The 143,401-nt window shown below is 51.7% G+C and overlaps 1 protein-coding gene across 4 annotated transcripts; it reads right to left on the bottom strand.

The window, feature by feature from the left end:
- Nucleotides 1–6,100: 6,100 nt before the first annotated feature.
- BCL11B (BCL11 transcription factor B) lies at nucleotides 6,101–95,166 on the bottom strand. 4 transcript variants are annotated; one of them, XM_059373938.1, is made up of 4 exons: nucleotides 94,718–95,166; nucleotides 80,952–81,317; nucleotides 55,117–55,329; nucleotides 6,101–8,250 (listed from the first exon to the last, which is right to left on the bottom strand). In XM_059373938.1, exons 1-4 carry the CDS (start codon nucleotides 94,773–94,775, stop codon nucleotides 6,200–6,202), a joined length of 2,688 nt encoding a protein of 895 aa, XP_059229921.1. In that variant the 5' UTR covers nucleotides 94,776–95,166; the 3' UTR covers nucleotides 6,101–6,199. The 4 variants fall into 4 exon arrangements, with proteins under 4 accessions (XP_059229921.1, XP_059229920.1, XP_059229923.1 ...); XM_059373937.1 differs by having other exon boundaries at nucleotides 80,952–81,314; nucleotides 94,718–94,878; XM_059373940.1 differs by lacking the exon at nucleotides 55,117–55,329 and having other exon boundaries at nucleotides 80,952–81,314; nucleotides 94,718–94,878.
- Nucleotides 95,167–143,401: the final 48,235 nt, after the last annotated feature.

Below are 143,401 nucleotides of genomic sequence, written 5' to 3' on the forward strand. Positions count from 1 at the left end.
GGAATGGTGACCTGTTTGGGATAAAAAGAGGACCCAGAGGAACACTCTGCCTTGTTTCTTCTATCATCTCTGCAGACAGAATCCACAAAGCATCTTAATAAGCATGGTTTGTCCTGTCTTCATTTTTTGCAGAGTGTCCTTGCCAAGATTCTTGGGCTGCCTAGGTTGGGACCTAGTCCTTGGTTGGTATCCAAGGACATTGCCCGAATTGACTTGAGTGGATTTTTTTTATGTGTGTCTCTAAGAGCCTGAAAGGTAAGAAAAGTGGTCAAGAAGGACCCCATGGGTCTTTGATCCCTTTTGACTCAAGGGTGGGCTCTGACTCTCACTCACGGGGACTAAACCAAAGGTAACCTTGTGCCTTACTGCCTGAAAACCAGCAGAATGCTCTCTTCCAACTCATCTCCATCCGGGCTGCCCCGGGTCCAACCCTGGGAACAGCCAAGTTAAAGGCTAGTTCCAAGGCCTCCTTTCCTCTCCTGGATCTGGGCGATTATCCCTAAAGAACATTTCCTCAAGTCTGTTAACCTCTAGCCCATGGGAGGGAAAGGTATTCCTCCTACACGGTTTTGTTAAGAGCCACAGACAGTCAGAGATGCTATCCAGTCCAACAACCTCACTTTGCTGATGGGAGACCTAGAGGACCTGACCAAGGCCACAGAACCATCCAAGTGCTAACGGGAAGGGTTCTGTCTCACTCCGATTCCTGGGCGCCTCACCCAGTAGCCTTCACTGGGTGATCAGAAAATTCGAGCTGAATTAGACTAGACCCGAGTCTTGTCATTCCCAGACAAGTACCTTTTCTTGGGAACCACTTGTTCTCCAACGGGGCCGTCTACGAGAATCACCTGCACCACTTTCAAAAATACGTCTGGATCTCACCTCCAGAGATTCTGAGAGTGATTGGTTTGGGTGGGGCCTGGGCACCAGGGCTTTGAAACTCTCCCAGGTGATGCCAATGCGCAACTAGGACTAAGAACCATGGATCTAAATCATCCTGCGCTACCAGAGTAAAGAAAGAGAACTGCTGGTCTCTCGGGCCGCTGTTCCCAGTCTTCCCAAGTATGGGAGCCAAGGGTTTGGGTCGAGAGGAAAATGGAGAAGACCTTCAATTCGCTCTTGGCAATGAACTGTCCATTCCCCACCCTTGAACGACACAGAAAAGGACAAGGTTTGGAGATCAAGTTAAATGTCCAATTTATTTTTATAACTTGAAACCAGAACAAACTTGGTTTTGAACAAGCGTACAAATGAAATGGCAGACACATGCTGAACTCAACATTGTGACATTAAGGGAAAAAAGAGGCCCAAAATCTTGTACAGAGAATAAAAGGAACAATAAATATTTTACTAAGCCATATTGAAATGACCTCCTGTCATCTCAACATTTTATCCATAATAAAAAAAAAAAAGTGCCCGTTTCTTAAACAGAGCACAAATACCAAGCAATAATAAATAGTTCCAAACTTGTAGTAAAAGACAGAACCTCCAAGTAAACAACAAAAGCTCATACAATAAGTAATAGAAAAGGTAATAAAAATATTTCGCCTTGCCCGTACAAATGCAAACAACTTAAATCAATGTAACTTTGCTTTGCAGGGTTGAGATACAAAGAGCACCAAATCACGGGTTTGCCTGTGCGCAACAAAACCTTCGCTACGGACCGGGATGAAAGGCTGACTTCCTTACTTTTCACATTTTGCTTATAGTAGTTCAGCCTCCTCCTCTCCCCATGAAAGACCTTCTAATGGCAAGTGGCAGGTTCCAATTTGGGGCAACTTTGAACAAAGTTGTGGCAGTATGGAAACCGGCCTGAGGTCGGCTGGGTCACCCAGGCTCGGGGGGCCCCCCTCACTGGGTCGTCTGCTCCAGTGTGGGCTTTTTAAACATGAAAGAGAAGCATAATGCTCTTTTCTCTGCAATCGACAGAGACACAATCTTTGTGCTTTAGGATGGCTTAGTCCTGGCATTCTGGTGACTTTGTGGAAGCTGGTGAGGGCTGGCTAGCTTTCGGAACTACAGGAGGACCACCCTGGAGGCTCCAGTACCTTAAGAGGGCATTGGAAGGAAAGGGCAGCCCCTGGGTCTTCGGATCGGGCAGGTAGGAAACTGACATCTCAGCTTTCTCTCCCCCCCCCTCTTTCTGTTCCCTTTGCAAAGGTCAGTGGCAAGGAGGGAAGGGTGTATCAAACAGAAAAGCTCCCAGAAGAAAGATTTCTGCTTTTGGTCAAGAATTGCCCCAAAAGATGCTTGGTTATACTTTCATAACCTGAAATAATGGTTTTACAGTTCCTGAAATAAAAAATGGCTTCCTGATATAAGTTTTTTTTTTTTTTTTTTTTTTATGTATTATTCCCTCATCCAAAAAAACACCACATATATATATAAAAAATATTTTAAAAAAAAAAAAAAAAAAAAAAAAAAAAAAAAAAAAAAAAACAGAAACAAACAAACAAACAAAAAAAACCAGGGGAGTACAGAGAGGGAGAAAGAAAAGAAATTAAGTAAAAATGAAGAGGACAAAATAAAAGTGACAGAGGCTGGAGGACGGAGAGGAAACACAGGGGAAGGAGAGAAGCGATATGGAAAGGCACCGGATGCATCCCAGGCCCTCGGCACTCGGAAACTGACGGAATGTAGGTTTCAGCGAGAAAAGCAGCAGAGCAGGTAAGAAAGACAACAGGCCAACACTCTCCATGGAAAGAAAGTCCCTGGGTGTGACGGGGACTCTCTCCCGAAATCCAATTTGCACTGGTCTCAACAGCAGCTCGCGTCACCTGTGCCTCGCTGATTCACCAGCTCCTTTTACTGCGTCTTTTGTCTGTTTCATGTTTTCTCAAGGACTAAAGAAAGCTCGGTTTGCATTCCTTTCTGCTCTTAAGGGCGGGAGACATGGTGACCGCCACAGTGGTGGACAGTAGAGAAGGAAGATGCCCTCTCGCTCTCTCCTCTAACACCTGACATCTTACAGACGGCCTCTTGGAGAACGAGAGGACTCTGTGAAATGTTACCGACATCTTTACAAAAACTGATTTCTCCACTCAACACGAATAAAGAATTTCCCATCCGGTCTGCTGTGGCCACACCAGGGAGCCTTGATGCAAGGTTCGGGGCATTCGGAGAGAAGCCCTGCTCGAACAGTCCTTTGTATAGGCCAATTCCGACAAAAATATATACAACTAAAATGGTTGTGAACCAAAGCATTTAACGACTTCCTTTTGTTTCTTTTCCTCAAAGGTTGTCAAACAACCCTTCTTCTCCTGTACAATAGGACTAAACATACAAATTTTTTTTTTGCAATATTTTATCCTGCCAAATTAAAAAAATATATTATGGCAGCCTGTTTGTTTTTGTTTTTTTTTTTCTTTTTATTTCCAAATTCACTAACAAAAAGGTACATTAAATCCCTTTAAAAGGACAAGCTTACAGTTAAAAAATTACAAGCTCCAGTAAAAATACAGCAAGTGCCTACATCATATGAACCAACCAATATATCCATTCCAGAGGGGGCGGGGAGAGAAAAATAAGTAAAGGTCAGAAATGTGATTTTTTTTTTCTGCAAAGCAATAACAATATTAAGCACTTTTTTTTCTACATACTTTTTCTACATGGTGTAGCAATCCCCTTTTAATCCCCAAATACAAGTTTCTATACATTTTTTTGAAATAAAAATTCAACACCCAAGGCAGAAAAGAATTTACTAAAACTCCGACTTTACAGTTACTGTGACAAGAACAAATTTATAGACCCACCATTTAAATTTTACTGCAACATTTTCAAGGAAAAGAAAAGGGTTTTTTTTTTTTCTTGTTTTGTAAAATGCCCAGGCATTCTCGATTATTACAAATACTGGTCCACTTGTACAGTAATCAAGAAATTTTAATATATATAATATATACTAAAACCCCGTCACCAAAAAGAAAACAATATACACGCAGCCACTGTGGCATTTTTTTATAACCTAGTAAGCAAACTTGGAAAAAAAATGATCGCTCCAACACACATACACACAATTTTTTTTTACCCTTGTATGTATCCAATACTGTAAACGTATTTTTAAGACAGAGTGCACTAAATTTAACTTTAGAAAAAAATTAGCCGTTGTTCCTGAATTGTTTTTGTTTTTCATTCAATGATATCAACGTGTAACTTGTGTCACTTGAGTTTTAATTCAGCAGTAAATCACCTCCACGCCAAATCTAAGCAGCGTTGTCCCACAGACAAAAGGGGGATGAGGATAATTCAGCTAAGGATGTCCACAGTTGTGCTGGGCTTATCTCTTCATTTGATTGGGTCTTATGGCATTTTCATGTCCTCTATCTTCAACCAGGATTTTTTTAAATTTAATTAAAAGTAAATGTGGCTTTGTTTGTGTCTAAAGAATGTACTTTTCTTGTTTTACTCTTTTAAAAAGTCTTTTCATTTCAAAAAAAAAAAAGTTTTGCATTTGTCTCAAGAGACTCAGATAGGAAGATCAGTTTCCAAGGCACTCACATCAAATTGAATGGCAGTAGAAAAACCGTCCAATAAATTATTTTATTTTGTTCTTTATAGTGCCAGTATTGTGAATGCCAAGCTTAGCAACACTGACACTCGATCTCGGCCGTCCCTTACAGGTTAACCCACCTCTGGGCCAAAGAGAAGAATATGCTGCAATTTCTTGTTTAGAAGCCATTTAATTTAAATGCAAACAAAAGCTTTAAAGTGCGGGTCAACAGAATTCAAATGTCTAATCTTAACAGTCCAATGTTTAGTACCCTCCAACCTAATGGGATAGAAAAGAAAAAAAATTGGGAAGTAGCGCTGGGCACCGTCGGATGGAGCTATTTCCCTGCTTTCTCAGTAAAAGGGAAGAGAAATTTGCAAGATCCTCCCACCTGTCCATCCAATGTCATCAGTGTGCGTTAAATGAGAGAATACTACCTTCTCTCAGTTCACCTCATCGGGGCACTTGTCTGCTTGAGACACGGTCAGTTATCACTGGAAGCAACGTGCGACTCGGGATTTCTGTGGTGGGGGGTGATGAAAAGAGAGAGAGAGAGAGAAGCCGTCAAGCCAGAAGAAGCCTGAAAGAACATGGCTGGTTCTTTCCCTTCTGTATCACTGCAGGTCACCACCATCTACCCAAAAAAGTACCCTCAGCCCATTTTATCTAGCCTCATCTACAGCAAAGAGCAAAGATGGTATCCCAGGGCATGAGAACACTCCAAGAAAAGCACGGTAGCTGCTGGTCATGCACAACTCTAAGATGCTTTTGGGCCATCTCCCGGGCAGTTCTCAAAACCTCCTATTTCTCTGTCAGTGGTGAGTTTTCTGGGGTGGTGGGGGCTGAGGAGGGGGAAGGAGGGGCCTCTGACTCTCCCCCACCACTAGAAGCTCCCTTAGATGCTGTAAAGGTTGAAATCAACACAGAAAAGTCCTCTGTTATCAGGAGATCATCAGTGCTACATCTCAATTCCAATTCTGAAACAAAGTGCTACAACGTTAAAGATTGTTATCCGCTGTACATCCACCCCCCCCCCCCCCCAAAAAAAACAGCATGCCACTTTTTATTTCAGGACTGAAGGAAAAGAAAATGAAGAAGAAGGAATTAAAAAAAACAAAGTAAACAACTTTAAAAGTCATTTAAGTGTTGGCTTCTTCACAAGAAATTACACATGCTTAGCTTAAATCTCAAAAAAGCAGCGCCCTCCCCCCCAAATTATAATTTAAAAGATAAGCTTCCCTTCTACATCGCTTGGGAATCATTGCTCAGGCTACTACTGGGTTTAAAAAAAAAAACAAAAACAAAAACAGAAACAAACAAACAAAAAAAACCCAAAAACAAACAAACAAAAAAGGATGGATACCCAACAAAATCTCTTAAAGGAATTTAAACAGAAAGAATAATAATAAAAAGTATCTGCACATGCCAAAAAATTACAAAACCCAATAAATACAGAAATTATTGCACAGTTAAAAGGCTCCACAATTTTTACTGCCTCTATCAACCCTCGGGTTTCCATAGGACTTCGTAGACACAGGTTAGGTTGGAGCGCCGCGGGCCCTGCGCCCCGGGGCGGGGCGGGGCGGGGCGGGGCGGGGGTGGGCGGCGCGGCGCGGGCGCGGGCGCGGGGGCGCGGGGGCGCGCGCGTCGGGTCAGCATTCTCTCGGGAGGCGGCGGTTCCACTGTACAGGGGCGGGGCGCCGGGCCGCGCGCTTAGCTCCTCTCGGCCTGCTCGATTTTGACGTCGTTAGTCAGCAAGTGCTCGCCGTGCCACTTTTTCATGTGTTTCTCCAGGGTGCTGTAGACGCTGAAGGGCATCTGGCAGATGTCGCAGCGGTACACCTCCTTGCCGATCTGCCCGTGCGTCTTCATGTGGCGCGTGAGCTTGCTGCTCTGCGCGCACGCGTAGTTGCACAGCTCGCACTTGTAAGGCCGCTCGCCGGTGTGGCTCCGCCGGTGCACCGTCAGGTTGCTGCAGTTCTTGAACACCTTGCCGCAGTACTCGCACGTGTCGCTGCGCCGGCCCTCCTTGGAGCTCGGCCGCCCGGGGCCCGGGCCGCCCAGGTGCGGCGTGCTGCCCCCGCTGGCCGTGCCGCTGCGGCCCGACAGGCCGCCGTCCAGCAGGTCCCCGGGCGGCGTGGAGAAGCGCAGGCTGCCGTTCTCGGACGAGTGCTCGGACGACGTGGCGAAGGGCGACTGGCGCGCGTCCGTGAAGCCCAGGAAGGGGTCCTTCATGAAGTGCCGCGACGCCGCGTAGCCCACGAGCCACTGCGAGTACACGTTCTCGGACGGGATGAGCGCGGCGGGCGGCAGCTCCAGGTCCTTCTCCACCTTGATGCGCTTGGCCGCGCTGTTGAGCCCGGGGCTGGGCAGCGGCGCCGGCTTGCGCGGGAAGAGGCCCGGGAAGGGCTCGGCGCCGGGCGCGAAGCCGCCGCCGCGCCCGTTGACCGCGCCGCCCGGGCCCGCGTCGCCGCAGCCGCCCGCGTCGTCGTCGTCGCCCGCGTCGCCGCCGCCCGGCCCGCGCTTCAGGAAGGCGCCGCGCTTGGGCTTGTCGGCCAGCAGCTCGCCGTACTGCGGCAGCGCGCCCAGCCCCACGTTCTCCATGACCTTGCCCAGCACCAGCGCCTTCTCGTCGGCCAGCGCCTTGGCCGCGCCGCCCACGCCGCCCGCGCCCGCCACCCCGGCCACGCCGCCGCCGCCGTTCTCGCGGTTGCGGCTCAGCTCCGAGTCCATGCTGAAGCTCGACTCGGGCCGGCTCTCGTTCTCCAGCAGCAGCTCCTCCTCTTCCTCCTCCTCCTCCTCGTCCTCCTCCTCGGGCTCGTGGCCCAGCGACGGGTCGCTCTCGTGGTGGCGGAAGTCGCCGTCGGCCGCCTTGAGGCCCTCGCCGGCCAGCTCGCTGGTGCCGGGCTCCGGGGAGCTGGCGGCCGAGAGCCCGTCGTCGGAGCGGCCGGCCAGCGAGCCGGCCTTGTGCATGTGCGTCTTCATGTGGCGCTTCAGCTTGCTCGCCTGCGAGCACGCGTGGTCGCACAGCTGGCACTTGTAGGGCTTCTCGCCCGTGTGGCTGCGCCGGTGCACGATGAGATTGCTCTGGAACTTGAACGTCTTGCCGCAGAACTCGCACGACTTGCTCTTGGCGGGCGGCTGCGGCGGCGGCGTGCCGCCGGGGGGCATGGGCGGCAGCGGCGGCGTGCTCAGGAACGGGGACTTGGGGCTGGGCTGGAAGGGGTTCAGGAGCCGGTGCATAGGGTTGCCGCGGCCCGGCGACACGGGCGGCGGCGTGGAGCTGTTGCCCGCCAGCTCGCGGAGCCGCCGCGAGAAGTCCATGGCGGGAGAGTCGATGGCCATGGGGTTGAGGCGCATGACTCGGTCAAAGGCACTGGGGTGCTGGGCGACGAGCCCCATCTCCTCGGCACTGAGGCGGTGCGGGTCCAGGTGGTGGCGCGGCGGCGGGCTGAAGAGCGGCGGCGTGCCGGGCAGGCGGCCCTCGCCGAAGCCCGGGTGGTCCCGCAGGATGGGGCCCGTCATGCGCAGCAGGTTGAAGGGGTTGCTGTCGCCCAGGAAATTCATGAGCGGGGACTGGGCCACGGCCTCGGGTCCCAGCGGCGGCGGGATGGTGAGCCGCGGCGTGAGCGAGCTGCTGGCCGGCCCGGGCTCCAGGTAGATGCGGAAGCCGTGCGTGTTCTGCGCGTGCTGCAGCAGGAACCACGCGCTGTTGAAGGGCTGCTTGCATGTTGTGCAAATGTAGCTGGAAGGCTCATCTTTACCTGGGGAGACACACGGACAGAAAGGCAGACAGAGCGTGAGAAGCAGACTGGGCGTGCACCGCGGGGCCAGAAACCTGAGGGCGCGCGGGGCCGGGAATCGAGTCCTGGATCCGCAGGGCTTGGGAAGGCGGCCGCAGGGCCCCTTGGGAGCGGGCGGGGCCCGGCGACCTGTCACCCAGGCCGAGACCCCTACCAACTGCAGAGCTGAAGAAGCCGGCTCCGTGGACGGGGAGACCCGGCAAGGCCCCCATCGGCCTCGCCACCGCAGCTAGCACCCGCAGTTCCTAGGCCCCGACCTGCTCCCCCAAAGAAAAGCTGCTCTTGTCGCCTCATCTCAGAAGCCAAATGAGGCGGCGCTGTGAGACCGCCTGACGCCAACCGTAACACAGCCGAGACACCTGCAACCGCGACAGACCCAGGTTTTGTCAACCAAGGCACTACTGACGTCTGGACCAGGATGACTCTGCGGGGGCTGGGGGGGGGGGGGAGGGCTGTGCTTTGTAGAATGTTCAGAACCGTCCCTGGCCTCTCCCACTACAAGCCAGTCAAACTGCCTACACCCCACCCCCACCCCCACCCCCACTGGAGGATCACAAACCTCTTCAGGCCTGACCAAATGTCCCCAGGGGGACGGGGTATGAAGCTGCAGCTCACAGCTCCCCCTCACCTTGAGAACAAGTGATTAGGCAATATTTGATCCAAGGGGTTTCTAAAAAACCCAAGTTGAAGTCAATTGCCCAGCAAACGTCTTTTTAAAGAGAGACGGCTGATACCTCTGCACTATTTGGGATTCCAGCTAAAGGAAATGCGAGGGTTTCGTACACCAGCATACCGTCAAATTCACCCACGAATTACACAGGAGGAATTTAGCATGTTAGGAAGCTCACTGCCCCCCAGTCCCCCTCTGGCCTCACACACACACCCCTAACCATCATGCAGAATCCGGCCTCCACAGGCCCCTGGGCCGGGGAGGGAGAGGGGGCTGCTGGCGTACATGAGGTCCTTTGCTGGAATGCTAACTGCGGGACACTGTCAAATCTGACGCGGCGGTCAGGATGAATGCTGGCAAGTGTGGATCTGTTACATACTGGCTCTGGCGACATCGGGAGCCAATCTTAGTGGACACTTGTGGCACGGAGCCAGAAACGTTACTGTCTTTGTCCATCACTGAGGCAGCCACAAAATGGAGGCTGAACGGTTTCATCCAGAAGCTGTCTTGAGCCGCCCTCCTCAAACTCCGGGGGCAGCGCGAAGCTTTTCCAGTCTGAATTGCTCCTAATGCTTTCTATAAAGGGGCAGGTGCAGGCAGGCCCTGCTTTCCACCAGCAGGCTTGCTCGCTAGCCGGGGAAGGAACAGGGAACAAGACATCACAGCTGGGATCTTGAAAAATCCCTTTTGTTTTTTCAAACTGTCCTGAATCTGGAAGGTTTTAATGCTGACCAAGTATGGTCGCATCAGACTCCCTGGTCCCCTATCCCAGCCTCTTCCCAAAAGACCTTCCAAGATCCCGCGCAGAGATTTAATTTTTGTTTTCCACACACGAGTTCTACTTCCAGGGGGCTTCAGGCTTATCTGTAAAACCCAGGTGAATGAAGGACCCAGTGCCCTGTTCGGGGGGATAGCGGCAGAGAGCAGAGACCTCCCCGCCCCGTGTCGGGTGTGAGCGTCACAGAAGGGGCCGACGGGTCCAGCAGGCGGGGTGCAGATCCTCCCAGACCCCCAAACCAACTGGGCCAGAACACCCACCCCTGGAAACGAAGACGGGCCTTAGGAGCGGGGTGCCTCGTAGTGATCCGACGGCTCTCGGCTCCTAGGTTCTGTCTCCGTGTTTGGTGGGGTCAAGACAGTGGGCGGGGGAAGGCCAGAGAGGAAAAAGGACCCTGAGGGTCGGCTTCACTCTGCTTTTGCCAACAGCTCAAGGAGAACTACTGAGGCAATTTTCTCTCTCCAGCATACCCACTCTGTCTGGGCCATTCAGTGCCCCACGCCGGAGTCCCCGAGGAGACTTTTCCCCGGTTGGAAAATGACAGGGAGGCCTCCCAAGGCCCTGGGGCGCCATGTTTCTCATGGGGCGCCCGCTGTACGGCGGCGCCAACCTGGGCCTTCCCTGCCCGCACGGCCCTCAGCTGGCAGAGAGAACGCCACCTCCTGTCCTCGCTTATTAGTTAATGTACTTGGGACAACAGAGCCCTCTGCCTCAGACTGCCTCACGAGAGAGCTGGCCAGAAGCCACGGTGTTTAGAGCCCTGCTCAAATCCTCTTCTAGAGCAAGACAGAATAAATACGTAATAAATAACAAGAAGATAAATAAAATGTGCCTTTCTGACCTACGAGCTAATAACACAAATGAAGTGCCACATCCCACAAGGTCATAGATCTTCAAATTAAAGAGCGTTTCTGTACCCTTCACCTGGGCTTTCGGAAACTCTAATTAATCGATTGATGGTACGCAGCTGCTTTGGCTCTTCGTCGTTTAAGCGGGACCCTCTTCCCCCCCATCTCTTTGTTCATCATCTTCATCTCCTTGGGCTTCCACTCCAGAGCATTTCCTGTTTCTTGTTCTGATGGCCACGTATTTTCTAGAAAGTTCTATGCTGGTGAGGAATATGGATAACAGAAGAAAATGCAGAATTCCCCAGCAGGCCAGGAATAAAGACTGCTCTTCAGCCGAAATGGCCGATTAAAACCTTTTTTTAACTCAAAATGGCAGCTGCTAGGAAGCATGTAGCTGCATGTTCTAAAGAGCTCAGATGTTTCCACTTCTTGTTTAAAAAAAAAGAAGAAGAAAATTTTTAAAAAGACGCTTTTAAAACTCGGGAGCAGCCCAGGAAGGAAGTTACCTGTCCGTAATTCACCAGCAGGTGGGGAAGAACTTCGTGTCCATCAAATCGGATCTCAGGGCCACCGTGGTGCCGGGGTGAGCTCTTTCTTTTCCCGTACCCCTGAACCGCTTTGGTTCCCTGACTTCCCTTGCACGATGGCAAGATTCACTGCAGGCGACGGCCTTCCCAGGATCTGACAGCTTCTGACTTTTTTTTAAATCTCGCAGGCCTCAAAGGCCCTCCCTAGACAACTCTCTTTCCACTACCCCCAGCTTTTTTTTTTTTTTTCCCTTAATAAAATGTTCATTTCCATATTAGCACTTCATGGTTCTCTCGTGCCTGGAAGTAGCCTTGAGCACTAGGGCTGCTCACTTTTAACAAGTGAACAATGTCAGAAGTCTTTGAAGAGCCACTCGGAACATTTTTCTATTCAAAAACTCACTAAATATTTTACACTTGCCGCATTCCAGTCACAGGCGGCTCATTTTTAAACGCAATGGGAGACCCTTGGCGAGAGGGTTGGCCCCCCTCCCCATCGCAGGACCAGAGGTCACCCCCTCCTCAAGCTAAGGGCCACCTGCCCAGAGGTGAGCTGGAGGCTCAATGAGGCAACCCCTTAGCCGGAGGACCAGAGAGGACCCACCCTCACCACACTTCCCCGGGGGGCCACTGAGACTCCATGTGAGCGGTGGATGCCTGGATCCTTTTGAAGTGACGTCCCCGGCAACATCAAACCGGCCTACAGACCTAGAAACGTCAGCTGCGCTTCGATCACACAATCAGGCTTGGCGACTCCGAACCCAGGGCCCGTGTCTGTCCTTGCTCGATTCCTTCCTCAGACAGCATTACTCTCAGTTGGCAAAAACCCAGATGGGATCTTCTTTGCTCTACTGGCTCTAAAGGCAGTCCTTAGGATTTTCTCCACCCAGAAACGCCCCTTGCCATCTCTAGGTTATGGGGGCTTGGGTGACATTCCCAGCCTTGACATTCCCAGCACAGTGAAGTCGCTCAAATCACAACCTCGTTGGGCCTCGATTTCCACATCAGCAGAATGGGACTAAGATACCTGCCCCCCTAAAGGGCCGGGGGCGCCCAATGAGCTGCCACGAGGGGACCCCTGTGGAAATCGAGCACCACGATGGAGAGGCTGAGTGGGGCTTTCTAGGTTTCAGTATATGGGGTCCGTCCTTGAACCTGGGGGTGCACGTTCAAGTCTGGCAGTCATAAAACCCGCCCCGACTTTTCATGCAGCTGTCTTCATGCGTGAGAGGTTCCAGAGAAGTGCAAACTCACTCGCGGTGAGGGAACCTCCTTCCTTACAGTGACACCTGGGGACCGACAGCAACCGGACCCTCCTGCAATGGATGAGAGTCTCCCTCTGCGGTGAGGGGTTGTTGTTCCTTTTTTTAAATGGGCATTTAAATAATTGTTCCTCCTTATTATGCCGGTTACTCTAATAATACTAATAAAGGTATCATGTCCAATAAAAAATACACCTTTAATGGAGTCATTATTCAATGAAAAGGACACAGTTGAGCACGCTAGTTTAACAGGTCTCTCCGAAGGCCAAGTGATGCCACGAGGAAGGGCGCCTGCGCCCGTGGGAGATGCAGCGGCTGCTCAGAGGGGACAGCCAGGACACCCCTCAGGCCCCCAGCTCACACGGGGCCACAAGCAAGATCCCACCTGGGCCATTCTCCAAAGCTGGAGGCAAAAATTAGAATCCGGACTCTGGGCTGCTGACCTAAGAACCGGGTCTTGGGTTCACAGCCCTCCACAGTTTGCACAGCCCTCCGCAGCCGCTTTTGTATCTCTGCTGGCATGAGCGCCGTCATTACTCACCCCGCCCCTGAGGGACACCAGGCAAGGGCTGCACCCCTGCTGGAAAGAGGGAATGGAAGCTCAGGAGCAAGCAGAGGAGAGTCCCACAGCCAGCAGGGAGGGGGCCGTGACCCTCCTCTAGCTTCCCGACTCCAGGCTCGCTTCCCGCCCACTCTCCAGCACTCAGTACCACCTCAGGGGCTGATCTCTCTCGCTACACTGTTTTATGATGAAAATGGCCAAGAAGGAGGCTCTTCTTCCGCGCCATGTGTCCCTTTAGTGCAGGGCACCGATTATCCTCTCATGGAACCCAGTCGAGGCCACCACGGGCCTGGCCCCCGGAAGGGAGACGTTTCACAAAGTTAAGTGAGCCCACTCGATGGCGTGTGGAGTGCAACAGGACCCAGGACCCAGATGCAGGGGCAGGAGGCTGGATCCCAGGTCCCCTATACCCCAGGAGAGGGCTTGGTTCACCGGCCAACCCCCTAGTCCTCCTCCCGAATCTCTAGCTGCTTACAAGATTGTCTCCACTGTTCCAAAATGGTAGTAATTATGATCACCATTATCCCTAAAACGTGTGGACCCCTCATTAGTTATAAAACCGTCTCCCCTCTCATGATCCCGGAAAGAAAAGGTCAGCCAGCCACCTCAGCGGTTTTTGTAGGTCTTGTGTGTCTATCATTTCTGAGCACGGCCGTCTCTGAAACCTAGAACCACCCTTGCTTGTTCTGAATGTACCCTGTCAACCCTCAGCCTCTCTCCAAGGTGGAGCTGTGGAAACAGTCACCACAGCAGTAAGCCCAGACGTCATGAAGCCCTTACACGGGCCTGTCCACAGTGAAGCAGGGCTGACCTCGCCCGAGACTCCACACAAGCTGCGAAGGAAGAAAGGTCACTGGCCCCATTTCACGGGGGAGGACATTGAGGCCTGGAAGAGGCCACCAGCCGACTGTGCTCTTGAGCCCCATGCTGACTGGTAACAGTCAAGAGAGAAATGTGTCCAGACTGGGCCGCCCCGCCAGGGTACCCAGGCATGGCTGTGCCTCGGCTCCTTTCCTTTTGTCCCAGCCCACATGAGAGTGGAGGTGGCAGCTCTGGGCGAGAACCACAGTAAGTCGGTGAAATCGTGTTGACTGCGTCTCACGGAGAAGTCAGGGATGCACTTTGTTGGTCCTGGGGGTGTCGGGGGGGTGACACCCAGCTCCCGTGTGGTCTCCGGGGTGCTCCGCCAGCCTCTGCTCACAGAGCCCACGCCCCCCCACCCCCGTGGCAGCCACGGCCAGTCCACGCCTGCACTCTTCCTCCAGGCCTTGGAGTCCTCTAGATCTTCATGACCACACAGAGCGTGCCTCTGCCTCTTTGCCCTCCATGGATCCCAGTACACAGAAGCCCAGTAAATGGGGGCCCAGGTGAGACAGGGCTGAACTAACTAGGTGGCAGAGTATGTCCTGCGGAGAGCAAAGACCCCACCAGCCCTTCCTTTGTTCAGTGCACAGACAGGAGCTGAGCAGCCTGGGCGTCCGTCCTCTCCCTGGGTGGACAGTGCGCACTGCAGGGAGATGATGAACAGGACAAGCACTGCAGGTGGGCAGCCGCGGTGCTGGGAGAGCGAAGGATGCACGGGCTCAACTGAACTGGGCCTAGGCCTGCGTTGTGGGGCTGCTGTCTGCACAGCCCCCTTCAGTCCTCGTGATAATTACACATCGCGACAACTGACAGGAGCTATAAAGGAGTTTGGGGGGAACTTCAGTGAGCCGGTCAAAGCCACAGTATTGGCCCTGAGTTGCTGATTTAAATTCATCATCTGAGCTAGATCCCGAGCTCCCTGAGGACAGGGACTGAGCTGGCCCAGGCCGCTGCTGTGACCATGGCCACCCACACAACGACTAATGGGACACACGCTTCAGAACTGCGGGTGACCCGCGAAAACGCTGTGTCCTCACAGCCAGCACCGCGGATCACATCGTCTCCCGGACGGGGGTGTATGGGGGAACCTGCCTGGCCCCACAGGGCTCAGCTCAGCATTCAGCCAGTGCACCGCTTCCTGGGCATTCTGGGCACAGGGCCCACCCAACACGCCCACACCTTTCAGCCACAGCACCCACTACCCAGCAGGCCAGCATCCCAGGGGGATCCAAACAGAACCAGGACGCCAGGCCACGGCCACCGCCCGACCCTCTAAGCCAGCATCAGCAGGACGGGTGCGCAGGCCACCCACCATCCTCCCGTATCCCCTGCTGCCCAGGGGAAGCGAGAGGCCTTCAGCCTTCACTCACACCCCCGGCCCTCTCCTTGGGGCCACATGTTTGCAACCAGGCTGGTACCTGCCAGGCCTTGCACCCGGATTACCTGCCTTTCCTTCTCTGCCTGAAAAATGTCTTTCCAGACCCAGCACCACCGCTACTGTATTCCCCCAGCATTTCGGGAAAACCACCTGATACTGATGGCACGTAATATCATAATCTGTCCTTAACCTTGGTGTGTTCAATGCACATGTGATCTGCACGTACCAATGCCAGACTTGTCCTCTCAAACAGATGCTCACAGAAACTCTAGAAAGTGGGTTTTAATCCAGACTTCATATAAAAAAGAAATGAAGTCTCATCCCAGCTAAGTGCAGGACCGAAGGTCCCGTGGTTTATGGATCACAGAACCCAGACTGACACGGCGTCTGAGCCCAGAGCCTGTGCCACGTCCAGACACACAGCTGGCTGCCCCCTCCATGAGACTGCAGCCTCCGCTGTCATGGGCCTGGGGAGGGGCCAGAGGAGGCCCACCAACCACTTCACCCGCACCCACGAACACCAGCAAGCTGCAGGTTTCGTGCAGGAAATGCCGTGGGTTTCTAGGCTGAGACTAAAGACCTTATACAGATGGGAAAACTCCGCTCGGCCTCACGGTGCTTGGGGACAGACTGTTGACCCTGCCAGCACCCTTGTGACAGAGGTACACTGTGTGCTTCCTATGCCTGGAGTTAACTAGGGCTGGCTCCAGCCTCTCCCACAGCCTCCAGCTCAAGCCTCCAACATTCCCCTAGGCAGCCAGATGCGCACAAAAACACCACCAAATCTTGCTTCAAGCAAGAGCCATACCTGGGAAGTGAGTGAACCCAAAGAAATTTAACTGTGTCCCAAATGCTCTAGGGACATGCTTTTCTCATTCATTCATTCATTCACTCACTCACTCACTCATTCACTCTTTCATCGCACTATCCAGTCATCCACAGCAGACACGACTCAGAGGGATTGGCCACGACCCCTTGCCTCCAGGAGGCCACAGGTAAGGGCTGAGAAGCAAGGGTGAGTGAGTGGACACAAAGGATGCTAACGCAGAACAGAACCGCGGAGGAAGCTCAGAGCACCTGGGGAGAAGGCAGGCAGGTAGGAACACTGCACGGACGGGAGTGAAAACCGGATGCGGGGAGAGGGCCCCTGCCCAGACCACGGAGGGAAGGCATGCAGGTGGAGAGCACTGCACGCGCACCCTCACGGCTGCACAGAAGGGAAAGGCCCGGGAGAGAAAATGGGAGACGCAGCGGGGGAGCGCCGTACCTACCAGAGACTGCAGACACCTGCTTGTGGTGCAGGGCTGTCCTCACTTGTCCACACTCACTGCCCAAACGCAGGGCTGAATATTAAACGTGCAGAAGAGGCACGGCTCTCAGGTGTCCTTATCCTTCTTGTAAGGAAGCCAAGGGGTGCCTCAGGACAGTACCCAAGGTCACCCTACATCTGGTACCCCGGAAACTGCACCGCGATAGCAAAGATGAAAGGATCTGTCCCACATCATGTAGTCACTTGCTCCGTCCCCCTTCCTTGGCTCTACGACACAGAAAGCACCTGCTGGGGGCCAGGCCCTGGGCTGAGTGGAGGGACACAGCAGGATCCTGCCGCCAAGCGCAGGAGCTAATGAGTGCACACGTCTCTAGTGAGGCTTCGGGCCACAAGGTCACCAGGAGGGGCTGTGATAGGAGGCACAGGATCCCGAGGACGGACAGACAGACAGCAGGGGAGGATCAGGGAAGACCTCTCTGGGGAGGAGCTCCTGAAGCTGAAGTCAGAAGGAAGAAGGAAGCAGGAGTCCGCTGTGCAGAGAAAGCAAAGCAAAGGTGTGCCTTGCAGCTACAACGGCACACACACAGGCATGGAAATGGGACCCCAGATTGACGGAGGTGAGGAAGAGGAGGTGGGACTGAAAAGGGGGTTTCGGACCAATCTGAGGAGGTTCTGAAAACACAGAGGAATGGAGCCAGGTACAGGCTAAATTCCGTCACTAACGATTCCACCACGGTGCAAGCTCTAATCTATTTTTTTTAAATATGAAGATTTTCAAACCCACACTCAAGGCCTACTTGAGTCAAAACCTGTTCCATGCAACAAAATGTCAGTACAACCAATGAAGGGGAACCCCTTGAAGGGCTCTTCTGGAGACCAGATCCACCCTTTCCAAATTGTGAAACCATTAAGATATAAAGAAATGAAACCGGCGGGCCCGGAAAATGCAAAGAAGAAATTTAAAATCCAATCTATGAGGCTCACTAGCCTATAAGGTAGCTCTTAAATCACTGTCTCCAGCAGGAGTTCTATTATTCCAGCAAGATTCTCATCTGAACCTCCTAGGCCCGTGATCCAGCTTCAGGAACAGGGTGGTCCAGGTTCTCAGTGGAACAGAGAAGTATTAGAACTGAACTGCAGCAGCAGGCACCATGCACCCCAGATTTCCCCAGACAGTCTCGATTTCAACTGCTCAATTCTGTGGTCAGACCAGGTGTGCAGTTCAGGCTCAGGAAACGGCCACCCACCCCAGGAACAAAGCAGTATTGCTGACCGCGGGGGCATCTCGGGGAAGAGCAAGAACGGCGGTGTTTGCTGGTAAGACGGAAGAGCTGGAGGCAGGACACACGGCGCGATTTTATATGGGGCAACTCACTCACGGCATTCTCAAAAAACCAAGGCACATTCCTCAAGATTATCTTTATAGAGCTTCCCCCTTTTACATAAGGGACGCAAATCAGCTGGAAATAGTATGTCTTCCCCAAAATAGATGAATGCATCATCAGATTCCCTTGAAATCTTTCCGTAGAGTTCTCTGAAAATGACCTACACCAGTGCGTTCTGGTGGGCTGAGAGATAAACTTATTTGGGTGGTTTTGTTCTGCCCCCCCCTCCCCATGCCCTCCAAATACATGAGGTTTTCTAAAAGCGCTGTAGCATTCTGGGGACAGGAATGTAGCCGAGAATGTGAAGCGGAAGCAGAAAGCAAATCCTCCTTATCATTTAATGGAAAAATAAAGAGTGAATTAAGAAATAAACAGGTTAAAAAAAAAAAAAACCACCACTCCAGGCGTGAGCTGCCGGTGTGTGCGAGAGAGCTGGTGTGTGCAGGCGTGCGCACACCTCGTGGGTATCTTCACGCGCGTTCCGGCTGACACAGGAAGTCTCTCTTCTCCATTATTCATGACTTCCTTCGTGAGGCAGGAATCAGGCTTCCTTCCTTTCCTTAAATCCACAAAAATCTCCACATTCCACCCCAAGAAGTATTGCAGGGGCAGTAAATCTCGCTTTAATGGAGTGTACGTTTAGCTCGGAGGAGATAATTGACGTTATGGAGAGCCTCGCCGCCGAGTCCTATAGGTTAGCTAATGCAGAGGGGACTCGTTACCCACACACGACAAACAAGTAGTAATATATGTATATTGTTCAGAGTGGCGTTAGAGCAAAAGTGTTCCGGTCCGCGGGGATTGATAAAACACAAGAAAACAGCAGACATGCACTTGTAAATTTGTCTCATTTGTCTCTGAAGTTAAAGGTTATTCCCTTGTTCTGAATTTGTAATAAAAACATGCTGGCCCAAGGTTTGTGGAGGATGTTTGAATATTTAAATTGTGTATAATGATAGGCAATTATAGGATGAAAACTGGACCGTGTGAATGGGGGAGCACCGTCTGGATCACTAAGTGTTTTCTCACCACCGACTCATCTGTCTTTCGCGTGCCACCCCTCCCCCTCTCGGAGGGCTGCGGGGACGGTCACCAGGTCCCAGGGCCACCAACCAGCAACCAACCAAGCTGGGGTTTGCTCCGGTGGGTAGGTCCCTCCCCTTCTCCTTTTCTTCTTTTAGTTTTGTTTTCTTCAACATGCACGGCACATCTCTCCAACCACAGGCGGAGGAGACCGAGGCCGCGGCCCCTGGCCGGCAACCGGCCACACGCCGTCCTTCCGCAGCCGGTCAGTGTTTCCTCGAGGCGGGAGGCGACGCCCGGCACGGGGAGGAGCCTGGCGGCAGAGTTCGCAGGTCCCCCCACCCACCTGGGCCAGTGGGGTGGGGCTGCCGGGAGCCCCCCGCGGTGCCCCTGGTGCCTCCATGGCACCCTGGCTGGTGCCCAAGGCGCCTGGCCGGCCCCGTCCAGGTTAACCAACGCCAGTGTTTGAGTAACTCCAGCCAGCTTGTCACTGAGCACAAAAGTCATCAGCGAGTGAATGTTCTTTTCTGCACCACAATTAAGACGAATCAATACGACGTGCCACAAATGGTATTTTACTCTCAATAAGAACTCGAGCTGAGTTTATTCAGAATATTTTAGCGCTTCCCCGGGGGATTTTGGGCCGACGCAGATGGCAAATAAAGTACTCAGCCTAAGGCTACAGCACATTATGGTAATTCTAATGTCAGATGTACTTTAATATACAGCTCTATTTAATCACCCCATTATTTCACATTTCCATATGAAAAACCTGCGGCACTTCTGCAGCGCTCTGCCTCTGCCACAGTGCCAGCTTCCTCCAACCCACCGGCAGCCGGGGACATGGTCATCCTCGCCAGGCGCAGCTCCGTGCCGAAGTTTCCGGGCGCTCCTTGCGCAGCCAAGCTGCCCGGCGGGATCCGAAAATCAGAGGATTCAGAGATGTACCAAATGCCGCAGAGGTTACAGAGAAACCAGACCGAGCACCTTTCCACCTCCCCCGCGCACAGGCTCTCTCACACACACACACGTGCACGTGTGGAGAGACAATTACATGCGTGCCTTCCACACCACTCGTCTCCAACACCAGCAGCCACGGCACGGTAGCTGGGCAGCCCAATGGCTAGACCCAACCATGGCTCGGGGCTGGTGGAGGTGTGGCTCCTGCAGAGCCCATGCTGGTGCGTTCTCACTGCACTGCCCCTCCCCACAGTCCCCCACCTCGGGTACATGAAAGCAGTAGCAATGCCAAGGGACAGGGGACCTGTGTCAGTGGTGACAAAGGATGTGGGCAGAGCAAGTGGGGGGTCGGGGTAGGGGGCAGGGGAGCGGCAGCCAAACTGCCTGTACAGGCTGGAGCAGGAGGCCCCCAGGACAGCGTTGTCAGGTTTGCACTGCAGAACCTGAAGCCGAGAAGCCCAGGCCCCAGGGGGGATGGCGTCCTGTGAATTCCAAATGGCTCTTGCACCTCCAGGCTGGCTCTGCTGGCCAGCTGGCAGAGAGAAGCCAGCGGAAGCCTGGGTTTTGGCTGAGCCCAGGAAATCACTCTCTCGCGGTCACACGCATACTTGGCCACACGGTGTTCCAAGGAAGACCGGCACAAAACCCACTGACTGCCGGGGTCTTGATTTCTCGAAGAGGAGTCTTTTGATGGATGAAATGACAGCTGGGCACCTCACCCTCCCAGCTGCCCCAGGACTGAGTCAACGTTAAAGCCACAGAACACGATTCTTGTAAATGGGTACAGCATGTCATCAAAACGAAGCGCCTGCCGTGAGCAAGTGAGGTCCGGTTCCCACCACGGGGTACCAACCTCTCAGGAAGGAGGGAAGTGAGGAGAGAGGAGGGAGGGAGGTCAGAGAGAGCTCGCACAGGAGGAAGGGCAATAGAGAATGTCCCAGCATGCGCTGCCCAAAACACCGGCAAACACCTCACAACCATCAGTTTGCTGGTAAGATGATCAGGTACCCAGTGCTAGAGCTGTCGCGGAAGCTCCACGTAGGAAACATTGTAGAGAAAACGACTTGCTCATTTGAAGGCGCAGACTTTGGCCAACGTGGCTATTCCACCGCCTGCAGATACCACCGGGACGGACAGCTCACCGCCCCTCACCGGCCACACCAGGGCTCACCGCCCTCAACGGCCACACCAGGGCTGCCTTCAAACCCAGATCATCCTGCAACTTCTTTTAAAAATTCACTTTGGGGGTAAAAATCAAGTGGGGGACTCATTCTCAATTTCCAAGGCCCTTGAGTCCACCCTGCTATTATTGCTGATTTATAACCCTAAAAACGGGTCCTAACAGTCTCCAGGCCTTCTCTGGCTGTAAGTTTGGGGAAAAAGGCCAGACTGGTGGTACTCAACAGAGGACTGTTCTGCCCCTGTAGGGAGTTTGGCAGTGTCTTGAAACATTCTGGATTGCCACGATTGGCAGAGGTGAGGCTGTGGCTGGCCTCTACTGGGTTGGAGCAGGCGTCCTACGACAAGACACCAGCCAGCCCCAAATGTCAGCAGAGCTGCAGATACACCTCCCAGGGAAAGATTCCCCATTTCAGTACCGACCTCCTTGTAGGCTCTGCGGCTTAACCTGCAAAACTGACTGAGAGAGAGAGAGAGAGAGAAAAACGGGGAGAGAGCAAGGAGGGGTGGGGAAAGAGGGTGGAGAGAAACTCAGAGTCAGAGAGGAGAGGAGGGGCCGACGTCATTTACTTTTGGCAAGAAGCGAGCTTGGGGCATCCCAGTCGGCTTCATCAGTACAGAAATCGTCTGAATCCCAGAGTCGCTGGGGCCGGTGGGTCTGGGGCTCCCAGGGAGCTCTGCGCCTTGCAAGCGGGAATGCCAGCCTGAACAGGCAGGGGGAGCAGGGGTGGGCTAACGATCCCCGCACCCCCTCCCCAGCTCTCCTCCAAAAGCCCTGCCTCTTGCGGGACGTCCCCCTCCAGAACTGGGCTCTGCCACCCGGGCAGGGACGTCGGGGGCTGCCCCAGATTCGGCTGCTCACATGTGAGCCTTGCAACAGCCGCTGCAGGAGATGAAAAGCCAAATATACTTCCTGAAGTCAAAGAGATAAAAATACAATTTCTGCTGTGTACGGCACTCTTTGGCGCGGCTGCAGCACTTACGGGGGGGGGGGGGTATGGACAGGGGGGGGGGGGGGGGGAGAGGAGATGACCACGCAGGCTTAAGTAAATTCTTTTTTAAAAAAACACACGATCCAGAGAGATTACATAAAAAGTACAATTAAGGACCGCTCAGAATCCCGAGGCCTTCAAGAACGTGCTGCCTCCGGAATATTTTTAGAACAATCACTGGAGTGATTCTTCTTAGTTGTAGAAACACTCCAAATCAGAAAGTCAATTTTTCCTCTATTCGCAGAAGCGAGCTGGCCCCACTGGCCGGCAGCGCGTGTTTTGCTTGGCGGCCGTTCGCAGCACTGTCTTGGCAGCGTTTCCTTGGAGCGCGCACGGGGAACCTGGCGCTCGCACACGGTAGCACTTGCATTTCAAACGGCCCAGCCACGCTTCCCTAATAACAGCCTGGGAACTGCAAAACCCCTGTAAGCCCAGCCCTTTCAATGGGGAACAGAGCTCGGCCCCTTCTCACCACAACAGGGGTTGTAAACTGGGGCTGGGGCTTTTCAGTAAAGATGTTAAAAGGCAGGGGGGTGGAAAAAACAACGCTGCCACATTCTGGGGAGGGTGCAAGCGACCTTCCCCCTCGCCCCTTGCTTCCCCCTACCCCAGAGGCCCAGCCTCGGCCGGCTCCTCCAGCCCATCTGCCCTCTGGACAGGCACCAGCTTGTCTCGGGACCTGCTGGAGTATTTGCCCAGGAAGGGGCATGGGGGCTCCTGAACCATACTGGGGCTGGGGGTCCTCAAGTCTGACAGATCTGGCTCTCCAGCTTCTAGCCTCGGCTGAACGTGAACGTGAACGAGTGACCTCGACGGTGGGCTGAGTTCCCTTGTCCTCTGGCGGCATGACTACCGGGGGGGTGTCTTGAGATCGCATGAGGAACCTCGTGTCGGGTCAGTGCTCAGCAGAGGAAGCTGCTGCCCAGAACGTGAATGAGCACACGAATGAATGGGCGGGTGAATGAATGAATGACAGCAGGGGCAGAGCAGGGCCACCACGCAGGGGTGGCCCACGCCTTCCTGGGGCAGCGGCCAAGGCCCCACCCTCCACGCCAGGGGTGCCGTCCCTCAGAAAAGGGACTTCCAGGTACAATTTCCACCCCTCCCTGGCAGCAAGAAATGTAGTTATTTGGGCCTCTGAGAACTGGCTCCTTACCACTGTCTCTGCCTCACACGTTCCTCTTTCTCTCTCTGTGTTGTTTACAAAGGTTTCATTATGTTTTCAACTAATCAGAAAGGCCCTGCTAATACACAATTAACATGTGATTATAAAAAAAAATTAAAATAGCTTCCAGAAGAAGGAAATGTAATTAAGTAGAGAATGCTTTTCAATAAGTGCTTGCTTTAACCCATTGTCAGAACACAGTCTACGTTCGTCCACAATGCCTGGAACAGATGCCAAGGGCAGAATGTTAAAAGCAAGTTTAAAAAAAAAAAAAAAGGGACATTATTTTCTGGAGGAATAATAGCCATCGAGTTGGCACAACATGCCGGAAAGCTCAGATTCTGCCTGCAGAGGGGTGACCTCCCCCAATCCTCTCACCCTCTCTCCCAGAAAAATACTTCCCTTCTAAAAAATAAAAGAAATGAGTAAACCCAAATCCAGGATCATAAGAATGAGCACAAGTGAGTGAAGAAACAATAGTCTCACACACACACACACTCTCTCTCTCTTACAGACTCCACCACTCATAGATGTTGTCGTCCAGAGCACGAGGAGAGCCTGATATCACCACTTTCTGATCAAGTCTGTGATCGTTTTGTTTGAAATCATTTGAGCCAAATTTCGAAGGAAACTATCTTTAAAAAGCCCAAGTCTAAAATGGGGTTTTGACCTCCCATTCAAGAAGCGAGCTGACAAACGCAGAGATTCTGTTATTTCCCAGCTCTTCTTGACCCTCAAATCAATTCTATACGCCAGCGCGGGTCCAGCCCCCGGGTGACTGGCCCGTGAGCATGTCGACGGGAATGAAGGCCCGCGGGACCTGATGGTTTCTGCTGATCCTTACGGCTGCACAGCAAATGGCAAATTCAACAAGTTCCCAAGGAAATGGGAACTCGGTGAGAAACACGTGTGGCCCTGTACACGAAGCATCGGTCTTCACAATTCTCCTAAACATGATGGGGAAGAAAAAAGATTGGGAAAGTTGGGGCCGGTGGCAGGGCTGGGGGACCTGTATTCCGTCCTCCAGGCCTGAGCAGAAAACAAGCATTTCCAGTCCCAGACTGTCCCCAGTGGTGGACGCAGCAGATGGTGGATGGCCTGCACCGACTCAGAAAACGCACCCGGGTCTGGTGGGCCGGGCCTGCTAAGGAGCTGGGGCTTCTGGATGAGTGCTCCGGAGTCGGGGCAGAGCCAGGGGCCTGGGGTATGGCTGGCCTCCCAGCTGTGCAGCCCCATTTGCCCCAAGCAGTGGGCACAATGCAACGGGCTTCTGGTCTAGACTCAGCAGTGACCAGCTGGACAACCCTGGGCAAGGCACCCTACTTCTCTGCATCTGTCATTTGGTGTGACCTCCCTCGACTGTAAAATGACCCGAAGAGTAAGCTCGTTTCTATGTCTTTTGGGGAAAGGAGTGCAGAGTGAGGCCCCGAGGAGGTCTCACGGGAAGTGCTGAGACCCAGGCCTGGACAGTCTGGCTCAAGAGCCCATTATCTTAACCACAGACCGACTGCCCTCAACAAGAGGGACCCCGGGAGCGCTGACAGACGCGTACCACGAGAACCAAGTCGGCGGGGCCTTGCTCTGTCCTCATGACCCAGACGCCTACTTGCACTGCGTTTCCAAAATGAGAAACCGAGGCTAAGGGTTGCCTGAGGACTTGCCTGAGGCTACCGAGGCATAAAAACAGGGGCAGGTGACAAGCAAGCTCGCCCTGCCGCACTCCCCCACCACCGGCCGCAGCCAGCATCAGATGGGGAAACCAAAGTCACCCAAGGTGGAGAAAGGACTTCCCAAGGTCACACACCAGCCAAGCCCTGAATCAGGAACCTCACCAAACCATCACAGGCACCAACACGGCGGGTCTATTTGACCCAGGACTCCTTCTGGAAAGAAAGAAAGAAAGAAGAAGCCACCAATGGCTCCCCTGTCATTTTCCATGTGTCCTCTGCAGGGCTCCCCCTGTGCCCTGGTTTCACAGAAGAGACCAGAACAAAAAAGCAGATGGCACATCCATGGCCTACACCCTCTGCCCAGAGTCGTGTCCTTGCTCTGCCCCACCACATTTCCCTGGGACACAGCACCCCAAAAATAATGGCCTGCCCCCATTAAATGCTTGCCGGTACCTCAGTATGTCGTCACTAGCCCGTTAGCCTTGTCACTTCGAATTCCAGGGAGAATCCAAGGCTCAAGAGAGGTCTCTGCCTGAGGTCACACACACGGGGGCCTGCAGGACAGGTGGCACTCGAGACAAAACAGGAGTCTCTACTTGATAGCACCTGCCTCCCCCGCGTCCCCAGTGACAACAGGCCTCCCTACAACAGGAGCCTTGTCCGGTCCATCCTCATATCCCTTCACCACGCAGCATGGCTGACACACAGTAGGTGCTTGCTTTCCTAACACCTGCTGGACTCCACTGACATGCCTGCCTACGGCCCAGAAGGGCCGTGAAAATTCTGCACTTGGCGCCTGCCCCTCGCGTCTGCCCAGCGCAGCAAGAACTGACAATTCTTGCTAGATAAATATCTGGAAAGAAGTCGGGAAACAATTAAAACTAGAAGCTAATAAATGATGGAGAAGCCCATGAGCCAAGTCCTGGCCCACTTCCCAGTCTTCATTCGTGCATCAGAAAACCCCAGCGGTCCGAGGCTTCAAGAGGGCAGCTGGGCAGTGGGGCTGTCCGACGTAATATAAATGGGAATTAGATATGATCGAATGTACTCATCGCATTCCCAACAGCAGCCACTCTCCCAACTCCCCTTCCCGTGGCTCCCCAGCCAAGCCCCTTCTGGGGAACTCTGGACAGATGATCTTGTAACCAGGCAACCAGGAGGAAAGGTTCCAAAGTTCCTCCACAGGAACCAGGGCGCCGCATTCTGCCGTGGTGGCTACCGGGACACGGCGCTGTGACGCTCTCTTCCGGACCTTTAAAAAAGTAGGGGGTGGGGGTGCCCTGGCTATTCACCCAACATGAAGACTGGAATGTCCTGGTGTTCCCTCTTCCCCAGCAAGGTCTGCGGGCCCACCCGCTCTGCAGGAAGACAGCCCCGTGTCCCCGCCAACAACAGGATGGCCGTCATATGTCTTCAGCCACGGGGCCCAGGACACAACCCTCCCGGTCTCACAGCGTGCAGCACCCCACCCCCTCAGACCGCACACCCTCTGCAGCTGTTTTGGCAAATGCTTCCAACATTCTGGGAGCCAGAAACCTCAGAGGTTGGGGGGTGGGGTCAGCTGCACTTTGGGGAATTATGTGCCCATAGTCAAGGAGAATACCTTGTGTCCTCGGGAGAGGGAGACACGGAAGGGGGATCCTGGAGCCCCTGACAAGACCACAGAAGCTCTGTGTGTGGTGAGGGTGTGCACCCACCCACCCACTCTGAAAAATCCAAACCCTTCTGAAGCGGCATTAGACACCTCAAAAGCCTTGCGCTTTCACTGGGCATTCGGCGTCACCCAGGAGTTTTCACATCCGAGGGGATGCTGGGTCCTCTGCGGTTGGCAGGGTGCTGTGATTATCAAGCTGAGTGTGGTCATGGTAGGCTCGGGGCTGCTCGGGGCTGGAGGGGGGACATGGAGCCTCCACCAGGAGCCTCCCCAGTGCTAGAATGGGGCCTGAAGGAGTTGGAGACATAATGTCGTGAGCTTTGTCCTCATGCCTGGGGGTATACCCAGGCCAGGGATGCAGATCCAGAAGCCAACTGCAAGTCTGCCCACCCCCTGCCCCCCTGGCCTGGCTCTCCTTAGGTACAGCGAACAGCCTTTGCTGTTCATCTCATCTGAGGGCAGGTACAGGATTACAGAGGATGGCGTCAGGGTGGACACCGTGGGCAGATGAGTGAGAAGGGGAACACGGGCAGACGCGCACACCTGCCGAGGGCCCAGCCCGGGCCAGGCACTGACCCGGGCCCTGAAGAAGCCCCTCGCACCTTCCTGCCAGCCAGCCAAGGTCAGCAGACAAAGTAGGACCTTTAAAAAGTGGGGGGTGGGGGTGAATTCAGACACTCTGAATTCAGGGCAGACACCTCACTGCGTTTCTTTCCCCAGTAACCACAGTGCACTTACTAAAGAAAATGAATGAAGCTGGAGAATTAAAAATTAGAATTTTTTTTCACCGAGAGAGCAAGCCTCTCTCCAGAGAGCACATGAAGACCCTGTTGGGGCGGATGGGGGGGGACCAGCATCCCCGTACCTGATGATGGTCTTCTGACGACACCGAGAGGCACATGTGCACATGCACACACACCACACTCACTCTTCCAGCTGCGGGAAGACAGTGTGAGTCTAACTTCTCTATCCGCAGGGAACTGACCAGAGCCAGAGACTGGGCGGACAGCGGGAGGCGCGGAGACCAGGCTTCCACTAAGCCAACGTCCTTACCAAATGTCACACTTTGGAAGCAGGCACCCAGCCCCGGAAGATGAGGGTCTGGGCCTCACCAGGGGCCCTGACTCCCAATTTGGAGCCATAAGCAGGGAATGGAGATAAGGTCAATGAAAAGAGGGTGCCTCCTGCCTGGGCCGCACTGTGGAAGTCACCGTCACGGCCCGGCTGACGCAAGCCTTCAGCTCCTGTAACCCTGATACACATAAGGGCTGAAGGGTTTTCTGGGACGTGGAAAGAGGAGCTAATGAAGCCACAGGCTTGGCAGAAACCGACACAGGGTGCCTGGCTAGAAACTTCTCTTTCCAATCAGCAGAAGTAACCATCACTTGTGAAATCATCATTGCTGTGCCTCCTGATTTTTAAAGGAATACTTCCTTCTCATAGAAAACTTTACAGATACAGACCAGAATACGGGAGGAAACACACTACCAAAAACACCTCCATGAATATGGTGGCATTCCCTTTGCTACAAACACGCGCGCGCGCACACACACACACCTGCTGACTGGGCCCTTCCCATGTAGAGTTCTGGTTTGGGCCTCCCTCTCCTGGGTGTCACATTGGGAGCATTTCCCCACATCGCTAGAAACGCCGCGAAGTCATTATTTTTGGTTGCTATGTGAAGTTCCACGTCCGGCTGGGAGACCGCACATTCTAACCATTCTCCTCCCTCCTGGGATCTACTTGCTTCCAGAACTTTCCACCATTACAAGGAGCCTGCAGGTGTGTGCATTTTCCTGCGTATCCATGGCGAGCCTTCAGGATGGCGTCCCACAAGTGGCACTCCCGGGTGCGGGGGGTGAAGCGTCTCAGTACACGTTCCAGGGGACCCTTCCAGCACCCATCCCGGCGCTTCCTTACATTTCAGCCTAACAGGGCAGAACAGCTAGCCAACCTCACCCTCGGTCAGCACACATCCAGACTTCCCGTTTGATCACTAATTCTGGAAGAACCCTCCCCAGCTGGGCCAGTGGGCGTGTGGCTCTCCTGGTCCATGCCAGACTGACGATGCCGACCGAATGGGGACGGCTGTCTCCCCCGCACACCCCAGAGGCAGGCCCGGCGCTGAGGACACACCAGCGAGCCTTCCTCCAACTCCCTGGCTGCCAGCTCCCTCCTCAGAATGATGCTTTGCATGGGGCCACTGTCCACAAACAATCATTTTTCAAAAAACAAACAGAAAAAGCGAGTCGCCGATACTTTTGCGCGATACTTGTCCGCTTCCTGAAAATGCGAGATAATGAATAAAAATGTTCATTACTGAATTATTCACTTTCCTCCCTGATTCACGTCCTGGTAATTACCGTGACCAGCCTAATAAAAACTGCTACAAACCGAAGGTCAACTGGCAGTTAGAAGTGTTCATTTTCATTTCAATGTATTCATCTCCGGCTCCTAATGGCCTCATTTTCTCCCATGCTCCTTAATAAATACCACTGAATTACAGGTTAAATAGCTAAATTAAATTATTGCAATTACAGCGTGCAGAGCCCTGAATCTGGGTTTACCTTTCCCAGTTCAATTAGAGGCGAAGTTTCAACAGCCGTGGAATTCTGATTGCTGTCAATATTCTCAATTGCTGAGAATCCGCACGGGCGCCCAGATATTTGGTGAGAGGGTTTCCTTCCCCCCGCTTGTTTCTGAGGGGCTGATTGGAGCTCTCGACTAAAACAAAATCACACAATCAAAAGTGGTTTTTGGAAAGCGACCACAAGGCATAATTGATTCCTTTCGACTGAAAAGGGAAAAGACTTAGCAGGGTTCTGGCTAAACGTTGTGTGTGTGCGTGTGTGCGTGTGTGTGCGTGTGTGCGTGTGTGTGTGTGTGTGTGTGTGTGTACACACAAAAGAACACCCCCAACTTCTGAAGGGGAAAGTACATTTCAATAAGTCCAGATCCTCTCTCCTTCATGCCACTGGCCCACAATTATTTTACGGGTCCACATTAAAGAACTTCCTCATTATTTAAATATATTCTAACGCTTGTTGCTATTGCCTCGCCACAGGATTAATTATCCAACATCCCTTATAAGACAGAGTGTCTTAATAATACGGAAGGCCTGGGAAGGGGGGGAAAAAGACCTCGCCTCTTCTGTTTCCCCAAACCCCAAGACGTGAGAGTCTATTTCTTGTGGAAGAGCTCCCCCTTACTTCTCTGTCCCTCTGCTTCTAAAGGCACCAAACCCCACCGCTGGCAGGGCTTGTCTTTTTTCTTTTTTTTAAACAATCTCATTAACACACAGCAACAGCACGGGTGAGCGGCGAAGGCCCACGAGGCCCACCCACGAGTGTTTAGAAATCTGGGATGCGGCAGAGAGCCACGTCATGGGGAAGAGAGCCCACCCACTTTCCTGGCCCCCAAGCCCAGGCCTGGTCAGACTTGAGGGGAGAGCCGGCTCCACCCCGGGGGGCAGGGGAGGGGCTGGCGGAATGCCGTCATCCACACAGGAGGCTGCTTGGAACTCTGTCATCCCGGCTCAGAAAGCCCACGGCTGAGCCACAGCCAAGCATAGAAAGGCTGGTGCCCAGAGCGAGAGCCAGGGGATGTGGGCAGTGACTGCGATCCGGGCACGGTGGTCATCAGGCAAGGGTCTACTCAGAGAGCTCTGCATAGGAACTCACATCCGGAAGCCTTCTAACCATGACAGGCCTCTCTCTGGGGGTCTGGGGCGCTCTGTCTGTTTCCCAGAAAGGGGGAGATTTCTCTGCCCCAGCCCAGGGAAGCCACTTCGCATGTGACACTGGAATGGGAGGCATCTATGTTCGTACCACATGGCCCTCTCCTCCAGCCAGGGTCACAGCCAAGGCCCAGGGATCCACTACAGATACTTGTTCTGGGGCCTGGGCCACAGCCCACCGAGGCCACGTGCCCCTATATGGCAGGTGACTGACACAGGCACTTCCAGACCAACCCAGAATAGAAGCAGAGAGAATAGGAATAGGAGCTGCTTGAGGACAGGGCCTCCCTCGGGCCTGGCCCAGAGCGACCCTGGGTCAGTATCTGCTGACCCAAACCAAGAGCAAAGCCTCCCCGTTCTCAGCCAGCTGCCTCAGGCAGCCCTTGGAGCCTTTTTCCTCCCAGACAAAACTTTGCTGACATAAGGAAGTTGCCACGGCCAGGCCCATTGTGGTAGGGAGGAGCCTGGGCACCCAGACAGGTCAGGGTGGACACACATCACCCCAACTGTCCAGTGTTTTCCTAAGGGCAGGATCCATACCACAGAGCACCTGGTTTCCCAAGAGAAGCGGCCAGTGGCCCATGCAAATATTTCTACAAAGGAAAAAGCAACTCTAGCCAGAGATTTCTAGCACTGGAAACCAAACCAAGACTCACTTTAAAGAATGTCTGAGAAACAAATTGACCATCAACTGCTTAAAACCAATCAGTAGTTGAAAAGCTAGCACAAAATTAACACTTCAAATACTCGGGGCCTTTGGGGGTGGGCTGCACGCGGTGATGGGGCAAGTCCCCCAAGTACTAGGCACGCTCACACCGAGACCCGCCCTTAAAGCCTGCAGCAACCTGAGGAAACAGGTACCACAATCCTCTTCATCGTCACCACCACCGTCATCCCACTGCGGGGGATGCCTCCAGTTTATAGATGAGGAACCGAAGGCTCAGAGAGGTGAAGTGACTTATCCGAGGTCACACAGACAGGGGCCTCCAGGTGCCCATCAAGGGCTGTCACCTGGGGAAAGAGCAGACCCTGCACCCCTGGCCCCGAACTCATCTTGATCTGCTGCCAGTGGCCTTCCGCACTCTGGCCTCAGCCGTAGGCACCTCCACATGGTGCCCTGCAGCCACCCCAAAGTCCCAGAAGGGTCTCCTCCCTCACAGCCCAGGTGTTGCCTCTGCCTTGCGTGGCCTCTCATCCTCTGTGCCACTGGGGCATGTCTGCCTCCCTCGCGTCGGGCTCAGACCCCCTTCCAGGGCTCCTCACCTGCCCTGCTGGTCCTTGGACGCACCCCACTGCTCTCTGGCCCTTTCCTTGGGGACCTGCAGGGACAGCACCCCTGTCCCGGTAGCCTGGTGCCCCCAGCGGGTATCAAGCCCCACCCCAGCGGGAGGCGCCCGTGGCACCAGTTGGACACACCAGCCTCTGTGCTAGCGCCCAGGAGGGGCTCCCCAAGGCAGCTGCGGCTGGCCAGAGGAGGCGCCGGGGAGAACTTTGTGGCTCAGCCAAAAATGTGCCTTGAAGTGAAGAGGAAAGCCCGGGCCCCCTCCTGAAGCCGTCTCAGTCCACTGGGACTGCTCTCACAACACCACACACGGGGTGGCTCGGAAACAGCAAACACTTATTTCTCATGGCCCCAGAGGCCGGGAGTCCGAGATCAAGGTACGAGCAGATGTGACATGTGGTGAGGGCCCCTTCCTGGTTCACAGACAACTCGTCCGGCCATGCGGCTTGTGACGGCAGGGACAAGGTTGCTCTGGGGGCTCTTTTTATAAGGGGACACTAGTCCTCAGGGCCCCGTTCTTCCAGAGCTCTGGGCAGACACAACAAACCACCTTTTGGCCACCAGAGGCTGTGTCCAACAGCCCTCACGTGTGCAGAACAGTCTGACCTCCTGGCCCGTCTCACCCAGGCCAGCGCACGATGGGGACAGTGAGGCACCTCAGTGGAAGGAACAAGCCTGGGCTCTAAAGCAGATCCACCCCTGCTAAGTGACCCCAACAAGACCCTCTCTGGGCCCGGGTCCCTAGTAGGGAAGGGAGTCGGGCCAGACATCTCCCAACCCTGCACCAAGAATCCAGGACATCACGGCCCCAGTGCTCTGGGGGAGGGGCAGCCACTGGAAATGTATGTCCAGAGAGAACCCCGTGGGGGCCCCTCCTTCCCGTCCTCGGCTGTTCACGACCCACACCCCACTCCGACAGAATAGCTAGTAGCTGCCTTTTCCAAACCCCAGCAGGCCCAGGCTCCAGGCTGGGCCCTTCCAGGCATTATGCCACTGCCCAGAGAAGGGGCCTGAAGCTCCAACACGGGAAGCAGCTTCCCCAGGCGAAGAACAGGATGGCAGCGCCATGCCACTGCCCACCGCCCCCTTCTCGTCCCTGCAGCCTCGGCAGGCAGAGCAGGCCTCCACGGCAAGCACCACGCGGAGGGTCCCCACGGGCTCGGGTCAGCACCTGTAAATCCTGTCTACGTCTCAGCAGAAACAGCACACATCCTCAGGATGTGGGGCGGACAGGACACAGAGTGCTGTATCCGTGACCTTAATTTCTTAAAAATGGGTTCAGCACGGGTTCTTTGTGTATTTGTTTGTTGCACAAGCATTTCCTGAGCATCTACTACACGCTGGGCACTGCGGGGATCCCGGCAAGATGCCCCCCTTCGAAGAGCCCATTCATTCGCGCATTCATTCACTCGCCCATTCTTGGCTCTTTCATTTCACTAAGGGGTCGATGACCTGCACCTTCCGTGCTGGGCTCTGTGATGCAGCTTTGAAGGGATCCCCATCCTCCACACCTAAAGGCATCACCACAGCCCAGCAGAGCAGGAAGAGACCCCTCCCTGCCCCTCGAGGGCAGCCCCAACCTGTCCTGCTGCCTGTGCCCCATCCCACAGACCATGGGCCCTCAGGGACCGTGCTCAGTCCAATCCTGGGCTTGGAAGAGAAAAGACCACCCTGGGTTTGATGACCAGGGGTGTGCCGCTGAAAGGGGACAGCCACTGCCCAGGGGTCTGGAGTGAAGGCATCTCCATCCCTGGTGTCATCAGCATAGAGCCTGGGGCACCTGTGAGCCCTGCTGGCCTGTACCTGAGCGTCCCAGTGCATTTCCTGCTTGCAGTGACCGCAGGCCTGTCACCAGAAGTACTGCCCCAAAGGGGAGAGGGGGGAGGGGGCCGGCAGGTGGGGGATTCAGAACGTCGCCCTCCCCCGACAGAATGTCACCCCTACAGTGCACAGGAAGGCGGGTAGCAGACTCAGGGATCCCTCAGCTGCCCCCGAGCACAGCCACTGAGCACACCCTCCACGCCCAGGCCAGGGCTGCGCAGCTGGGAGCTGGGCATAGACAGGTGCTGACAGGAGTTCTAAAACCTGCTACTTCCCCGGAACATCCCTCTTTCCCTGCCCCCAGGGAGAGCAGGAGCCCAAGCCCAGGGGGCGGAAGACAGGTTTCAGGCAAAATGGAGCACCAGGTTCTTCGTTCTATCCTTGGGTCCCTGAAGCTCATAGTGAAGGACAGTGTTAAAAAATGTCCCAAGTGCTAAAGAAACTTACAAACGCACAAGGACAAAGTAAAATACAGTTGCTTGGCTTGGAACCTAAATTAAGCCCACTCAGTGTGACAGCACCATGACCACCACTGCCTTGCCCACGGGCACCTGGGACAGGCCAGGTGGGCCAGGTCTCAGATCACCTGTGGGCAGGTGTTCAGAAGACGCACCTCCAGTTAAATTACTTCTAAAGGGAGAATGAAATGATTACTACTTAATGGAAACACGATCTTTCCAAGCAGTGGGAAGGGAGAGTTAAAATAATGCAGGTCCTTGAAAGTAAGACCAGCTGGGCAGCTGAGAGAGAATTCTGGGCCATTTTGTCATGGCGGGGTGGCCAGAGGTCCTCCCTCACTAGGACACCAGGGCCAGCTGAGCCCCCAAAGAATTCCTGTCCACTCTGGTGCCCTTATCCATGTTTTATAAAGCTGGAGAAAATTCAAGGATTATCCCAAAGGCCGCACCACCCACTTCTGACAACCGTTAGTGAAATGCAACCAGACTACGAGGCATCAGCCGCTCTAGTACCTAAGGAAAGAAGAACATTGATCCTGGGATCAAGTCCCGCCTCTGGCTCCTTGCTCAGCAGGGAGTCTGCTTCTCCCTCTCTCTGAACCTCCTCCCTGCTTGTGTGCTCTCTCTCTCTATCTCAAATAAATAATAATAAGAAGAAAATTAATGAAAGAAAAAGCCAGCACAACCACCTCCTTCCCAGAGCAGCTTGGTACTCAACAACTTGTGAAGCTTTGTGAAGCCAGTTCAAAGGTCTGCCTGCAAATACCTGTCCTTTGCAGAAGCAAGTTGTTGAAGACAGATCAGCCCCAAAGGGATGGTGTGGTCTCACAGGAGGGGAGCCAACCACGCCAGTTCTGGCTTTCTGCCTGGAGCCCAAGGCTTCGGGAAGGGAACAGCCGAGCTGTTCCGAGCCAGCCCAGTGGCCCCCTGACCCGCTATTTACCTCTGTCTCTCTCCATCTCCAGGGACAGAGGGGCAGAATGACATCTAGGGGAATGGAGAAGAAGAGGACCAGACCCTGAATTTCATGTTCTGTCTCAACTTCCACCAGGGCCAGGAAGAGAAGCTGCCTGTTTTGTATGTGCTAATGTTACAATGATCTCTCAGCGTGGTGTTGATCATTCCTTATCTTGGAGAGCCACAGACTACTGGCCAATTGTTTTTTGTAAATAAAGTTTTATTGAAACGACAGTCATACCCATTTGGGACACACTGCCCATGAAGGCTCTTGCCCCGCAGCAGCAGAGCTAATTGGTTGCAACAGAGGTCACTGGCCCACAGAACCCAGAATATTTACTATCTGGACTTTTCATCCTTGATAAAGGCCCTGCTTTATCTAAAACACCATGGGAGGAAGTCTCCCAGGCTTGAGGTTGATGCAAAAAATCCCTCCATCCCAAACCATCTTTCTTTCATAAGCAAACCCGAATTCCCCACGTTTCCCTTTCCACCAGGTTGCCAGGAGGTTCAGAGCCCAAGTCTGTGCTCCGCTGTGTTCCAGATTCCTGGAACGACCTCTCCCATCCCTTGCTCGTAAGGGCCCCATTTTCTCATCATTGTTTTCAAGCTTCTGCTCCTGGTTCATTTAGAGCAAGAGACTTGATATTCCTTTATTACGGAAGCAACTATGTTTAAATGATAAAGAAGAGAAAAAGAGCCTGAGAACGGAATGGCACTGCAGCTGGGGGGAGGGGGTCCCTCTGCACTGTGACAAGCCTTAGCAGATGCCACTCTCAGAATTCCCCCGGGGAAGGCCCCCATACCTTCCCTTCCAGTCTGCGCTCCCAGCAGCTGAGCTCTCTAGACTGGAATTCTCGCATGCCACTGGGCAAGCTTCAGGCACTCACTCTGGTCACTTCTAGTATGCTATCCGCTTCTGGTAGGCGAGAAGGTTCCAAACACACCCCTCATTCATGCAGCCCCTCCTGGTGCCAAGGCCTGCACTGGGAGCTGAGGCCTAGAGACACACATAGAGCACAGTCCGTGTCCTGGGAGCCCCGCGGTTCCACTCAAGGATACAACCTCGTCAGCTTGGCCCAGCGGTGTGTGCTAAGTGCTGCCTGGGCGAGCTTTTCCCGGAGTAGGCTCCAGTGACCTGGAGACCCAGGGACTCTCTGGGCAGAGTCTGGCCGGGTTAGAGGACAGAGGTGTCCGGGGTCCAGCAAGAAACCCATGAGGCCAAGCTCAGATACGCGACAATAACCAGCCCTGAGCCCTGGGGTTCTGGCTGAGCAGTGTCCCACAGCTGTACCTGGAAACGGGCCATGTATCGAGGGGGGACAGCAAGTGAGTTCCAGAGGCTCTGCGTCCCCGTCTCCTTACGCCAACATCACGGCAGCAGTCTCAGGAGACAACAGGTGTGCCAGCCCCGGGAGAGCGGGTGTCTTATAAACAGCCGGAAGCTGTAACTGCGGCCCGGCCAGCACGGCTGAGCCCAGCAGGCAGCACTGGGAGAGGAGTCCAGAAGGCCCTGGAGGCCGCGAACCCAGCCATGGGGAGTCTGCTCAGCCACAGGCTCGGGGCCCTGGACTCCAAGTATGGACAGGGACCTGCCCCCACGGAGGCCAGAGTCTCTAGGGCTGCCATCCCGATAATCACCCTACTATTTGATTGGAGTTTATTAGGAAGTTGCTGCCACTGGTTATTGGCAGGCTCTAACATTTACACCTAGCCTTCCTGAAGTCTCCACAAGTACTGAACTAATAAAAGGGCCATGGCTACATACCACAGACAGGGAACTAACCAAAGCAAGACTGAGCGCAGGGTTGCATTTAACAAGAGGAGAGGGGCTTTTCAGGTTCTTTGGCTCCAGACTTTATGATTCTGGTTATAATGTTCACCTGGGAGGCAACCTACCCAGCAGCCTCCATCCTCTGGAGGCTGGGGGCAGAGCCCCTTTCCAGAATTCAGCTGGGCCCCCTTTTGAGCCATTCCTGGCCCAAGGCATGATGGGGCAGCATGAAGGCATGCCTCCCCATCCACCCACCTACCAAATACTGTCCCGAGTGGGCCAGGCACGGTGCTTACGTCAGAGCCATGGAGGGCATGAGACTCGGTCCCTGCCTCAGCCAAGGCCAGTCCAGAGGAAGCATCACGCATGGGCAAAAACACGGCAGCTGGGCTGGGCAAGTCCAGCAAGTACAGGGGGAGGGAAGGCACAGCCCACACAGGGAGCCAGGATGTGTCCGAGACAGAGCAGGGTTACAGCAGATGAGGCTCTGAGAGCCATACCCGGACAGGCTCTACTCACGTCAGGCCTCAAGATAAGGAAAGGAGAGCTGGACCCTCACCACCCACACATGGGCCTCCGCTGCCACTTCCCAACCATGTGGTTTTAAGGAGAGCCTTGACCCTGAGCCCTGGTTTCCTCATCTGTAAGACAGAGCTGGCACCCCCCATCAGGGAGCCATGATAAGCGTTCAGGAGGCAAGGGGGAGCAATGGGGCCCATGGGGGACACGCTCCCACCTCATCTCTCTCAGCTCACATTCCTACTGGACCCCAAAACTCTGCTTCTTGTTGATCAAAACACACAGCCTCACTGACATCAGCAGGGAATTCTCAAGCGACCGGAGACCAGGCCACGGCCCTGGGGTGGAAATCCACGGAGACCACAGAGGCCATGTGACAGAACAAGCCAAGTCCCAGGCCAGGACGAGGTCAGTGCAAGGGCTCCTGGCTCGGAGCAGCAAGCGACCACGGAGCTGCCGTGGCACGGAGACAAGCAGGAAAGAGAAGCACACAGTGATCTCGGCAAGGGGCCGGAACGTGCCGCTCTGGGGAGCCTGGCTTGGCCTGTGGGGCCACTTCGGCCTCAAGCTGGCCGGCATCCACTGCTCCAGGCAGCTGAACCAGAGGAAGGCCTGGGGGTGTCTAGGGAGCAGGGTGCCCGAGAGGGGAAGGAGGAGGTTGGTGGCGGGACCCTGGAGACCGCAGCCCTCAGGGGAGCTGGTAGCCCCGGTCGACCATCCCCTCTGCCTTTCAAGTTGGAGATCCCAGACCAGAACCCTGCCTTCTCCACACACGGACAGCAAAACCACACAACAGCAGTCTGCCGTGGAGGGGGCAGGCTGACCCTAGGAACGCCAGCGCTCAGCCCATCAGCCGTCACCTCTGCAGCTGCCAGACCTCCCCCATAACGCCTTCCCCCACAGTGGTCCAAAGACACGGTCTCCAGGGGCTAAGGAAACGGCGTGGGGCGGTATCTTCCTCCCACCGTTTCCTCAGGTGTGATGCTCAGTCAGGGCTACCTAACCTACCCCCTTGAGGTGCCCGGGCCCCGCCCAGAGGACAGAGGTGCACCGATCGACTAGTGATGTCTGCCATGGGTACAGAAGGCAGCCCCGGAGGTGTGTGTGCTGTATCCACCGCTCACCCCTATGGCATCTCTGAACCACTGCATCCCCTTCCTTCCAGAAGAAACAAACAAGAACAGACATAAGGACTGTAGAAGATAGGAAAGCTGGAAGAGCTGGTCCAAAAGAGCAGCTGAAACCAGGGAGGGAGGAAGAAGGTTGTCTAAAATCTCCATAAATCTCTGGGCTTTATGAGCCATAGTAAACGCAAGGGCAGAGCTTTCCAGTCCACCTTGCCTGCAGAGGTGTTTACTGAGAAGGCTCTTTCCAGGGAAAAGTTACTGAGAATAGATCTCTCTACTCAGCTAGCTGGCTCTCTGGCTTCAGCCCCTTTGCTCCAGACCCGAACAACGCACCCCCAAGGAACTCAAGCAGCTCACACCCGAAGACCAAGAAGCTGGTATCTCAAGGTTGGGGCCCAAGGCAAGGTGTGGGGGGCCACGTGAGGAAAGAGAGGGACACAGGCCAGCAAGCGGGAAAGCTGGTACCTGGCAGGGGACTCCAGGAGGCCTCAGCAGAGACCCTGAGGGCAGAGCTTCCCAGTGGGGACCAGAATGCCTCCAAAATCAAAGCCAGGCACATACCGCAGCCCCAAAGATCAGCTCACACTGGCCCAGAAGGGGAGACTTAGATACTCCCGAACCTGGGGTCTCCACATCTAGGATGCGGGAGGACCCCCAGGTGGGAGGGAGCCCAGCCCTCGCCACCACCCGCTTAGCTGCAAACCCCTGGGTCACTGCAGTGAACATGCCTTCTCCTCTACCTCCTGGGACAACCGTCGTCATGAGATCAGCAAGAGCTCCCCTTGTTGGGGCCTTCCAGTGCCCCAGGCCCCAGGCTAAGCACCAGACACACCCTACGAGCTGAGGAGTGCTGTCATCTCCCTTCATGGAGGGACGCAGGCTCCGAGACAGAGGGGAAGGGCCTTGGTCACCCGGTGAGAAAGGGGCAGAGCCAGGGCCACCCCAGACCTGGCAGCTCCACAGCAGGACTCTGTGCCCAGCAGGTTCTGCTTCTGAAAGCAGCCTGTGTGCACCCAAAGGAGCAAGGATCCCGGGATGCTCAGAAGAGCCCAGGGTCACACTCAGGGGTCATTCGGGCACCTCACTTCCTCCTGGTCCTATGCACCTTTCTCCGCTCCCTGACCCTTTCCAAAGCATCCAGAGCAGTTGGCCAGAGCCTGGTCCCGGACATTCACACACGCAGGCACACGCACACCTGCACACGTACCTGGACATTCACACACGCAGGCACACGCACACCTGCACACGTACCCGGACATGTACCTGGACGCACGTGTCAACACACACACACACACACACACAGAGTGGTGTGCGTCCACCACTCTTACTTCCCTGACCTCCTTAACATAAATGAACGTGCTGACATGGGGCTCTTAGGGCTCTGGCGTGCTAGCCACCTCCCACCCAGGGATTCTCCTGATATCCTTCCCCACTGCTGGTCCCACCATTCTAAATCCTTGTTATTTTCCAGGAAAGATAATGAGTGAAAAATTTCTGCTTTCCAGCCCCTGCTTCTCATTAGCTACATGAGCTTTTACTTCTTAATCAAAAGAGGAAACTTCAACTTAACAGAAGTAAATGAACTTGAAGCCCTGCCCATCCCAACCCCGCATCCCCCCCAAAAAAGTGATGGTTCCACACTCAGAAACCACACTTTGTATCCAATTCCAGATCCAAGAGCCTCTCCGTTCCGGTCAATGACTTCGCCGGTTCTGACGGGGCCCACTCACCTTCTGTCCTTCTCAGATTCGTCCCTCCGCACTGCCCCTCCTACAGGAGGAGTCACCTGAGCGGCAGGCAGGATGGAGCATCTTGCTGAATAAAGGAAGCAAAAGCAAAATGGAACCTCCAAAAAGGCTACATTTCCAAAACTCAAGTGCACACCCAAAGTGGGAGAGACAGAACTCGGGTTGGTCTGACAGCTATGCCCTGTCGAGCTGCAAGTCTCAGATTTCTTAAATACACAAAGGACATCCCCTCCCTCCCTGCCCCCTGCAAGCTGCACCTGGGGCCAAAGTTCAGCCCACCTGCTGGTCTCCATGAGAGGGGACAGCCAGGAAGTCACGGACCCCTGCCTCACGGTGCTCTCCCATTTCCCCCAGAGCAAGAACTCTCCAGCTCTGTCCCCTCCCCACCAGGGACACCTCCCTGCCTTGGTCCTGCCTTGGTCTCCAACTTGGTTACTGGAGGTTTCTGGAGAGGATACAGCATCACCAAATCTATAGACCAGTTTCTTTGAGGGAATAAAACCTAGCCTGTCTGCACCCTCACCTGAGCAGGACACCCACCGTGGAGAGGGGACCCTAGGGCTGTGTGTCAGGCATGGAGCAGGGAACCCAGTTCACTCCCATCTGCTTCCAGTACACATGAGCAGACGGACGTGGGACCTTTTAGCTGGACATTAATCATTCGCAGCAACTGGACACCCGAGACCTGGCAGAGGGAACGGAGAAAGCCCCGAGGCGCTAGACAGCAAGGCTCCCTGACTTAGGTGCGCCCGCATAAAGGGAAACAGAGGCCCTGAGTCTGCTCTCTCGGGTGCTGCGTGCAAGGCCCCGCAGCAATCAGACTGGAGAGGCTAGCGGTGCAAGACGCCCAGCAGATCGTCAGCAATGAGGTATAATTGAAAGGATTAACATGAATGCGATGTTTCCCTTCCAAAAATTCGAGGAACGCCACAGCAACTCTCATCTGGGCTGGTATGACTCATGTTTTTAATAGAGGAACTTAATTTCCACTTCTGAGGAATTTGGACTCAGGGAAACATTGTCTAAGAAGCGTTCATTTTACTCCAGCGACAGTAAGCCGTGACACCCTGAAAGTAAAAATAAAGATCCCCAGTCTGTCCCTTGTCTCCCAGAACTCACTGTGAGCCACAAGAGGGTCCTCCACGGACCTGCCCGGAACATGAGGTCTCAGGGGAAAGCGTGGGGTATGAGGTCAGCCAGGCAGCTCCTAACTCAGCGTGGTGGCCTGGGGCCAGGACCTGCCTGTCTCCGGGACACTGCTTGAGCCACGCCCATTCAAAGGGCAGCTGGCCCTGCTGCGCAGGGGCCTGGACAGGGCATGTCATGTGAGCAGAACATGAGGCTGTCCACCAACATGAAGGATGCCAGGGCACAGCTGGGCCGGGCACCTTCTTCCTCATCTGGAAGGCTCCAGGTAACGCAGTGCCCAGTGCCTCCCGGAGAGGTTCACCCCATCATCTCGACCCTATGGCATCCTCCCAGCAGAGCTGGCTCCCAGAAGACTGAGCCCTAGGACAGACTCCTCCCTCTGCTCAAGGCTGGGTCCTCACACTTGGCGAGGGTCAACAAAACCAAGGCTCAGAGGTCAGAACAACCTGTTGCCATCCCCAGCTGCCCCACTAGTGGAGGGAATGAGACGTCACAGGAGCCCCAGCCACGCCTGTCCCATCCCAAATCCTCCCTCCTGGCAGAGTCAGCACGCCACCTCCATCTCCCTGCTCTGAGTGTCCACAGAGACCCCGCCTCCCAGGCCCGTCCCAGCCCGGCCCCTCCACTCCAGATTCTGAGGAGTGTCAAGTTTTACATAAAAACTGAACCCGGGCTGAGCATCTGGGGTGCAGACTTCTCAAAGCAACAGTACTAGGCAAGACCATTTTTCTGCCTCTTTACCTTCCCAGGAGCATCTTCTTACTCAGACGGCGCCCGGCAGGTCCCCCGGCACACACGTGTTTCCAGCTGACCCCTGGGTCCTGAGGGGGGAAGTGGGATCCTGGGGGCCAAGAAGCTGATTCGAGGCACCGCCTTCGCCATGCTGAAGAGCCTCTACAGGTGAGAGTTTCCTAATCGAGCATGCCACGAGGGAGGATGCGCCAAAAGATCACTGTCCCCGGGACGCTCGTCGCTACATCCTGGCAGCTCGGTCACCCGGCCAGCTGCGGCAGGACGTCCCCCGCGACCGCCGCACGCCACTCACCACGGCTTCCACCACACCCCGCAGCCCCCAGGAGGCCACCCACGACCCCCACCCCCATCCTGCCATGAAGAACAGCGATCCAGATCCCAACTCCTCCCCACCTCTGCTCCGGCCAAGGGAGAGGCACTCATTTATAAGTTGCAGATAATGTCACCCACCATTCATCCAAATGTGTCACTAACATCCCATTAGGCTGTAATTATTTTTTAATTAAAACTAAGAAAACTGGCATGCCTGTGCCGACTTTATGCATCTGTTATGGGTTAAAATAGCTTTTAAAAAATGTTTCGGAGACCACAGTCTATTGTGGCCGCGGCCTCTGCCAAAGAAAACGCAAGCTTGCTTATTTTCTCCATGGGGCGCAACAGCGCCTGTGTGTGCCGGAACAGGATCGGCTGGCCGTGAAAAGAATTCCAAATAAAACACAAACATGGAATTTGGCAACGCCACAGAAGCAAGCTTAAGACTAATTCCAGCATGCGGACGGCTCTCACATAGTAAGTCTGGCTCCAGCATAAATGAAACCAGGCACTGTAAAATACCAAGCGAGCCGGAGTCTCAGCTTAAAGGGACAGAGCGCTGGTTCCAGGTATAAAAGCTTATTAAGCCGGCTTGCGCGGGCTCCATAAATCCATAGGTTATTAGCTGTTTGCTTTCAGCCAATCCCTCCTTAAAGAGATGCATATTAAGAGAGAGAACAACAAATGAAAACCATCACTTTGCACTTGACTTCCAGTGCAGCGGTTCTGGAAATACGGTGCTCATTACCTCAATGAGAGGAGAGACTTTCTGAAACCTCAAATAGCCACACTCGAAGGGGAGGAGGGAAGGTGGGTGGAGAGGGAGAGGGGCCACAGGGGGCCAGGTAAGGCCTCCCCATCCCTGTTGGAAGGATGAAAAGGACGCCGAGAACCAGAGTTGTCAGCAGGCAGGACTCGGCCACAGGGGGAAAAGCCACGTGGAGGCTGGAAAACCTCCACCCAGGGAAACAGCAACGATAATGGCTGTGAGAGTAATAATTGTAATAATTATAGCTGTAATGACAGTAAAAATGTTACAGTAGTACCTGCCAACACTCACCACCTTGGTACATCAGCTGCTGCTGAAGGTGGTGTAACGGAACCAGGAAAGGGTTTCAAGCATGATGAGACACTTAAGGGCCCCGAAGTCAGACTGCCTCAGTTTCCCAATCTATAAAATGGGAACGGCAGTGCCTTCCTTGCAGAGTTGGGATGAGGGATACTGAGGACCAAGCCCACACGAAATGTTTGGCCAAGTGCTACCTATCCCACGAAGTTGCAGCCCCCTCATCGTACGGACCGGGAAACTGAGGTTCCTAAGGCTAGGTCACTCACCAAGGTCAAAGAGCTGGTAGGTGTCAGAGCCGGGATTTCAGACCAGCCGCCTGGCTGCTAAGCCAGCGGTCCTAGCACACGCACCCCCGGGTGGGTCACACCCGCACTGGGCTCGTTTTCCAGGACTGTGAACTGGGGTAGACAAGTGGATGTGGCCTCCCCCAGAAGGTAGTGAGAAGACAATTCTTCCCCAGAGAGAGATTCGCCCTCAAAACCTCTCAGCAGGCCACGGTACTGACACTCGGCTGCACACCGCAATCCAGGGAGAATTACAAAGTTCAAGGAGGAAAATAATCAAAGGGCCTCTGCCATAAACACCCTGCACTGGGCAGGGGGAGGGGACCCTTGCTGTGCCGATAATTCCCCCCGGCCACCACACGTGCACACACAAACACAGACACACAGCAGACACGCTCGAGTTAACACTGACGTGTACAAACACACAGCATACACACATGAACACATGCATATGCATGGACCTCCCCACAGACACGTGTACAAATACGTACACACACATATATTCCCACGCCCACACACATATGTATGCACGCTCACAGGTACACACATACACACAAATACTCACATGTAAACACACAAACACACAGGGCCTTTTATTACGGGGTCTGTGCCAGGCCCAAGGACCCTGGCAGAGGCAATGGGAAAAACCAGGGAGAAAATTACATGAGGCAATGTTTGGCTCCAAATAAAAAAGCCATGGAATGTTTTCCCTCAAGTCCTGGCTATTTCCCGCAGGTCCACTCAGACCCGGATCCCGCGCGGAGGGCAACGCAGCTCAGCCTTGCCCAGAGGAACTCCCGACCGCTGCGTCCCCAAGGTGAACCAGGTGCAGCCCTCCCAGGGCTACCAGCCACCTGATCAGGCATGGCGGGGACACCCCAGGTAACCCACAGGGGCCACAGTCCATCCGCTCGTGGCCGCTCCTCAGTGAAATACACGCTTAGCAAAAACAGGGCCCAGGACCCTGTCCTGACCCTCTGACTCCACCCCCTCCCCTGCTCTGCAAGCCTCCGCCGCCTGGCTTGGTGACGTCACACTCCAGTGGGCTCCGAGCTGCTCTTCCTGAAAAGATGCACGTCTTAGAAGATGCAGACTAAAAATACTCCTGGCTTCTCAGAGCCAGTTTACAAAAATAATTATATTTTCTTTAAGAAAATAGATTATAGGCAAGTATGTGTCCGTCTATTTTTAGTTCCTATTCAACTCTGCTAATTTTTTCTCATAATAATCGCCGCAGACTTTTTTTTAAAGCCACCCCCCACTCCGTTAATAATTGTGTTCTGACTTGGCACAGGGGTAGGATTGGTGGGGGGGAGGGGCACACAACCTTCCATAAACATAGAGGTCTGAGCTTTGCCCCAAGGTGACAGCATCTGAAAATAACTGGGACAAGGAACGTCTGACCATCTTGTTGGAGACCAGCTCAAGCCCAACCCAGTATTCTTTTGGGTGATCTTCTGTATATACCTTAACCCAAACCTGGGCTGTTCACAGAGGACATCAAACTGGGGTTCCTGCCCTGAAGGGGCCTACAATCCAGCAAGGGGTATGTTGTGGGTTGAAGAGTGTTACCCCCCCACCCCCGAAGCCCCATGTCCATAACCAAATCCTTGGAATCTATGACTGTGGCCGTATTTGGAAAAAGGACAGTGGCAGAGATAATTAAGTTCAGGATTTGAGATAAGATCATTCTAGATTATCCGGGTGAGCTCTAAATGGAGTAACCATTGTTCTTGTACTGTGGGAAGAAGACAGGTCCCAAGGATGAGGCCATGACTACAGATGCAGAGCTAGAAGATGTGGTCACAGCCAAGTCATGCCAGGAAATCACCAGAAGCTGGAGGAGGCCGGGAACAGATTCTCCCCCTGGAGCCTCCAGAGGGAGCACAGCCCTGCCGGCCCCTTGAGTTTGGACTTGCGGCCTCACGAAACTGTGAGGTGACAGTGGTCATCAGCTGCGGCAGCCCAAGGAATTAACACAGGACAACAGAAATCACAGTCACAGAATAATCCTGACTGCAGTCCCATGATTACTTTCCCTCTAGCACGAAGGACCCGAGGTCCTGTGATCACAGAGGCAGACACTACAGTCCAACTCAGGATGCCCCCTCTCCCACTTCTCCCAGCCCGGCTGGGAAGCCAAGGGCGACATGATAGTCCCCAGGGGACAGGGACCCAGAGAGTGGTGGGACCCAGGACACCTGCCGGCTAGCCCTTGCTCGCAGGTGTTCTGGCTCTCGAGGACACAGTTCTTTCTGCTAAACCAAGCCCAAACCGTCACCCAAAGGACACAGCAGAAAGGAAAGTGAAAATTGTCCACTTGCAGAATTTTCTTCCCCCAAACTCTCAAGCTAGCAAAATGTTCAGCTGACTGCTAGGAACCAGCAGGCTGGGAGACAGGCCGTCACTGGGAAGCACTTAGGAGAGACGCAAGAGACCCTTACCCCAGGGTGAGACCTGCAAAGGAAATGTCCTGAGTGAGGTGGCCACTGGAGCCCGGCCACAGGCACCACATCCGAGCTCAGCAGGAGCCGGTTCCCTTCTGGACCCTCATGTGACTGGGGCCAGTGGTGACCCCCATCCCTGAGTCTCGGGGGGTCAGGGGAGGACGCGAGAAACGGGGACTCTGGAGCACTGTGGTAGGAACATAAAATGTGGCCGCTGCTTCGGGAAAGAGGTGGGCGTTTCCTCAATAAGTCAGAACCAGAATGACCACGTGGTCGAGCCATCCCGCCCCGGTGTACACGGCGAGCACTGAAGGCAGGGTCTCAAACCAGGAGCTGCACACCCCTGTCCAAAGAAGCACGGTTCACAGCGGCCACAGGGCGGGAACGAACAAGTGTGCATCCCAGGACAAACGGACACACACGATAGCAGTGTACCCACCAGACGGGATATCATTTGGCCTTTCCATGGAAGGGCATCATGGCACAGGCTACAGCATGCACGAAGCTTGAACTCGCTGTGCCCAGTGAAACGAGCCAGTCGCAGGGGGAGAAATATCGTCTAATGCACTTCTGTGTGACACCCAGAGTCAACCTCGCAGGGGCAGGAAGCAGGATGCAGGAAGGGGGAAACGGGGAGTTAGCGCTTCGCGGGGATAGAGCTTCAGTTTGGGGTAACTGGAAAGTTCTGGAGATGGACGGTGGTGGTGAGAGCAGAGCACAGCACATCGGGAAGGTACTTAATGTCACTGAACTGTCACCCAAAAATGGCTGGAAGGGTGACTTTTGTGTACTACATCAGGACAAAAAAAAAAAATCCAAGAGCCCTATCCTCACATCGCTGCGAGAAAGCATCTGTGGAGAGGGTGCACGCAGAGCCCAGGGTGCACAGTAGGCCCTCGGGCAATGGCTCCTTTACTATCAAATCAAGACGCGGAGGCACCTGTTAATAAAGCACAAGGAAAGTCGAGCAGAGTGTGCATGGGGGGGCAGCCAGGTACAGAGCTAAGGGTCAACTTGTGCACCCCATGGGCCTGTCCCATCGGCCGTTCCTCACCTCCCATTAACAAAGCAGTAATTAAAAATGTCTGGCTTTATGAAAAGATTCCAAATGCCCCTGTCTCTGCAGGTAGTGGCTCTGTTTTCGCATTAACCTCTTTCAAGAAGATCTAAGACCTCTGACTCCTTCCGCTGAAATCGAGTCCTGGCCTTCTATTTTCCAGGGGTGCAGCAGCCTGGGATTCAGCCACTCATGCCTCTCCCTCCGGGGCTCCCACTCACACCTGCCAGGTAGAAGGCCAGCAGGACGGCTGTCCACGAGCCAGAGAGCAAGGTTGGGAGCAGGCTGTATCCCCCAGACCCAAAGAAACCTGGGTTCAAATCCCACCTCTGCTGTCCACCAGCTGCACAATTTCAGGCACATTCCACCACCTCTCTGGTGTGTCTCCGCGCCTGTAAGGGACAGGCTAGGTGACCTCCTAAGAAAGGTGATGGGAGACCTCAATATCTGGAAGGCCGCTGCAGAGGGCCTGCCTGACACACAGCAGGGGCACAGAAAAGGTAACGTGACTATAACCCGGTGGCCCCATTGCCAAGTGTAAGAAAGACACTGGTGCGAGAGTTAGAGCCACGGCTGACGCTTCCACGCCCGCTGACCATACACCATGGTCACACGCCAGCCCCTAAGGAGGGGCCTGAAGAGATGAGCAGGCAACAGCCCCCCCACCAAGGTGTGAGGGCAGGCTATGGGTGAAACCCCCCCAGAGGGACCCCTGCCCACCAACGGTTTCTCCCCACTGATTTCTGGATTAAATTGGCCAGCCTTGATTATGTTTGGATAAACTATATTTCATGGTTTAGACTATTTGGGTTTGATTGTGAAATATGTACAGCACACAGCCCCTCCCCCTTGCCCAGCCTTCGGGTTTAAAAAGTCAAGTACATTTTGTTCCCACCATCAAGGAAAAAAAAAAAAGACAACACCAAGAACACCTCAGGCTTTAAGGAGAACCAAAATATGTTTCTCTCCAGTGAAGAAAAATTGCTTCTAGGGGACTCCGTGCAAAAAATGAGAAGGCGGGGCACTGGCCTGGCTCAGTGGGAGGGCCATGTGACTCTCGATCTCGGGGTTGTGAGTTCAAGCCCTATGTTGAGTGTAGACATTGCTTAGACATGAAAACTTACACACACACACACACAAAGTGAGGAGCTGACTGAGAGCATTCTGTGTCTCCTCTTTCTCTCGGAGACATGAACTCGACCTCTTTGGGTCTTCACCGTCCACCAGCATTTCCCGAGCCGGGCCCTGGAACCCTGGAGACACGGCAAACCCAAGTCACAGGGACCGGCACTAAGGCTGTGATAAGGACACCTACCAGGTCCCTGCCTCCCAGCCAGACCCCAGAAGGCCAGTCTGAGGGTGATGAGAACATCTTCCACAGTGCCCCAAGCCTCTTCTTTTGCGCCAGAGTTCCCTTTTGAGGACTAAAGATGGATTCTCTGGGTCCTCATAAGTCACTCACAACTTGGACCCCACAGGGGCGCCCCGAGCTGGAGGAGGCTCGCCAGGTCAGCAGACTTCTGGCTGACACCCATATCCACGTCTGTCACTGGTCACACATTGAAAGAAGCTGTCCAACCTCCAGCCTCACCTTCTCCATCGAGAAAACCTCAGAGGATCTGCAGAACCCTCCTTGCTCCGGGAGGCTCAGTCCTTTCAATTTTTTTCTGCAGAGAAAGCATTCCTGTCCAGCCCGGCCACCGTGGCAAAAACCCTGCTGAGCTCATTCCTGGACCCCCGTGTCCTGCCCCAGATTAGGCAGCAGCATGGCCGGCAAACAAAGACCATAGGGACCCTCCCAGGACCATGTCTGAATGTGATCTGGCTTCCTCGAGCGAGCTGCATTTCCTATGCCCCTGTTTGAGCCATTCGGAGACCATTCTGAGACAGAAGGGCAGAGCTACAAGTTCTGAGCCCTAAGATCCTCATGAGCAAAAGGGAGACCACCTCTTTTTAGGGGAGTTAAGAGGATGGAGTGGAATGAGCAAAGTGTGCAAAGTATTGAGGACGGTGCTGGCACATAGTAGGCCTGCACAAAACCCTGGCAAGTCGCAGGAACAGCGACAGCGATGATTTCCTGGGCAGCAAACTTGCAAAGGGATGGCAGCCAAGTCGTCATCTTCAGGCATCGGGCGGGGGGACCCACGTCTTCTCCAGAGCCCAGCTTCATCCTCCGCGCCTCTCACACCTCCCACCGCCTCTGCTTCCCCACGCGCTGGTGCTCAGCGGTGGCCTCCCCGACGCAGTGGCCATTCAGCAGAACCTCCAGTGCAGGGACGACAGGTGGATACTTCCAGTGTCCCCAGTTCACACGGAAGGAAACTGAGGCTTGGGGAGAGGAGGTGGCCATCCAGAAGTCACAATCATACCCAGGTACCTTGAGGACAGGGACCAAGTACAGGCTCAACTCTGCAGCTTCCCACAGTGCCTCCAGGCCTCTCCCAGCAGCATGTGTCCACAGTGACATTTCGTTTCAAACACGAACCCATCCACAGAGCCCCGGGAAGGGATGGGGCAGCCAACGATCCAAGCACAACCACGGAACGTCTCAAACCGAGGACACACGGAGGCGTGTTCCAACCACAGATGGCAAAACTGAGGGTCCAAGAAGCTAAACGTGCAGGGCTCCTCAGAGCAAAGACTCTGCTGCCAAATCAGATGGTGTGCTTCATGTGGCTGTAGCTGGAGGCCAAGCCCCCAGCCTGAACTCAGGTGGGGGTGATCTGGCCTGGTAGGCAGAGCCCTAAAGGGCACAGGGCCCATGTCACAGTGTCCGTCTCAGCAACCCCATCTAGATCACGAAGGGGTTGCATGGGATGATCTCCTGACGCCCCGGCCCTAGGTCATGAGAGACGAACTGAAGCCATAGGTCACCTGAAGGGAACCCACTTCTGGACTACTCTGCCGCACGCCACGTGGAGGACCCCCAGCCTCCTCCGCCACATTCAGATCCCCTTCAAAGTGGCATAACGCGGCCGCCTGCCCCGGGATCTCTGATGTCGGTGGCCAGTGCTGGTTCCTCACATCCACTAACTGCTTTAAAGCCCTGCATCCAGCACTGCATTAAAAATTAATTACACATGCTATTTTATTGCTAGTGCATAATGTAATAAGCACCAGCTGTGCTGAACAGTCAAACTCCTTTTTAAGACAGCTATAAAAAAAAAAAAAAAAAAAAAAGGAAAGAAGGAAGAAAAGAAAGAAAGAAAGAAACTGCACTTCCAAATGCCTCTCCTGTCAGAGCAGAAAAACAGCAACATCTTGTACGGATTTGAACAGAATTCTTTGATTTAGCTCTGCCTTCAGAACGTCTGAAGGGCCGGCTCGGAGTGAAACAGAATCTGGCATGGTTTGCAGTGGTCTCCTCTCCGGGATATTGCTGGGACCCCTTTTATCCAAGGACAGTCACACTGGTAGGTGCCCCTGCATCATCCCCGCCCCCCAGCAGGCAGCACTGCCCTCCTTCTGGCCCCCTGGAAACGCGGCACCCAGCCCCGTAAGTGCTGGAGCAGATGGGACTCCAGGACTGTCGGCTTTCCTGGAGTCCTCCCCAAGCCCTGCTGCCCTGTGCCACCTTGAGCAGCCTGGAGAGTCGCTTCCTCTGTCCCGGGGCCCTGGCCGTGTTCGGTGGCTTCTCCCAGTACCTCCCTCAATCACGAAAGGAGGCACCTGCGTTCTACAGATAGGTGGTCCAGAGCGGCCTCTGCAGCAGTGTGACCCCCCCAAAGCAGGCAGACACTGAGCAGAATCCACTGAACAGGCATGCGAGAATCACCCACGGGTGGCAAATGCCGGACCACCAGCCCCCTTGGCAATGTAGACATCGCGAGGTGTACAGATGACTCTTTAAATTTTTAATGACTCTCCTGAGAGCGCTTTTCCTCCAGTGAGCCAACCCCCACTGACGCTGGAACCTGGTCAGCCCCGAAAGACTCACAGCAAACATGACTTTGCCGAGGGAATCACGGGAGCACGTCTTGAGCCTTCCCCAGACCGAGGGCTTCTGTCCACACACGTTCATCCACACTCAGTTCGCTTCTTCCCGCTGCCCATACTCACCCCTCCCTCCAGAGTCTCCACGGAGGCTCTCATGCCCTACTGGGGAGCCCCTGCATCTCGGGCAGCATCACCCTTTGGCTTCCCGCTGATCCTCCAGTGTTAATCAAACCCAGTTCAGAATGAAACTACAGCGTGCTTCTTGTTCTGGTATGAAATGTGCAAAGCACAGACCATATCATTAACATAAAACTTCCAGAAATAAGGCCACTTTCCAGACAGACTGTATTAATTGCATCAAGCTTCTACAGCTGGGGTGGTCTAATCCACAGTGTCCCATTGGATGACTCCGGTTATAAAAACCAACACAAACGAACACTGGGATAAAATTGAAGGAGGAGAACACGATAGATTCTACTGTTACACCCTACTATTTACTTACAGGTATTCTTTTATCTTTATTGTCCCTTTAACCCATGCCAAGAAACCCCAGACTAGTTAAATAACACAGCAAGCAATTTCAGTAGAAAAGTAAATTGAATTTAACTTTACAAGATTGCCCTGTGATTTCAGCATCTACTAATGACTGCAACTGACTCCTTCTATTAAATCCAAACACTTCCACTTCCCCGAGCTGGGATCCTGTGTGTTCTTGCGTGAGACCTTGAACTTCACCGTGCACATGTATTAATCACAGGAGCTGATGACCATTTGTGGCTTTTAAATATGCAATGAAGTTTCTAGGTTCCTTTTCCACCTCACAATGCTGGTACATGATCTGAGCCAGCCAAGAGACTAAATGCCTTTAAGAATGGAACCTGGAGATCCAGCCTGATGTAAAATTTCAGACAGGTAACTGTGTCTTCTGCACAAGCAGGAGTCAGAACTTCTACAGGGCTCACTCAGCATGAGGCTCGGGTCACAGAACCTGGCGATGTATAACCTCACTCGATCCTCAAAAAAGCTTTCAAGGCATGAACTATCACTGCTCCCATTTTATAGGTGGGAAAACTGAGGAACGGGGAGGAAAACGGCTTGCCCCAGGTCACAAAACCATTCAGAACAGCACCCTTCATTCGGGCAGGGGATGTTGACAGTCATGGAAACCCTGGAAGGGGAAACAGTTCAGAGCTTTCCAAGACCCAGATGTTTCCGAACCGGCCTCTGAACACCCCACCCCTACTCTGGGGACCTGAGCCAAGTCACGTGCCCAGTCGTCCACCGCAGCCAGTAACTGAAACACATCAACATCATCTGTTCTAGAAGTCAAATGTGAAGCCTCATTTTTAAACATCACGTATGTATCGCATGATACACGTCCGAGGGAGAACGGCTCCTTCAAGGTCACCAGCCAGGTGGAGTGAGGGCCAGGACCATAGCCCAAGCTTCTCCACTCCACCAGTGCCCTGGGGAGGTCCCTACATGAAATTTCTCAGGGAAGAAACTTCAGTTTCCAGGAACGCCCAGACTCAGAGCCCTCCCATTATCTCAGCAGGGTCAACAAGCAAAGAAGAGCCCCAGTCCCTCCCCCCCCCCCGTGACCATCAGGAGGTCGGTGGTGGAGGGCCCGGGAGGCAGGGCTGTTGGGGACGCCGCCAGCCAGAGCGGGACACAAACACACACACAAACCTGTGTGGCTTGCTCCCCATAAAATCACATCCTTCTATAAATAACTGTGAATGCCTTCACGGGCATGCAATTAACCTGTGTGAAACACGGTTACTCCGGGGTTTTCCGTATTAATTTGAAGAGATAGGTTCAGTGCATCCTGATCTGAAAAGAGACAAAACAAAGTAAGGATGGCGGCCCCTCTCCGTCTTTACAGAGGACTGCTTCTTCCTAACGGGTTACTGCGAATTCAATGACTCCATTCCAACTACTAATTAAACAGGCACTAAAAACACTTCAGCAAACAGCCCAGTGCCAGGGACAGAAGCCACAAAGGGACAAAACCTCCAGAACAGGGTATCTTCAGGTAAGGAAACTGGTCGGAAAGTATGGGGCAGGCAAATGAACGGGGATCCAACAGTGAAAGAGGACAGCGCCAGAAATCGGCCTGGCGTCACAGGCCCAAGAGCGGTCTCCAAGGAAGGTTGGGAAGGGTGGTCTCAGAGACCCCAAGAACAGACCCCACCCTGCCTTGATGCCCTCCCTGGGCACTAACATGCATTTGGGGGCTGCTCACAGACTCTATGCCCTCATGGCATCAAGTTCTAAAATCTTAGAGGGCCTCTAAACCAGATGAGCCAATGCGAGAGGCGAAGCAGGTTTCGGATGACCAGTCAGGGTCAAACCCCCCTCTGCCCTTCCATCCCCTTCCAAGAATGGTCTCCGCGGGTGCCCATTCCCGCACTCCCCGTCTCCACCCCTGCAAGCTGCGGGAGGGCCAGACCCGCTGTGCCTGACTCCACCTTGGTTTGCACAACGCCAATGTCGTGAAACAATGACTGAACGTGGGCCATGAGAAGCCCATCTCCAAGCCTCACTTTCTCATCTGCAAAATGGGGAGAAGAGACTACCTCCTAAGGTCACTATGGGAATTAAATTCAAGAATGCACACCGAAAGCCCCGTGCAATCCTGCACACGGGATAGGCCCTCCACATGTGGCCCTTGAAGGAAGGGGCGGCACTGTGGCTGAGGGCAGACGTGTGGCTACCAGAGCCAACAGAGGGTTAAGTGAAGCCCCGGGCGCACCTCTGCCAGGGGGAATCATGTTTCTGTACCACAGAACTTGCCTGAGTCTAGTCAGAAACACTCGGGATGATCGTTGAGAGCACGCCCCCCCCCCCCGGGGGGCGGCAGGAGGCTGCAGAACTCATTACAGGAAGCTCTGAGAGCAGGGCAAAGCACCCCGACGAAGTAGGCACCCCTCGCTCAGCAAGCAGACATCACAGTGCAGCCCTACAGAGCTGGGATGCGAGCTCCGGTCACTCCAGGCACTCGGGCGGCCCGGGGCAGGGAGCCGGCCGCTTTGCTGGCAGGGTCGACTCCTTCCTGGACAGTTTCAGTCTTTGCTTTGTGCATTCAAGGCATGAGCCCAGGACTATGATGCCACCATACACCACAGCGGGAGCTGCTGAAGGCCGCAGGCCACCTGACCAGCAGGAAGGCCTGCGAGGCTCTGGCCCCCCGCAGAGCTGACAGTCTCTACCAGGGACCATCCTTCAGGACAGCTTCAACTAAAGCAAAACCTGTCCCAGAAAAATAGTTTTCCCTTCACTACCCAAATCAAAAGAAAGCCTGCAACAGGCCTGGTGACAAAGCTGGGGCAAACTGAATGGGCCCCAGCCCTGCACAGCTCCCCCACCTCTTCTCCTGACCGCGCCCGGAAACCAGACCTGGGGTGCTCCTCCCCGCCTGTGTCTGTGTCAGCATGCCGGCACCAGGCCCTCGGGGGGAGAGGCTGAGATGGGAGGCCTGTGCCCACAAACTCCAGGGACCCCAGGCCCCAGCAGGAGTTGGGTTGTTTCCGGAGAGAGAGGTGGGGGGCGTTGTGCGGTGGCTGCCCGTGCGTTCGTCTGTACGAAGGCCAGCCACACAGACCTGCCAGGGGGCACACAGTGGGGACGTGCATGGCCCTAGCCCACAGGCACCCCGCAAGGCTTCACCCCCTCCCATGGCCACAGCTGAAAGTCTCCTTCAGAGCGACTCTTTTTGTTTCAAAGTTAATAGGCAACACATTCTGGCAAAGAGAAACTTGGCATTTTGGACGGCTCCGGCTTTGTGCACAGGCGGCCGGGGAGTCTCCCCCCCAGTGCTGTCTGCAGGGTGGGGGGCAGTGACTGGGGCGGGGAGGAGGCGGCAGTGGCGAGGGCAGGAGAAAACTTCAGATGTTAAGTGTTATCCAATCAAGCTTTAGCCAAACAGCCCAAAGACATGAACTTTGGAAGCTGCAGGAGTGCATTCTGGGAGTGAGACACTCAGAACAGACAGACGTGTTGGGGGACCTCCTGACGAATAGGGACAGGGGCACAATGACGTGCTTCCCCACTTCCCCTGCGCCCCCCAAAATGCCTTTAGGGGTGCGACTGCACATCCTCCCTGGGCCCCCCCTTGCCCGGCCCCCCTGGGAGAGGCAGCTGCCAGCCTGGCCCAGGGCACACCCCGCCATCCCGGGGAGCCCGCCCTCCCCACCGCGGCCGTCTGTTACCTGACAACTGACACTGGCATCCAAAGGGAGCCTCCGTCTGACCCTCACCCTGAGTCCCGTCCCCCGAGACCGGGCGTGCGCTGCAGCACGGCAGGGGGAAGCAGGGCGGCAGAGCGCCCAGGGTGCGCAGAGGCGGAGTGATCACGGACGGGTGAGGGTGGGAGGAGGCAGCTATGGGGGCCGCCGCCGGCAGCTGGGCAGGCCTGCACGGCCCTGGAGAAAAAACAATAAAAAAGACTGGTCAGTCGGGCCCTGGACCATACAAGGGACCCGGGGTGTGGGACAGGGGCCCGGGGCAGAGGGCTGCAGGCCACCCTTCCAGAAAGGGAGGCCCCAGGGTGACTGGCCCTGCAGGAAGGTGACCGGCCCTGCAGGAAGGTGACCAGGCACAGGCAGGCGGCAAGAGGCCAGGGAAGTGGGTGGGGGCCTCGTGGGCTCCTCCTTCCACAGCTGCCAGGATGGGCTGTCTTGGGACCAGACTCCCATCCCTGGGGGGGCTCAAAAGAGGTTGTCAGAGCCCTTGTACCTGGGAAGCCCCCCCACCCACCACGTGGAGGCTTCCGGAGGGTTCTGGAGCTGGCTCCCTTTGGGGATTCATTCCCAAAAACCTGGTCCACCCCCCTCTGGAGGAGCTGAGAAGCTCCAAGCCACCACTGTCTGCTATATCAGGACAGGCTGCTGGTACAGGCCGTGGACACCTCAGTCTACCTCTGAGCACCTGGGCACTGGTTAACCTGCGGGCCTGGAGGATGGCCAGTTGGTGTCTCTCTCCAGCCCACGGTCACCCTCAGCAGCCTGAGCTTCAAGCACACAGCACACAAGCCCCAAGGCCATCCGGAAGGCTTTGAACCCCACCCCCCAAAAGAAAATCCTGGCACTGCCCAGCACCTGTCCTCACGCCTCGGGCCTGCTGGGGGCGCCTCCCCCATCTGACAGCCAGGACGCAGGGCCTGGAGCTCTCTTGCCTCTGCCCAGCCCCATGGCTCGCCCGACTCCCCGGCAAGGCCTGCGTTTGATTTGGCCGTTTATCTTAAATGGCTAAGAGACCACCAGGGCAAAAATCTGTGTGAAGCCCTTGCCAAAACCACAAGTGAAGAAGCCCAAATTCCCTGGGTAAATAATTGAGCAGGGAAGCATCAGAGAGACAAAAAGAAAACACCAACAAGATGAGGGCAGCTGGGCCCCGGCTCTGCCAAGGAGGCCACCCGACGCCGCTCACCATCCCACACGGGCCGGCAGGGAGGGGTCTGCCCACCTCGGGGCCCCCCATGGGATCCCCCCACCCAGGAGAGCCACAGGGCACCACGAGCCCACTTCCAGCCAGGATCCTGTCAGACCCCCTCCTGAGTGAGCCTTCCAACATGCCCAGGGCACAGGGCCTGGGAGACCCACTGCACAGACTGGCAAACTGATGACGGGCCCGCTGCCCCACCAAGTCCGGGCCACCTGGCTCCAGAACAGGGCTCACCCGCTCTGGCACCTGCCTCTACAAACCGTGTGCTATCCAGGGCCTTTGAGAAGACGGCAAACGTCCTGCCGAGAAGCCAAAGCTACGTGGACTCCTCAACACGACTAAAGACCTCCTACGAGGCGAGGCTCAGGGCCCGGGGCATGGCCGAGCCCATGACAGCCCCAGAAGGGAGGGCATGGCCAATGACCTCATGCCGCTCCAGCCACAGACTCAGTGCTGGCCTCCACGTAAAGTCAGCACCTGAGGCCAGGTTCCCCCACCTCCTCCCAGAAGCCTGCCCTGGCCAGTCCTCGCCTAAGGCCCTGCCCCAGCACCAGACACCACACATGCCATCCTGTCTGCCTCTCCTGCCTTCACACCGCAGAAGGCTCCCAGCACGGCTCTGTGCCAAGCACCTAGCATAGCACCACAACAGGCCAAGGCCTCACTCAGCTGAGAAAACCAGCCCCCATCCCACAGAGGCTACTGAGGCTCACAGAGACCTGGGACTTGAACCCAGTTGAGTCTCCAAAGCCTGGATACGCCGTGCCTCTCCGTCGGCCTGCAGCTAGGGTGGAGGGACCAGGGTGCCCCGGGATGCTGAGAAAAAGGGCCATGTGGGGTGGAGGGAAGCCAGAGGGTCCTTGGGCTCACTCGGGCCATGGGAGACTGAAAAGAGCAAATCCAGGCCCCCAGGTTCTGGGTGAAACCGTGACACAGACACCACCATTTACCATGGCTGAGTAAGAGAGACAGGAGTGCCCAGGACTGCTGAAGTAGAAACGGAGCAGAACCTAGGTCACCAAGATTGGGAGAAATGACCTAAGGGCAGGTCCAGCCATACCTCTCTCCTTCTAGAAAGGTCAGGCTTAGACCAGGGTCTTTAAAGGCAAAGTCATGTCCCCACTTACATAGGGATGCAGGGCCAAGCTGCCCCCTGGAGGGGCTTCCATATGCCTCATTAAGAATTCCAACCTCACTGAAGACCACCTGTTCCAAGGGCTAGCTCAATGGAGACAGGGGAGGGGACAACAAGAGTGAGTGGCTTCTAATCCAAGCTGCCCACAGAGAACACTCCAGTTGCTCTCAGAAGACCTCTGCCCTGGGGGAATCCCTCTCCCCAGCCCTAGCAGCTTAACTCAAGGGTGAACTCCAGAAAAGCCTCTCCTGAAGCTAGAGTAAACATAGAAGGCAATGCTAGAAGTCGTTTGACCACAGGAAATGTCCAGAGTTGGCAAGTCCATAGAGACAGGAGAAGGTAGACAAGTGGTTTCAGAGGCCGGGGGTGGGGGAGTGTAGGCTAATGGGAACACGGTTTTTTCCTGGGGCCATGAGAATGTTCTGGAATTAGACAGTGGTGGTGATGGTTGCACAACATTGTGAAGACGCCCAAAACATGGGACCCCTGGGTGGCTCGGTCGCTAAGCATCTGCCTTTGGCTCAGGTCATGATCCCAGTGTCCTGGGATCGAGCCCCCCAATCTGGGTCCCTGCACAGCAAGAAGCCTGCTTCTCCCTCTCCCTCTGCTGCTCCCTCCTGCTTGTGCACTCTCTCTCTCTCTCTCTCTCTCAAATAAATAAATCTTAAAAAAAAAAACAAAAAAAAAAAACCCAAACCACTAACTGTCCACCTTAAAGTGATTAAAAGGGCAAAGTCCAAGGTGAGGACCGTCCGGCCTCAGCACCCATCCCAGGCCGACTCCCAAGCCCTTGTCCACCCTCCAGGAAGGAGGCCTGCAGTCAAGCACCGGCAGGAAATCCAGAACACACTCGACAGCGCCCTCGAGGCCTGGTGACAACAGACTGACACACAGAGGAAGTGGGAGCTCAGACGCAGGCCTGGAGCAGAGGCCTGGGCCCGATCCCCTCTGCCATTTCTTGGCCACGTGACGTGGGGTGAGTCACTCGCTCAGAGCCCCGCCCTTAAAGGAAGGTCAGGACAAGCCTGGCCAGAGCCTGGCTTCCAGTGAACACTCCCCGAATGGCCACCACCGTCCATTTGTTTTCCACTCTGGAACCATTCGTGCCCCACCCCCCGAGCCTGGCACGGAACGTCTGTCGGGTGCTATGGGCTGCAGAAGGCACCCAACAAAGCCCCTCAAGACACTTTTTTTAAAGGGTTTCTTCTGTGGTCTAGTTGGGTCCCCTCTGGAACTGGAACCGCACCCAAGGTATGCGGCAGAGGGACACCAAGACGCCATCTCAGCTTTATGCAGGATCCAGGCAGCTTAAACATAAAACCCTGGCTGGCCCAACTCCTTACGGTGGAGGCTGGCTTTCATGAGGGGAAAGGAAACAATGAGCACGGAGATCCTATCATTTAAGGCCAGGAGCCTTTCCAGGAGTAGGTGCTATGACCCTCCCCCATCACCAGTGACGAAACTGAGGCGCGTAGGGGTTAGAACATCGCTCTAGGCCACCTGTACAAAGAGGCACAAAAGAGTCCCAAACTACGATCCCTAAAATGTTTCTTAAGCCCCAAATCAGGGTACAAGGCAGTTTTTACTGCCTCCATGCTGAGGGTGTCTGGAACCTGTCTCCCTTCTAGAGGGGCCCCGCAGATGTTCCTGCTTCATCCTCACACATGCGCACTACCCCGAGGGCACGCCCACACCCACCGGAGTGTAGACACAAAAAACTGTGCCTGGAAAAACCCCAGCCTGGCGGGGAGGGGAACATGCACCCTTCCCAGAGCCGGGTCCTCCGGCACCCCTCCCGCAGGGGAGGGTTACGGGTTCCGAGCTGGCGAGAAGAGCTCTGGAGTACACTGTACTGAAGATGTAGATTTTTCTCCCTACTGGTGCTTTTCAATTGATACATTTTTTAAGCCAAGAACTCCTACTGATAGTGCAAAAATGAGTCATAGATCAAGGAGGGAGACAGACAGGGAGCGAGCGCTTGTGAGTGAGGGCCACTGGCAAGGAAACCTGACAATCCCAGCGCCCCCTCCCCCCATGCCAAGACATTAATTCTCACAAGTCGGAGAAAATTACTATGCATGAATGCAAAAAGCATGATCAGGAGTAATTAACATGGCTTCATATGCAAATTTTATTAATGCAGAAGTACAAAGTCATTATGCAAATGAAACTTACGTCAACTCTCTTGACAAATATTCATCTCTGAGGCTCAAGTTTCTCCCTTTTTATTTATTTATTTAATTCTTCTCTCCCCCACCCTTTTTTCCCGGGTCCTTTTTTTTTTTAAGAGGGTGGAGGGTCGGTTAGTGGTGGTGGCCGCTTCAGCAGCAGCAAGCCATGAGGACTGTTTGACAAGTTTGCAAAGTTGTTTTTCAACCAGAGAAATTTATTCTTGCATTGTTGATTTTTTTTTTTTTTTTTGGTTGTTGGCAGGTACAAGACAGCTCATAGGAGAAGAGGAAAAAATAAAAAAAAAAAAATTAAAAAATAAAAAAAAGCTCTGGGCAGCAGGCAGCCAATCAAAACGCCAGAGCCTGTAATGAGGGCGATTGATGGCTGTTTGGCTTTTACTGCAGGGTAATGAACTAGAATCCAGTCTGAGGAGGGGGGAAAATATGAATATTCATGAGACTGTGCTCCTGCCTTTGATGATTAAAGAAATTTTTAATATTCAAATAAGCGCTTGCCAAGTGATTAACAAAGAACATGCACGCAGAAATATGGAAATGGGAGCCGGGAAAGATTTGAGAGGCGAACAGACTGCTGGAAAGGCAGCCCCAAATTTCATAAACAAGATCGGCAGATAACCCAATTCGCACACGGGCAAATAAAAACATTTCTTTCGGATCGCTTAAATATTTTGCCAGCTACTTTGTCTTAAGGATGATAAAAATGCTATGTATTAAGGGGGGAGGGGGGAGAGACAGAGAGAGAGAGGAACCGCATGAAGTCAGACACACTGCTCCTGCTTAAGAATCTATCCCAATTCTAGCCCCGCTCCCCCCAGCCCGACGGGAAATCAGGACTCTTTTTCTGGTTTGTTAAAGAGAGAGGATGGAGGGAAGCCAGCTCAGACTGGAAAACTCAGGGCTGGAGGTTCAGGTCAAATCACGTCTAGGCTGACCTACAGCCCAAAGACAGGAGACTAGGCTGTCTTTGCGGGGCAGGAGGTGGTGACTTGAGCCCTCCAATCTAGAAAGCTCAGGGCCTCCTCTGGACTCAGGCCCAGGTCAAAAGACTGAAAGATGGGGTCACAGGGAATAAAGGGGGCACACACATCTCGAGAAGTTGAAAGGCCTCAGATTTCCACACGGGGTCTGGCCCAGGCATCTTTGGGGCCACCGAGGAGGGGGTCCCAGCGATCCCACAGGCTTCACTAGCTGTGAGCTAGGGCCGCACGTTCATACCCTAACAGCTCCACCACGGGTTCACATTGAAGCACATAATAACAGTATTAGCTGGTAAAACGATCCTGCAGTTAAAATACATCTAATTAGCAGCCGATGACATCCATTTTGGCAATTTCCTATTTGAAAGAAGTGGAGTGCCACCTTAAATGAGACAGGCAGTGGGTACTCACCCAACAAGACCTAGGCTTCCCACCATTTGTCTCTCTCTCTCTCCATTTGGGGTGAAGGGGGGCTGAGAGAGCAGGAAGGGGGGCGGATTCTAAGCAGTCTTCTTTGTTACTCAATTTCAGAACTGCACGGGTCTGGGGGAGGGGGCCCTCCGCAAATAAATTCCCTCACTCCACAGATACTATTTCATCTTCTTCATTTTTAATCACCAAGGTCTGGTAACCAGCAAATGCCAGAACTTGTTTTTCATTTCATTATAAAATACATCATCATCGTCGTCATCATCGTCATCATAAACAAAACAGAAAGGGAATCCAAGCTGAGACGTGAGCACCGTAAGTGACCGTGAAAACTGCAAGGTCAGGGCAGGTCCCCAAGACGGGCCAAGAGAGTTGGTGGGTGTGCAGCACGGCTTAGCTCAGGGCACCAGAGCACTGGGGGCATCCAGAAATTCTCTGCGGGGAGCTAAGACTGCCAAGTCCCACCTCCCACTTCTGGATTCACCTTCTAAGTCAGGCAAGTCTGAGCACCCATCACGGGTCTCGGGTCCTTGCTGCAACAGGTTTGAGTGTGGGGTGCACACGTTGGTGGCCTTTAAAAGAAGAGCAACAAGAAGGGCCAATGAGATCTCACAAAGGTTTGCACAGCTGTGTTTCAAGACATCCTTCAGGGCCATCACAGAGGGGCATAAAAACAAAACCCAGCCAGAGCCAGGCCTTGACTCAGGCTTCCTGCTGAAAACAGCAGCCCGTTCTCGGGCTGGGAGGGTGGGATTTCTTCCAGTGCAGGGAAGAAGGCCTGCCTGGCTTCCCTTGTCACTGCCCGGATGTGGCTGGACCTAGAGAGGTCTACTCTAGGGTGCCAGGCAGCAGGGAGAGGGGTGGGCTTGCCAGGGGCCTCCAAGAACATCTCTGGCCTTAAGGCCGATCCAACAGTCACTTCCCCGGTAAACATCCACAGACCCTCACCCACCATCACAGCCCTTTGGGGCCACCAGGGCACCAAGAAGCCTTGGCCACATAGAGGGGGCCAGAACCGCGTCCCTTCCAGCACCCTGGAAGGCCACCTTCCGCCTTGCACCTCCCCCTTCGTGCACTCCTGAGATCTGTCACAGTGAATCACCACTTCAACTATTTTTGCTCCCCAGCATGCGCCACATTTAATGCATCCCCGAAAGAGGAGAGGCAAGGCAAAGGAACAATTGTGTCCCCCCCATCACCAACGCTACCCAAACCGGTTTCCCTCCTTCTGCCAAGGCTTAGAAAGGGAACATCCACCCGGCCACGGCACCTTGCAGATAGAAGCAGGCCCATCCCATCGCCAGGTCCAAAAGCACCTGTTTCAATGGCTGCCAACCACAATTTCCTCAAGACTCAAGCAGCTGAAGTACTCCAGGGCAGCACCCTGAGCCAAGGAGCAGTGAGGTTACATCACAAACTCCAAAACCTTCTAGGGCCCTTCCAAAAGGCCCAGGGAGGAAGCCCAGGAACTGTCAGGTGCTACTGGGGAGGAAGGATGTGTCTGAATCATATTCCGCCAACTCTCCAGGGCAGGCTGACTGAGTGCTCCGGGCTGACCAGTCCACTCCCGGAGTGGGCATCTGCAGGGGAAAACGTGCAGCTTCGACTCTTTTGCTCATCATTTGGGGAATTCCCTGGAGCCCGCTCAGCCTCTGGAATGCAAATAAGCCACAATCGCTTGTAACTCTGGCCAAGACACCGAGGCCTAGGCACCACGGCCTTGAGGGACACACAGGAGCACAGAGATGAGTCCTCTGGGGTGACCTCAGCAGTCAGGGTCCACCAAATTGGGGCCTACGCTCCTGGAATGGACAGGCCTGGGGAAAACAGAAGGTGAAACCAAGGGTTTCACCAGTTAGGAAAATGTGCGTGTGCACATCTATTACACAAAAATTATACATATATGCGTACACACATACACGCAAATACCAGCCATGTGGACGTGTTCAAATGTGCGCATGTCTGCCCCAGAATCCACAGAGGCCAAGGACAAACGGGAGTTGATGATTCTCTGAATCTCAGTAAAAGAGTAAAAAGAGCTGGCCAATACCTAGCAGAGCAATTTCCTCCTTTTCCCCTGATTCAGGCTTTCCGATCAGAAGCCGGGTTTGACTGCTGCAGTCTTCTGCAGTTTCTGTACTAAAACACAATTTATCCAAGATCTTTCCGTCATTTTCTATCATGTTGCATCAGGAGCCACTAACAGTATAGGACACATCACTTCAGCAAGAACTCCAGACAGACAGTGCAGTCTATAAACTGGAGTCGGAAGCTGGCTAAGACATATGGATTCCAAACATGAAGTTCATGGCACTTGGGGTCAAGACTCTGTGCCCCTCTCCCAGAAGGCACGTCGTGGCCAGACTCCCATGACCACCTTAGTCTGGTATCCCTTCGACACGTCTCCAGGGACACTCCCCATGGAGTGCATGAGTTTAGAGTGGTAGGGCACAGGCATGGACCACCATGAGGACAGAAGCCACATATCACATAAAGGAAATACACCACTCTTCAGATCTGCTGCCTAAAAGCCTGAGTTTTAAACTAAGGACACGCCCCGCCCCTGGCCCCCATCAGCATCCACTGTGTCTGACATCCGAAGAATGACCTGGAAATCCTGAATCCTGACACTTGTTAAAAATCTGGTCCTCTAGAGAACATGTTTAAAAACTGGTGAATTCAGGAAGTTGTGGTTTGCAAGCCCCGCAAACTCCAACCCTGGTTTTGGCTCAGCCCCCATGCAGAGAGCGCAACACCTGAATACAAGGGGGAGGTCTGAACTCCGAGAATCCCAGAGAACTGAAAAGGACAACCAAGCAGCACAGCCAATAAAAAGAACATCGAGAAAACAGAGTGCCCAGGAAGGAGGTTACTGCCAGCACTCAAGCCAGAGGCAGCAGGAGAGAGGACAGCCGTCCCAGGTGCCGATGGGGCTGTGGCTATGTGGGATGTGAGCAGCATCAACCTCTATCAATATGCGACCATAAAATCCCTACCTGCCCAGTAGGGGCATATGCAACCAAAGGCCAGGAAGGTAGGCTTCTTGGTTTTTAGATGGAAAGAAGCCTAACTAGGTCAGTAGGTGCAAGGAAGGAAGGAAGGCGGAAAGGAAAGAAGAGAAGAGAAGAGAAGGAAGGGAGGCAAGAGAGGAAAGACAGAAAAGGAAGGAAGGAAGGAAGAACAGGGGCCACTGCTCTAGCTCAAATGCATTTTGGGGTTTCAGCTGCATTGCTAGTGTTACATGCAACAGAGTGCTACTGTCATAATAAAAATATCCAGCTCTCTCCTGGCTTTTGTTGTTGACTGAGTCTTTTTTTTTCTCCTTTTTCATTCTTTTTACCTTCTACTAATGGACATCCAGAACACTGAGGTGCATCACGCAAGAACAGAGTCTTTCCGTGGCCTCTTTATGTTTCCAAGCCAAGTCTGAAATGTCACTGACTAAAACACTGAGCAGGCCTGTAATTACTTTCAACAAAGTAGCTCCTTAAACAGAGTTTTCCGCATGTAGATGGCATGTAATATACATATTGTGAGCCTTCCTTTCAGCATGGGTAGCACTTGACGGCTACAATCACAAATTTTCTTCTAAGGGAGCAGTTCTGACAGCCACCTTCTTCCTGAGTTTTTGACGTGAAATCCATTTGCATCTCCTAACACACCGACAGTAAGGTACAGTGTGTGCACAACAAAATTTGTAAAAATTAACACTTTGCAGGATTAATTGAATAAAGATTGTTAGCACATTAACACGGGGAGCGCTGCTCGGATTCAATGTAGCCGCGCTCCCGGGGCCGCTGCTACTGAAACAGGGCTTACATCAGCTGAGGTTTATACCGCTATTTAATGTAATTAAAGAAACCAGTGGCACAGTCCTCCACAGAAATATCATTTCTATTGCAGGGTATTCCCATTAGAAATTGGGGGAAGTCAGAGCACGCGGACTTTGATTTTGTTGTAATTTTTTTTCCCCCTTGGCTGTCTTTGAAACAGAGCCGATGTGCTGGGCCTCAGACAGAACCCGGTGCAGAAACCCCGCAAAGATCGCCCAGTAAGATGAGCCCAGGCTCCTGGCAGAAGCACTCCACGTTTGTCTTTTGTTTTTCTTTTTGTTTTTGAAGCTGTTAAAAAAAAAAATATATATATATATATATATATATATATTTTTTTTTTTTTTTTTAATTTGCTGTATTTCTCTATATTCAGCTGTAATTCTCTGCCCAGCAAACACCGGCACACCATGACAATGACTTTTCAGATACCAGCTCCCCCCCCCCCCCCGCCCCCAAAAAAAGCTGTGGGTAAAGACACGGAGGGAGGGAGGGGTCTCTTTTATATAAACAATGACAGTGTGGCCAGGATCCCAAAGAGCTCCAGACTCGGATCAGGACTGGAATCTAGCTGTAATCTCCGAGGAAGAGTGCAGAGCAGGCGCCCCTCAGGAGGCCTTGGAAATGAAGCACACAGAACCCACCAGGAAAAAAAGAGAGAAACAAAATCTTTACACCACATCAACCAAAATGGCAGAGAAAATTAAGTCTTGGGGCTGAAGGGAAGGGAGCCTGACTCAGCTGGCTCTCGCGGCCCTAGGCAGCCTCCCCTCCTCTGAAGGCTGCCTCTTGCCCTTGGAGCCGCCAAGTGCAAACAAAAGTGCGACCCATCTCTGAACCTGCTCAACGCATGTCCCTGCGCCACGGCGATAACTGCGTGGGCTTTGTCTTTCTTTTTTTTTCTCTTCCCTAAGTGCATTTTTTTAATACTCTTCTTCTACATCCTAATTTCTTTGGGGGGAAGAAAAAAAAAATCAGTGTCACTAAAAAAACGTCACTCTGTTTTGCAAAATCCAGCAGCTTCCTTGGCAGCGAGAGAGGCTGGCTGGCATTATCCCCTCATTTGACAAAACTACTATTTCTGGGCATGTGCTCAAGAACAGGTAGGAAGCAAATGCTGAGAAATAAGGAAGTGAAAACAGGCAACAGATTTTTCACTACCACGAACGCCAAGCGCAAACACGATTTATTTAGCTGTGTTTAACGTGTCTGTCCTCCGCGCAACGAGGAGCCCACTTGGGCTGAAGGGGGGGGGGGGGGGGGGCAGGAAGAGGGGGCAGGGGGACAAGGGGGACAGAGAGAAGAAACTAACGGCTCCGTACAAGGACTTCCTGAACGGTTCTGTTCGGTTTTAGAAGAATCTTCTGCCCCAAAACACACGTAGGTGTCAAAAGAAGGCGACACTAATCGGCCTGTTAATTAACGAGCCGCCACTAACAAAGATAGAAGACCCAGTTCACGCAAACAGTGTTTACTCGGGTGTCGTGTCGCGCTATCTCCTTGCCCACTTCCCTTGCCTTTTTGCAAACCCTAGGGGCTGGCGGCTGGGACAGGCCCCGCGGCCCCTCAGGTTGGGGTGTTCCCAGGCAAGGGGGAGGCGGGGGAGTACCACTGCCCTCCCTGCCCAGCCTCCCAGGGCCACGTGGAACTGACTGAGATCTGTATTCAATTAAGGAGCACCAGACAGCTTCTGGCTCCTTGCCTACACCAACGCAGGCTCTGGGTATCTGCTGTGCCCCCCGCCCCACCCAGGCTCTAATGCCAGGGAACGAGGGCTCTATCAAGTCCCCTGTGGAGGAGGCAAAGTGCCACGCTCCCCCACCCCCACCCCCAAACTCAAGCCTGAGGTTTGGGCCCTGCCAGGGTGAACCAACCAAATACACGAAGCAAGGATCTGTATTTTCTAACCAGCAAGACTACACCGGAGGTTTGGGGCCCTGCCAGGGGTTATTCCTTTTAAAAATCTAACTTGGGTTTACTCAGCATTGGCTGGAAAAAAGGAACCTAGCATCACCGAAAGGAAAACAACACAAGAAGAAGACGGAGTCCCAAAAGGACGGTTGGGGCCTCCCGTTTCCCCCATGAAGGTGCCGGGTCAGAGCGGCCTGTGCGCTCTGGGGGCTTAAATGCCCATTTTTGTTAGCTTTCAGAGGTGGCGGCCAAAAAAGGGGAGAATTTCCTCACCAGCCTGCACTGCACTGAGTTCCTTCCTCATCTGCGTCTAATAAGACTGTGCACTTAAAGGCAGCCTGCTGTATGCATTCCTCCCCCATCCCCCAAGTCTACACCCCCTCTACCCAGCTCCTGTCTGGGGGCCAGACCCCAAACGTCAGTAAAGATACATTTTCTGGTATATTCGGAGCAAGAGTAACAGCAAACCCTACTCCATATTAAGATTCTGACTCACGTGACAGTCCCCCAAAATGAATGGGGATGGGGCAGAGGTATTTCCTACTTGGTATTAGGTTTTTAGATTGAAAATTCAAATCCTCCCCCTTGGACGCCCCACTAAATCCCCTAATTCTTCCCCCTTGCATTGAAAATGACACGCTGCGCTAGTAGTTACTTGATTCCTCTCCCTTTTGCAAATTAGTCATTCTGCTCCCGTGCACTGAACAATGCGAGTCTATGCTTTTACGATGTCTTTGAAATAAGCAATTACTTCACTCCTGCAGAATGGTCTGTTTTCACATCAGGACGGTGGCAGGAGTGTCAACAATTGGATATCCCCATTTTATAGATGAAGACACTGAGACCCGCCCGGGGACTGTTTAGGAACAAACACAAATGAGACTGTGCGAACACCTTGACTGTGGTGCTTTGACAAATGAGGCGGCCCAGAAAGGATCCAGAGGCTCCAGCCCTAACCAGGGCTCAGGTGCGGCTCTGGGAAACCACACTTCTAGAAAAATCCTGCAAGAAAATCTAGATTTCTCAAAGTAATAAAACTGAGAGTACTTAACTGCATGTCCAAAGGAGGCCTCCGCAGGATCCCTCTGGATAACAACTCCACTGGTATTTCAACACGATCCAGCTGCCAAAGTCCCCCATTCCCAAGCAAATCTCCCACCCGTGGCTCCTGAACAAAAGCAAAGCAAGTCATCTGCACCCTGCAGATGACACGTGGTTCAGAACACCACACCGCAAGGCAAAGCAGCCCAGCCTGCCCCTCGGACACAAAACGGTGTGTGTGTCCTCCCAAGGCACAAGAGCACCCAGGGGGCTGCAGAATCCTTTCTTCGAGGAGGATTCTAGACAAGAAACTTCCACGGATTCTGGACAAGAAACTTCCACCACTCTGCCCCATAATTTTTTGCACTGTTGAGTCCTCAAAATAAAGAAAGCAGAGGTAAGTTGGCTTCCTTCTTCTCCGTGTCATAGACATTAGGTCAGCCAACCACACAGTTACCTGTCTTTCAAGCCAAACATGGACAATTACCCCCATAAGTACCCTGATTCCAAAAATCCTAAAATTTACGACATGCCTCTTCAGGAACTGCAGAAACCTAGGATGGAGCCCCTCAAACACACACGTAATTAGTGCTTCATCCATCGTTCTTTCTGTAAAGGAATCCAGTAACATAAATATTAATCAAACACAAGAATCTGCCTTTCTAGTCTTGGACCATTATGAGTGCCGGATTGTGATCTTTACCCGTATTTACAGATATTCAAAGGCAGATTCCATCATGTTAGAACTGTTATAAATGGACGTCTGAGAAATCAACGAGCAAGTTCAGGCAGATATGAAAACCTTCCTGTCCAGGACTGCCAGCAGCTTTGAGTTCCCAAATGTTGAATTTGTTACCTTTTCTGCAGGCCTTTCAAGAAAAAAATAAACTGACAAGTGCCTTCAGATTCCTCCAGAAGAAAAGCTGGCTTCTCAAAGTTCGGGTTAGCTAAATCTGAGATTTTCTTAAGATCAACTCTTACTCTAAATGCCATGAAGGCATTGTTTACAAAATACTTTAGCCTTTGATAGCACAGAAAGTGCAATATTCTGTTATGATTTGGGTCAGCCCAAATCAAAAAGAAATATGTATACTTATTTTTTTTAGATTACCTTGACTCTCGTTACAGCAAATATATTCTGTGTGGTTCAGACCTATTTCTGAATAATGGAAAATAGAGACGTGGCTCCAATTCTAGCCTAGAAAAGCTGTCACGCTGAAGGTAAACTTTTAATCTTCTATAGGCAAACAGCATACATTTTTATTTCTGGAGTAACAGCTTTGGGAAAATGTTTGAACATTTTCTTAAGAGCTTTGTGGTAAATACATTGGGCGTCCAACCACTGCTTTTCTGACTCTTTAAGGGTCTGTTGGAGTGCTTTAAACAATTGGAGGCCAATTTTTAAGAAGCAAAAATAAAGAGACTCCTACCAAGGTGACCATTTGCATACAAATTCTCTTTGGGGGGGTTATTGTAAGAGAAGTCGGGCTGGAAGAAGGACTGACATTAATTCCCTGTAATTCCAGGAGGCTTTGTGTCCCACTCTAGTAGAGGGCTCCATTCCCACACAATTGGGGAACCACTTTTGTTCTTGAGTGTTTTAAAATCCCAGCCCCCAGGAATTCCCTCTAGAAAAGCAGGCTCCCTCTCCTCCCCCCCCCCCCCCGGGGAAGGGGAAAAAAAAAAAAAAAAAAAAAAAAACAACCCTACAAAGAAAACCACTTTGGGACGGGACTGTTTGCCCAGGATGGACACAAAATGCACAAAGGAACTCTTTGAGGCTCCCTCCAAACGGGCCTCACCTGGATCCGGGGAACTGCCGGGCTCTGTCGGGCCAAGGTGGGCTGCTGCCGAGTTCGGTCGGGCGCGACCCTTTCAGAGCGTTCGAGGCGGGGCGAAGAGGGGATCCCAGTGTACCCCCAGGACCACGAAAACGCCCAGGAAGGAACGCCACCCCAGCGAGGAGCCCCGCCCCTCGCGCGCTGATTTTTGAGGATGGGACCACTGGCAGGAGTTTTCAGGGGTCCAGAAATGCAATTCCCCACGCCCGGGAAGGTCACTAGTGCGGGCGCGCGCCTGGGGGTCGGGGAGGAGAGGGCGGGTGGAGGAGGGGCGGACCCCAGCGCACAAAGGGGCCCCAGGCCCGCGGGCTCCCCGCCCTTGACCTTGGGTCTCCGCCTCCATCCATCTCCGCCCGCTGCCAGGGAAGAGGGCTGGCCCCGGGCCAAGGGCGAGCTCGCCGGGCTGCTGCGGGGCTGGGGGCCGACAGGGGGCCGCCGAGGGCGGGGGGAAAGGGGCTGGGGGAGGGGGGAATGACTCGAGGGCTGCAGAATGCTCGGAGGAAACCTGCATTCCAACTCCCCCAGCTCCTACGGGAGCCGGGTCCCGGGGAGGCTCCATTTCACTGCTCGCCTCCCGCCCCCCAAAGCAAAAGTTGCAGGAATGCACCAAGGAAGACCCCCCCCGGACTAACCCCACGACTTGTCTGCTCCCCGCCCCCCTCGGACCCAGGCCGAGAGGGGGAGGAGAGCTGTCACCGGAGGAAGAAAGAAGCGCGCCTCTTCGGCGAAGCCAGACGCGGGCAGGGTCAGCTGCGCCTCCTCCCGCCCCTCACAGCCCCGCTCGGGCAGCTGGCCCATTAAATCCCCGAATTATGCATAGGCCTGGAGCCCCCTCGGCCCTCCCGCCCCAGGAAGATACAATCAACGTGCGCGGCGGGCTTGGGCCGGGAAAGCAGGAGAGACGCGGCGGATGGTCGCCGAGCCGCGCGCCCCGGGGCGCAGGCTGGAGAGGCCGCGGGCGAGTCGGCGAGACCCGCTGCCTGGAAGGGAACAGGCGCGTCCTAAGGCCGGGAAGTAGCTCCTGGGAGCCTCCGCCGGGACCGTAGCCGGCGGGTAGGCGACGGGACCGACCGCAGGGGAGGCCGCTGGTGCAATCACGGAGTCGCCAAAGTGTCGCCCCGATTCCATGCGGGGTCCGGGAGGTGCGGGCCGCCTCGCGCCCCCGCCAGAGCTCGGCACCACACGCCTTGGGAAAGGCCATTGTGCGCCTAGGCTTGGGAGTGAGGGGAGGCTAATGGACCCCAACCTTGGCGCCCCCGGGGAGGAGCCCGAAGTCCCCGGCGGGTGTGTCAGGAGTTCTGCCCCTGCCCCTTCCTACGTGGGAGGGGATGATTTGCTGGGGGTGACACCGTGGGGGGGGGGGGGGGCCGGGAAGGGGTAGGGTCGCTGGAGATCCGGGAAGGGGGGCAAGATTAGTCTTGCAAGTTGCAACCGTCGGGACACACGGGAAATTGCATTAGTGGTGAGGCAGGTGGCACCTCGTTTCATGGGAGCGGGAGAAGACGTACAGTCTCGGAGTTGGGAGGATTTTGATATCCGTCTCCCTCCTCCTCCCCCATAGTCTTAGAATGCACGCAAGACCAGGAGACCTCAGACCCTCTGCGCTCCACAGCCCCCCTGGTTTCTCGTCCCCACAAAACGCCATTTTCGGTGTCCAGGACCCCATGCTGCGGACAGCAAGGCCCCGCCGACCCGGGAGTGTGGAACTTGTTTGCTGTCTTGGGCCCCGTTTGTTTCTGGCAATGAGTTCCCTCTTTTCCTTCCCCTCCAAAGCAAAGGCCAGGTCAGGAAAATTACATACTACTTTTTCCCAGCGAATAAAGGCGCCTCCTTTGCAGGGAAAGTTTTACAAGGCAATGATGTCAATGATGCAAAGAGAAGACCACACTGTTTAGGTTTCTTAATTGGCTGGCTTTGAACTCTTGGTGGGAGGAGGAAAGAATCCACTCTGGCTCCTTTGGAGAACTTAGTGTTGTGGGGTCTACCAACCTCAAACCTTTTAGCCCGTTGCTGCGGTGGGAAGAGGTCATCAAAGGTTTGTCCTGTTTCTCCTTAAGGGAAACAAAGAACCTTAGATGGCTGCGAGACACAGAGCCCAGGGCAGGCATTCCCTGGCCCCCAGCCTCAATGGAAGACCCCCAGAACTCAGCTGGGGGACTACACTCCCCGCATGCCACGCTCTGCCCGGAAAAGTCTTTAAAACAAAGCCAGTGTTTTCCCCGAGTACCTTCAAGGATTCTTTTGGTACCCGAAGTCAGGAAAGCAGAACTGTGCATTCTGAACACCGCCAGGTTGGACCGATGTCCTCACTGGAGTTTCATCACAGTGTAGGCCCTAGAGTGGTCAGATGGCAAGGCTCTGTTCATAGGGGTTCATCTTGGGTGGGCGCTGACCCACGCACCTGCGCGCCTTTGAATCCGGATGGATCTGCTTGCATCTAAAGCTGTGTGCACACTTGCAGCCTGAAGTCATGGGGAGCTTTGTGGGTCCTCAGCCCCCAGGAGTCCACAGCCCTGATCCAATATTGCCTTGGCTTGGAGAACTAGCTGGGCTGGGGGCTTCACCCTGCCCTTGACAGTGCATCTGAATAGCTACCTTCTCCTCTCCACACCAGGAATGGGGGTTCTGACTTCTCACCTCCAACAAAAGGTCATTTTGTTAATATTCCTCCACCCAAAAGAGCCCGGGGTCCCAGTTTTTATGCTGGTGGGAGCAGCGGGCAGCCACTTTCCCAGACCTCTGTCTCAAGTGCTCACACCTCTTTCGGCCAGACCTCCCTCTCGCCCACTCGCAGCCCCTCCCTCAGCACAGACTCCTCCTTCCTGAGCCACCCCATCCACCCACCCCCACCTCCAGATCAAAATCAGCAGCCCAGCAGGAGGACGACTCTAAGGAAACCCACTGAAAAACAAAATAAAAATGAAACCTAGAAGCCTAGCCTTCTCCAGAAAGTCTCCTGGTCGGCCTCTAAGTCCTAATCACACCCTGCCACGTGGAGCTCCTCCCTGGACTTAATTTGGTCAAGGCCAACACCCCTACCCCCTTAGGTCACTGGTCACCATCTATCAGTGCATGGGTCAGAGGGGGTTCCAATTGCATGGGGTTTGAGAGTCATACAATTCAGGAGGTCCTGTGAACAAAAAAACAAATACCAAACCACTCTACAACATTAGGGACAGTGCCTGGAAGAGGCACAGGAGGGGCCCTGAACCTAAACTCTGCACCAAATCCTTCCAGGGGAATCTTCAGGGCTTGAAGCAGAAAGAAACCCTGTTCATCCTTTAGTATGATAGTTTTCATTTCAGCCACCAATTTCTTCAAAGAAAATTTATTTCCTAAACCCAAGATGTAACAACCGAGGGCAGTTGGTTGGGCTGCTGGGTGGGAGGGGGATTTAGGTAGGAAGCTGGAGCTTACTGCTCCCCCCACCCCCCCACCTCCCCCACCTCCCCCACCCCCGCCATGGGGTTCTTGCAGCTGTTCAAAACCACTGGTAGCTCCTTCTCCTATTTCAGCTCAGGAAGCTCAGGCCCAAAGAGGGGGAGGGTCGGAGGGTCTGCTCAAGGTCACACAGCCTGTGGGCCCCAGGGCCTAGACACCACCCCAGGTCTTTGGCCAGAGTCCACCACGCCTGCCCCTCCCCACCCTGCATTCCATAGGCCCAGCTGCCTCCCACCACCCGACCTGACTGCGTTGGCTTTGGCTCCTAACAAGACCGGTCTGCACAGACAGCAGTCAACATGAAATCCACAAACACGTGTAGGACAGGTGGAGGTCCGCCGTCCTGCTTCCTTCAACTCACACGAGACCCCAGCTCCCATCATGGTGCTTCACCCCTGGCGAAGAAATCACTGGTGGCCGGCCAGGAGCAGAAGCAGCCTGTACCAGACCCTGTTAAAGTACTGCATGATCCCCTGGGCCTGGGCTCCCCATGAAGTCCACCAAAAATCAGGAGCCTGGTGTCTAGGCACAACTCTGAGGCTCTTAACCTCTCTATGACTTGGTTTCCTCATCTACAAAATGAAAGTAATAACTGATTTACCACCTTTCATGGGGCAGAGACAGTAGATAGGAGCGTAGGATGAACCACCACCACAGGCAGCGCTGCCTCGCCACAGGGAAGACATGACTGCTGGAGTTCACAGCCCAGGCCCCTACGCACAGGCTGTGTGACCCTGGGCAAGTGACTTAACGTTTCTGGGCTTCAGTTTCCTCTTTGGTAATGTGGGCTTGATACCAGCACCTACCTCAGGGAGGTGTGAAGGAGGGTTAAATCAGTGAATTGTTGCAAAACTCTTCAAACAGGGACTGGCACAGAGTTAGTCCTAATAAGTATATGTACAGTTAAAAACCCAGGTATGAAAATTCCATGTTTTTGTTTCCTCGGTGAAAAGATAAACCCAAGGGCACAAGGATGACAGCAGACTGCCCTACTTATATAGTTTTACTGACACAGAGCCCCCTTCTAACAGATTCTAGAGCTAGTGGTTATGCATTAGTCAGGCATGAAAATGAGCACACACACACACACAAAAGCAGGCTGTCAAGTGCCTAATAAAAAATGTAAGGCAACTGCTAACTATTTACTGTCAAACTAAAAACCAATAATAATGATAACAGAGGCTCAGGGTTGGTTAGGTCCCTCACCTGGGAGCCCCATGACCCTCCCTTGCTCTCTTCCCTAACTTCCCGTCCTTTCCGAATTGCTTCCAGAAGCATGGAACCTCCTCTATGAATCACAGTCAACAGGGGCCCCAGACCTAAAGGAAACCTAGTGGAGATTAAAAAAAAAAAAAAAAAAATTACCCTGTAGCCAACTAGAATTTTTGGTTTTCTTTTTAATTCAATAAAACTTTGAATAACAATTCAGTGCTACAGCCGCACTGGGTAGCTGCTAACACTCTGTAACGGTCTGCACAGTCTACCTTTAGTCTCTTTTGTCCCTGGGAGGCCGGCAGGGCAGGGACTGTTCACCCCCCGCTGACAAATCAGGACACTGGGACTCTACCGGGGACACAGCTCGCCTCAAGTCACCAAACTGGGCAGCCTGGTGTGACAAAAGGGCCACCTGACTTGAGATGACTGGGGTGTGGACTCAGCCCTGCCAGTAACAAGTCACATATGCTCACTTAAGAACGGGAGGAGATCCTCACCAAAGAGATCCTTCCAGCTCAGTCCGGAGGCCAGAATCCCCACGTGGATCCCTCCAGTGGTTCCCTATTATTAGTAACAGCTAACAATCCACAGGGACCTAATACAGGAATGCACTGTCTAAATCAAACCTTGTAACAAGTCTACAAGATAATAAAGATTATCTTTACTCTATAGGAAATGGGAGTTGGAGAGGTGAACAAAGGGCCAAAGGTCATTGGCAAACCCAAAATCCCAGCCCAGATCCATCCACCTGAAGTCAGGTCTTAATGCTTTCTTACTCACCACCACCCCTCCAAAACCTTCATGAGACAGGCAACCATATGAGGAAGGCGACCCACAGACTGTGGGTCAAGGCCTCTGGGGGTCTGAGGGCTCCTGACTGTATCCACAGAGTCAGATCAGGATGGCTTCAGAGGTCCCCTGTGATAGGGTCTGAAGGTAGTACCTGCCCCTACTGGCCGGGCCAGCCAGGCAGAGTTAGACTACTCCCTAAAAGCCTCCATTCCCCGTGCCATCTGAGGAAGTCAGGCAGACCTGAGTCTGACTCCACTTTGCTGTGTGATCTTGGGCAAGTCCCTTAACCTCTCTGAGCCTTAGCTCAACGTAGGATTAGAAAGTAGCTATTTCAAAGTGGGATTAGAGTTATCTGTTTTAAGTTTGGTATCTATTTCAAGATGAGATAAAGAAAAGCACCTAAGCACAATGTGGGTTACCAGGTGGGACCCCTCTTCCCCATGAGCTACCAGCCCTGCCCCAGTTCTGGGGTCAGCCCTAAAGCGCCCAGTCCAGGACTGGGTCTCTCAGACAGGACACTCCACTGCTCCTCGGTGCAGACAGAACTAATAATTAGCTGTCACGATTTAATAATACAGAAAGATAATCCATGCTACAACACACATGGATTTAACTAATCTTAATTTGGACCCAAAATAACAACTCTAAATATATCAAACGCAAGGTTTTAAAGACAACCTGCAAGTGGGGTTTATCTCCAGTTTCCAGCACAAGCGAGTTATTTAGTTTCTTCCACTGGCCAAGCTAATATTCTCTTTTTCACATTTATTTTATTTATTTTTTAAAATCTGAAATGCGCATTTGCCGAACAGCATGTAAAGCCTCCAGCTGATCAGAAGCCCTTTTCTCCAACACACTGGGCCTACTGATGGGTCACTGGGACCCTAAACCAAACACCCTGTCTGCGCTCTGCCTGCTACCTCGAACCCCCCTCCCCGGTTCCAGGGGCACCCCAGACCCTTCCTAGGTTCCAGATGAAGATGTACAGAGTGGGTGGGGCCAACGGACCAGGAAACCGCCTGCCACTTCCAGCCCAGGGGGATCTGCCACCTCCTGGCACCCGCTGCCTGTCTCCCACATTTCTCCAGAAATCTGACATTTGGGGTTTGTGGCGGGGGGAGGAGGACAAAAAGGCAGAAGGCAAACCTCTGACTGACAGCTGACGGCTCATTCCCCCGGGTCTAGCTTCATTTGGTTACAGAAGGGGTGATAACACGGGAAAACGAACTACCTGTGATCAAGAGCCTCCCCTCCAGTGGCGATAAAATGGGGGTTCTAAGGAGGAATCGGTGGCAGTGGCTGAGAGAGATATCCGAGGTAAGTTTTCAAGATTCTGACTAAGAAGCCAACACCTTGAGCTGCCAAGTGGGGCCCACACTCTCTTGAAAGCTTTTCAGGAAGCTTCCACTTCTCAGTCATCCGGCTACAGCCAGAGCCTGGGCTGAGTGGGCACTCTCTGGGTCTCATCCCTGTTCGTTCTCAGCACAGGCCTGACAAGCAGGGACAGACGAGGAAACTGAGGCCCAGAAAAGTGAAGCGGCTGGCCCGGGCAGGCACTGGAATCACACCCCTCCCCACTGGCACCCAAGTCCATGCTCCTTTGATCCCCCCGGCTCCTCCCAGAGGGACCCACCATCAGAGAGGCCGCCATAGAACAGTAACAACGTGACCAAAGAGGGCTGGGGGAGGGGAGCACACAACAGCTCTTCGGACCTTGTGTCTGATGGTGGAGTTCTCTGAAGCCAATGGAAGTTTCTCCAGCCAATGGTGTTCCCAGAAGCCCTCCATTAGCTATGCTGCCACCAGGAAATGGAGCTGGGGAACCAGCACCAGTAAGGGGGGAAGGTGCCCGTCTCGGCAGTGGGTATCCTGTGCGCCAGGCAGGTACGCATCATTTCAACACCGCAGTTACTGTTAAGAGCGCTCCGTCAGGACACTGCAGCTCAGGAGGTCAGGTAACATGGCCCGAGGCTGGCAGGCGACAGAGTAGGGCTCCGACATGCACTGGGACCCTTCCCACGTGGCAGCACGCGGCCTCCCTCGCACGGGCCACGAACCCCAAACACCCCAGGCCCCTTCTCCCCACCCCTCCTCAAGACACCCATCCCACAAAATGGCTCAGAGACTCCTTGCTCTTTGCACACCCTGGAAGCCGTCTCAGCTGCCCCCTCACCCCCACACCAGGATCAGCTACTCCCACGTCCCCGAGCTCTGCCAGAAGTGGGAGAATGCAGTGGGAAGGGGGCTCGGGAAAGGTAAAACACTCCTTTACAGGCAGACCTGAGTCAGGTCTCCAGGCCAGAGCCCCCCACCTCGGCTCTGGGCCTCAGACACAGGCTGCATAGCCCTGCACACGACCAAGGTGCAGGGCCCCAGGGCCACAGCTGCACACATCAAGTGCAGAGCTGCTACTGCTTGCACTTGGGCCACGTCCCCCAAGGGGGACAGAGCAGCAGCCCCGATGGCCGTCCTCCCACCATGCTCCCCGACCCTGGGCAGGGGAGTGGGGGTTCTGTCACCTCACGGCCAGGGAGGGGGATGCTCAGGACAGAGGAAGAACAGCAGGTGCTTGTTTATTAAATGAGCACATGAATGAATGGATGAATGCCCTCTGAGTCACAAAGCTCCAGAAAGTTCCTCCTTCTACTGTCCTACTTCTCGATCATTAAAATAAATAAAGATATAAAGGAAAGAAAAAAATGATTAACCACTCCTCTTATGCCCATCTCTGGACTCCAGTGTCCCAAAGGAAAGGGCCAATCCAGGATCCAGCCCTGGTCCAATGACTGATAGAATTCCAACTCCGGTATCACGCTGGGAGGCACCCCTAAAGGTGGAAGGAACCCTACCTATTCCAGGGGCCAACCCTGCCCATCTAGCTCTGCAGCCCTGCCTCTAGAAGCACCTGGCAGCAAGGAGGGCTAGGACCCATCTGGACAACACTCAGATTGTTGGTTCCCCGAAAGGCATGACCCTCATGGTCACGGCAGGCACCTCCCTTGGGACAGCCAAGCCAGAGGCCAAGTCCCAAGTGTTAACAGCCACCCGCTCCCCAGCAACCGGTCCTGGGGACAAGGGCAGGGCTCGGACAGGCTGGAGCATCCCTCCCCACCATGGCTGGGAAGCAGGAACAGGAGAGGCCTGGGAGAAGCCAGCGGTACCAGGGGCCTGGGCAGCAGCTGTGCGGATTTCCGGAAGCCCGGGCGGAGAAGCGCCTGTGATTCCTAGTCCCCCTCTTAAAATATAAAGACTCAATTATCTTTGAGCAGCTTGCTTTACACATGAATTGACACATTTATTTTACAATAAATAACTGAAAGTTATCTGTGTTTCCTTTACTGTTAATCTACACAGAGAAATAATAAACAGGGCTTGTCTACAAAAATGCAAGTAGTGCAGTCCTCAGAATTCAATTAAGCTAAAATAATTAATGCTCCCACCATATTAAATTACTTTATACATTTGAGCCACTGAAGTTTTATTCTTTAATCTTTCCTTTTTATTAAATAAAAAAGAAAGAAAGAAAAGTTGGTGCCGAGGCAGGGAGGGAAGAAGGGGAAGGAGAGGCGGCGAGTTGGCGCGACGGCCGCCAACGGGCCGGTCGCCTTCAGCCGACACAGCATGCGGACTGTTTTGTGCCTTTGATTAAAATAACATTTTAAAGGCTTTGAACAAACATATCTCTTTAGACTTCTAAGGGATTATTTTACATATTTCTTCAAGAATGAAGAAATCCATTCGTCCTGTTGCTGAACAGAAAAGGCCAAGAATCTCTTCCGTCACACGCAGACTAAAAATACTGTAGGCTGCTGCCGTACGACAACCCAAGAAAAGGGGCACAGGGGGCTGGGTCGGGGGTGAGGACAAAGCCGCCTTGCAGATTAACTTTGCCTTTTATGAAATCACATCTAGTGGCTTTCTTAAACAGACCTACCCACAATGATCGGCAGCCTCTCGCTGGGAAGTACCTTCATCGTGAAACGAGGATTCGGATGGGTTTTGGTGAAAGCAGAATGCCTTTCCATGGAAATAGAAGTAGGGACCAGAGTCTCATGGGCAAGGCCTGTGGTCACTGACACCGGGTGTTTATTCCACTGCAGAAAAACTGTTCCTCTGGTGTCAAAGAAAAGAAACGCACGGGGACCCCAACAACACCAACAAAAGGGACCCGGCACCTTTCTGGATGGGAGCCTCCAGTTCTAACGAAGGCAGCATCATTCGTCTCTGCAAGGCACCCTGAGAAGCCAAGGTTTACATGACCATGGCCCCGGACATGCTGGACATTTTTCTCAAAGCCCTTGGCAACTTGCGAGCATGGAGACGTCCCTAGAGCTCACCAGCCAGAAGGGAAGGCCCACAGGCCAGTATAATTTGGTGGGGTCTCCCCTGCACCTAGCATGCGCCAGCAGGAGTCTGCATCCCACCACAGCCTCTCACTAATCCCTAAGAGAGATCTCACAATCCCATTTGAAAGATGGGCAAATTGAGGCCAGAGGTCTCAGACTTGCCGCGCGGCTTGCTGCATTACCCTGCCTGGCTTCTGGGAGATGCGGCTCCATCCTGCCAGCGGCAGCAGGTGCCTTGGGCTACAGCAGGCACACCCTCCAATGAGGAGCCCCCAGAGCCTCAGTCCCTCCAGCACCTCTGCTAGCTTCCATGCCCAAAACACAGCTGGCCTCTCCTTACACACTGCAGCCCCAGAGGGCACCCCTGAGAGGAAATTTCTGCTGGCACAGAGCCTCTGCTCATTCAATGTTCACACCAGGCCCACCAGTATTCTCACTCCCTGTTGACAGATAGGAAACTGAGGCCTGGACCCAGGAAGCGGCTTGTCCAGAGTCTACCAACAGGGTGTGACCTCTCATGTACACGCTCGCTGGTGCCATCTTGCTGCGACACCAGCTGCCGCTTCCTACAGCCACCGTGGGCCTCTATCTTTGCCAGGCCTCCCAGGCTCAGAAGTCGGACCTGCGGCAAATACGGGGCCTTACACAGAACACAGGCTCCCTGCAGGAGACTCTGTCATGCCATGGCCACAGCCCAGCGGGATACGGTGTCAACTCCCTATGGCCAGAGCACACAACCAAAACACCCATTCTTCAGGTGGGAAAAGTCAACTGTCCAGGTGGTCAGCTGAAAGGGATGCAGCGCTCCAGCAAGTTCCCACGAGCCCTTCCCTAGACCTGCCAGAAGGATCAGGCAACATGAGAAGGCGCCTCTGGGAGCAGGGCACCTCTTTTTACAGATGGGAAATGGAGGCCAGAGAGAGGAAGAGGAGGAAGGGAGTTCTCCCACTCCTAAGTGCCTACCAGGCCCTGCGCACAGGCCACGTCTCATTAGACCTCACCACAAGCCTATGGAGATCAGTCTCATTAGCTCCATTTCACAGATAGAAAAACTGACTTGTCCACGTTGTGAAGAACAGATTCCAACCCAAGACTGTCTGGCGGCACAGCCAGAGACTCAGCCAAGCACACCAGCAAACCGAGGGTCACCTTGCCTTCCAAACTTCCATTCTGTACTCCCAGCCACCTACGGATTAGGCCCCGCAGCAGAGTGTCATTGCCAAAAGCAAAGCAACCATTGGCCAGCTGTGCTGCTCGGAGCCCCAAGCCCGTCTTGTCCTGAGGGGCACCCAGATAGCAGCCCCCTGGAACGGGCGAGCCCTGGCTGGTAGTCCTATACCGGTAACCCCCGACCCTTCCCAGGCCCGACACCCGGCACGACAAGGGCACGGGCAGGCGTGGGACCTCGGAGGTGGCTTCCGCGGTGGCCTGGCCAGGGCAATGTTCCATACCTGCAATGTTCTCCTGCTTGGGGCAGATGCCTTTCGTGGGTGAGAGCAGGTGGTCATCTTCGTCGGGGGTGACCTGGATTCCGATCTCCACCGGCTCGGACACTTTCCTGAGCTCGGAGCGTGAGGAGGGCGGCGGGCTGCCTTTGTCCAGGCCTTTGTCATAGCAAGCACCCAGGCCACCGCACTGCTTCTTCTTGTGCTCTATAAAAACCAGGATGTCCCCCAGGGGGAAGTTCATCTGACACTGTCCACAGGTGAGCAGGTCAGGGTCGGGGCCACCCACCATCAGCCCCAGGCTGCTGGGCTCCTCTATCTCCAGACCCTCGTCTTCTTCGAGGATGGCGGTCTCCACATGGTCAGCCTCTGCTGGAGAGAGAGAGGAGAAAGGGGCAGAGAAGACAGAGATGGGCTTAGGCAATCACGGGCACCCGTCACCCATTCCAACCCTTCCCCGCCGAGAGGAGGCCCCTCCACTGCAGGGTCCCAGAGGTCACCGAGTCCCCACATGACTCCTGGAGGCCACAGACGGGCAAACTGAGGCTCTGACAGTGACATCACCGCCTGTGGAAGTGGTTGCTTAACTGATGCTAAACTTTCTGCTTTGTCATTTATCTACTGTTAATTCCCAACCCCCCCCCCCCCCCCCCACATACCAGGTAAGCACATCCACGTGCACACATCCCCCATCCCACTTTCACCAGAGGCTCAGGGTCCTGGGCCCCGTACTTCAATCTGGAGACCTGTCTCTCCCACTTTACATCATCTGAGAATCACCTGGGGAGCCCTGAACCCCGTGCCCAGGCGGCACCCCAGACCAATTACAGCAAGATCCAAACCTCAGATTGTTTTTTTGTTTTTAAGACTCCCCAGGTGATTCCAGTGGGCCGCCAAGGCTGAGAACCGTGCGCCAGAGCCGGCTCACCCTGCCTGGGCTCGACCCACCGCCCCTCCCTTCCACGGCTCATTCATGTCCTCCCCATTCACGGTGGCCCTGCCTGCACTCCTCTACCTCAGACCTGGCTGCGCACCAGACCAGAAAACGGAGCCCCACACAGGCGTCAGGCAGCCAGTCCTTAGGAGAAGAAGAAGCCCACATGCTCAGAAAGCAACAAGTGAGCGCTGGTTCGAAAAGAAACGTGGAAGAGGAAAAAAAACAACAACAATGCAGGGGAAGGACTCTGCCAATCTGCTCTCTGAAAGAGGGAGCCGGCTCTGCTCCTGGTCACTCTGCCATCACTTTGTAGATTTCCAGCACTCATCAGCTCCCACTGTCCTTTTTGTTTGTTGGTTTTATTTTCACTCCCAGAAAAAGAAAAGAAAAAAAAAAAACCCTCTTCAGACTCCAAAAGCATTGCTTGGCAGATGACAAACCACACTCTCAATGGGCTGTACATTTTCATATTTCTTTACCAGCCGATATACTTCCCCTTTTTTTTTTTTTTAATTTTGGTGGGGACATGGGACCCAAATATTTTGAAGCCAGTAAATGCCTCAAAACAGGAGCAACCCCCCCGTTGGAGAACAGGAGGACTCGGCAGCCAAAAGTGTCATAAATAAGAGCACTGGACGATGAGGTTGCACATCCCCTTGGGCTCTGAGCAAACGTGGGTTGGTATTTTTCAAGAGCAAACAACTTGGTCGTGGAGACGGCACAAGTGTCAGGGTGCTGGGAAGAGCCACGGGGCGGCCAGAGGTCTGACACCCAAGGAGGCAGGTAAATTCTAAGCTGCACGGTATTTAGTGAGATCCAGTGAAAACCACCGAGGAACGCAGGGAAGGGACGGAAGGGCGGGAAAACACATTCCGGGGCAGTGAAGTTACTGACGGGCCAGAGCCAAAGAACAGATAATTTAAGGAAAAAATTCTGTGGCATCTTCCATCCTACATATGAATCCCTGTTCTGTATTCTCTGAACTCAGCTTCTTCAGGGCCTGTGTGAGTCCACGTGTGATGTGGAATCTAGGATGGACGATGTAGGACAGGTAACACGTTTGAGCCACATGTGAACAGGTTGAGGCATAGGTGTTTCTGGGAAGGGAAATTAACATTGGAGAACCTGCCTATGTTTAGAGACGAGCAGAGAGAGTGCTTCATGAATCACCCTTGGACATGCAGGAGACCCAAGGCATGCAAAAAAATACCCCAAAGATGAGGAAATCTGAAATCTGTTAGCTCCATACCTCTGAAACACACACACACACACACACACACTGACCGAGAAGGTAAGAGAAACCGTTTTCACCAAGCCAGCCCCGGGAATCATTAATTACACTTTAAAAAAAGAAATCGGGAGTTTACTTAAAACAGAGTTGCAAGACAATGCTACATAATTAATTTACCAATTTATTTTATGAAAAGGTGCTTTGGTATGGCTGAAATGTAATCACAGCCCTCACGCCGAACGGTGGTTGCAGGGGGTACCAGATTCCTGCGAACGGTTTGTCAGAATGGAAAAGGTAATTATTCGATGCTTCTTTTCCCTTTAATGATCTAACATTGAGCAATACTGTTTATATTGAAAAGCTTGCACCTTTAATTACCAATTACATATACATAATTTCAGAGCCAAAGGAGAGGGCTGTGAAAACAGTTCTTTAGAAATATAAGGATGTATTGTGCGCCATTTCTAGAGCGGGAACTCTAATAGACGGGAGGAGGATGTCAAAATATTGTTTTGTTAAAAAAAAAAAAAAAGGAGAGAGGCACAAAGGAAATGAGCTGAAAAGCAAAAAAGGACAAAATGAAACAGACTTCAGAAGGAGCAGGGGCAGGCTCTGCGGTGGGAAGGGTGAAGGTACCCGCCCGAGTGCCACTGGCCCACAGGCCTGGAGCTCCTCGGCCTCCCTGAGGCCACCACACTTGCAGTGTGACCATTCCTGCTGGGGATGGGGAGGTGCTTCCTGCCGCTTAATAATTTAATCTTTCTTTCTCGTCCTTGTTTTGTTTTGCTTTTCATTAACTTTTTCAGCCCTGCCTGTCTGTCGTCTCCCCTGGGAGGAGTTCTAGGAAGCCGGGAGGACCTCCTCTCTGCTAGGAGGCTTTAAGCTACATAATTTCAATTCGATCTTCTCATTCAAAAGAAACAGAGACTACTTTAAAAATTAGCAAAGGTCATATAACTGTTCGCAGGCATTCCTGCCTCTCTGTACTCTACCTTTTGCTGAGGACTTGGTACCAGCACTTTTTTTTTCTTTTTCTTTTTTCCTTTTCCTTTTTTTTTTTTTTTTTTTTTTTTTTTTGAACATCTGGTATTCTTTCCTTTATTTGGCTCTCTCTGCCTTTTCACTTTCCTCCTGCAGCAGTCACTGCGTCTGAAAGTATCCATTCGCTGTGCTACAGCTGTGAGTCCTGCCTCGGCCCCCTGGCAGCCAAGCCCCCCTGAGCAGCCAGGCCCTGCCCCAGTCCCACAGATGGCCCTGAACCTGACCTTCTGGACCCAGGACCCTGGACCCAGCTCGCTGCCTTGAAGGGAATCCAGGGGCAAAAGAAACAAACAAACAAATCTTCCCTCCCACTGTCAGTGTTGAAAGTAAAACTCAAGACGACAGCAGGAGGGGTGTTCACCCTACTCCAAGAATGGGGTTTCCTCTCTCCCCTCCTGGGGCGGTGGATAAGGGGGACTCTGTGCTTCATCGGCCGAGGGAGATACTTCCCAGGAAGGCGGCAACAACGTAACCCCCAAAGTTCAGGCAGCAGAGGCAGCATGAGAACCCCTCCACTGTCAAGTTTTGGGTCACACACAGCATGTCGACCAGGACGGCTTATTGAGCCTGAAGGCTCATGCTCATGGCCTTTGGAGACACCCCCAAAGACGGGCTGTGGTTTCATTTCCGCTGGCAGGCGGATACTGAGCTGGGTGTGTGGGGTGCGTGTGTGTGCGCGTGTGCACGGCCCTTCTTAGAACCATATCGATAATGGAAGAAATAAAAAGAGAAAGAGCCCCCTGGCCCAACTCAGCGAAGGGCAAAGCAGGCTGTGTCTGGCCCTCCCCGCACCCTCCTTTTCCGGGCCTGCGGGCATCCGGAGCCTCACGGCCCCACACAGCTCGGAGAACCAGGCCTCTGCTGGGAAGGCCAGAGCGCCCAGACCGCCACCCAGAACTAAGAAAGCACCAGGAAAGAGAAAAGACACATAACAAAAACAGTTTTTTGAATTCCCAGACCCAACAAACCAGCCCCTCAGGCTGTCCCGTCCGGCAAACTAAAGACGCAAAGACGCGGTCTTTCCCCCAAGATGATTTCTGCTTTCGTGAGAAAGTCCCCAAGTGTCAGGCAGCGCTGGGAAATATTGCTGCTCTCGCTATTATGAGCCGAATAAAGTGCGGGGTTGCTAAAACGTTGGACTCATCAAGAGGAAAAATGAATGGATGCAGCAGGCACCTTGCTCAAATGTACGCTGACACATCGGGGTGGGCTCTGAAATGCGAAATCCTAAGGCTCATGGACAAATACATAGTCTCTCTCTCACACACAAACACACACAGAGTTAATTTTCTTTTACAACAAAACCACATTTTATTTACGAGGCTACACCTCCTCCCAGCTGATACACGCATTTAGAAGCAATGAAATCAGGGTTCACAAATAATAATGGATATTTGTTGTTAAGTAGATGGGGAAGCACTCGATCCGAAGTCAAACTCCCCCATGCCTGAGCTCCGCTGGGAAGGAATTTGGGGCAGAAGACAGAAATGGAAAGACATCATTAACACTGACCCAGCCAAGCAGCCAACAGGCCCCCAGCAGCTGCAAGGGCTTAGCATGGCCTTACCTGGCCAGAGATTTCCCCCACATGCAGGGCTCCAAGGGCCCCCCCTGCCCTGGTCCATCTGCAACAACTGCCCCTGCACCTGCCTTTTGGGGAATTCCAGCCGAGGGGCCAACTGCCTGCTACCCACCAAGCACAGTGCGTATGCACTGCTGCACCCAGAGGACACAGGCCCATGGCCCCCTTACCCTGCACTGATTCAGATCCAAATTTCTAACGGCTAGGCTACAGTCCAGAAGAAACATAGGAAGAATTATTGTTTCAGTGATGGGGGGGCATGGGTAGAAGGGTGTGGGGGGAGGGGTGCCGGGCTCTTAAAATTGTGTGCCACCAACGTCACAGCCGCCATCCTGATGTGTACGCATGTTTACAAGAAATGCTCAGCATCCCTCCGCCAGAGCTCTGCATCCGACTGGAGACTTTACACCTGCTTCCTACGAAGACGGAGCCTTTGCCAGCAAGCTCATGCTCACCGATAATCTGCGAAGGATCTTTTCATTCTCCTCCCCGCAAACATTCCGGGAGGGGCTGAGACTCCAGGCGACACTGAACCACCACCAACACGCACTCTCGACGGAGCGCAACACTTTCTGAGCTGCCATCAATTTTTAATTTATTGGATCCAAGAGAAAATAACAACCATGGGGAAGGGCGGAGGGAGACGGGTAGATGGGAGAGAGAAGGAATCAATTCTTGGTGGAGAAAATAATCTATGACTAGATGACGCTTAAAGGCACGACAAGAGGTTTTATGAAGTTCTCCGAACATTGGGAATAATGAAGTGCCCGGCAGAGGCGGCAGAGATCAGAGCAGCCCGTCGGCCCAGCCAGGCAGGCATCAGGAGGAATGTCCTCACAGGGTCAGGAGGGATTAGAACGCCTCTGAGGGTGGGAGCCCCTGTCCAGGGCCCAACCCCATTTGGCCACCGAATTCCTGCAGCCATCAAGGCCTAGGGCCGCCACTGGCCCTGCTAGGACACAGCCTGGAGGGTGGAAGCAGGCCACGTTGTGCAGATGAACTCCCTCCCCTGACCACCTGCCCTCTCCGGAGGACAGCTGCGCAGTGCAGCCGGGCCAGGGGTTTCAGAGCTGCTGGCCCAGGCCGCACACACCCCTGATACCCTCCAAAGGCTTCCTCCCTACCACCCTCAGATCGCCTGGAAGGAAAGGTGCATGCCGGAGCCACCCCCCGCCCCGCCCCCATGAGGCCCTGTCTGTTCCAGGCCAAACACAGCACAACCCTCAAATGAAATTGTCCAGATTTCTGGCATCCGGGTGAAAGGCAGGGAGAAGACTGGGGGTGCACGACCTTGTCGGCAACCAATGGAGGGTCTGGCTGAGGAGGCCTGCAGGAGGCCTGAGCCTAGCCTGCATTCAGGAAGGTGGGGATTCCTGATCCGCAGGGGGTGGTGTGGGAGACAAGAAGAACCTCAGTCACATGACCCGGTGGCAGACACTGGATGGGAAAGTGTCCCCGTGGGAGAAAGAAGCCCATGTATACTTGTTACCCTACAGCCCCCAGCCTGGTTTCAGGATACTCTGACATATTAAAAACAGCTCCTAGGAAGACACTGCCTCTAGCTAGCCATCGACTGTCCAACCTTCCCTTCCCCACACCTCATCTACTGCTCTTGAACTCCAAAAACTGAGCTCACGGGGCCTGTTCTTACCCATTCAAAAGCAGGGGGGAAAAGGCCAAAGGAATAAGGAAAGCAGCGTCCAGGTGCCTTCACAGATCCTGTCCATTGCTAAGAGGCTACTAGTAAAAAGCCAAGTCCACAAAACCAAAGAATAGAGTGACCTATGTTTTGATAAATAAAATAGTTGCTTTAAAAGAAAAAAAGAAAAAAAGATTTACCACCATAGAAACCCTCCCAAGCATGTTCAGGAGAGTCCACAAAGCTGCAAATGCCTTAAATCTTCAGAGCCACAACAGTGCTCATAATGACGGAATATAAAAGCGCTCTTTGAGGCCAAATGAAGAGATTTGTTTTATTTAATGCTGTGCTTTTTTCAAAGGTGCTAAGCGGAAGGAGAAAAAAGGACCCTCCATACAGGACACCGGACTGCAAGCCTTTCGCTGCAGGACATTCTCCGAGGCCCGCAACAAAATAGCAAGGACACAAGCCATTTCAATATCTCCCTTCCAAGGTAGAAATTTAAACATGACCTCATTTAAAAAAGAAAAATCCTAGCAGCACACCCACTTCTGAAGCACACGTGCATCACAATAACATCGGCATTCAACTTTCTTGAGTCATTTTTATACATTGTTTTAGCAGAGAGCTCATCGGAACATCCACAAATGTATTTCGATTTCAGTGGAAGGGGGTCATAAAAAAGTTGTATGCAACCGAGGCATTTTTTTTTACACTGAAGTTACTTAATTTTGTGTGGCCTGGGATTTCATTATAGTTAAAACAGCTCAGGCTGGCTAATTCAACACCCAAGCAGATTATCAGCTCTCTTGGAAGAAGAAATAAAGAATGAATTTCTTCAATTTCAGCAACTACACAAAAGACTTGCATATGTCAAAACGCCGGACGAAAAGTCCCAGTGAATGTAGCACCATTAATCAAAGCTCGATCTGGTGTCCCTCTTGCCAGTAAAAAAACGATGCTGTTCCCCTCTCCCCATGCACCGCCCCCCCCCCCACACACACACTAGTTCATGCAGAATATGCCAGAAGTGTGAAGGAGCATGTCCCTCTGCTTCCGTGGGTCTCCAAATTGCCTGCTGTTGGCTCTCCGTATGCAGGCCTTTGGGGAGACTACGGCTCCAGAGAGGCAGTCAACAAACGGCTTTTCTCGGGGAGGGGTAGAGAAACGGGGACCTGGACCTGAGCAGGTCTCAGGGGCATCTGGCTCCCCGGGAAAGAAGAGAGGTACACGGAGTGGGGAGCGGGGTGAGGGGTGGAGGGGGCAGAACACCGAGGACTCCAGACCCCGTCATGGGAGTAAATAAAGAAGTGACAAAGCCATGCGCAGAGCAGCTTGATGACAGACTTTCATCCCCAGTTCTCTCCCCATTAAAAAAAAAAAAACCATCAGTGTGCCTACAGCAAACACCACCTTCAGAGAGGGATGCTCGGCCAGCAGCAGTCACTTGACTCTATGGTGCTGGGTGCGGGCCCCAGAGAGCATTTCTTTTCCCTTGTCTTCCCATATGAGACCCCAGCACCAAACCTGGAGTCCCAAGTCCTTGGAGAGATTCGGCTAAAGACAGACCCCAGCCGGACAGCCAGGGGGGCCTTCCTCAAGCCACAGGGAAGGCAGGAGGCAGCCTCCAAAGGTCAAGAACCCCATCTCTCCCCTCCCCGCATGTACCGTCTTATCAAGCATCGTCATATCTGCAGTCCGTGTTTAGTTACAGCTTGTGAACACTCTCCCAGGTTCCAAGGCAAAGGGCCGGGGATTTCTAAAGTGAATTCTTTTAACGGTTTTCTACAGGCCAAAGGCCACTGCCCAGCCCAAGGCTGCGAGGTGACCGTGCCGCTTCATCTCCTGAGTTGTCAAATGAGCTCGCTGCCGCGATATGCTTACAACTGGCTCAATTCAAACATTAAATGAAGTAGAGAAATCATCAGATAAATTGCCGGCCCTCTGTACGGGAGAGTGAAGGCTCTTTCTCAGCTGATGACAGCACTAGGCTTTTGTCTGACCTAATTTATTTCTCTTTCAGGTTAGAATAAAGCACTCTTTCCTGTCTCAGGGCAACCTCTTCTGCCCATATATTGAACTCAACCATAAGACTCGAGGTTAACTGTGCTGTCTGCCTATTTCTTGAACTTGGAGAAGACATTATAGATCCAGAAATCCCGTGATCAAAAGCACACATATTCCCCAGCACTAAATTACATGTTTAGGAGAAAAAGAGTCTCATTAAAAGCCATCCATTAAGGGCACTGTTCAGGGTGAAAGGTATTAGCGACGCTGGGTCTAGCAAGCCCATACTCCTTCCAAACAAAGTTTTACACGTTATTTGAGTTGGCATTTGATATCTTTGGGGAATGGTGCTATTTCCCTTAGTACAGTGGGAACATTACCTAATAAATGGAATTGAGAATCCAAGTGTTATAAAACCTGAGCTAAAAGGATTTCCATTCATCAAGCTGTTTTAGGAGCATGACTCCCAAAAGCAGCAATTCTCGACCGTTCCCTGGGTCTGTGACATGCAACACAGAAATGGACAAAATGATGTAAGCTCTTCCCAGATCCCTTCATTCCATCGCGAATGCCTGAACAGTCTGATGGGATTTTCAGAAAGTCAAGACCACAGACTCATAGGGGAAAATGCACCCATTCAAAACTTACCATTTTAATTGTTTAAAAAGAAAAAAAAAAAAAGGAAAAGAAGAGAAAAAAAGAAAAATACTCCCATCTGCCTAGTGAGGGCTTATAAATCAATGCCAATAGCTTGAAAATAGATTTCTCAAACTTTATTCTCATTTTGTCCTGCTCGAATCTCCGCAGGAAAATCAATATTACAACTTCACACTTAAGACATTTTGCAGCAAGGCAAACTGCCTGGGCTGCTGGTGGAAGCCCGTTCCCGGCCCATTGTAGCAACGGCGCCAAGCCATGACACGGGCACCGAGCTCCCCCTAGCTGCCAAGTGGCACCAGGCGCAGCTCGGCGCTTCAGGCTTGCCATCAACGAAAAGCCAATTCAACTGAAAGTTTATTTTGGAAAGTATTTTATCACAACAAGCAACAGAGAATGCAAAGCGATCAAGGAAGGAGATGAGAATGAAGAAGGGAAGGCCTGGTGCAAGACATGTTCTAAGCTAAAAGACAGCGCCAGGAGCTCGAGACTGATAAGGCGCTAGAAACTGGTGCTCTCTACAGTCGGAAGCTGCTATCTGTAAACGAACTGTTCCTTGAGCTTCCTTCTCACCTGAGACGCACCGCTAATTACTGTCAGATGCACCCAAAGCTGGCCTTTCTCTCCGGTCAGGGAGACCCGTGGAGTCCTGCACTGGGGTCAGCAGACAGCCACACCCAGCCAGCTGACCTCAGCCTCCCTCCACGTTCCTAAGGCCGGCTTCACCAAAGCAACTGCATTCACTCTAGCACTTGAGCAATGAATGACTCGTTTTCTTGTACGAAATACTCTGAAGGCCACACAAAAATCATCAAGGCCAAAGCACAGGCAGATAGCAAGCTCCCACCCTCAAAGAAAGAAATATGCATATGTACATAATATTCAGGGAGGGAAAGAATACCCTTTAAAAATATTAAGGGTTGTTAAAATACGCTCACGGCTGTTTTCTCTCAGGTGTGAATTACAAATGAATAAAATCAGCCTGGCATAACACCTTTGATGAACACATTTTTATTCTCCCGTGGAATCAGAGCAGCTGACTTATATCACACTTCTAATGATATGGGGTTCCCTTCTGTGCAGAAGGGAGACAACCTTCACTCCCCCTTCCCCTGCCAACTATCCCCCCTCCACAAAAAAGAGGACCCTCATCTTATGAAATTCATCAGAGGCCCAATCTTGAAAGATTGTGGACAACTGGAAATACACTATACCCCAGAGAGTTAAGGTCGTTGTGAACCCAGCCGCCTCCAAAACACACAGCTAGAGCAAAACCCAGTTTAAGAGGCAATTGTGAAATTAACACAGTTAGCCTAACTTCCGTGTCAAGCCTTGGGTCTCTAGTTGTTTTTGCAAAATTGGGAATTCATACGGAAAATTACTGACCTTCCAAGGAAACCTGTTGGTAGGTTGTTGACAAAAATCACCTTCACTAGGGCTGTATCATTTACTAGGAACATCTCACTCTTCGGAAAGCCTTAGAGCACCTTCGTGGACCCGACTCCATTTCAATTTCCCCTACCCTCCCTGTCTGGCACGGAGCTCACAGCCCTCCCTCTGCCTGGTCAGCCACTGCCCCTCTGCTTCCCTCCTCACTATTGTCACTGTTGTTTTGTGTTTGTTTTTATTAATAGCTATGTCTGTCGTCCTCCGCTTCTAAAAGCCATATCCATCTGGGTCAAACATTTTGAAGCAAACCAGAAGCCCAGGTTTTCATCCCCAGCTGTCCCCCACCCTGTTTTATACTTCACTTCTCTTCTCTCGGGCCCTGTCTGTACATTTAACAAGGCTCACTACAGATGTCTTCTGCAATGCCCCCCACCCCAAGATCATTTGCTGTTTGTGTACTCTTCATGTCTCCCAGACCAGCAGTCATCCTAAGTTACATTGTCTCTAAAGAACCAGGGGCAGCCACCCCACGGAAGCTGCACATTTTGGGTAATTTTAAAATCTAGAATGTGAACCCTCTGGGGTAAGGGCTATGACAGCGCTGGTCCTGCTGGCCAGGGCTCCAGAGCACCCTAAACCCATGACTCCGGCATCACTGTGGAGAGGCACTTCCACAGGCCATGCAGCCTCAACTGCATCCAATTCCTGCCATTCTCCTGCCTGCACTCCCACCTCCAGGGTGACACAGGACAAACAGAGAAGCCAGCTGCTTTTTGATAATAAATAGCCTTGTCTGAAAACTGGTTGGACCACTCTCTCTGCCTGACCCCCTGCACATGCCCTGGGCTCCATGTGCCCCTGAAAGGCAGGCAAGATACCCTCTGCCCCTGTCTCCTCCTCCTCCTCTTCCTCCTCACCTCTTCTCCTTTGCCTCTTTCTTCTCCCTCCCCCCCAGCTCCAGTGGCCGCGGCATTTTCCCCAGCACCGGTGCAAGGCTGAGAAAGAAGGGAAACAAATGAAGGGTGGAAGGATGTTGCACCAGCAGGCACGCCTTGTCCCCCACGACCAGCTGCCACCCGTCCTTCTGGCCAGGGCCTTCTCTTGATGTCCCAGGAATGCCAGAGGGGAAGAGAGCAAAAGCAAAGCAAACCTACCTGCTTCTTCCCCCCTTACACACAACTGCAAACCACTCCTGGCTCCTTTCGATGCTTCCAGCTTGGCAATGGAGCCCTGACGACTCCCCCTTCCCCAACCCCCCCCAACCTCCCCTTCCTCAAAAACAACCCTGGCAATTATAGAGAGGCTACTAGGGGCAAATTGCCTCCTAGAGAAATTAACCTCTGCAAATACATACATTGTAACAACCAGTACACCACCTAAGGGGGGGGGGGGGGGGGCGGGGAATAAGCAATGGTTTTGGCTAGGTAAAGGACCAAATGTCAACTGGCCAAAAGGACCTTGATCAAGCCAGGCTCAAATCTGGTTGTAAAACATTTTGTTTAAAATGCAACCAGTGAGTCTTCTTTAATGTTACAATGGTGAAAAATAAAAGAGAAGTTCTGTTCCCTCCCTCCAAAACCGAATCCCTCTCCCAAGGCAAACCCCACTTTAAAACCTATTCCCTGCCCCAAAAAACAATAATAAATCCACAAATTCTTACTAATGTATGTGCTGTAACAAAGGAGAGGTGGCAGCAGCAAATGCTCCGAGCAGATGGCTCCTGTGCTGGGTGTTCAGGGGAGGGGAGAGCCCCTTTTATATATTTATTTATTTATTTAAATTTTTTAAAATATAACATAAATATTCGGCTCTCGGCCGCCCCGCAGCCAGTCCTCGGCTGCGGCTGGACGCGCAGCCCTCTCCAGCTCCGCAAGGGCTGCCCGGCCCCAGCCTCAGCCCGACGAGGTGCTCCGAGGATTGCAGGAACACAACCTGCCCACGGTCTCGATGGCACTCAGAGAACGTTTTATTTCTATTGCAATCAAAAAAAAAAAAAAAAAAAAAAGGCAACGGCGACCTAGGCACCGCGAGAGAAAGGACCGCGGGGAGATGTTCGAGCGCCGCGAAGCAGCAGCCCCGCGGGCTCCGTGCGCCGGGCAGGGAGCGCTGCGAGCCGCCCTTCGCGTGCAACTGCGCGGGTACTCGGGGCGAGCTCCCCTGCAAACACCGTACCTGGCCCGCTCGCGCTCGCTTTTTCCCTTTTCTAAATAAACCCAACTGGGGCGCTGGAAGCTGCTGAGTCTCTGACCCGCTGCCTGACTTTGCCTGCCCGGCCACTTGCTTGAAATCCACACGATTTCGACGGGTGGATTTCCACTGCGACCTGCCTTGTTTATTTAGAGAAGGAAGATGAAAGATACTGAGATAGAAAGATGGGTAAGAGATTGATAGGGCTCTTCTCCTCCCCCCCCCCCTTTCTTTTTTTGTTCTTTTTATTCTTTCCCCCTATTTTACAAGCACATCCCAGTCTTCTTCATCCTAGCTGACGCTGACGAGCCTTCTTTTTCCCCCATGGCGGGGCTTTTTCACCAACCCCCAATCCACCTTTTTTTTTCTTTTTCTTTTTTTTTTTTTGGAATGGGGGATAGAAGACAAGATCATCCCAGGAGACAGACGGAGGTGGGGAAATGGGGGGGGGGGGGCATGAGCCCAGCAAACAGCCGCGCAGCTGGATTCTTTTGCAAATAGCAAGAGGAGGGAGAGATAGGCGCAGGCGGAATCCTAGGACCGGCGTGGCCGGCGCCCTGCCCCGCCGGGTGCAGCGACCGAGGACTCGGAGCCCGCAGCCGCCCCTCGCCCTGCGTCTCCCCTAGGCCCAAGCGCACCCCGCTCTCCTCCGCCCGCGCCGTCAGCGCGGACCCACGCGCTCGCCAACTTTTCCCCACTTCCCGGCTCCCCCCTCCCCCTCCGCTCCCCCAGCCCCCTCCCCCTCCTCTCCAAACCCCGCCACCAGCGCCGCCGCCGCCACACACGCCGCTCGGAGGGGCGAGCGTCCAGCCAGGCTTCGCGTGCACACACACCTCCTCCAGGCTTCGCGCCCCCTCCCCGGCCCGGAGCCCGCTTCGCAGGCCCTCGAGCCCGAGGCGCGTCTGACTGCACAGCGCTCCGACAACAAGGGCTTCAAAGAAACTTTCCTATGCCCCCCCGCCCCCCACCATGCTCTGGGCCGCCGCGTCTGCCTCTGCGAGCCCGCGGGCGGCCCCGGCGCTCGGCCCGGCCCTGTGTACCCAGCCCCGGGCACCCGGAGCCCCATCCTCCGGCCCCTGGCGCGCACGCCGCAGACACTTACGGGTGATGAGCTCCCTCTGGGACAAATGCTGCGGGTTGCCCTGTTTGCGGCGGGACATTGCCCCGGCATCTATTCTGGCATCGCCCGGAGAGCTGCACTGATGGGGGTAGCCGGGGGAGGGGGTCCGAGCCGCCGCCGCCGCCGCCGCCGCCGCTGCCGCCGCCGCCGCCGCGCCTCCTCGCCTCCTCCTCTGCCCGGGTTGGTGTTTTGTTTTTTTTTTCCCCCTTCCTCTCTTGCCCTCTCTTCCTCCTCCTCTTCTTCTGTATTTTGCTCTTTCTTCTATGCTGTCTTTTGCTTTGTTTTGCAAAAAGAAAAAGAAGAAAAAAAGGAAAGAAAAATCTCTCGATCTAAAATAGGAGAAAGAGGCAAAAAAAAAAAAAAAATCTGCTGTTGCTTGCCGCGAGCTGGCTGGTTTCTTTAAAAATATATTCTTTTGAAGGAAAAAAATCGCTTACACTTCTTCAAACTGCTTGGCCTCCTGGACTTCCAAATGTCTTCTTGAACTTAACCGGATTTTGCACCGGCTCCTGACACTTTCTTTCAGGGTCTGGTAGGTGGAAAGCGCACTTCTACCAGGAGGGGGGGTGGGGGAGAAAAAAATGCGAACAAATAAAAAAATAATAAAAGAAGAAAAAGAAAAAAAAAAGCAAAGAAAACTTGGGGACTTGTCTCGTACCCCTTCACCCCGCCCCCTCAAAAAACCCAAAGCAATGTAAAACTGCCCCGGTTCGGTTGTTTCTGGGCTTTCTGCGGGCTGCCTGTTTTTTTCTCGGAGACTGACCCTTCCGAGGCTCTGGGGGGACTCCAGGAGCGGATCCTTCCCAGTTCACCTGGCAGGCTGGCGCCGGCCGGAGAAGCTGCCGGGTCCCCGCGAGCGCTCCCCAGCGCTCCCCTGGCGCCGCGGGCCCGGGGGGAGCGGGGCTGAGGGGCGGCTCGCCCAGTGCGCCTGGGTCGGTGCGGGCGCGGACTGGGAGCTATAGATTGCAACGTGAAGATGGCGGAGTCCGGGTTCTCTGGGAGCTCTCGGTCTCTCTATGGCTGGGGCTGCCTCTGTACAATGGGATAAAATTCAAGTTCAAGTGCGGACGTGACGTTTAATCTGCACTAGAGACAAAAAGACCCAGAGAGTCGGAGCACTGGGGGCGACTAGCGGTGGCTTTTTAACATTGTACCCTGTAAGAGAACAAGAAAGCACACACAGAGACACGCGCGCGCGCGCACACACACACACACACACACACACACACTCGCCCGTGCGCACACCCGCAGTCCAGGCCGGCCACACGTGCAAACAGCGTTTTTGTGCGCTCCTCTTCTCCCCGTGCACTGGCAGCGCAAAAGGGGAGGGGGAGGAGGATATTTTTAAATAAAAGAAAATTCGCTTCATCCCTCCTCCCCTCCTGGGAGCAGGACCCCCGAGAAGGGAGGAGGCGAGCTGAGTGCGTGAAAGTAAGTTGAATCGACGCTAGTCCCCACCCACCCATCCAAAATCTCTTCTGGATTGAAAGGGGGAGGGACTGTGTAAAGGATTGGGGTCGACACGGGAACTGGGGGCAATGGTCAGCTTGTTGCACCTCGCTGGAGAAGTAACTTGGTTTTACTTTTGTTTTATTGAGGGGTCGGGGTTAAACTTCCAAAAAGTGTCTCCATAGAAATCTTGATATTACAAACTCTGGGAAAGCCAAGTGGACAAAATAAAAGACACTGAGAGAAGTAAAGAATTTAGAGCACAATCGGGGGAGAGGGAACATGAGACCTTGTGTGAGTCCCATTCCGAAAGGAATATTCATCTGAGTCTTTTCGCTCCCCCCATTAACTCCGTGGGGTCAAACACGGGTCCCACCCTCCAGTCTGTGGAAGCGTGGGGGTAAGGGGACAGGGCTCCGCGTGGGAGAGGGACTTGCACCGGCTGACCCAGAAGTGGGCGTGGCCAAAAATCGCTGAAGAAGAGGTATCAGGTCCCCCAGTACCCTCTCGCCCTCCTGACAATTACTGAAACCTGGAAGCAACGGGCGCCCCCGCCCCCCCCACACACACACCCACGTCCTGTGTGCCTCCGCCCAGGACAGGAGTTGAAATCGCCCCTTATATTGGGAAGGACACAGCTGCCTTGTCAGCCGTTTGATCTCCAGCCGGCGAGGACAAGAGCAGTTGTGGGGGACTGTCCGTGGCCTGGGGACAAGGCCAGGCCGCAGCCGCGTGGACATCTCCCCCATCCCGCGCCCCGTCCCTCCCCAAGCCGCGGCCAGCTTCATCTGTTTGATGACCTGCCTCCATGGCTGGGCGCGCTAGGCGCTGGGCCCCTCTCCCATCTCAGGGTACCTCTGGTCTGGGCCGAGAGGCGGCCAGGGCGGGTCGGGGCCTGGCTCAGGGCTGGGCTTCGCCCGCGAGCCCAGCTGCACCCACTCCACCCCGCCCCCAGGCCGGGCTCTGGCGGCTACACTCAAGCGAGTGGCTGGGCGGTGACGCCTCCGGGCGCACCGCCTCTCTCGGGTCCTTTTCCTTGGGGGACACACGGAGTTTTTGCTCGCCCTCAAGGTCTTGGGTGGGGCGAAGGTACCTACAACTTAGAACGCAGTGAGAACAGAAAAAAACTTCCTGCCCAAACGACCCCCCTCCAAAATTTAATAACAATAAAATGAGCCCTAGCATGCAATTTTGCGGTCTGGGCTCCAGGGTCCGCGTCCGAGGTGGTGGGGACTGGGCAGGGAGGCGTGGGTAGGAGTAGGCATTCCCCCCAACCTCGACTACACACAGCTGCCCACCACCCCCACCCCACCTCCTCGTGGTCCAAAGTCCAGAAGCACTTCTATCTCTCTTCCCTTCTAGACCCACCGTGAAAAATCTTTCCAGGAAAGTGGCCTAAGTAAGAAAAAATGCTCACACGCACCTTTAATAAACTTAAGAAAACCATAAACTGGTCATCCTAACTGCCCAGACTCCTAAATTTGGGAGGGCTCTGAGCTCTCCGCCTGAGAACTGGCGTTGTTAAGTCCAGAAAGGGTTAGCGTTTTGCCCAAGGTCACACAGCGCCCGGGGCAGGTCTGACTTAAACCGTGGCGGCGTGCCTGTTGCCGGGCTCCACCGGCAGTCCGGCGCCCAAAATCCCAACCTGCGACCCTGGCCCTTGGATGCTGATTACAAGCACTGGGGATCCGGTCTGTGGCCTGCGGGAACGCGACAGCCCCCTTCAAGAAAGGGGGGGCCCATCCGCGTACTGCGCAGGACGCTCAGGAACTTCGGCTGTAGCTCGGGCGGCGGGGTCTGCCGAGAGGGCACCCCTGCCATCACCACCCCCACCCCGGGCAGGAAGTAGCGGGCAGGGGGGCGGCGCGGGCCGCGACGGACCCGGGGAGCACTTCCTCATTGGCCCCGCGCTGCCCCGACGGCGGGAAGAGGGACGCGCGGGCGGGCCGGCGCAGGACCGGACACGCCGCCACTCGCCGGCGCGCTCCACCTCGCGGCGACCGGGGAGAGGCCGCCCTGCCCCTGCCCAGCCCCGCGCTGGCCCCCTCACCCTCTCCCCCCACCCCTCCTTCCTCCCTTTCCTCCTTTGCCGCCTGCTGCTCCTCCTCCTCGCCCGGGAGCTGGCCGGGTGCAGGCAGCGAGCAATCCCAGCTGCCGCTCCAGTCTCCTTTTTTTCCCTCAGCCCGTCTGGCACGGGCATCATTAGCGCTGAAAGCTGTTAATGTCTGGTCTCACAGCTCCCCCTTTAGTCTTGCTGCGCTCTCTGTCTCGCGTTCCACGCCGGATCAATAGCCGCCTCTCCCCGGACCTTAACCTCTCCCCTGGACCCCGCCTGGCTTTGGCAGCTGGCCCCCAGTAATAGGTCCCCTCTCTTGATGCCCAGGCAACAGGCAGGAGGTGTGGGAACAACGGGTGGCAGAGAGGTTGGGCCCTACTCCTGACTCAGGACCCTAAACGGGCAGGGTGTCCGGTACCCTGCACACAGGCACTCCCACCTCACCCCTTGATCTACCAAATCTTTTTACAGAATAAAAGTCATTCCCATCCCCAAAGAGGGGAGCTGTGTGTGTGTGTGTGTGTGTGTGTGTGTGTGTGCAGGCGCTTAACATAGGAAAATAGAAGTACAGTACGAATGTGCTCCTGAAGGAATATTACAATACCTCAGACTCATTTCTCCACTACTTTCTATGGGCCTACTGTGTGCCTGGCCCAGGACTGGGACTTTGTGCAGACTAGAACCAGGAGGAAAGAAATGCCATATTTTCTGCACTATCTGAAAGAAAGAAAAGAAAAAGGAAAGAGAGAACAGCAGATGTCAAAAGGCTTTTGGAACTCACAAATATTTCCCTGCTTTTCTTCTTCTAGCTTCACAGAGCATTCTAGCAGATAATCCCCCATATTCTCAGTCACTTTAAATTTCTTTATAGAGGAGTAGCTCAGAAATCATAAATCATTTCATCAAATCAGAGTGCATTTTCATTAACCTCGTGTGGGGTTCTGATTCCCTGCGTGTGCTGCGTGTCGCACTCCATGCAGTGGGGACAGATTAAACAGACACGTGACCCCCTAAGCCAGGCTTCTTGTTTGAAATTCTTTGAATGATTCTCAATATTTAGCTCTTAGCTGAGGTGGTGCTCTATTTGAGATCCTACAATGTTATCTTTGCCTTCTGAACGGTTATATTTTACATTATGTCTTTGCAAAAATCTGGAAAGAACCAAAATAAGTAGCATCAATAGAAATGGGATCTCCCAATGTTTCTGTAGAAAGAAAATCCACATTTCGTTTGTTGTTTGTTTTTTTAAACAGGAATCCACCCCTCTGAAGTGTAGTCAAATAACTTTGTAGCAATATAAAAACTGAGCAACACATCTTACCAAATTACTTTGGGCTTCATTTCTGGTGCTTAAAAAGAAAAAAAAAATCTGCAAAGGCAAATCTTTTTATATTCATGGGCGTAGGGCGAACTCAGAAGCCAATTGCCTGTTAATTTCTATACCTCAGGATCTATATACATACACTATTGACTAGGAAGAGGAGAATAAATAAAATGCACCAATCTCATCAATGGACTGTTTAAACTTTTGAGGAAACTATAATGGAGAGACAAAGCAAATCCTGCTAATATACGTATTAATAAGGCTCCTTCCTTCCAGTTCTAGAATCTCTAGGAGCTCTCCGAACCAGAAGCATAAAAAGACGGAAAGGGGCCTTTTGCACTTCCTGGCGTATCTTCTAGAATTATTCTAAGCCATTTCTGAAAATTACGACAAATTTCTAAATGCCATAAGGACTCAATTAAGGCTGTGCTGGATTTGGAGGGGTTTTTTGCATTGTCAATTTACAGCAAAGGCAGGACCACAAAACTTGCCTTCTAGCAATCATTTGGTTGATTCCCTCCATGTAATGACTTTAGCAACACTGCCTTTTGTTAAGACACGGTATTCTTGTACCTTACTTGTCTCTGCAAGTAACACTGGGCCTTGGTACCTTGGTAGATTTCTGACTACTGCTTTAAGGACAGGTAAGCTCTAGGAAAACTAAGAGTCATCACTGCCTGCTGTCTCTATAGCTGCAGCCTGCAGAGGGTTAAACCAAAGTCACTGTTCCTGATTCATGTATTATTTTCCTTAAAAATACTTACCCAACTCTCCGTACATGAAAAAGACTCACACCCACATTGAATGTTCCTAGCTCTGTCCCTGTCATCAGAAATGATATTGAATGGCTCAGTACTAGGGGATCTGGAACTATTTCTACTGCTTTCTCACCTCATTTGGAATTTTCTTGCCTTGCTAATTTTAATTCTGAGTCATCAATTCAAATTTGGTAGGGACTGGCATCACCCAGTTGGTCGACTTGGGAAAAAATATTGTTCACAAAGATGATCAAACTCCACCAAATCCCACCCCCCTACCCCCACATACACAGAGATAAGAGTGATAACACTGTGTGTGTGTGTGTGTGTGTGTGTGTTGCACAGAAAGGGTCTCTCTGCTGCTTTTCCTCTAGTCACTGAGCCTACAAATTGTGTAACTGAAAATCCAAAACATACACGGGTGCGGGTGCACACACATGCTAGTTTAAATTCAGTGGTCCGGTGGTCGTCAATCTACCCTATTTGGAACATGAACAAGGAAGAGAAAGAGAGTTGAAATGGTTCATTTGGGGAAAGAATCAGGATCCAGAAGGGAATTTTCAGTTCTGAGCCTGGCTGTCAGCCGCTGTCGTCAGGGCTGGCACTACAATGAGGTCTGGTGATAGGAAATGGGGAGGAGCTGGGGATGGAGGCAATGATGATCACCTTCCGAACAAGGGTTTTATGAGGCTGCGAGGATTAATTAGTTTGTATCCTTAAGCAGTTTGAGAAAGAGGAAGTTTCAGTAGATGCTAAACTGGAGTTGTAGGTGAGTGTGACTCAGTGGCAAGCTCTGTCCCCACCCCCAATCCTAGGCTCTGAAAACTCCTGTCTGTGCTGTGATGCTCTCCACAAAGGAAGTGGTGGCAAGGGAAGTGAGGGGGAAGTACTCGCTTAGGGAAAAACAGAGAAGGGGAGAGAGGCATGAGTCAGGCTAGCATCCCTCTGAAGACACAGCTAATAAAAATGCTGCAAGGGGGCGCTTACCAAAAAATGAAAATAAGAGCCAGCCAGCACCTTGCTTCAGATATGCCTTCCAGAGCTGGAAAAGAAAAGGGGATCTGGGAGGGCTCATCGTTGTGCTGTAGTTTCAGGAACAGCCAGAAATGCTTTCCAGTGAATTTAACAAAGGTACTTTGTATCCTAGAAAACACTTAAGTTAATAGAGAAGGGCTCAGGGTGCAGGATGACAAACAAACAAGCCTCCACCACACCAAGTTTGAACCGCAAGCACGTAACTGGGGATGGAATAATAGATCCAGAGTACGTGGAAGTTATAAAAGTTGTTTCATTGTGGGCATATTAAAACATTGCATCTGCTTGAAGACACACTTTCGGCTCAATTTACAAGGCAGACAGTTTGCTACAACAAAAGATAATTAATGCCACCCAGGGAAAACCGAGACGCTGGGTTGCTGTGCATTCTGGTATTAGTTTAATCTGGGTCCTTTAAAAAAGATGATTTCACTGTGATTTTAAGCCGCTGGGATCACTGCTACAACAATGGCTGCTAAAATACAGCTGTGGCAGTACCATTTCCCATGTGAACTGGAGGCAAAGCCCCTCCTCCCCTTCTACATGTGTCCTGCAATGCGACCCGAGACAGGAGCACGGACACCCATCTCTTACCTGTCTCCACTGGGCTGCCATAGAAAGAGGGCAGATTTACGGGCCATGGTGGTTGGTTTGTTTGTTTTTTTAATCTGACTTTGGGCCTCCATCTTCATATGGGTAGACTCCTCGGCTGTTGGGATTCAGCACAGGCATCTGCAGTTTCATTATTTGTATCTGCTTAACAGGAACAATTAGAGAACTGAGGAGTGAGGACGCCTGCTTGGGGACCATTTCGGTATTGTACCCAGACCACACATTCCGGCTGGGAAGGAACACAGTAATGCAGAAAGCATTAGTGGATTTAACACTCTGCGTTGTGTTTGGGGAATCGAATTGTCGATGTTTCTGGCAAGAACTCATACTCCAGTTGAAATCTATCAAACACCTTAATTAGCTGCGGGTACCTACAAGCACCCAAAACAGAGGCAAGCTGGAAATCAGGAGGAGCAGGAGGAACGGACAAGAGCTGCATGAAGGAGACAGCATGGGGCCCCTCCCTCCGATCCCTCCCGCTGCCACCATCCTGTGGTAGCCTAGGCCTCCTCTGTTCACAGACCAGGGTGCAGGGGCTGGTCTGACATGCGACAAGGCCAGGCTTTCACCGCGGCAGCCTTGGGGAAGCCGGCAGCGGAGATCCGGACCATGTGCCGGGTGCTGGCGAACGGGATGGGAAGAGACCGCAGTGACACAGAGCTGTTGCCCACGGTAACTGGAGTCTTTTCCTCAGCCAACCGTTCCACCTGGACCTCAGCACAAATTATTGTTTTCAATTACCACCTGTGTATTCCTTCCCATTCAACTTATTGATGTAAAATTACAGCTACACCGGTATAAATAAGTTATGCTGCAGTTGTAAAATGGAAGAAATTCTGTTGTAGCAATTATGTTCAGCAAGATGACAAAATAAATTTCCAGAGCGGTGCCTGCAGTAACCTGGGGAATTTAAACCTCATAATTTCCATTCATTTCAGATAATTTGGAGTAATTTCTATATGTAATAACTTTGTAATGAAAAACACAGCGGTGCTGAAGTGATTTTGCTCCACTTTTTTCTCCTATGGTATACATGGCACAAAATAAATGATAAAAATAATATTTCCTTTTTATATGTGTGTGTGTTGAGTAATTCCTTCAGCAAAAAAATCATAAACTAATACCCAGACTAAATCTCTGTCCACAAAATGAAAAATAAATTGAGTTAAAGAAAGTGAAAAAGTATGAAAGGCTTTGGATGTTTTATTGTGAGCTTATTGAATTGTCTTATTCCCATGCTCCTTCTGATCTCTAAGGGTTACAGTTCCCAAGTAAGGGGCAGAGGCACACGGGCCCCCAAACTCCCAGGCTGAGGCTGCGGGGGACCCCCAAAGCTAGGACGACCGTGCCAGTTGGCGGCCATCTCTCCCCCAGAAGCACTAGAAAACACGGTCTCTTCCTGAGATGAGCTGGGCTGTGCCTGGCTGCCACTCCCCACCAAGCTCTTCCGTTGCAAATTTCCCAGTAACGAGAAAGGACCTGCTAGGCTGGGCAGCCGTCACATAGATCCTCCTTTGAGAAAAGACATGGCCCGGGTTCCCTACCTGCATCTGTGCCCTGCCCAGCCTCTGATGGTGACACGCACCATGCATTACATGGCCCTTGAACATCCCCATAATGCAGTGAGAGCTCCCGCGAAATTGTTAGAAGGTGACAGGGATCACGGTGGCTGCATTAGCCCCCAGCCCCAAGCCAGCAGCTGCAGCCAGCAGTACCGTGCCCATCAAGGGTTTCCTCTGAGTGAAAAAATGGACACTGGGGCTGGCTGAGGCGTCTGTCCCCTAAGCCCTGCCTGCCAGGACTGACAGCCGGGCCAGTTGTCCAAAGGCATCTCCCCACCAGCCAAGAGGGCTGCCTGCTGCGTCAACCCCCACTCCCCCCGCAGCCCTGCACTACATGCAGCCAGGGGCACAGACCTGGCATCTCAGGCTGAGTAAAAGGCCCATGGGAGCTGCATGGTCTGGGGAGAGAGGGGAGGGTATTCATTTACCCACTAGGTGATCTCCATCGTCAGGCAGGGCTTCAGAACACCTGTGGGCTGGCAGTCTCAGCAGACGCAAGCAGGCCTGGCCCAGGCTCTAGCACAGAGCAATCACTTCATCAGCATCACTGATTTCATCTTTCCAACAGCACTGACAGGGAGCCTGCTCTGTGCCCAGTCCACGTGGGATGCTGGGCCCCAGAGAGAGCCGCGCTGTGTGATGGTTTTCGGACTCGGGTTCCTCAACCAGACAAACTTGAATTTGCCAGGTTTGTCACCACTCCTGCTCTGAGGAATATAAAGGTAGAGCAGAAGTCGATGACATGATGAAAGGACTATCCGAGTCTAATACAACCCACCAAAGTGCTCCACCAGTACTTGAGACTTGTCTCAAGTGACACAGGAGCAAAGGAATAAGGTGCACAGATGACAGGAGTCCCCAAGACCCTCAAGGCCTATTATGTCAGAGAGATGGTCTAATGACACTGTTGGTGGTTTATCTGATCTGGAACACAAGGACCTTCAAACGCAGGAAACCCAGGGCAAGCTGCTAAGAGGCAGGACCAGAACAAACCCTAGGCTGTCTCTACCTGCAACAGCACCAGCCTCCACCCAGACTCAGTTTCCAGCCCTCCTGCGGGGCCACCAGAGCAGGCAGCCGGAACCACCACCAGATGTGGAAGAAGAATGGCAAAGGTCAAGTGAATGCAGGCTGAGGAAACAGAGGGAGAAAGAGAAAATTAAAACAGAAACAAGGTCTACAATAGGGTCCATAGGAAAAGCTTTCTTTCTTTTCATTCAGGATGGCAAAATCCAGAAAAACATGACCATGGCTCTGAAACCAAATAACAGAAGCAGAGAAAAATGGGATGAAGGACAGATAAAGATCTAGAGATATTAAGTCCCAAAGAGAACTGACCAGAAGAAAGGGGCCTGTACAGTGAGAGGGGATGGAGTAGCCAGCAGAACTCCTAGTGAGAGTCTGAAACAGACAAGTAACTTACAGAGGTGCAGAGTGTCCCAGGGGACAAAGGCCTTCCCCGGCCCTGCTTGTGTCTGCACTTCCAGCAACCTTGGGAGTCGTGCAGGGTAGGGCACAAGCAACCCAACACGCGCCTCTGGAGAGGTGCAGGTTCTGGTCTCCACTGGGGCAACTGGGAGCTGACGACCTCACACAAGCAGCTTCCCTTCCTGGCGTCCCAGGTCCTCCTGTACGACATCTGAGACTGTCATGCAGAGTATGTCAGATCATCTCTCCACAGAGCCTGGCACACAGTAGGCGTGTAGTAAATAATATATATTATTAATTTGGAAGCCTTGCACCGGGCTCAGGAGGAGAACCTCGTCCACCCGGTCTAGGGCACACACTTCAGCTCTTCATCTCAAGCATGAAAAGAGTAATGCCACAGGTTTCACTCGTGAATAGATTCAACAAATATTGATGAACCTCCTACTTTATGCCAAAGACCCAGCTAACCTCTGGAGTCCCTATTGGCCAGCGGGTTGCCACACACAGGCAGGGTGTGCCTCTTCTCCGAGTAGGTCATCAAGGAGTGAGCCAGCTAGACCTAAGCACAAGACTAATAATCAGCAAATCAGCATGGGGACTGAAAAAGCTGAGCCCACAGAACAAAGGCTGGGGGGAAGACTCTAGTATGTTAGTGGGTTGTCACTTGAGATACGGGGACCACAGAGCTACCGGTCATTCCCTCCTGGTAGTCCTGAAATTCCCCAGAAACAGCACTGATGCCTTTTATGGTCAGCCCCCCAAAAGTTAAAAAAAAGTTGCAGCAGCAGTGCTTTGAGGTGGGGGGGAGCCTCCTATGGAAATAAGACTGGAAGGAGATATAGGAATGACAGCACTACTAGGTTAGGGTTATGGGATTAGAAGGGCTTTTAGAAGAATTTCATTTCCCAAACCTTCTAAAATGTCATTAAGGACTTGCCGTGTTTTGTTTTTTTATAAAGGTTTGTGAAAGAATCAAAGAAGCTGGCACTGGGCTGTGAAGAGCGTCACGGGGCATCTGGCCTTGAGATGCTCACAATCGCAGGAGGACCCTGGCCTAGCACGGGGCCATCCTGGGTGTGGGGAGACTGTCGGACAAGTTTGGAGGAGAACCTTTATAAGAAGCAGCTTTGTTTTTCCCTCATTCCCTTCTGTCTGGGGGCCTCCAGCATCTGAAACTGCTCTTTGAGCTAAGATTGTCTAATGTCCACACAGGTTGATTTTAAATGCCATCTACCCCACCCTCCAGGGATGCAGAGCTCATGTTCCTCATCCAGGTGGAGCTCAGGTTTCCACCCCGTAGCATTGGCCTCAGCCTCAGAAAGCAGCCGGGCTGGGCTCTGTGCTGGGTGCATGCTAAGTGTGGGGTACTTTTAGACACTCACAATGAAGAATGTCCTCTTGAAGCTTCCCCCTCCTTCCCACCTTCTGTCATCCGGGGAGATAATTCATTTATGCAGCTTTCACAGAAGACTGACATTTTCGACTTTTTTAGCAGAATAAATTTATAAGGTAAATTAGGGGGTGGGAGCCCTAGTGTCCTAGGCAGATTCAAACTGGTAATTACAGAGGGCCTAATTATGTATTCACCACGGAGCCTTCGGGAACAGGGAAGTCTACAGGATGGCTCTTATTCTTCCTGCAGAGGACATTCACCCCTGGAACTTTCACAACCTACGTTTGAGATGCCTTTGCTTCCAGCCCTGAGCACTCATGGGGAAACACCTTGTCATCAGCACGGCCACCCTGATATTTGCAGAGAATATCCCAACCTTGTCAGGGCACCCAGATTTTCCCCCAAAAATCATGGGGTCAAATAGTTTTCAGACCAGGGGTCCTGATTTGGATAAAATAAAACTCAAAAAATGGGCAGGTTTAAAAAAAAAATTCTTGCTCTGTCACATCTTTCCCAAATTCCTTATAGGGTTCTGTATCTATGCCTACCAAGCTAAGGTATTCAAATCACCACTGTCACAGCTACCTTCCCTCCTTGGCTGGGAGCTCCTGGGGAAGGGAAGCGTATCTTGTACTTCTTAGCCTGGGATCTGGCCTCAATATAGTCACTGAATGAATGAGTGACCAACAAAAGTACACTATGGCCCTTAGAAAAGAAAGAGCCTGAGCCTCAGCAGAGTGGTAAACTGGAAAGAAAGCATTTCTTCCTCACGGTCACAGCATACCATGATGTGTGGATGGATACAGGAGCACATCTGATATGCAAAGCCTCCTCTCTGTGCCCCGTTCTGCCTCATTTCCCCATGCCCTCTCTGCTCCCAGGCATCTGATCTTCCACTTGAATATGGATTGTGAATATGGACTGTGCTCTGTTGTGGGTTGAATTGTGTCCCCAGCCCCCCAAAATATATTGAATCCTAACCCCTGTACCAGTGAATATGACCTTATTTGGAAATAGGGTTTTTGCAGATGTAGTTAAGGTGACGTTATACTGGATGAGGGTGAACACTTAATCCGATGACTGCTGTCCTTATTTAAAAAAAAAAAAAAAAAAAAGGAGTGGGGGCACCTGGATGGCTCTGTGGGTTAAAGCTTCTGCCTTCGGCTCAGGTCATGATCCCAGGGTCCTGGAATCAAGTCCCGCATCAGGCTGTCTGCTCAGCAGGGAGCCTGCTTTCTCCTCTCTCTCTCTCTGCCTGCCTCTCTGCCTACTTGTCTCTGTCAAATAAATAAATAAAATCTTTTAAAAAAATTAAAAATAAGAAAAAAAAAAGGAGTGGACACACAGACACACAGAGAGGGTAGGGTCATATAGCCACTGAGACAAGGAATGCCCAGCAGCCACCGGAAGCTGGAAGAGGCAATGAAGCATCCTCCCCTAGAGTCTCCAGATGGAGCACAGAACTGCCAACACCTCAAGATCAGACTTCTGGCCTCCAGAACTGGGATTACAGCAAATGTCTGTTATTTTAAGGGCCCCAGTTTGTGATATTTGGTCATGGCCGTCCCAGGAACTTAATAATGCTACTCTGTGAGTGAGGCACAAGGGAGCAGAGCTGAAGAGGACCCTGCCCTCAGACAACTCAGAGGCCACAGGCCTTCCCTACAACCCGTGCATGTTATATTTGCAAAGAGTGTTAATGAGAATCGTTGACCCTCCTTGTCACCCTCAGAAAAGGGTAGTAATGACTGGACTAGAAGTACCTCGAGGCCAAGATGAAGGCCGACTCATCCTTCCATGCTGAAACCCACGGGTACATCCCACACCGATCTCCCGTCCTAGCTCCACGCTCCGTGCCTACTTCAAACTCCGGGGATAAGGGCCGACGCCGGGGAGAAGCCACACTTGAGTGGAGCGAAGGTCCTGGAGCTCAAGAGCCCTTCCAGCAGCCGCAGATCACACCCCCCAGAGGAAGCACACTCAAAACAAGCCAGCACCTTCCGAAACTCTCAGACACTGGCGGTGTTAGCGCGCTGGGTGTTGGGGTTTCATTTTCACTTCGGGGTTTAACAAGCAAAGAATAAAAAACATGAGACAACAGGAACCGACGACAGTAGCCACTGACCACCAGTGCTCAGGAAGATGGAACAGGATCAAAGAGCGGTCTCTTGGGGTTTTCCTGAAACCATTTCGGGTGTAATGAAGGGACGAAGCGCTGCTTTCCCCCGCCCTCACCACACGTCCCTGAAATGATTTAGGCAAAGAAAACCAGCCCTGCTCGTGCCTGTGGAAGACGAGAAAGAAGGCTCTTTGCCTTCTCATTTACCTGCCTTAAGGAGGCTCCGCGCTGCGGCCGCGCTGACTCCGGACGGCGCTGCCGCCTCTGGTCCCGCGTGGGCAGCCACAGGAGAGGCAGGCGGAGAAGTCACGCTGCTGGGAAGTGCCGGGGTCCCGCCCAGACCCGGGCACCTGCACCTCTGACCCGGGCACCTGCACCTCTGACCCCTGCACCCCCGCCACCTGCGGATGGCAGGCCGATGTCACTCAGCCCACGGAGGGGACAGTCTCCCGGTGCGGCTGTGGAGCTCCGGAGCGAGGGGACTCACGGCTCCGGGCTTCCCGGCAAGAACGGACATCGTCCGTGCCCCTCCGGGGGCCAGGCCCTGGCTGGACGTTTAAGCGCGCTCCTGCAGCACGCCCACCCCGTCGGTGAGGTTCTGCATCCAGGTCTGCGACGGAGCGGACGCGGAGGGCCGGCGCCCGGCCAGCGCGGCACAGCCACGACGGCGACCGCAGAGCGGGACCGGACGGCAGCTCTTCCAAGGGCGAGGCCGACTCTTTCCCACGTCCTCACGTAGGCAGGATAGGCCAGGCTGCGCTACAAACTGAGAGGCCCACAAGTGTTCTCCGGACGCCACCCTCCTGTCGCTCGGCCACCTCTCCCGTCCTCTGCGGCCACAGGGGTGCAGGGGGACACCGCAGCGCGTCCCTGGCTCCTCGCGGCCCCTGCCCACTTCCACTCGCACCCCATTGGCCACAGTCAGTCACATGACCCCGCCTAGCCGCAAGGGAGTCTGGGAGACGCGGATGCCCATCCGGGATATCGGCCGGCTGTACCTCTCTCGGCCACCGTAGCCAGGAACCGCGCACTCGGACCGCATGCCCTGACGCAGGGTGAGGGGTTGAAGTAGGAAGTTGTTCACGGCTCAGTTGGGGCAGCCGGAGTGCGGCCCCGGGACGTGGGTAACACGCCTGACTCGTGACAGAATCGTACTGTAGCTACTTGTTGTTGTTGTTGTTGTTTTCCTCGGTCCTCTGCTGTTTACTAACGGCGCTGTGTCGTCATCGTCCTCTTCCGGCGCCGACCGCCTCGCTGTGTCGTCATCGTCCTCTTCCGGCGCCGACCGCCTCGCACCGGGCGGGTCCGGGGCCTGCCGGGCCGCACGAGGTCGTAGTCCGCGAGGACGGGGGCCGGCCGGGAGCCGGCCGCAGGGTCTGGGAGTGACCTCGGCCGCGCGGGGCAGACGCGGACGCGGACGCGGGCGCCGCCCCTCGGGTCCGGAGGCGTGTCCGTGGGTCGCGCCGTCGGAGAGACCGGGGAACTCGGGGGCGTGAGAGGCGGGCGTGTGGGATAATGTCAAACACCCAGGCTGCGCCTCGAAACCCTCAAAATAGTGTTTGATGGATGGATTCAGAGCAGAGAGCTTGTGCGCGCGGAGCAACCGAGCGATGATGCTGTCCACCTACTTCAGGGGAGAGGCTGGGGCCGCCAGGGCAGGCGCAGGCCGGGGGTGGGGGGGGCGGAGGCCTCCCGGGGAGCCGCGAGGCCCCTGCTCCCTGGGTCTGTGGCCGCGGCCCCCGCCCTTCCCCAAGTCTCTCTACACCTGCAGTCAACCAAGGAGAAACACGGCGTTGGGAAATCACCGGACTTTATCTCCGTGGGGCCCGCAAAGGCCAGGACCACACCAAGGGACGGGGAGGGGAGGGGAGGGGCGTGCTGGGAACCTCCGGCACCCGGGAAGGCGGGGGCTGGGCGCCCGGGAAGGCGGGGGCTGGCGGCTGCTCCTCGGGGGACTGGTGGAGCGAGCGGAGGACAGCGCCGGGCCTGGCGTGCGCGTGCAGAGGGGTCCGCGGCGCGAGACGGAACCCGGGTAAATGCGCAGCACCCACCAGAGTGCGGCGGTGCCGCGGACACGAGCGCGGGGACCGGAGCCAAGAGAGGCAGGGTAGCTGACTGAGCAGATCGTGGAAAAGCCTCCCATGACCCCCCGGCGGGTCGAGGCACTTTTCCCAGCTGTTCAAGCCTCAGCGCAGCACCACTTCCTCCAGGAGGGTTTCCCGGACTGCGCAGATGGTTCAGGCCCCTCTGCAAGGTCCCGCTGGCCCTTGGACTTCCCCCATCACAGTGCATCTCACACTGGGCTGTCTCAGTAGACCTGTCTCTGGGACAGAGATGGTGTCTCCTTCACCTCTGCGTCCCTAGAGTGTCATAGTGAAGACACACTCTACGTATGGAGAAATGGCTCTTGACTTTGTGGTTTTAATAAAAATATGCTGTACTTCCTTCACATCTCCCCCGGGTGCCACCCCATTTCTCCAAGAAGAGCAAATTCTTGAAAAGAGTTGTCTGTACGTACTTGGTTGAATTCCGATCTTCCCATTCCCTCTTGAAGCCACTCTGTTGGCTTTGGCTCTCTAGCTCTGCCCAACTGCCCTTGTCAAGGTCATCAGTGACCTCCATTGCCAAATCCAAAGGTCAGCACTCAGCCCTCGCTGTACCAGACCCGCTGGCTATAGTAAGGCTGACCTCTCCACGCTCTTCAGTGGGCTTCAAGGAATCCATATGCCTCGTTTGTTTCTTCCCATCTTATTGGCCAGAAGATTCTTTCTTGGTCCCTCTTCATCTCTCAATCTCTGGACATAGGACAACTCCAGAATCATCCCTTAGACCTCTTGTCAATTTACAGTCACTCACTTGGTGACATCCACCTGTCAAATGGCTTTAACTAGTGTCCTCATGCCAATCACTCCCAAATTTGTATTCCTACCCCCTTGAACTCTTCTTACACATACCAACCACCTGCTTTAACTCCTCACTGGGTACGCAAAAATAAACTAATAATACCTCTCCAAGACCAAGGTCTGAACTTTCTCCCTCCTGTTGCTCCTGCAGTATTCCCTAATGAGTCAATGGTCATTGCTCAGACTAAAACCCTCAGAGTCTTCCTTGTTCTTCTCCTTTATCCCACACCCACCATCCAATCTATCAGAGCATCCCACTGGTTCTGCTTTAAAAGGTTTTCCAGATGTGCCTGTTCTCACTACCTGCACAGCCACCTTCTTGGACCAAGGGCATCCAGTCTGGTCCTTCTCTCTCTATCCTTCAGTCTATTCTCAATAGCCAGTCTGACTTTTGAAACATAAGTCGAATCACAACACTCTTCTGCTTGAAACCCTCAATCACTCAGAATAAAAACCAGTGACCCTACAATGGCTTAGATGGTCTTAAGTGGTCTGGCCCCCATTACCTTGCTTACCCCATCATCATCACTCACTCACTCACTCCCTCTCTCACTCTCACTTTTGCTCTCCACTGGCCTGCTTATTGTTCTTCAACACACCAAGTACATGCATGCCTCAGGGGCTTTGTACCTTCTCTCTTCTCTCTCTGGTATTATTTTATTTTATCTTATTTATTTGAGGTAGAGAGCTAGAGAGACAGAGAGCACAGGTAGCCAGAAAGAGAAGAGAGAGAGGGAGAAGTAGGCTCACTACTAAGCAGGGAGCCCAATGCAGAACTCAGTCCCAGGACCCTGAGATTCTGACCTGAGCATCTGCTCAACGAACTGAGCTACCCAGGCACCCCTCTGGTGTACTTTTCCCCATTCGTCTTCATTGTGTGTGCTGCTGCTTCTCCTTCAGGTCGCTGCTAATATATAGCTTTCTCAGAAGGGCTTTCCTGGATCAACCTATTTCACTTTAAAACACTGACAATTTAGAATAAATGGACAAATTCCTTAAAAAACACGACTAATAAACTAATAATAAACACAACTAATAAAAACTGACCAGAAGAAACAGAAAATTTTAGCAGTCATGTCTGTTAAACGTCTGTAATTTAAAACCCTCCTCTCCTCCTCTTTCGTCACCTTTCCCCAACAAAACAAACAGTGAAAAGAAAAAAAAAAAAAACTCAAATGATTTCACTGGCGATTTCTTCCAAATGTTGAAGGAATAAAGAACACCAATTTTATATAATTATTTTCCAAAAAGTAGAGAAAGAAGGAACACTTTCTAACCCCTTTTATTAGAACAAATACCAGTAATACCAAAACCTGACAAGGATACCACAGGAAAAGAAAATTACAGACCTTTATCACTTATGAATACAGATGTGAAAATTCCAAACAAATCATTAAAAAATTTAATACCATAATGTATTAAAAGAATGATATGTCCTGATTAAATAAGCCCTATTCCTGGATTGTTTGGTTAATTTATTATTCAGCAATTGATATACTGATGTGGAGTGATTTCTAGGATGTAGCCAAAGTGAAAAATGGAAGCATACCATAGTATACTACATTAAGTGTAAGAGAAAAAGAGAAATAAGGAAATATGCACACATCTGCTCATTTGAACAAAGAGAAATAAGAAACCAAGGACTAGTGAGGTTGGTTACTGTGTCAGTTTGCTGGGACTGCCATAACAAAGTATCACAGAGTGGGAAACAAAACAGCAGAAATTTATTTGTTCACGGTATGGAGGTTGGAAGTCCAAGATCAAGGTGTTGATGGGGTTGGTTTCTTCTGAGGTCTCCCTTCTAGGGTTGTAGATGGCCATCTTCCCTCTATGCTCATCTGTCCTAATCTCCTCTTCTCAAAGGAACCAGACCACCCATAAGACCTCACTTAATCTCAATTACCCTCTTTAAAGAGCCTGCTTCCAAATAAAGTCACATTCTGAGGCACCAGGGGTTAAGGCTTCACCATACAGACTTCCAAGATACACATTCAGTCCGTAACAGTTAGGAGCAGGGCTTGGGCGCAGATGCAATGGGAAGAATAGAAAAGATGGGAGACAGTGGAATTTACTTTTCTGACTATAATATTTTGTATAATCCTGATCATGTTAATGTGTCTTTCAAAAAAAGAAAAGAAAATGAACAAGGAAGGAGACTTAAGTGAAAATATAAACAGAATACAGAGTGATACTTCAAACAAATAACAACTATACTGAAAGGAAAGAACTAAGTGACTGTTGAACCTAGTATTTGCATTATATGCCCTCAGACAATTAAAAATAAGAACTTTAAACAAATACTGAATTCGAATTAGTAGTCTTCCTTTTTGTAAAGAAATGGGTTATCAATTCTGAAACTACTCTCTGAACATTCCAGAATAGAACAAATAAGTAAATATATTGATAATGGGAGCCAGGGTCCTCACTGTCCAGAAAGGAATTGCAAATACTGAGAGAGTGAAATATAAGGCATATATGAGGCAAATATGAGGCATTGTTTGGACTTGCAGTTATTAACGTGAACTCAGTTTTAATGTACATAGATAACTAGATACAGAAATAAATATGTATGGCTGCATATAAGATTGTGAGTATATGTGTGTGCATAAAATTCCCCAGTTCTGTGTGTTAACAGAGCTGAGGAGCAATCAGCATATGTATAGACCAAATCTCTGTTTATAAGTAACCCATTCTTCACTAAAAGGAATCAATGGCTGATTCCAGGGTCGGAGCAGGGCAAGTACGAGAAGAGCTTGAATATCTTCTTGTGGCAAAAAGTAAAGAAGTACCCCAAACTGATGGAAATATGTGAAAATTACAGAGCCAGATTAAGGGGGGCTTTCACTGGACCAATTTGAAATAAAGCATCAAAATAAACAATCAACATCAAAATAAATAATGACAACAAGGGATATAACCTGCAGATAAAACTAAGAATCTATGAGGCCATTCGGAGCAGAGTTGCGCAGCGGAAGCGTGCTGGGCCCCTGAGGCCATTCAGATCCACATATAAAAAATAAATACATGAGAAGTAAAACTCTTCCTTACAGTAGAAAGCCAACGAAGAAAAGTAGAAAGAATGACATAACTAGGAAATCACCATCTGGTAATAATGATGATGATGATGATAAGAACACTAATAAATAATTCTGCCTGAAGTTATCAATGATGCCAAAACTAGTGGATAAAAGTTTGAGGAATAACCAGATATCTATGTAGTCTCGAAGAGTCCCCCCATATAATGCTTTTTTTCCCCTAAGATTTTATTTATTTGACAGAGAGAGAGAGAGAGATCACAAGTAGGCAGAGAGGCAGGCAGAGAGAGAGAGGGAAGCAGGCTCCCCCCTGAGCAGAGAGCCCGATATGGGGCTCGATCCCTGGACCCTGGGATCATGACCAGAACCAAAGGCAGACACTTAACCCACTGAGCCACCCAGACACCCCATCCCCATGTAATGCTTTTTTTTTAATTACAAAAGATGAGAGTAACTAAACTACATTGGAGAAACCTGGTGAAAACCATGCTAACCAAATGATTATAGCTCCCATTACCATCAATACAGTTAAATGACAATATATGCATCCTGATATGATGCATAAGGACATATCCCTTCTGTGATTTTCCCACCAATATTTCCTAACCTGAATCTGATTCTGAAGAACCATCAAAAAACCCACCCTACAGAATCACTGGCCTGCACTCTTCAAATGTGTCAGCACCATGAAACAGGAGCCTGAAGAGGAATGACAAATGGGTAGAGTGGATGACCTTGGGTGTTCTTCCAGCACAAAAGGCAACATTGGGACAATCGATGAAATCCAAAGAAGGATGAGAACGTAGATAACAGTTTTGTACCAATATCGGTTCCCTGATTTTGATGATTGGACTATAGTCAGGCAAGAGAAATCTTTGTTTTTAGGAAGTAAGTATGAAATATTTAGAGGTAAAGGCGCATAATATCTACATTTTATTCTTAAATAGTTCGTGAGAGAGAAAGAGAGGGAGGAGAGAGAAAGAAATAGGCAGGAAGAAGAGAGAGGGAGAGGAAGCAAATGTAGTAGAATATTAACATGTGGGTAGTCTGGATGAAGAGTGCCTGAAAAATATTTGTACTATTCTTGCACATTTTCTGTGAGTCTAAAATAATGTCAAGTAATTAATTAGTCAATGCACTAAATTGCAAACCATTCCTGTCACTTCCTATCTCCTTCCTGTGCTTTATTTTCTTGTGTAGCAGTTCTTGATAAATCAGTATAGCATATTTCACTCATTTTATTTATTGTCTCTCTTCACCTAACAGAATATAATCTCCATGAGGGCAGAGAGTTGGATCTCTTCTATTTCCTACTGTGTTCCCAGACACTAGGACAGTAGCTACCACAGGATTTTTTTAAAATAAATATTTGTTAAGTCTATGATTTGCACAGTTGTGTTTCATATCTATTTGTTGAGTGCATGAGTGGGAAAAGTGAATGTCAAGCGGGGCCTGAGAAATGAGGTCCTCTCTAATGCAAGACATCTCTCGGGTGAAGGTCTCAAAATTAGTATTTGAAAACAAATATTAATGGAGAGATCCTGATAGAGGATCCCCCAAGGATGTCACTGAAACCTGTGCAGTGAATTAACCTTGTTTTGATGGCCTAATCCCACCTCCAACAGAAATGAGGCTGCTGTTGGCACAGCCCGAAGAGAAGTATCTGACACATGGCTCTCCTTAGCCCCCAAAGTGAAATGGAAATCAATTCTCTGGCAGCCACCAGAACCCACAAAGACCCAAGACTGTGAGTTAAATCTCCCTAAATATTATCTCCAAGGATACTCTGCTTTTACTTGTAGGCATGGCTGGAGGACAGAGGAAGATCCCCAAATGCCTGGTTTATAACACAGGTTTGGGAACAGCTTGGAAAGAGACAAAGAATCCAAGGGAGTTAAGGCTGCAGAGAAAACACCTGTGTAGCTGTCCCCTCCTCTCTCTTATTCTCTCCCGCTTTCTCTCCCTCTCTTCTCCCTTCCAGAACATTTATAATCAGCTGCTGTGCTTTGGCAATCCTAGTCAATGTATCTTCGTCATTTTAACCCCTTATTTTAGAGCACTATTTCTCCAACTAGTAGAAGCACGAGAATCTCCTGGGATACTACTGATTCAATCAGCCTGAGGGAGAGCCCAGGAATGTGTATTTTTAACAAGATAAAATACCAGGATTTGAACCCAGAAATCTGGCTCAGAGCCCATGCCCTCACCCACGGTGCTATGCGTTTCTGATTCTCTGACAGAGCCACAGAAGTGTACAAAAAGGAGCTACAAAGATGTCCATTGCATGGTTTTTAATGTCACAGAAGACTGGAAATGATCTGAATGTTTAGCAATAAAAGTATGATTAATTAAATTATGAGGTAATGAAATTCTGCTTTCAGTTAGAATGAAATAGCTTTTGGGAGACCAATGTGCCTTTTAAGAACAAGTAGAAAATCAAAATAAAGTTTAAAAAACATTTTTGAGATATTGGAACCATAGTGAGGACCATAAAGCAATTCCCAACAAATTTGAAAGGATTGAAATTGTTCAAAGTTTGTTCTGGGGCCATAGTGGAATTAAGTCAGAAATCAGTAAGAAAGGGGGAAAAAATAATAATCATTAAAAAAAATTCCAGGGGCACCTGGGTGACTCAGTCTTTAAGCGTCTGCCTTCAGCTCGAGTCATGATCCCAGGGTCCTGGGATTGAGCCCCGCATCAGACTCCCTGCTCTGAGGGAAGCCTGATTCTCCATCTCCCACTCCCTCTGCTTCTGTTCCCTCTCTCACTGTCTCTCTCGGTGTCAAATAAATAAATAAAATGTTTAAAAAAGAAAATGTTTAAAAATGGAAAATTACAAGCCAATCTTTCTCATGAAGATAGGTGCTGAAATCCTAAATAAAATTTAAGCAAGTTGCATCAAATGATTTATTTAAAAAAAAAAAGATATGTCACGACCATATATTATTTACTTCAGAAAAGCAGGGATGGCTTAATACTTGAAAATCAATCCATTTGATCCACTAATTTCTCAGAAAATGCAGGAAAAGGATTTATTATGATTTGATAAAATTCAACATGCTCTCCTAATTTAAAAAAAAAATAGCAAACAGGATAGAAATAGATTTCCATACTCTGGTAAGGAGTATATTTAAAATCTATAGTTATTATCATCTCTATCTTTTCCCTTTAATATAGAAAAGAAGACAAGGATAGCACTACTACTCTTTAGATGAGTATGGTTCTGGAGATCCTTAATGGTGCAATAAAGAATGAAAAAGAAATAAAGGGGGGTGCCTGGGTGGCTCAGTGGGTTAAGCCTCTGTCTTCGACTCAGGTCAAAATCTCAGGGTCCTGGGATCGAGCCCCACATAGGGTTCCCTGCTCGGAGGGGACCCTGCTTCCTCCCTCTCTCTCTGCCTACTTGTGATCTCTTGTCTGTCAAATAAATAAATAAAATCTTTTTAAAGAAGAAATAAGACAAAGAAAGGATATAAGAATTGGAAAAGATGAAATAAAGCGGTCATTTTCTCAGGCAACACAATAGCATATGTAAAAAAATCAAGTAATCCATAGATGAAATACTAAAATTAATAAGGGAAGTTAGCAAGATTGCTAGCTACTAGCTTATTATAAAGATATCATCCTTATTCATTATCATTCTTATTGCTTATTTCTTATTTTCCTTCAGAAAATAACATTCTGAAAATTAATACCTCTTAAATTATTGGCTTATTGTAATGGCAGAGTGAATTGGTTGGGCAACTACTTGCAAAGGTAACAATTATAAGGTCCAAGGAAAACTTATCAAAAGAAAAGCCATTTTAAGGTATAAAGGTATTGGGTTTGTTTGTTTGTTTAAGATTTTATTTATTTATTTTAGAAAGAGAGAGAGAGAACACAAGCTGAAGAAGAGGAAGAGAGAGAATCCCAAACAGGCTCTATACCCAGATGCAGAGCCTAATGTGAGGCTCTATCTCAGGACCCCAAGATCACAACCAAGCTAAAATCAAGAGTTAGGTGTTCAACCAATACCTCCATCAAAGGGATTGTAAAGCAATCAAAAGAAGGCAGAAACCAGAGACTTTTGTCAAAAAAGATGACCATTGTAATAGGAAAGAACTGCAAATATATGGATTTTTTTTCCTCTGAGGTTACCAAGAGTGATCTCCAATCCTCAAAAATCCTATGGCAAAAACCCTTTATGCTTACAGGTTTGAGGACATGGGGGAGATAGCTCAGGGCTAGCAGAGTAGCTGGAAATTTACCCGTGGGAGTTGGAGGGGAGGGGGGGTCCTGAAAGCAAAAGAGCAACAGAAGAATGAGGTTCAAAAGTATCAGTGTAAACTCTGCCCCAATCCCTGGCTGATTGCTAATTTTATATGCATAGAGAATTCAGCGAGCCCAGAAAAAAATAAAAAGGTAGAAATCACAAAAGAATCTTCCTTTGAAGGAGAGAACTACACTGGAAAAGATTTGTAAGTTTGCTGCTTTTTTTTTTTTTTAAACTAAGGTTATTCCCCAACATTGAGAGCTCAGGCAGCAGAAAATTGAATCCTTACTGGCTTTAGAAGTCACACCTCAGGACTGACAGACAGCTAAAAATTTAAGAGAGAAACCAAAGGAACAAGAAAGTCAGACAAAGAATGAATACCAAAATATAGGTATGAACTCTGTTCAAATCCTTGGCCAACCACAAAACTATAGTGCGGTAGGAGTGTGTCCAGAGAACCAAGCTAAAAATACAGCTAGAATTTGAGAAATTGAGGATGAAAGGTATAGTGTTCAAAGGCTGAGTCCTGCCAAATTAACTGCCTTCTAGGACAAAAGGAAAATAAAAACCTAAAAATCCTTTAAAAACAGAATCCAGAATCACTACAATGTATTGTCTATAAAGTCTAGTTTTCAACAAAACTACTAGACATGCAAATAAACAGGAAAATGTGATACATATGCAGGGTAAAAAGCCAATAGAAACTCCAAATGGGCACAGACATTGGGTTAGCAAACAAAGACAAAATATTGATTATTTTTAAGCAGGCTCCATGGCCACCGTGGAGCCCAACATACTTAAACTCGTGAACCTGAGATCAACACCTGTGGTTAGATCAAGAGTCAGGTGTTTAACTGACCGAGCCATCCAGGGGCCCCAGAAAGGTAGTATTTTAAAAGACTAAGCAAAAATGTGAGTTTAATGAGTGAACAAATAGGAAACTTTAACAAAGAAGATGAAACTATTAAAAAGTCAAATATTCTATGAATGAAAAGTACATAACTGAAATGAAAAATCAAAATTTATTAGAGGTACTTAACAGCATATTGGAGATGGCAAAAGGAAAAATATCAGTGAATTTGAAAATAAATGAATAGATATTATCTAATCCAAAGCAGAGAGAAAAGATGGAAGAAAAATGAGTGTCCGCGAACTATGAAAGAATATCAAGAAGTCCAACATATGTATAATTGAAAAAAAAAATCTAGGAGAACAAAGAAAGAAGTGGTCTAAAAAAAACATTTAAAGAAACAATGGTCTAAAAGTTCCCATATTTGGTGAAAAATGTAGACCAAGAAGCCAAACAAATCCTAATCAGGATTAATACAAAGAAAATGACACCTAAGCACCCCATAATAAAAACGCTGAAATCCAAGATATAGAGACATTTTTGAAAGCAGTCAAGAAAAATGGCACATTACTTAGAGAGGAAAAAGAATACAATTAAATACTGACTTCTCATCAAAAATAATGAAGACTAAGATGTACTCAAATTACATATTCAAAGTACTCAAAGAAAAACAAAACTGTCAACCAAAAAACTGTCCTTCAAAAATAAGAGCAAAATAGAGACAAAATAAAATTTGTAATTAGTTCCAGTTTACAAGCAATAATAAATGAAACTGGAGAGAAATGACACCAGTTGGTAATTTAGATCTATAGGAAAGAATAAAATGCTCCAGAAATGGCAAATGTGTGGATACATTTTGGGATGTATATATTTTTTGTCTTAATGTCTTTGAAAGGCATATGATTGTATAAGCAAAACTACTAACAATGTATTGTTGGGTTTACAATGAAAACAGATGTGATATATGTGATGATAGCTTTAGAAAAAACCATTGTTTCAAGAGTCCTATATTTATCTGAAGTATTTCAATATAAACTTTAAGTAGATAAATTAAAGAGGTCTATTGTAATCTCTAGGACAACAATTAAAAAATAATGCTAATATAGAGCTCTAAAGCCATCAAATGGATTTAAATAAAATATCAGATAATTTAATTAACACAGGAGAAGACAGATAAAAAGAAACAAAAGAACAAAGAGGAGACATATATATAGAAATCAAATATGAAAATGATAGACCTAAACCCCTCCAAATGTATTTAATTACATTAAATATAAATAGATCACACTACACCAAAAGGCAAGTCTGTCAGGCTAGATAAAAATGCAGGGGCTCCTGGGTGGCTCAGTGGTTTAAGCCTCTGTCTTTGGCTCAGGTCATGATCTCAGGGTCTTGGGATCGAGCCCCACATTGGGTTCTCCACTCAACAGAAGCCTACTTTCTCCTTTCTCTCTGCCTGCCTCTCTGCCTATTTCTGATTTCTCTCTGTCAAATAAATAAATAAACTCTTTTAAAAAATGCAAAACCCAGCTAACTACTATTTGCAATGGATGTACATTAAATGAAAAGACAGATAGTTCAAAAGTAGATAGTGAAAGGTTACTTTAAAAAATATTATGTTGCACTGCAAAGGCAGTCCTAAGAGGGAAGTATATAGCAATATAGATCTTAGCAATAGATATAGACATATATATATAGATATATAGATATAGCAATATAGATCCTTCTCAAGAAACAAGGAACAAGTCTCACATTCACAACCTAACCTTACACCTAAAGGAGCTGGAAAAAGAACAGCAAATAAAGCCTAAATCCAGCAGGAGAAGAGAAATAATAAAGATTAGAGCAGAAATCAATGATATATAAATTTTTTAAAAAGTAGAATAAATCAATGAAACTAGGAGCTTGTTCTCTGAAATATTTAATAAGATTGATAAACACTTAACCAGACATAAAATAAAGAGAAAGGACCCAAATAAATAAAATTATGGATGAAAGAGAAGAGATCACAACCAACATTAAATAAATATAAATAATTATAATAGGATATTATGAGCAATTTTATGTCAATAAATTAGGCAATCTGGAAGAAATGGATGCATTCCTAGAAGAATACAAACTACCAAAACTGAATTGGGAAGAAATAGAAAACCTGAACAGACCCATAACCAGCAAAGAAATTGAATCAGTAATCAAAAGTCTCCCAACAAATAAGAGTCCAGGGCCAGATGGCCTTCTAGTGAAATTCTATCAAGCATTTAAAGAATGAATACCTATTCTTATGAAACTGTTTCAAAAAATAGAAATGGAAGGAAAATTCATTGTATGAGGCCAGCATTACCTTGATCCCAAAACCAGACAAAAACCCCACCAAAAAGGAAAATGACAGACCAATATCCCTGATGAACATGGATGAAAAAAATTTGCACCTAGATACTAACTGAAGGATCCACGAGTACATTAAAAGGATTATTCACCACAACCAAGTGGGATTTATCCCTGGGCTGCAAGGGTGTTCAACACCCACAAATCAATCAATGTGATACACCACATTAATAAAAGAAAGAACAGAAACCATATGATCAACATTAGTCAGCATCAAGGAAATACAAATCAACTCAGGAAACAGCAGATGTTGGTGAGGATGCAGAGTAAGGAGAATCCTCTTACACTGTTGGTGGGAATGTAAACTGCTGCAGCCACTGTGGAAAACAGTATGGAGGTTCCTCAAGATGTTAAGAATACATCTATCCTATGACGCAGCAATTGCACTACTGAGTATCTACCGCAAAGATACCTGGATTTAGGCTTTATTTGCTGTTCTTTTTCCAGCTCCTTTAGGTGTAAGGTTAAGTTGTGAATGTGAGACTTGTTCCTTGTTTCTTGAGAAGGATCTATATTGCTATATACTTCCCTCTTAGGACTGCCTTTGCAGTGCACCATAACTTTTAAAGTAACCTTTCACTATCTACTTTTGAACTATCTGTCTTTTCATTTAATGTACATCCATTGCAAATAGTAGTTAGCTGGGTTTTGCATTTTTATCTAGTCTGACAGACTTGCCTTTTGGTGTAGAGTGTGATCCATTTATATTTAATGTAATTACCCATTTGGAGGGTTTAGGTCTATCATTTTCATGTGAAAATGCATTCCCACCAACAGTGTAAGAGTAGTCTCCTTACTCTGCATCCTCACCAACATCTGCTGCTTCCTGAGTTGTTAATTTTAGCTATTCTGATGGGTGTGAGGTGGTTTTGATTTGTATTTCCTTGATGCTGACTAATGTTGATCATATGATTCTTGTTCTTTCTTTTATTAATGTGGTGTATCACATTGATTGATTTGTGGGTGTTGAACACCCTTGCAGCCCAGGGATAAATCCCACTTGGTTGTAGTGAATAATCCTTTTAATGTACTGATGGATTCTTTAGTTAGTATTGAGGTTCTTTGAAAAATTAAAAATAGATCTACCCTATGACCCAGCAATTGCATTACTAGGTATTTTTCCAAAGAATACAAACATAGCGATCTGAAGGGGCACATGTACCCCAATGTTTATAGCAGCAATGTCCACAATTGCCAAATATGGAAAGAGCCCAGATGTCTATCAACAAATTAACAGTTCAAAAAGAGGTAATATACATATAAAGATATATATGTATAAAATATATATAGATAAAGAAGAGAATACACACACACACACACACACACACACACACACACACACAGAGGAATATTTACTCAGCCATCAAAAAGAATGAAATCTTACCATTTACAATGCTGTGGATGGAACTAGAGGGCATTATACTAAGTGCATTAAGTCAAAGAAAGACAAGTACCATATGATTTCACCCATATGCAGAATTTAAGAAACAAAAGAGATGAACATAGGGGAAGGGAAGGAAAAATAAAATAAGAGTAAAACAGAAATGGAGGCAAACCATAAGAGATTCTTAACTATAGGGAGCAAACTGAGGGTTGTTGAGGAGAGGTGGGAATGGGTAACAGGGTGATGGACATTAAAGAGGGCACTTGAAGTAAGGAGCACTGGGTTTTGTATGGAACTGATGAATCACTGAATTCTGCCTCTGAAACTAATAAAACAGTATATGTTAATTTAATTGAATTTAAATAAAAACTTTAAGAAAGAAAAAAATTATGTTGCATCTACACTATAAAATGTCATGTAAACCATTTTAAAAAAGATTTTATCTATTTGAGAGAGAGAAAAGAGCATGAGGGGAGAAGGTCAGAGGGAGAAGCAGACTCCCCATGGAGCTGAGATCCCGGTGCAGGACTCGATCCCCAGAATCTAGGATCATGACCCGAGTTTAAGTCAGTTGCTTAACCCACTGAGCCAACCAGGTGCCCTGTCATGTAACTATTTTTTAATGCAGTAACTTTCCCTTTATGTACTAATTTGAAATGTTCTTTACATACCTTAAAGAAAAATAACCCCCCTGAAAAAATCATATAGCATGATATTAAATTTTAGAATGATCTATTTATTACACACATAGGCATGTGTGTGTGTGTATATGCACACATTCATTTTAGAAGGGTGGATAGCTGAAAAAAGAGGTACTAATTAGATAGTTTTGAATGAAGCACAAACATAATAAATTTGAAATTCAGAAAAGTCCCAACCAATATGAAAATTTTCAAAGAAAATATCTAAGTCAGCAGCATATCATGGCATATGAAATATAAGTTCATGAACATATTCTACCCTGTGTACAGGCAATTATCTACAGGTAATTTTAAAACAATAATAAAACCAACAAAAAGTTGATCTGCTTTTTATTAACATCAGGCTTTGTCTATTCTAAATAATGTCAGTAATAAAATACTTTCCTTGGAAAAAAAGGTTTTTGTTGGGGCGCCTGGGTGGCTCAGTGGGTTAAAGCCTCTGCCTTCGGCTCAGGTCATGATCCCAGAGTCCTGGGATCAAGCCCCGCATCGGGCTCTCTGCTCTGCGGAGAGCCTGCTTCCCCCTCTCTCTCTGCCTGCCTCTCTGCCTACTTGTGATCTCTGTCTGTCAAATAAATAAATAAAATCTTTAAAAAAAAAAAAAAAAAGGTTTTTGTTGGTCTAAGTTCTAAATAATTGCTGTTATTACATTTGAGTTTCAATAATATGTAGTTTCAAATTAGAACATCTTTATTACTTATCCTTTCTTGAATATTGCATCCTACAAAGAAATTAATTCAAAGAACTTCTAGTTAAATGATTTGACCCCAACACACATGCACTCAGTTACATGTGTTCATTTGGAAAGTGAGTTCATAATGTTGGGGTAATTGTTCAAGCTTGTAAACTGGAAATGGGTAGCAGTTTTGTTTGATAAATGAAAATTTTAGATCACAAAAGACTTTGCTGAATTTAAATATATTTAACATTGGTATTTCTTTTTTAATTGTTAATTATTTTAGAACTAAAAAATAATAAACAAAATAATGACTATTACTGATTATTGCATAATTGTTACTGAAAATAATTTTATTATATTGAGGAGGGAACATGTTTAAAAAAAATCATCTGCTGCAGGAGTTAAACACACATATATGCTACTATTTCCCAAGGATACTATAAGCATTCAGTAAGAAAAAGTATACAAAGTTCATGGATAGTGCCTAGTATATAGTAGATACTCAATGCATGGTAGCTTTCATTGTAAACATCAACAAGTGTTGGTCCCCTATCCACCTTCCTCAGCCTCTTATCCCTCTATTTGAGAAGCTGAGATTCAAATTGAAATCAAAGTTTCAAATATGCACCAAGTCCTGTGATTAGTGTTTTAATTATCTGATTATTTCTCATATTATCTAATTTATTTCTCACAAAAATCATGTGAACACTATTTTTATCCCTATCTAATATATTACAAAAATACAGACAGTTCAATTTTCTCAAACTTACTCAGCTCAAAATGGAAGTTTTATGATCAAGCCTAAGTGTTTCTTATACTAACCCTGCACTCATTCTGTGTATCCATCCTGCAACTTGTGTTTACCATTATCATCATCACCATCATCACCATCATCACAACCACTGATGAACACCTATTCTATATGCACACATTGGTGTTCCCATACTTGGTTTTATATACTCCATATAAAGCCCTTTCTACCCACATTTTAGCACTTTCTTAGTTCTTCATTCCTTCTCTCACTTCCCACCTTTCATCTGGGATCACTTCCTATCTGCTTAAAGTCTATTTTTTAGAATTCCTGTAGTGAGGGTCTACTGGTGACAGATTTTCTGGGGTTTGTTTATGTAAAAAAAAAATACCTGTATTTAATTCCCATTGTTAAAAGATACCTTCACTGGGTATAGAATTGGTATTTTTTTTTCCTGTACATTTAAGATATCATCCCACTGTACCCTGGCTCTAATTGTTTCTGTTGAGGTCAACTGTCACCTTGTCCTTCCTTTATGTTAAATCTATTTATACTCTCCTGTTTACAAAATCTTTTCTTTGTTTTTGCTACAGTTTCTTTGCACTGTTTTTCTTTTAATTTAACTTGCTTAGAATTTATTGGGCTTCTGAGGATTCTTCTTCTCTCAGTTCTGGAAAGTTCTCAGCTATTATCTCTTCATATTATTGGCTTTGCTCCATTCCCTCCCCTCCTTAATCTCCCATTATTCCTCTACTCTCTTCTCTCCTTTCCTTTTGGAGATGTGACTAGGCTACATTTCATTCCTCACTGTATCTTTTAAGTCTCAGTCTTAATGTTTTCATCTTTGTCTCTTTATCTGGGCTGACTATCAATAATTTTCTTATTTCCATCTTCAAATTCACTAATTCTCTCTTATCCTTCATCTAACCTGGTGTTAAATCTGTCCTTTGAGTTTGTAACTCCATTTAAATGCATTTTCTTTTTTTTTTTTCAGAAGTTCACTTTCTAATCTACTTTTTACTCACTTGTTTTATTATTTTTTTTTTAAGATTTTACTTATTTATTTATTTGTCAGAGAGAGAGGAAGGGAGAACACAAGCAGGCAGAGCGGCAGGCAGAGACAGAGAGAGAAGCAGGCTCCCTGCTCAGCAAGGAGCTGGATGTGGGACTTGATCCCAGGACTCCAGGATCATGACCTGAGCCAAAGGCAGTGCCTTAACCAACTGAGCCACCCAGGCATCCCTACTCACTTGCTTTAAACTTCCATTTACTTCTCAAATATATTAAATATATTTTTTCATTCATTGTATAATCCTAATATCTGCAGTTCTTCAAAGTCTGATTATCTGATTCTGTTCTGTCTGTCTCTCTCTTCTGTTTCCTGGTATGTCAGTGATTTTTAATTCAGATTTCTCGTTTTCCATGGAACTTTATAGAAATTGTTTAAAGCCTAGGATGGAAGTCATTTCCTTTTGAGAGAATTTGTGTTCTCTTCTGTCAATACCTGGGATCACTACCAGGATGGGACCACTTTAAGATAAAGTTTTGACTTGAAGTTCTTTGGATTCCCAGATTGTGTTAATTGAGGCTACAAACTGTCTTGGTGACAAATTCTGAGAAGAATTGTCTTCCACTCAGTCCCCAGGTTCAAGACAGGCAGTGCTCCTTGTGGTCTTAGGAGGGGATATTGATTTCTAGTTGACTCTTAAACTTTTTACTTCCTTGACTCAGAATATGTAAAATCAATGTTCAATTATATCTGGCTCAACAAATATCCTCAAGTCCAAGCTAGCTTCGGCGCTCTGCTCACTTTCCTGAGTCTCTGTCTTCACTTATTTACTGGCTGTGTATACCTTATTTCCTTGCCAACTCATAAATGAGTTTAGGATTCTTTCAAACCCAAGACTTTTAGTTGGCTTCAGTAAGAGAAGTATCCTTTTGGTCTACAGTGTTGCTAGAAATAGAAATTCCTGGGCCTCAGCTTTTCTATCTTCAATGTGGGCTACCATCCTTACTCTCCGGGTTGGTTGGAGGACCAAATGAGCTATCAATTTTGTAAATAAGCTGTAAACCAATGTTTCATCTGTGAGAAAACAGGGTCAAACACCTCAGAAAGCAATGGGGATGCACACAAAGGCCCAAAGTCCAGGGCTTCAAGTGAATCTCATTCCAAGAAATGGAAGTCATTCCGTGCCACAGAAACCCTTTGCATTGCCCACTGAGACCCTTGGCATCTGAGTGCCATGACACTCCATTCCCTGCAAAGATTGCGGGAACACACACAGGCTTCAGAGACATTGTGGGATATGAGCCAGGGCTTGAAGGGGCTTCAGACTGGGTTAGGAAGAGACTGGGAGAGAGCATGCCAAGCAGAGGAAACAGCACCAAAAGAAGCACAGAGGCCTGCAAAGGCAGAGCGATTGCAGGGAACCACAGGTCCTCCCATGAGGGGAGGGAGGTTGCAGTTAGAAGGGAAGGTGTGTGCTGGGTGGTTGATGTCTGAAATACCAGGCTGAACAATTCCCTCCCTGCTCTTAGGCACTGGGGAGTCCTGGCAGGTTTGTGAGTTAAACTAAGATAGCAGCTATGTCTGTTTCACTCATCAATTTCTGTCCAACACAGCACATTGTGGCACTCAACAAACATTTGATGGATGGATAGATGGATGGGTGGATGGGTGAAGTCTATTGGTGTGGCTTCTTTTTTTTTTTTTTTTTTAAGATTTTTATTTATTTATTTGAAAGAGAGAGAGAGAGCACGCTTGAGATGGGCGGTCAGAAGGAGAAGCAGACTCCCCATGGAGCTGGGAGCCCAATGCAGGTCTTGATGCCGGGACTCCAGGATCATGACCTGAGCGGAAGGCAGTTGCTTAACCAACTGAGCCATCCAGGCATCCTTGGTCTGGCTTCTTTAAATTGAAGCCATATTATGTATCTTTGATAGTTTAGCCCGGATTTCTTTGTAGCCAAATATTTGGATGGGACATTAAATAATTTTAATAAACATTTCTAAGCATGCATTCAGGGGTTTCCTGAGTGATCTGTGTTGCTGTTGGTTACTCACTGGCAGTTCCAAAATTCCCTTGCTATCTTCAAAGAGTTTCTCTAGACATTCCCAGACAATTCCCTGGACATCTACACACTTTCCTGAGGCCTCCTATCTTACTGCTTTTTTAGCTTAGCACAGCTCCCCTGTTGGGTAGCAGGGGAACTGGCCCCACCTCCTAAGAGTCGAGGCTGAGTCTGCTGGTCACTGTGATCGGTCCAAGCATGGCTGTGGGATACAAGATGGCCAGTTGGGTCCTTCTCCAGCATGGCTTATAGAGAAGGCTCATCTTCCCTCTCAAGTCACTAAATGGAAGGGTATGATTCAGGAACTGGCTGGGGTCATAAACTCCCTCCCGGATTTGTTTTGCAGGCCCATGGAGGCAGAATGCAGAGAGAAACTGAGATTATAAGATGAAGAGAGAGAAAGATGGGAAGGGGAGAGAACAGTGATGTCTAAGCCCCCATCTCCCTTCTCCAACTATCCCGAGGGCAGCTGTACCCCCGCCCTGAAGCACATTTTATCACAGGAACTCTTTCTCCCTTAAGGTAATTTGAGTTGGAAGTCCATCATTTGTAATCAAAAGATTTCAATGAATTCAGAAAACTGTATTGTGTGTTACTTTGATGACATATATAGGCTTCTTTGTTTATTCAATCAATTGTAGTCTACATGCAAACAGTTCTCCATCAATTTCCTCTGGCAATTAGTAGCACAGAAGTTTTCCAGACACCACCTCCACTTTCTTGCAGCTACCTATAACTCAGGAACTCAGACTAGGTGCTCTGATCACCAACCATTCCCTCTCTCTCTCTCTCTCTCTCTCTCTCACTCACTCTTGCTCTCTTGTTCTTACTCTGTGTGTACGTGTGTGCATGTGTGTGTGTGTGTGTAGTCACTGAGGTTCCCCAGACTCTGGCTCTTACCCTGGCTCTGAACCCCACCACACACACCCCCCACACACACCTGCACACACCTGCACACACATTCCACCGAGGTGGCAGCAGCTCACCGGGAGGAGATGCCTGGAGCTCCACCAGAGTGAGAGCCCCGTTCTCTCCAAGTGCATCCGGCATGCACCCTGCACCCTCATCAAGGTGAGCTTTTCATGACTTCCCTTTGCGCTGTCCAGGCACTGAGACCGCCATCTTCCAGCCAAAAACACTGAGACTCAGAGATGTTCAGATGCCCCACACCAAGCAGCTACCAGGAGGTGGAGCTGGAAACTGAGGCCGGGTTTCCCAATTTGTGTCCAAGATATTTCTTCTGGAGACTAGGAGGTTCGTAGCAGAGGATAAACGGAGATATGGACACAGGCGGCCCCCGTTCTGCCACCTTTTTTATTGCTGAGCAACCCCAAGCAATTACCCAACCTCTCTGATCCTCTGCTTTGACCTCTTTGGAGAAGAGAAAAGTGCTTGGTCACTACCTGGAACAGGTTAACTATTGCTATTTGTGCATGATGCTGGACAGATTAGTGGGATGGAGGGGGTCGTGAGGAAAGGGGTGGATGGAACTAAAAAGGGGCCACATGAAGGAGCTTCTCCATTATGGAAGAGAATTCTGCATCTTGACATTGCGGTGGCATTACTAATCTACAGGTGTGATAAAATGTCAGAGGACTATTCCAGTAACGTGCTCCGAAACACAGCACACGCACACACTGGAGAAATCTGAGTGAAGCTCTCTAGTCTAGTTCATCATATTGTGCCCACCAATGTCCTGGTTCCGACAGTGTACATAATCATGTTAGATTTCACCCTTGGAGCAAGCTGGGTGGTGGGTAAATGAGACCTCTCTACGATTTTTGCAATTTCTTGTGAGTCTATACGTATTTCAAAATAAAATTGTTTGCAAAGAAATCTAGGCCAAAAAACAGAGGGGGGAGACCCTCTCTGAGGTACAAATAGTGCCTATAACTTTGCTCTTGCAAATATCATGTGATGTTCGTTCATCCTTACTTTCAAATTATAGTAGTTGATAATCTAGTAGTTGGTAAGCGCTTATGATTTAATACACTCAGAATGTAGCACATGTATTTCTATATCTCAAACTGGATTTTAATATGTTGGTCATTGTATTTCAATATAATCAATTTCCTTTGCAATCATCTGGTTGTATATTATGCATTAAGAAAACATGGTTCTAGGAAGAGGTCCTTCAGCTTCCAACAGCATAGGAAAGATTAAGAACCTTCCTGGGGTGTGGACTGTAGGCTGACCACCATGGTCTGGATGAGGAATCTGAAGCCTAGACAGGGGGTCTAACAATGCCTCAAAGTCTCTGATTTGCAGACTCACCTGGAAGAAAGTATCTCTTCCAGGAGAAAAAGAAAGCTCTTCGCATTGTCACCGGCCACCTCTGGGTGAGTGTTTACTCTGCCAGGTGGAGTCCATCTGGGTCCACTCTGGGGCCACACAGTGGCCTTTGAGATAGAGAACAATGCCACATTGTGGCCCTGGCTTCAGATGAAAGAGAAACTTGGCCTGATTGCCCAAGCAGCAGAGACTGTCCTCTTAATATTAATACAAGGAGGGTGTGCCCCTTGCCCACACCCTCGCCACTTTCACCGTTGTGGCAGTTGTGTAGAATGTGATCCCACTGCCTTCTAATGGATGGTCAAAGGCCAGCACACCGGGCACTTTTATTGTCAGCTGCCTCAGTAATCTTTAACCTCCCACTGGCCAAAGGGCTGAAACCCAGAAAGACAAAACAAACATGGGTTGGGCACCAGAGTAGAATGACTCAAGAGAATCAGGACTGGAGGAAGACCGTGCACCCCCACAACCCGCCGGCCATGCCTTCCCAACATCCCCAAGCCACAGAACTGGTCTGAATGTTGGGGAACAAGTGCCGAGACCCACCCCCGAGATGCCATCAACATCTGTCCCTTATTGGTGGTGGAACACAGGACACTGGAGAATGGCTATTAGCTTGTCACTGCAGGTTTAGGGAACAAAAGCAGATGCCACACCGGCCCTGCCTGCCCCTGGCCTGTGGCTAAGATGCAAGTCTAGCTGGGCCTACTCCAGGAGCAACCCTTCTGCTAGGGTCAGTCAAGGGGGGAGAGGCACAGGGTGGACAATAGGATGGGCGAGCATCAGACAGGCCTGGCTGGCCCAGCTCCACCATTCCTCTGACCATCTGGAGCCTCAGTTTCCTCCCTGTAAAATGCGACCGCTCACATCTCCTCTCAGCCTCAGTACGGGCTGCCACCATTGCTGAGCATTTACTATCACTGAGGACACGCTTTGCTCCAACTCACAACACCCAAAAAGTGGGTCTCACTGTCTCCGTTTTGCAAACTGGCAAGCGTCGTGCAGAGGGCTGACTTGCCCAATGGCGATGCCGAGAGCTGAACCCAAGTCTCCATGACTGTAAAGCTGTCCTCTTTCCACCTCACTGCACATGGCAAGCCCTTCCAGCAAGCATGCACGGAGCCCTCTCATGGCGGCTGTGAGGTAGGGATCATGGCTCGACTTGGAGGATGAGGACAGTGAGGTTCGGCTCCTGTGCAAGTGAACAGGCTTCTGGTTGAAGCCTGGGTCTTTTGATTCCATGTCCCCTTACTTCCTATCAAACTGAGGAGGGCTGCCCACACCCATGGGCAGTGATCATCACCATCATGAGAAGGTTTAGACACAGAGCCAGGGTCTGAGTCCATTTTAAGGTGCAAAGAGGAGACCTGGGGGTCCCTAATAGGCCCCGGTAACATGGGAGTGCCTGTCCCAATCAGCCACCCCACTCTTTGATCAGCGCCACTGTCCCTGTGCAGGGAAAGGACAGACAAGGAGAACCGGGCTGAATTTCACCCTGTCCCCACCCCCAAGGAGTAGGGGCCACAGACAGTTGGAAAATACACCAAGAGATAGGGATTGGATTCCTTAATCCCTTTCCTTCTAAAAGCTGGGCAGCTCTGGGTCTCTGCTGCACTGGCAGAACTCCCCCCCCCCCCCCCACCATCCTGGGCTGGGGCCCCAGCCAAGCCCTCACCAGCCCTGCTAATAAAGTTACTTTCTGTGCCTGGGGCAGAAGGTCAGGAAAAGCCAGCAGCAATTTGAGGAAGGTTATGGTCTTGGGATCTGCACTGGGGTGGGGCTTGGGGAGGGAGAAAGATAGGAGTGGGCCATAAAAGGTAGTCAGAAAGAGACAGTATGTGTGTGGGGGGGTGCGGTGCTGGCACAGAAGCGTGGTCCCCAGCGGTACCATCTCTTTATGACCTATAAAGGGCACATAAACAGGCATCAACAGCAGGTTTATCTCCCCTCCAATCTGTAAATGATCATCCAGAGTCCACTACTGGTCTCAGAAACACACCTGTACTGGTCAACCAGTGGGTGCTGAGCCGCAGGGGACAAGGCAGGCCCGGACGGAGGGGCTCTGCTTGGCTCTACCCACAGTGGGGAAGGCCCTGGGCTGCTCGACTCCCTCCCTGGGGCCTCAGAACCCGTGGCTGCTGAGTGAGGGGCCCTGGATGTTTCCAGTGGAACATAGTCTCTTGTAGGCCAGGGCAAACCCTGTGTGGGTGATGGGCACCCTGGGGTAAGGAACCGCCTCCTTTGGGTGGTGAAGATTGCCAGGGGTCATCCTTTGTGGCACAAAATGTGGCTAGCCTGCAGGATCGTGAGGAAGGGGGGACCGATCCTTACTGTGTGAACAGCCCTTTGTGCATTTTGTGAACCACTAACTCAGAGGCATCCCACACACACAATCAGTGGTCACTATGCTTTTTCCTCATTGTATTCCTTGTGCCAGGCCTGTGAGACGGGCCTTACTCTCTGGAGCCCATGCAAATGCCCCGAGCGGCCTCCAGTGTCAGGCGGCCGGATGGACCTGTGCCCTCCATCCCCCCCCACCCCCACCCCCCACCCCCCATGCCCTGTGGTGCTCTGGAAACCGTCACCACCGCATTCGCATTAAGGCCAAGACCTGGGTTCCCACAGGCGGCTCCAGCTGAAGCATGAACCCACAGGGTCCTCACTTCCACCGTGGAGGCCCCCCTCCTCTAACACCTCTCTAAACCATGGGGAATGTCACGGATGTGGAATGAGCCTTTTCCTGATGGCCCGGCCCCCAGGGATTAGGAGACTGACTCTGCGGACTGTTTCCCAGGTGCCACCCCTTGCCCACCCCATGAGTCACTCTCTGCCCTCCTCCGTCCTGTTCTGGGGCCCAGGGGCCAACTGCCGGCCCTTCCTAGGCAGCTCTGCCCTCTGACTTCCTGTTGGGGACCAGCCAATAGGAAGCCCAGCTGGGGACGAGATGGTGGGTCATGGCTGAGGTCGGGGTATCCTCGGCTTACTTAGCTTTCTCCTCACGCGACTGCAGCTTTGTCAGGTGACATCCACCTCCGCACACACACCCCCCACCCCCCACCCTGAGCCGGGGTTCCCAGCCTCCTGCTGCTGCTGGCCTCTGTTAGTGCCTTTAACCTGGTTCACACGTCTGTAGAATGTCTCGGTGTAACTGTCCCTTCCTGCGGACCTCGGCTGGTGGAGAACCAAAGCCCACCCTCAGGGAGGCTGAGAGGCCGGTGGCTACCCCGTTGTCCTTGGCCATCACCACCAGGAAACAACAGGGAGTGACCCGGTCGGTTGTCTTTTGGGGCAGTGGGTTGTCTGACCGGCCCCAGCCCGTCTCCCCGCAGGGGAAGAGAAGAAGAGGCAGATGACGGCCGTGGGGAGAAAGCAGAGGGAATTCTGTTTGGCATGACTCCTTCCCTGGGCAGGCACGCACCATGTGCACTGTGCGCAGAGCAAGGTGATGAGGTCTGAGCTCACCCGAGACAGCCACCTTCGAGGAGAGGGGATGCCCACGGGCCATGGGACAAGGCTGAATAAGGCTGCATTGGACAAGGCTGAAGAAGGCCAGCCCTGCCAGGCTAGCAACGGTGCAGTGGGACAGCCCCCACGCACCCTCTCTACTCCCCCCACTCCCCGTGAAAGCCAGCGTCTGGACGGCGCCAGCTGCCCTGGGACCAAGAGGTCAGGGGAGATGTGGCATTGTCCAGATGGGGCCAGAGAGTGGAGAAACGGCCTGGGACAGCCGTTTTGCGTCTGAGCCCCGCCCAGCTGGGGCTGGTGAGTAATTCCTGTAAGGCTCCAAACCCTCCGCTTTGAAAAACCTAAGCCCAGAGGATCCCAGCCAGTGTAGCTAGAATAGAAGAATGACTGCGCACCTCCACGGCGCCCCACTGTCCCTTCGCCTCTGTGCTCAGTCCCCTCCTGTGGCCACACTGTCCTTTCCCAAAGCAGCGGCCTCAGAGCCACCTGCTTTACTCCTGGGGCCGCTGGTGCACGAGCCCGCTGAATCAAGCTGCCTCGTAGCTGGGTAGAGCCCACAGGAAGGAGGGCGCCACACAGGGGTGAGGAGTTTGACCTTGAATGTCAGAAGACGTGGGGGATGAAGTCACTGTGTACCTGTCTGCTAGTCTTAAGCACCTAATATACACCTACTGTATACCAAACTGACCCGGGGCCTCCCCTTGCTGTGCAACCGCATGTCTCTGAGCCTCCATGTCCTCTTGGACTGAGCATGTGGGGCCCTGGTGTCTGGAATGCTTTGGAAATGGAGTGTCTGTCAGTGTCTCTCCTCTGAAGGGCTGTGGGCCCCGTGTCTTTGGCGCCCCAGCCCCATGGATTAGGCCCAACATGGGGAAGGAAGCAGCTATGGAAAGTGTTTTCTGGGATAATGAATCCAGTTATTTTACTTTTTTAATCAATCTTTTTGGGGTTTACGATTTTCAAGAAGAATTTAAGCCCACATACAGGTGACTTGCATCTTCCAGGAACCTCCCATACAAGGATTTGCTGCGGCATGACCTGGCCACATGAAGGAAGTCGGAGCGAATGGACAAGACTGAAATTAAGAGAAACTCTCCCCATGCCACCCCCCATTTAAAAGCTCCTCAAGGAACCAGAGAATTTCAGCACGGGTGGGGCAGAGGGTCCTGTGAATGTGTTTGTTGATCTGCCACAAGGGGGCGCCACTCTAGCGGGTACTCCCTGTCCCAGAACCTGGTCCCAGCTGCCCTGCTGGCGGGAGGTCTGAGGACCGGCAACCGGGGTGCAGAGAGCAGGTGGGTGGTTCCAGGGGACCGAGGTGGGTGGGAGGCCCACCTGGAGGTGGAGGAGCTCCAGGAGGACACCCTCTGGGGCTGGTTAGGACAGACTGGGAGGCAGACGAGCAGAAAATAGTCAGTCCCAGGGAGGTCAGGAGGCTTCTCAGGGGCCCAGGGAGGCCAAGGTCAGAGGCCTGGGACAGCTGCAGGGTGGGGTGTGCAGAACTGTTATGTGAGCCCCAGCAGAGCAGCGCCCCCGCCCCCGCCAGTGCTGGGCAATTGTGGGGGGCCACAGAAGGGTGACCTTCCGGAGTCAGAGCCTGGGCCGGCTGGCTGACCACACAGATGGGCGGCCGGGCCGGGCCTTTGTGGAGGGGTGAGAAAACACCCCGGAGCTGAGCTGCGTTCTCACCTCCGCCTACCCAGGTGGCCTCTGCTTCCACTTCCTCCCTGGACTGTCCTCAGGCATCTGGCCCTGGCAGGCCACTCTGTTGGTGTCCCTAGGAGGACATCCAGGAGGAAGGACATGCTTCCCCTGACCAGACGTGCCAGGGGGCACCTCACCCGGCACAGCTTCCCTGCTCCACCTGTCAGGGCTCAAGGTGAGCTCACATTTCCAGGATCAGACGCAAGCCCCTGCCTGCTCGGAGTGAGGCGGCTCCTTGGCTGCCCTGGGTCGTCTGCCATAGTGACACTGAGATCCTGGCCGCCTCCTCAGGTGTTCCTGCCCTGCTTCTGGCCTCTTTTCTTGGGAGACAGGCCAGAATCTCTGAGGTCAGCCAGCTGAGGACACCTGGCTCGCCTCAGCCCTCGTGGATCCTACAGTCACGGGGCCCTGCCACCGAAGCACGGGTGACCAGCTGTCTACATGCTGTCCTCGCCCACTCACAAGTGATCAGCAGATTACAGGGCGTGAGCCCACCACCACGCCCTGAGTGTACAGTCCCATGCCTGCGGAGCAAATACACCCGCCCAGTCTGTGCCCAGACACGCTCTTGGTGCCACGGACACTGGTCTGCCCAACTTGGACCTTTCATGCATCTGTTCATTGACCACTGCTTTTCGAGGGCACTCTTGTCCACATGCACACACACAGCCAGACGTGCATGCACACACACTCAGCCACGCATGCGTACACACACTCAGACATGCATGCACATACTCAGGCATGCGTGCAGAGACACAAGCACACACACTCAGACACGCATGCACACACAGACATTCATCACTCAGACACGCAGTTGTGCATGGGCACACACACCGAGACACACATGCACACACTCCCTACCCCAGCGAACACTGGCAGCCTCAGGAAGGAAGAGCCTGTGGATGTCCAGGTCCTGCTGTACGATGTGTCTGGAGCCCCAGCCAACTCCTTCTCCCACCGCTGCCTCTCACCTCACTGGCCCAGCCCCTGAGACAGAGGATGTCCCTTCCTCTCTGTCCCAAGACCCACTCCTCAGGTCAAGTCCCAATATGGGTAAGCCCCTCTTCTTTCCCAGCATCCCCCTGGTTCCATGGCCTGGTTGTTGGGAAGTCTCTTCAGGAATCAGACTGGCTCCACACACCCAGACACAGACCCTGGTCTCAGGCTGGCGCTTGGGTTTAAATCCTGACCTCACCGACCTGTTGCTTCCTGTGTGCTGCTGGGCAAAATTCACCTAACCCTTCTGAGCCTCCACTTCTTTGTGCTGGCATTTCAACATCTCAGATAGATGCATGGGTGGAAACACACTGGCCTCCCCTCTTTTCCTCTGGCTTAATTCCAGCTCACTTCCATGGCTGCTTCCTCCTGGAAGCCCTCCTTGATCTCCCCAGGCAGTCAGCGACTTTGCTTTCTGACTATCTGGTCCCTGTCACCTCTTATTCCTGTGTTTCCCTGTACACACTGTGACTCCCTGAAGGCGAGGGCTTGGGTGACCCTGATGCCATTGTCAGAAGCCGCTCAGAGCCAGGCCGTAGAGACTCTAGTCACTGTCCCCGGAAGGCACCAGAGGGAACAGAAAGGAAATGGGACAGCAGGCTGTGGAGGGGCGGCTGCCTCTCCCGGCAATGTGGAAGACGCCGGTTTTTCCATATGTTTCTCTCCCCCCCGTCTCTCCCCCAACGGCATTCGCCTGAGGAGCGAACTTTGGTTTTGGCAGCGACCCCAGGACTCTGTGTTTCTCAGTTCCTTCCAAGGCTCCAGGAAGCATCTTCCTGCCCAACAAAGTTTGGATCCTGTGAAGGGGGCTCCCCGTTCCCAAGGTGGTTCTCCCTTCCGGGTACCCCCGTTTCCTGCCTCTGGTTCTCTGGAGTATTGGAGGGAAGCTCTGGGAAGGGGCCAACTGGCCTGAACCAAAGCCCCTGACCTGACGTTGCCCTGGGAGGCCTGCCACAGCTGAGGGTGCCCCCTGCCTTGGGTTTGTCCCCTGTGTCCCGGCCCACTTCCTCTCAGGGGCGGGCACCCGACCTAACCTCTTGCAGCTGCCTCTACACCCTGTCACCTCTCTCTCCGGCTGCAGCTCTGACCCCAGGCCCTGGCCTCGGAAACCACGCTGCTGCAGGGAGGGGAGTAGGCCACAAATGAGACATTGAGGTTTGACCTTGGCCTGTTATGTCACTGTGAGACCTGGGCCTCAGCCGTTCTCCCATGCAGAACGAGGACCTTGACCCCGACCCAGGGCGGACTGCAAGGCTCAAGTGTGCAGGTATGAACCTGTTCCCATTCCTCCCGCGCTGTTTCTGTTCCTTGCACAGGCCAGCAGCCTACCCACCCCTGCACCCCGACTCTGGCCAGACCCAGCCTGGAGCCCATCCTCTTCTCCTTCCCCGCTCTGGTGTCTCCTCCTCCAGGAAGCCCTCCGGTAGCCCAGCCTCAGAGACGGCTCTCCCCTTGAGCCCCGCCCTACTCAGCATCAAGCCCCAGCCTTCACCGGATGGCCTGGTCCTCCTCAAACTCTTCCCCTATTAATTTCTCAAGAAATTAAGAGAAGGCCAAGAGGAGTTTGGCTCAAGGCCAAGCACTGTGTGCGGCCCATAAGGGGTTTGGTCTGGGTGTCTCGGGCCTCAGGGAGTCAAAGGAGCCCTGACTCCTCCCCTCTCTGATCTCAGCCTCGGTTTCCTGCCCTGTCTAATGGGGATAAAAAGGTGCTGCCTTCTAGAAGGCAGTGAGAATCCACAAGGATTGCCCCGGGCGCTCAGCCCGCACCTGGCACGCATTTAATAACCAGCAACTTAAAAAGAAAGCCCGAACCCTCAGGCTTCTCCCTCTTATGCCTGTCTTCCTTAAAGAAAAGCTGTCTGGTGATCCCTCCTTGAATTCCGGTCCTGGGCCGGTCCGTCCAGCAGTCCACCGGCCTGTCTCCTCTTCCCAGGAGCTCAAGCACTCCGTCTGGGGCTGTGAGAACGTGGCCAGCAGACACGGCCCCGAGATGGGCTGTGTGGGTCTACAGTGTGACTCGGGTGCTCAGCGGTCACGAAAGAGCCCAGAGCCCAGGCCAGGGCAGCAGGGCGGCCCAGCTGGCTCAGGTCCAGCCCAGCTTCCTACGCACCAGAGACCACAGCGGGAACACCGAGTCTGCCTTGGCCTCTGGCTAAAACCAGGCATCCAGGAGGCTGGCAAGAGGACAGGCTGCTTGGGGCTACCCCGGGAATATGTATGTCACTCACAGGAAGACATGAAAAATGTATGCATTAGCACGAAGGGCAGGCCGCCCGGTGTCTTTGCCGGCTTGCATGCCTCGTGAAACACCACTGACCTGGGGGCTTACCCAGTAGACATCGACTTCGCACAACCCTGGAGGCCGAAGTCGAGGTGCCTGCAGGGTTGGTTTCTTCTGAGGCGCTTCTCTGGATCTGTGGCTACTGTCTCACTGCGTGCCCACTTTCCTAGCACGAGAAGCAAGAGAGCCCGCTTTCTGAGGCCCTTTTCCTGAGGACGCTAATCCTATCAGATCAGAGCCCCACCCTTCTGACCTCATTTAACCTTAATTACCTCCCAGGAGGCCCCATCTGCAAATAGAAGCACCGGGGCCATCAGAGCTTCAACACGTGCATTTAGGGGGCACAAACATTCGGACCGTAGTAGCCACGTTCAGATCCTAAGATGCCCCCCGCTGTCAAGAGAGTCAGGAGGGAAATCAAGGGAGAACGGTGCCCCAAAACGTCCCCTGCCAGCCCTCATGTGTTCCCTGGATTTTCAACCCAGGGAGGCCAGGGGCTGACCACCTGGGTGTCCAACCCCACAGGCCCCCTCCCAGACACACACACACACACACACACACACAGGAATGGCCCGAGCACACTGATGCTTGTTTGTGTGGCTGCAAGCACTGGGGGATATCCTGGCGTGTTCTTGGGGACACACGTGTTGTTTTGTGGCCATGTATACACAGGAGATCACACGGAAGCACACAGACCATGTTTCCCTACGCCCTCCCCTACGTTTTGCTACCGTTGCCATTTTCTGACGATGTTTTCTGCCAAATTTGAGTGCCTGCCCTTGTCCCACAGTTTCAAGACTCATAGCTGGCTTTTAAGAACCTCAACCTGCAGAAGCAAACAGGAACTTGAAAAGGAATGTGGGCGGATGGGGTCTGAGTCACCGGGATCTTAACGGGCAGGTTCAAGGGCCCAGCATCCCCTAGAATGGCTCCCCAGACATCCCCACTCACCTTGAGAGCCCACTGTGGCACCCACGAAGGGCAGAGCCTTGCCCGCACCTCTGTGGGCTGTTGCCGGAGACACACTCAGCCTCCGGGGTCATGGAGCAGCTGGCCCAGGCCCTGGCAGCCACAGGACGCTGTAGCTGAGCGTATCCCCGGAGGGGACCAGAGCCAGTGAGGAGGAGAAAGACAGAGGAGACAGAAAAAGACAGGTACGGCAGGTAGCGTGGGGCCATGGAGACACCGCCTAGCTCCCGGATCCTAACTCTTTGTGCTCCCTGATTTTGTGGAATAGAAAACACTTTTGTTTTTCCTTACTAGGAGGAAAAAAAGAAAGTTAATTGGGAAATTCAGCTCCCGGGAGGACAAGCCAACCACCTCCAGCCCCTCTGTGTGCCTAAGGATGGTCACTACGGTGCCCCTTTTCCCACATAGACCTACAAGCAGAGATGTTGTTCATTTGCTCAGCAAATGTTTACTGAACGCTCTGCCCAGGCCACACCGTGATGATTCTGTGTCGAGCAAGGCAGACGGCGTGGCCCTGCCCGAGGAGGGCTCCCTGTCACTCAGGGGGCCCAGCCGCCCGGAGCTGCAGGAACACGGCCTTAGAACCAACTGCACAGACTCAGGTTCAGATCCCAGGTCGGCCCCTCTCATGCCGGGACTCTGCTTGCCAATCTGTGAGATGGGCACAGCAAGCCTGCTCCCCGTGGCTCCTGGGAAGTTCACAAGAAGAGATACCTTTTTCTGAAGTTTTAAAAATGTAAAACCAGACCTACCTCTTCTCATACTTCCGTGTGGAGACCTGGATCACTTTCTTGTTTAATTTCACACACGAGGTCAGGAGTGTGGCCCCGGGGGGGAGGGGAGAGCAGAGGCCCTGGGTCGGGGGAGGAAGTTATGGACAACGTCCTGGTTCCCATGTTCAGTCGTGGGTCCCAGGGTCTCTCACTGACGTACATAAACCATAACACACCGGGCCGGTCACGAGCGTGTGGCGTACACCGACGACCATCTCGGGATCCCGTCCTGTGCTTGGAGGCCCTGGCCAGGATGACACCAGAATGCAACGCTGTCTGCGGGGAGCCTGGCTCACAGAAGGCACTAAGTGAATCCTCCTCCCCATCTGCCTTCCTGCTATATGACATTTTCCTTGCTTTTACGGGGCAGATTTGTGCCATCCCGGTGCATTACAGAAGAGAAGAGAAGCACGTCTCCCTCCCGAAGAATCAGTGTTCACCGCAGAGCCCCTCAGTGGCCGTGCGGGCCGGAGACAAGCACCCACTGCGCCGGCCTGTGCTGGGCCCCCCCCCAGCACCTCAGCTGCCCTCTGGTGCCCACCGGCCCTCAGCACACTCACATACATGGGGCCCGCCACAGGGAGCAGCGGCAGCTCCTGGGGGCCTTGAGGACGGGAGCTTCTGATTCCCCGTCACCATGGCTGCTGTCCCAGTTAGAGCTCCCCAGACAGGCGGGACCCATACGTAATATTTAGGAATTAGCCTTTATGTATTACTTATATTTATCATAAGGAATCATTATTTTATGATAAGGAATTGGCCGACATGATTATGGAGGCTGAGAAGTCTTCAGCTCCGCAGTCAGCAAGCGGGACACTCAGGAGAGTCGACATGATGACTCTAGTCCAAACCTGAGGCCTGAGCCCCAGAGAAGCCAAATGATGGTTCCCGGGTGGTCTGGAAGGCTCGAGGCCCAGTGGTAGCTTGCATTTCAGTTCAAGTTCAAAGACTGGAAAGAACCAATGTCCCAGCATAAAGCCGGTCAGGAGAAAGAAATCCCTCTTACTCGGAGGAGAGGCCCGTGTTTTTTGCGCTCGTTGGGCCTTCACCTGCTTAGGTGGGGCCCACCCACTTCCGGGACAATATTCTGCTGTGCTCAGGCTCAGCACTCACAGGAACACTCACAATAATGTTTGACCAAGTATCTGGGTACCCCGTGAACCAGTCAAGCTGATATATAACATTAGCCATCACGGCCGCCAAGTGTCCACACGGGAACTCAGTCTCAGAGCACCCGCAGACTGGGCCTGGCAGAACCCCACTGTGCGTCATGCCCCCGTCCCACATTAAAGACAAGACAGGAAGTTGCTGCCGGTGAGTGCATTGAGGAGGCCGGCAGCCCCATGCCCCTCTCTCTCCTGGGTGATGGCTGCCAGATTTAGCAAACAAAACTACAAGGGGTGCCCGGGTGAGTGTCCGACGCTTGATCTCAGCGCAGGTCTCAGCCTCGGGGCTGTGAGCTCAGGCCTGCCCTGGGCTCCACATTGGGCGTGGAGCTGCTTTAAAAAAGAGAGAGATTTTTAAAAATGCAGGACGCTCCATCAATGTAAATTTCAGGTAGATGATGCACACGGTTTTAGTGTAAGTACATCCCGTGCCTGCCTCTTACGTGCTTTCCGCACTCATGGTTTCACTTGGTTTTCCTTCATTCTGACTTTCTTTTGTCTTCAGGTTTAGGGGATGGACAGAGAGACTAGGAATGGGGCCAGCCTCCTCACCCTGCCCTACTCTGCGTGAATCACCCTTAACGTGGCCCCGTGGTATCCACAGGACCCCCGTGCGGTTCTCCACCTCGGCCTTCCCTCCGCCCTGGCAGAATTCCCCCTCTCCTCTGTCTCTGCCTCTGTCCTTCTCTCTTCGCTCTCCTTGGCGCCAAGGGCTTTGTTCCCTTGGTGCTCACTCTGAATCAGACCGTGCTGGCTGAGCACAGGCTCCTTCCTCCTGATCGCCGGCCCGCAGCCCCAGCTGTGCTGGTTCCTTCCCCCACCCCCGAGTGTCTCCTGAGGATCCAATGCCCTGAGTCCAGAGTCTGATGGAAACGCTAGCGCTGTGGTTACCCGGTGGAGAAGATGCGTCTGCTTAGGGGACCTGCAAACCCCAAACCCTGTCAGACAGACTTGCCTGGCTTGTGACCAGCCAGCAGAGGTGCGAATCCGGGCAGACCTGTCCACACCCCACCGGCCACTTCAGGTTACTGCGTGAATTTCAGCAATGACACCACCCTTGTTTCTTCATTGCCATCGGCAAGGGTCCTGCTTGTCGATCGTTCTAAAGTTTCTCCTTCTACCCCAAATCTGTGATTCCATATAGGGGTAGAGCAGATAAGCTGGCTGGTGCCAAGATGAGCAAGACGGAGAGCCTCAACCAGTATTCAGTCTGCCCCAGAATAAACATTCATCCATTTGTTCAACAAACACCAAAGGTTTGCTCATTGGTGGT

The sequence above is a fragment of the Mustela nigripes genome, chromosome 13 (assembly GCF_022355385.1).
Source record: "Mustela nigripes isolate SB6536 chromosome 13, MUSNIG.SB6536, whole genome shotgun sequence".
Classification (NCBI taxonomy): domain Eukaryota; kingdom Metazoa; phylum Chordata; class Mammalia; order Carnivora; family Mustelidae; genus Mustela; species Mustela nigripes.

Coding starts and splice junctions, on each gene's coding strand:
- BCL11B (XM_059373938.1), bottom strand. CDS start 94,775: ATGTCCCGCCGCAAACAGGGCAACCCGCAGCATTTGTCCCAGAGGGAG. Junction 81,318..94,717: donor CCAGAGGGAGCTCATCACCC/GTAAGTGTCTGC, acceptor CTCTCTCTCCAG/CAGAGGCTGACCATGTGGAG. Junction 8,251..55,116: donor ATGCCAGTGTCAGTTGTCAG/GTAACAGACGGC, acceptor GTGTCTCCCCAG/GTAAAGATGAGCCTTCCAGC.